This window comes from Pleurodeles waltl, chromosome 3_2 (genome assembly GCF_031143425.1).
Source record: "Pleurodeles waltl isolate 20211129_DDA chromosome 3_2, aPleWal1.hap1.20221129, whole genome shotgun sequence".
Taxonomy (NCBI): Eukaryota; Metazoa; Chordata; class Amphibia; order Caudata; family Salamandridae; genus Pleurodeles; species Pleurodeles waltl.
Genome location: NC_090441.1, coordinates 180,746,493 through 180,890,671, shown reverse-complemented (window position 1 = coordinate 180,890,671; position 144,179 = coordinate 180,746,493). Strand labels below are relative to the sequence as shown.

The window sequence follows — 144,179 nt, the reverse complement described above, 5'->3', positions numbered from 1 at the left end:
CTACAGTCTAAACACACTGACATCAGGCAAAAAGTGGGCATAACTATGCTAGAAGGCTGGCACTTCTTACAGGTACCACAATGGGAATTGCCTTTGGAGGGACCATTTGATCGGGGGCGATTTAGGTAACCAGGCCTCTGACGTGGTGCCTCCTTGTAAAGGGGGTGCGTAACCAGTAAGTTGTCATGTGCAACCAAAATTGCCAAAGGTGACTCACGTCAACACGCCCTGACAGTACACCTCCATTCCAGAGGTGCTGAAATTGGCAACTATTTTGTAATGCTAGCTGTCTGGAGGGACTGGGCACTGCAGTGGCTGATGGGCAGACCCAGTGACTCTCCCCCTGTGTGTTGCAGACCTCTGAGTGAACCTTCTACTGGGAGCCCAATCATGTCCTTGCTAACTGTTGCAGGATCTGGGGGTAAGGATGATAGTGGTGGGTGGTGAACTGTGCTCCGCTCGCAGAGTTTGCAGAGTTTTTCCCACTCCGCGCTCAGCATAGAGCGCAGAGTTCAGAAAAATTCTGCGTAGTGGAGCGGAGTGAAGTTTTTTCCTCACTTGTGCTTATCAACTGTGAGTTGGCGAGCGCAAGCAAGTAAAATTTTACTCAAGCTCACCTCCTGGCGAGATTTCTCAACACAAGCGGTCACAGATGGTTTCGACCGCTTACGCTGAGAAATCATCTGTTTGCGTTGAGGTAGCTGCCGCTCGAGTAGAAAATCAACTTGAGCGGCAGAAAAGAAGCAGCACCTTCTTGTACTGCACAGGGAGGCATTCACACTGATTTTTCAGCACGGGACAATCACCTGGCACTAAACATTAGCACGAAAGGCACGACCTAACACACTCTGCTGCTTGAGGAACTCCGTGTAGCACAGTGGACTTTTTTGGGCACTTCACAAAGCTCTAAGTAGCACAATGCAGTGCAAGGTTGACTCAATCTGTGGTTTGTGGTGGGGCAGGCTAGCCGAAGCTAGTTGGTGGGTGGAGTGTTGTTTGGGACCCAAGGGTGCCTGCAAACACAGTGGTATCCAATAGACAGATATCAGAGCACCACATTAGGGTGCAGAGAGTGTGTGTGTACAAGTGTGTGTGTGTGTGTGTATGCACAAGCCGACTGATACCCATGGCATCGCCCAGCAGTGAAGAGTGGATGTATGGGAGTGAGTGAGGGTGAATACGAAGGCAGCACCGTATATATTGCATTATGATTTCCTAGTGCAGCCTAGGCCGCAGTGCTATGTGAAAGTGTTACAGCCCTTGTATGTGCTTTTTGCTGCTAGTGTTGGGAACCGGGGTGCACCCTGAATTTCGGTGATACATCAAAGTTGGTAAACTCTGGGGTGGGTCTTGTGCTGACAATGTTTGGCACCGTACGAGGGTGCGGCAGGGAAAGTATTGATTTTTCACCTTTACATACTGTCATTGTTGTTGCACACAGTTGGGCCAAATATGTGAACTCTATTGCTAAACGTGATTTATGCCCAGATTTCCATGATACTCACGACAATCTGTGTGTTGAATAAAATTTTTATATACTTACATTGTGTGTAAAGTCTCAATTATGCCGCTCAGCGTGGTTGTGGTGGGGCAGTCCCATGCCCATGCTTTACACATTGCTCCTGTGAAAAGTCTGACTGCTCTGTGTCAACCTACCCTAGGATGAGCGCAGGTTATACAGTGAGTGTAAACACTCACCCCTGATAGGAGTGGCAGGATTATGCGTGGCTGGGGCCATGCTGCAGCCATCCAGAATGTGCTGCCTCCAACATTTGGTGGTCAATCTGTGGGACAGGACATGTAATTGCACAGCACCACGCGATAACCAACTGACTGCCACAAGTTCACGTTGGTAAAAGTATTCATTTGTTCTTAAAGGGGTCCCCAAAAAGGGACAGTGAGTTGACCAAGGAGAAGGGACTCACATTTTCTTTTCTCTCCTAATATACTTTGGTTGAGGTACTTTCCCTAGTCTGTTAATTTGTCTGAAGGCCTACTGGCAGTATAATTTGAGCTGGCTGACTTGGACACCTACATGGTGACGCAGCTCAAGGAGGTCTGCCCGGCAAAGGGGGTGGTCTACAGGGAAAAATACAAGAAGGCTGAGTTGCAGGAAGCCTTGATGGCCTGAGCCAAAGCCCACCCTCTGGAGGAAGTACATCAGGGGGAAGACCTGGGTCATGGGAAAGGGCTCAAACAGGGCCAGGAGGACCCTAACGGTCAATTGATGGAAAGGGAGGACCCTCTCTTCCCGGATCTTGGTGGCCTCTCTGGAACTGGTAGTAGCGTCTCCTCATGAACCTGTTCCCAGAGGAACTGGAGAATAGAAGGGAAGAAAGAAAATTAAAGTTGGAGTTTGTTAGGACTTCCAATATGCAGGCCATAGCCCTTGTGTAACTGGAAAAAGACCTGGCTCTAGCTGAAATGAGACTAGCCATGGAAGATAAAAAGATGGTGCAAGAGCTGGGTCTCTGAGAACTGGAAATAAGAGCCCTACAAATATGGTCTAATACTAACAATGGTGGCACCATCCATGCAGTGTCTAGCAGCGAGAGTAGAGGTTGAATTCTAAAGGATATCATATAGGATTACCATGTTGGGCATATCATCGATAAGTGGCTGGCAGCCTATGAGGTTGCCTTCAAGGTACATTGGGTCCTCAAGGAGAGCTGGGGAGGCACTTTATAGAGATACATGTCCCCCATTGGGAGGGACACCCTCATGACTCTAGATGTGGGTTACCAGACCAACTACCCTGCTATGAAGACCATGTTGGTTAGCAAGTTCGGTCTACGCCAGAGAAGTACTGTCAGAGGATTAGGGCCAGCCGCAAAGTGGTGACCCAAGCCTGGGTTGACTTATTTGACTACACAAGAAAGGCACTGTAGGGTTGGGTGTTAGGGCAGTAAGGTGGAGGATTATGATGGATTATACATCCTAATCCTGAGGGACACTTCCTCAAGACGTGCTTTACTGATCAGAGCCAGTAGTAGAAGATGCGAACAGGAAGATAAATATGTGAGGTTTCACATCCCATGAACACACCACTGTGGTCATATGTTACTGAAATGACACAACACATATCTTTACACCCACAGCATACAGCAACCTTCAGTGACACACGTTCATTCCATCTCCTGCAACTAAGATGCATGGGCAACTATATGTCACACATGTAGCAGAGCATCATAAATGCAAAACCCACAACACACCACAGAGTGGACACACATGCACACGCAAACTGCCAGGGGTAAAGTGATGTCAACCCAGTCCTAGTTCACTGCATCCTCTGAGTACAAATTGTTATGGCTGTCACATGCCTTGCCATGTTTTTGACATAGGCCATCATTTATTTTGTGTTGTTGGTACATGTACCTTTGTTAATCAGACATTAAAATGTAGTACTCCCACAAATAAGTGTTCAAAAACATATGTACACTCATAGTACACATGAGCTAACATGTATGTGGACACAGTTTAGCTACACATGTACATATGCTCAAGGGATAAGTAATCGCATGAAGCAGACACATAAACAAACCTATAGGTTGAACATACCAATGTCATAGTAAAGATATGACTGGATAGTTACACACTTGTAGCCATACCATAATCACAACATTGTCGCATAGCCTATGTGACATGGTAAGTTAATCTGGGGCACTCAAGACCTACATTGCAAAATTCAACGCATTTCCATCATGCATTGAAAATTAATGATGCAAATGGCTCAAATCTATGCTCTGCAATGCCAGAAAAATTACACCTGGCCCTTGAGCGTCTTTAACACGTCCACTGGCCTTTTCACGCTCAATGGGAAAAATAGACGCATGACTGTCATGCGTCAAAAATATAGGCGCAAATGCCTAAACCTCATACTTTTCTCCTCAACTAAAAGACGCCTAGACCCTGAGTGTCTATCGCACGTCCGTAGACCTTTTCACCCAAAATGGGAAAAAAATCGATGCATGACCGTCATGAATCAAAAATGTATAGGCATACGTCTACACCATACTTTTCACTTAAGCAATAAGACGCCTAGCCCCTGAGAGTCTATTGCACATCCACAGGCCTTTTCACGCACAATGGGAAATATCGACGCATGACCGTGGCTGGAAATGTGACGCACGGGCCCAGGAAGTGACAAAACAGGACATTCTGCCTGCATACATTGTACAGTGAGTCCACTTTCACTTCACAGTCTTATTGTCTTTGACAGTGTGACGGTGTGTGGAGTTGGTGCTGCAGGTGATTTGGAGTATTTGAAGTGTTTTTGTGCTGTGTCCTGTAGCTGTTATGTATTTTTTATCTTTTAATCTGTCTTTTGAATTGTAATTGTTCTGTATCTGTCACTGTACTATGGGGTGTTTGTCTGGGGTAGGATAGTTTGTTGGGGATTTGGGTAGTGTTAGAGCATTTTTTTTTGCCAACTGCATTTGCAGTACATGATCTCAGGGAAAGGGAGTATGCCAGGATGTCGGCCGATGAGCTGGGGAGCTTCATTTGGGTTTTGCATCCTCATGATGGTGGTACTGGGTGGCCATGTTATTCAGGGCTACCCCACAGAGGTCAGGAAGCTGCGGTGGGGCAAGGTGCTCCACCACCTGACTAAAGTTTTTGGCATGGGCGGAATGACCACCAACTGAAATACCATTGGGCTGACCTCATCACAAGGGAGCAAGATCTGCTGGATCACCTGGGCATGGAAATTGGTGGAGCAGTTGGTAAGTATCCCATTTCCATATCAAGTCCATTATTTGCACTTGCATGACAGGTGCTGATACGGTTGAGTGTAGAGTGTCATGTTTAAGGATCTGGGCATGTTGTATGCTGCCTGTATGAAGAGCCTCAGCGTCACCTTAGGGCTGCCATTCTAATGTACAATAATGAAGCTGAGGCAGGGCAGACATGCCATCTTCACTGCACAACTATTACAAAGTTTTGTGATGCATGCATAAGGCAACTCTGTTTTGAGCAGCACAACATGAGGCATGCGCCATGCATCATGTATGGGAGTGGGCCCAACACCTGTTTGGGGGGTGGCAAAGTACAAACCTCTAGGAAAAATGAGAAATACCTAAATCTCATTTTTCATGCACTTTGAACGGCTGCTAAGAGCAGGTGTTATACGGAGGCATTTACATTTCTCTGATGGGCCCCTATGTACTCAGCAGAAGTCATGGTGATCTGTTTTGTTGCAACTCCTGCTGAGTAATCATTTTCCTCCATATAAATAGATGCAGTTGGACCCAACCTGCATCATGCTGTGCCTTAATTCTCATTAGGTGCACACATGGCGGGGGTAAGAGGTGCACTGAGGGCCACAAGGACTGTAGTGATGCACTTGGTGCTGCACCACTTTTGTTCAATCTGTCCCTTTGTGTCATTGGACAAGGCCATATAAGGGAGCTTGACTATGCACTGGGGCCAAACTACTAGCACTTTCCTCTTCCTCTTTCTGTACATTGTGTATCACCCCCCCAAACTATGTCCATTAGTACCACAGGCCTGTCGCATCTTACTGACAATATGGGACTGCTCTGCATCTGCTCCATCACTGGCACATTACTCAGAAGCCTGCACCAACACATGCATCCATGGATCACAGAGCAAGTGTGTCTGTGATGAGGCATATGTCTATGCACATGTACTTAACCCTTCCGGGACAAATAATGTTATACCATGCCAACAATGGCTGGCCACACAGTATTGGCAATACATCTGTAATTTCAATCAGTCAATGTGGTAGGTACAACTATTCAAACATAAGTAAACTCCCATGGCATTATTGCTCGTGTGTGTCCCTTGTGATGGCACACACATATTAGTAATTGCAAACAAGGATGTATCAAAGCATTCCTCAACACTTTGGAATACCTACACAATCCCTGGGCAGCTGTTTGTCAGTTTGCGGTGACAATGAGTTAGATGTCTTCAACATCTGTGGCAGGCTCAAAGGCTATGGGTGTCACAGTGGGACAGCCACTGCAACAACCATTGAATGCCCCTCAGATGCAGTGTACAGTGTCAAGCAGTCCCATACGGTCATGGAGGTGTAGAGCTAACAGGCACCTGCACGACAATGCCATGTATTAACAGTGCAGTGAGAAGCACCACAGGAGTGTCAGGGAGAGTTATGGTTTGTAGGAGTGTGGGTCTACATTACCTGAGCCTATGTGTGATTGACTAATCATAAATGTTTGTCAGTTGCTGTGCTCTGCCACTAGGATGACGTGCTCACTCAGCCTAACAAGTTAACAGTATACAATGTTGTCCATTAACTGATATGTACAAATTACACTGAGCAATGTTTTCCATCCATGTCTTGCAAGTGGACCTTCACCCTACACCGCAGGAGTGGTTGAGCCATTTGAAGACCCCGATGAATCCAGTAAGTGTCATCTTGTGCATCATGGGTGCTAATCCAGGGTTTGGTGTGAGTCAGTCTGAAGCGTGGAATGCAATAAAAGATGGTTTTGCCTGACCAATGATCTGATATCATTGGAGAATGGATGGTGACATCATGTATGTTAGAATGTTGTGCAATAAGAATGGCTTGCATGTAGTTCAAGGGGCAAAATGTGCTAGCATGGAATTGTGTGAAATGGAAATTATGACTGGCTAGTTATTCATTGGTGTCAATCATGATAGGTTTCAGTGCAGCCGTGTATGTACACAGCATGTCTGTTTACAACCACTTTGTCACAGCACCATTGTCAGCACAGTGTGCCACAAATAGCTCACACTTACGGACAAGACGGTACAGATGTGGGTGATATCTGCAGAGGTCTCTAAGGGGCTTATGTAGGAGACACATACACCACATGTGCCTCATTACCCTTCAGATATAATGAGTCTGTGGTACTGCGAGGAGCCATATCATATTGTGCTGCACAACAATCAACAGTGTACACAGTTAGTAGACAACTAACCTCCAGATGGTTGTGTGAACAGTCTCTGATGCTTTCCACACCAGATCGCAAGCAGTTTTCACAACATGGTCCTGCCACCATGATATTTGTGAGTGATGTAGGTCACATCACATATGCATATGATGTGAATGCTGTGTGCATACCTGGTACTTTGATGATGTCTGACATACATGTGCAAATGATGTATAATGTTTCTGGATACTGTTGAAGCACCCACTGCAGTGCCAAACTCATCGTGAGCCTAGGGGCATCCATACAGCGGCCATGTGTGTGCCGTTTATCACATGTAGCACTATAAAGCACAGGGTAGGGAGCTTCAATTCTGTAGTGTGTTGACAACTCTAATGTGCAGCTCAGGCTTAAGGCCAAAGTTTCTGGGAAGTTTCAATCAGTTGTCCATGTGGGCACATCATGGGCAATGGTGTGCTCCCTTGTTGCGTATGCTCAGGCCAGTTCTTACAACAGGACACATTAATGTTGTTTTACCAAACCTTAGAATATCAGGTGGGAAGTTACCAGACACCCTATCATATGGCCCACACCTTCCCTCCATGATGACTGGGCAAGCCTTGATGTTTTACCAGGTGTGTCGAGGTGATGGATTGCATGCAGAGCCCCCCCCTTATGCACAAGGACACAGGGAACCCAGACTTGTTGGGGCACGTGATCCTCACAAGTTAGAAGATACAAGTGTTGATCATGGACAATTTTGTACACTCAGCTCTGGGCCCTGTTGTTTCTAAATAGATTTCCCTCATCCCAATGACATGTACATGATACTGTTGATGGCTGGTAGGAAATAGTCATAGATGAGGAGTAAGTCATTTTTGAGGAAATTGCGTTGGACTATGTTAGAAATGGGGTCTTTGGTTGGCAGTCAGGTTACTCCTTATCCAAGCAAGGGCCCTCACTCTAGTCAGGGTAAAGGAGAATCACACTTAGGTAACCTCTGCTCACCCCCTTAGTAGCTTGGCACGAGCAGACATGCTTAACTTCAGAAGCAATGTGTAAAGCATTTGTACCAACACACACAGTAATACAGGGACCACTACAAAATGACCCAACACAGGTTTAGAAAAATTATTTTATCCAAATAAACAAGACCAAATATGACAAAATTCAACAAATACAGTTAAAAATACAAATTTAGCACTAAAAAGCATGGTAACAGTGCCTTGAAGCACAAAAACTGAAAGTTGGTAAAATGCGGTCTCATGAAGGAGTAATTTCCCTATGGCGACCCCCAGGTACAGTACCTTAGTAAAATGGCAGGAAACAGGATGGTGCACAGAGTCGTGGAGTGAGGAGTTGCTGGATCCGATACGGTGTTGGTTCCGGTGCCACGGGGAAGAAGGTTCGAGGCATCGAGCAGCGGCATCAGGTCCTTACTACAGGGCGGTGGAGGTGAAGTGGCGTTGGATGCGGTCAGTTCCTTTGTTCCGGCAAATAAAGATTCCAGCGAAGTCACGATGCTGCGGCGCAACCTCACGGAGATGCGATGGTGTTTGATCGTCACGGATGTCGGACTTACAACACTCCGGTTTCAGCAAAGTCGGGCTGGTTCAGCAGCTGTAGCGACGCAAGGCCTATAGGGTCACCGGACTTCTACAAGGTCTACGGCCTTGTGGCTCTGGGATAGCGGCATCAGCTTACAGGGTCGTCAGATTCATCGCATTCAGTGAGGTCCACGGCCTCGGGGCAAGCGGCGTCGCTGCTTTGGGCAGCGGTGTCCTTTGCGAAGTCGCACAGCGCCGTGTGGCATCAGTAGACTGTATTTTTTCCAGGAATTCTCTTCCAGGGGTCCAGGAACTGGAATTGCACCCTCTGGCAAGCTAGAGTCCACAGCAGGCCGACTCAGGTCCGGTTGGTGAAGCCTTTGCTGTCCCTGAGGCTTCAAAACAGGAGGCAAGCTCTACTCCAAGCCCTTGGAGTTACTTCTCAAGCAGGAATGCACAACAAAGTCCAGTCTCTGTCCCCTTGCACAGGCAGAAGCAGCAACTGCAGGATAGCCCAACACAGCACCGTCACAGGCCATGGCAGCACTTCTCAGCTCTTCAGCTCTTCTCCAGGCAGAGGTTCCTCTTGAATCCTTGAAGTTATCTAAAGTCTGGGGTTTTGGGTCCAATACTTATACCCCTTTCCACCTTTGAAGTTGGCAAACTTCAAAGTAAAGTCTCAAGTGTCTGTAAGATCCTTTCTTGTCCAGGCCAGGCCCCAGCCACACACCGGGAGCTGCAGACTGCATTGTGTGAGCAGCAGGCACAGCCCTTTCAGGTGTGAGCGACCACTCCTCCCTTCCCTCCCAGCACAGATGGCTCATCAGGATATGCAGGCTACACCCCGACTCCCTTTGTGTCACTGTCTAGAGGAGAGGTGCAAACATCCCAAAAGTCAAACTGACCCAGATAGGGAATCCAAAAACAGGCAGAATCACATAATGGTTTAAGCAAGAAAATGCCTACTTTCCATGAGTGGCATTTTCATCCACACAATTTAAAAACAACCTTTACCAAAAGATGTATTTGTAAATTGTGAGTTCAGAGACCCTAAGCTCCATATTTCGATCTGCTCCCAAAGGGAATCTGCACTTTAATAATATTTAAAGGTATGCCCCATGTTAACCTATGAGAGAGATACGCCTTGCACAGTGAAAACCGAATTTTGCCGTATTTCACTGTTAGGACATATAAAACACATTAGTATATGTCCTACCTTAAAAATACATTGCACCCTGCCCATGGGGCTACCTAGGGCCTACCTTAGGGGTGCCTTACATGTATAAAAACGGAAGCTTTAGGCCTGGCAAGTGGGTACAGTTGCCAAGTCGAATTGGCTGTTTAAAACTGCACACACAGACACTGCAGTGGCAGGTCTGACTCATGTTTAGAGGGCTACTCATGTGGGTGGCACAACCAGTGATACAGGCTCAATAGTAGCATTTAATTTACAGGCCCTGGGCACCTCTAGTGAACTTTATTAGGGACTTACTAGTAAATCAAACATGCCAATCATGGATAAACCAATTAACAATACAATTTACACAGAAAGCATAGGCACTTTAGCACTGGCTAGCAGTGGTAAAGTACCCAGAGTCCTAAAGCCAACACAAACAGGTCAGAAAAAATAGGAAGAAGGAGGCCAACAGACTGTATGTGTTATGTCAGTACAAACTCCACGCAGGTGGATACTGATATGTGCTTCTCCTCATATTTCAGCTGCCAACATGACCGAAGTGCAGAGGCAAGCATTCCATAAGAGGTCCGAAGTTACCATGCTCATGGTGACGGATGGAAGAAAGGAGGAGGTGAGCGAACCGCTCCCTGACCTCCAGACCTCTGCAGAGAGGGATGGGTCAATGGAAGGGGGGATCCTGTCCCCCACACTTACTCTCATTCAGCAGAGGGACTGCCACCAATTGTTGGGGCAGTTCCCTGCACTGTTCTCCCTTATCCTGGGGACCACCCATTTGTGTACCCTTGAGATGGATACAGGCAACAACATCCCTGTTAAAAGCAAATCTTACAGGTTGTCAGATAAGGTGTGGCCCAATATGCAGACAGAAGTGTCTAAGATGCTGGAGTTGGGGGTCATAGAACCCTCTAGCAGGCCTTGGTCCAGCCCAGTGGTGCTAGTACCAAAACCCGCCCTGGCGGGCCCCACACCTGAATTGAGGTTCTGTGTGGACTATAACAGGCTGACCTATGTGACTTGGATGGGCGCCCACCCAATTACATGGGCGGATGAGTTGATCAATAGGTTGGGCCCGGCTTAGTATTTAAGTACCTTCAACCTCACCTAGGGTTATTGGCAGATTGCCCTCACCGAGGGAGCCAAGTAGAAAACTGCCTTCTCCACCCAGGACGGGCATTACCAATTCAGGATCATGCCCTTCGGACTCAGGAATGCCCCTGCTACTTTCCAGAGGCTGGTGAATCAGGTCCTTTCTGATATGGAGACCTTTTTTGCTGCTTATCTAGACGGTATTACAGTCTTCAGTAACAGTTGGGAGGATCATCTTTGGCACCTCCAGGAAGTTCTTCAGGCCCTGCAGCAAACAGGCGTCACTATCAAGGCCAGTAAGTACCAGATAGGGCAAGGATCAGCGGTATACATGGGGCATTGGGTGTGCTGGGGAATGATGCAGCCTTTCCAGGCTAAGATTGAGGCTATCCTACAGTGGGAAAACCCCTAACCCCCAAGACCCAGATGGAGGTGAAAGCCTTCCTGGGTCTTGACAGTTTCTTCCAGAGGTTCATCAAGGGTTATTGCACTATTGTGACCCCCTTGACAGAACTCACCTCGAAGAAACAGCCCCGAAATGTGGTTTGGACAGAGGTATGCCAAGCTGCATTTGATGCTCTCAAGCAGGCTATGTACACCGCACTGGTGCTACTGGCCCATGATTATTCCCAGGAGTTCATTGTTCAGACTGACACCTCAGAACGTGGCATCATGGCAGTCCTCTCTCAGTTGAATGATGAAGACCTCGACCAGCAAGTCGCCTTCATCTCCCGGCGGCTGCTCCCTTTGGAACAGCATTGGAGCACTATCGAAAAAGATGCCTTTGTGGTAGTTTGGGCCCTCAAGAAATTAAGGCCTTATCTGTTTGTTACTCAATTCTTGTTCTAAAGGGACCATAGACCCCTCAAGTGGCTGATGCAGATCAGGGGTGAGAACCCAAAGCTGTTGAGGTGGTCCATATCTTTACTGGGAATGGACTTTAGGGTGGAGCACTGCCCTGGGGTGAACCACACCAACATGGACGGTTTATCTAGGATATTCCACCTCAGTGAAGAGGACTACCTAGATACTGGGTAGACCCCCCCATCGTTCAGCTGAGGGAGGCACATGTTAGACCTGAGACATGTAGGTAGTGGTTCCCCAAGTTTTTTTTGCTTTTCTGTAGGAGATTTTGCTGGTGCTCCTAAGGGCCTTTCCCAGCCTTGAGCACTTTCCCACTGTAAGTACAGTGCGAAAGTGCTGACGACATCCTTCCATCCACCTGGAAGTGACGCTAGCCTGTGTGCGCATACTGGCACATGGGTAGTTTTGTAAATAGATATTGGTTCTGGCATCTCATGCCAGGGTATGTACACTTGCACACGGAGATTCTAAAATAGGGGCTAAGACTGATATCGCATGCCAGTATAGGCACATTTGCCCTCTTGTGGTGGCTGTAACCTAAATGTCCAGCCTGCCTCTGCCAGCTTTATGTGCGCCAGGGCAAATGTGCGGAGGGGGTGCAGCACACCCATGCATGTTCACACTGCCCATGAGAGCTGCGCTGCCCATAAGGTAACATAGGAGAAAAGAGTCTTATTAGGTCTGGCTGCTATAGGGGATTGCAGAGAAGCAGCAACATGATGTTTGGTATCTTTGGATTCAGAGTGACAAATCACCTAAAATGGTAAAGGTGGTTTTATTATTAGTGCTCTAGAAATACCACTTCGAGGAGGTAACCATTTCTAGATTCTAAAATGCTTCATGTGTCCTGTAAATTCAGCTACATTCCACTGGGTGTGGGGGAAGAGAACATCTCTGCATTCCCCAAGTGACAGCTATAAAACTTGGGAATCCATAACGACAGACCCCTGCCATTTGGGGCCTGGGATAGATCGATTGGAGGGCGAGGTTTCTGAAACATGGCCTCTTGGAGCCAGACCATGGCCCCATTAAAGATAAAGATCTACATTACACCTCCTCGGGGTGGATGGGGAGGAAATTTAGGGGAGACATCTGTGGTTCAAAGGAGAACCCTTTGAACCACCCCTAACTTCAAAGGCACAATTTAGTATACAGTACATAGGGATATTATCACCCAGCAAGGCAGGGTTTAATCTATAGTGACACTGGACCAGTGCTGCTGGACCGCGTCGTGTGCCTGAGAAAGGAATCTGTGCACCCTTCCTGTATTGTGGCTGGCCTAAGCCAACAGCTGCTGTTGTGTCATAACCCGAGGTGTGCTCTCTAGGGGCAGGTTGGCTGCCCCCTGTTCTCTGTGGAGGTCTCAGGGGCATCAAAGACCTCATGCAAGGGATTTACATCATCTGCCTGTACCATCAGGAGAGCAATGCCATCTTCTGTGACTATATCATATGCTGGTGGGGGTGCAACAAGAGTTGTGCTATACACTGCCTTGTATGGTAAGGCTGAACTTGCTTCAAAGTGTGTAACCGGGTAGTCTGGTGCGACTAAAGTCATCGCACACCAGACATTGCGCCCCATTCCGGAGAGGTGTGGAAGCAAAGTTCCATGTGTGACCGGATGATGTAGACCGACTGAAGTCATCGAGCATTAGACATTGGGGGTTATTACAACTTTGGAGGAGGTGTTAATCCGTCCCAAAAGTGATGGTAAAGTGACGGATATACCACCAGCCTTATTGCGAGTCCATTATATCCTATGGAACTCGTAATACGGCTGGTGGTATATCCGTCACATTTGGGACGGATTAACACCTCCTCCAAAGTTGTAATAGCCCCCATTGTGCCTCATTCCAGAGAGGTGCATGATTTACATTCCTCATGGGTGTGTCCAAGAGTGTCTGGTGTGGTTCAAGTGATAACGCACCAGACTAGTGTCTCCTCCTGAGGAAGTACTGCATTAGGAATTTTCTTTGGAGTGATCATATGGTTTGGGGCAATTCAGGTCATCAGGCCCCTGACGTGCCTCTTACAGCACTGAGCACTTTTAACAAGGGACCTGTGGTACAGCCCAATGGTGAAGAGTGGATGTGTGGGAGTGAGTGGGGGTGAATGCAAGAACAGCACTGTGGTATTGTTAGTCACGTTCTTCTGCCAGGGAATTCCTGAGGTTGGCATTATGACTTACGAGTGCAGCCTAGAGATATGTAGAAGTGTTCCAGCCCTGGTATGTATTTATTGCTGCTATCATTGGAAACCATTGTGCATCTTGAATTTAAGTTTTACATCAAAGTTCGTAAACTCTAGGGTAGTTCTAACACCGTTTGGCATTGCATGAGGGTGTGGAAGGGATAGTATTTTTGGCTCACTTGCACAAACTGTTGTTGTTACACACAGTTGGACCAAATATTGTGAACTCTTTTACTAAACGTGATTTAGGCCCAGATATCCCTAATACTTGTGCTGTGTTGACAATGTGTGTGTTTAATAAAATTTGTATATACCTGCACGGTGTGTGAAGTCTCATTTGTGCCGCTCACGTGGTTGTGGTGGGGAAGTGCTGTGTCCTTGCTGTACACATTGCCTCTGTGATAAGCTTGACTGCTCTGTGCCAAACTCCCCAAATGTGAGCACAGGTTATACAGTGAGTGTAATCACCCACCTCTGAGGGGAGTTGCAGGATTCTGCCTGGCGGGGCCTTGCCGCAGTCAACCAGAATGTGCTGCCTTCAACAACTGGGTTAAAGTTTCCATTCTTTTTTATTCATTTTAGGGGGGCATCTCTCTTCTGTCCAGTCTTGACACTCTCCCCTGAAGGTGCCAACATCTGGGGGGGACTATGCGCTAGGAAACTCGATGATTGCTATATGTCACATGACCAAGCTATTGGAGGGGGGCAGTCAGCTGTATGTGTGAGAAAACTGCCCAGATATCCCCTCACCTTTTGCCCCCATTTTTGACTGATCAGGTGTTTTCTGACTTTGATTGTGCCCTGGTCTCTTCCAACCAGTCTCAGGGCCAGTGCTCTGTTAAAAGGTATATGGTAACTAGGTAAACTTACAATTGGTACTGACAACCTACCTGCAAGTCCCTAGTATATGGTAGGGCATGTTGGTGTAGAGGCCCAGTAGATTTAATGAACTTAAGTGTGCACTACAGTGGTGCCTGCTATCATTTTAAAAGCCAGCCCTGCCTTGCAGGCTAAATAAAGCTATGTCCAAATTCGATTTTGAAATTAAAAGTACTTCTATAGTCTTAAACAAACTTATTTTTGCATAAGTCACCCCTAAGGTATACCCTAGGTGCCCCAGGATAGCGTGCATTGCCATAGAAACAGGGACATTATAAAAGATTTTTTATATGCCCTGGTGAGCGAAATACTGTCAATTTTATTTTTCCCATTGTAGAACTGCTAGCTCCATAGGCTAACATAGGAAGGCCTTTTTTAAACTTTAGGAAAGTGTATCTTTTGAGAGTAGTGAGGTAGACCAGTCATTCAAGGTGTCACATTAATTGTTACAAAAATACAGCAACTTGACATGATTGAATGTCTGATAACTATTGCAGCAAAATAGTTTTAGAACTGCTTTCCTAAAGTTACCGAAAATTAGCTCTGGTACAGCTTTTCTGATTGGTCATACTTTGAAAGACTGAGCCAAGCTGCTCTGATGAGGTGTGAAGTGGACAGGAAGTGGGCTGGGTAGCCAAGCTGGTCTTCAAAAGAAGAAAAACACGTAGGACAGAAACCAGGCTCATCCATACTTTCCTGCACCCCCAGTCAGATGGGAGCTTGTGTAACTGAATTAGGACACCAGCCGGAAAGGGAGTGTAGGGGAAAGTTAGCCACACCTGTTGGTTGGCTGAGCCAGACCTGAACCTCCAGGAGAGTTTTTCTACTTTGGATTATTGTGAAACAATGCTTTCTGGGACACAAATATGCCACACTTCCCAAGAAGTGGTCATCCCAGGGGGAGGCACCCTGTACCCCATTGATAAGGGGTGCCTCTCTGCTTGCCAGCCCAGAAACCTGGATAAATATGGGAGAACCTTCCCAGCAGCTCAGATCTTTGTTGGAAACAAGAAGAAGAAGGACTACCCTGCTGAATCCCTAGTCTGAAACCAAAAAGGGCTGTACTCTAAAGTACCTGCTGCACACTTTGGCCTTCACAAAATAGAACTTTTCCTGGCTTCAAAAGGATTCAGAGTGGAATCCCTGTAAGTAACTCTCCAAGGATCAACTCAGAGCTCCTAGAATATTAGCTGGTGTTGTGAACCCTTCAATACCTCAAAAGGACATTCTGGGAGAAGCTCTGGCAGATTGGAAACATTTGGAGAATTTTTGTGAAAAAAGCTCCATAAGTGGATTGACCAATCATCAAGACTCAAGCTGGCGACGCCGAACAGCGACTCCGCCTGAAATTCAGGTTCATCCAGCTGAAAGTTTCGGAACTCTTTCCATTGATGATGAAAACCAAGACTTCCAGGAGTTCACTGAGACCTTTCACTAAACCAAGCCAATGACGATGACTCGCAACCTGAATGAAAAACCCTAACTATGACTAAACTGGCCCTAGGTTACTTGTGTTCCGGTCCAGGGACAACATGGTCTGGCAGTTTGGGCTGGACTGGTCCCATGAGGAGAAGAGTCAACTTAAAACTCATTTGCATATGGCTGGAGCCAAATTGAGGTGGCATGCTGGGTGAAAAATGATGGATTGGAATGCGGGACTAGTGAGTTCCAGTGTCTGAGATTAATTCAATTAATCCATCATCTTGTTGTTTTTATAATAGGCATATTAGGTAGCCACATGATAAGTTGTCTGGTTGTGAAAGGTCTCTTGTGTGTTTAGCAATAATTTACAAGGGCCTACAGCACACCCTTCGCTGACCATTAGTTGTCTTTCTTGTCACTCTAATTTGCTTTCTTCTTATTCAGTGACTTTCTGCCCTTGTAGAAAGTTTTCTCTTTTGTGTTCTTTTTAGCTGGTCTAAACTCCTCCAAGTGTTTCAAGTGTTTCTCCATCCACCCCTCTTTCTCATGTGCTGCTTTTCCCTAGTTACACAGCAATCCTTATTGTACGCTTAAGAGAATCATAAAGGACTTGGAACCAGACTGAAGGCAGGTGGCTTGGATCTCACCTTTACAGAGATTTTCCAAACAGGGTATGTAGATTCACTGTGGTTTAGACCACTTTGGGTTGGTTCTCTTTCAAAGGATGTTGTTTGATGTTCCTCAGACCCAGCCTTTGTGCAATGTGATGATTCTGGTAGCATTTAGCAACAATGAAGGCTCTAAGTGGGAGCTTCCAAATCAAGGGCACAGTGAAAAGTGAGAGTGAACATGCATGTCATCATTCTTCTTGAAGCAGTTGTAGAGGACAGATAAAAGGGCAGGCCCTGCCAAGCAACTTCTTCACTTTGAAAAGCAGAACTGCAGTTCGACTCCGTCTACTAGCAACAGAATGGGGACAGTGCTAAGAAAGAACGAATCAGCAGACGTTTCCTAACAAGTCCCTTAGCAAAGCCCTCTTTCCATCCTCCCTCACTTCAGTGTCTGGATAACCATGCTCCAGCCACAGGAATGCAGTCAATATACTTCCTCTTTCTGTGGATCCACCCTCCGTCTTGTGCCATAGTAAATTTTGGGGCATTACAAAATGGAGTTTACTGATCCCAGTACTCAGATTCTCATCACACAAAGAGTTATAATACCAAACATGTGCTACACACTTATAGCATATAAACACGTGCAACATGGACACAAAATGTTGATGCAAGGATCTGAGAATCATAATAACAGTGGAACTTTACATGAGAGTTGTTCCGTAGACCGCACTGTCCTTGACACAGAGAACACTAATGATTAGCAAAAACTTGGCATGCTTCAAAAACTTGGCATGCTGCCACTAGCACTTTGTGTGGCCTATCCAGGGCATTGACAATAGTCATCTGCCCACTATGGAGGTACACTTTGTGCACTCCTATAGTTCCAGAACCGGTTCCAGACCTCATATTGCCAGGTACAGGCCTATTGCTCACCATAAATGCCAGATTTGCATGGTGTCAGTGGCAAAATAGAAGTTGTGATACCAGTTTTAAATGCCATTGGGCAGGAGTGCAGCAATCATTTCTGTCCCAACACTCAGTGTGTATGACAATTACACCTGTTCACTGAATGCATCTGTTTATATGGATAAAGACCCCAGAGTGTTGTTTGGTGATACTAAGGGTCTTCCAAATTGCACCCCTCAAAATGAAAGCAATATTGTCCTCTCAGCAGACATTTAGGGCGTGGCAGTGGTGGCAGCATGGATTTACAATGGATGAGGTATGCATTACTACCCGTCTCCTTCAAGGGATAGATCCCTACCGGTCTTCATTGTGAGACTGAGCATTAACATATCACTTGGTAAAACCAGTCCAAGAAGGGGGCATCTGATAACCTCCACCATCGAATGCCCTGGTCAAGCAATTGGCCTGCAGGATCGGATTGAAGGAGGCCTCCAAATTTTAGGGCTATATACCCAGTCACCAGCCAAATATTATATAATAATTGCTGCTTGTCTGGCGACCTGAAAATTAGTATATAATCTTTACTTTTTAGCTGGTCATAGGCTAAATAGTAGACATGATGTACAATTTGACTGGTGGCCAGATAAATAGAGTGAAGGAGTTCTTTATTTAGCCAGCCATGAAGAAGAAAGGCACTCCAGCCAATGGTAGGGTAGTGGCCATCTTGTAGTGGGGATGCAGCATGTGCGAAGCATTTGAAAGTAACTGCATATAAAAGGGTACAATAGTTTCTACAATCGTAAGGGCTTGAATTAAGCTAAGCTGTTTACAAATGAAAATCAGTAAAATCAATGTTGAAAAAACATGTTATTTTAATATTCAAATAAGAAATGTAGGAAACAAACTTCTGTTTCAGGAGCTTCAGGATGTGGCCCACTGATGTTTTATTCACTCATGAGTATGCATTGCTTTTTTAATTTTCATGATCCTTCTTGTGATTACTTTTTAGGGCTGTGCTCTTTTTGGGCTTCTGATGGAAGTGTTTGTGCTTGTTTTAGGCTTCCTTTTAAGGAAGATTGCACTTGGTTAGTATTTCAGTCCCAGTAACGTAGCAGCAGTGAACAAGTAGCAGCAAAAAGGGAACGGAGAGAGATAGTTGCTATCTGGGCCCCAGAGGGAGGGGAATGTACAGTAGGCAATTGGTGCTTGGAGGCACAATGCTTTGGGACACTTACTGGAGGTAAATTGAGCAAGACACAGTAATGGGGCTTGTATGGAATGGGGAAGGGAAAGCAGGAGATAGGCAAGTAATCAATCCATGTAAGTCACAGAAGGAGGACACTCAGCTGCCTATGAATAAACACACCATCTCATACTATTCACAGAGCAGAGAGGGTTTCAGGCATACATGCTTATTGGTTCCATGTCATGAGTGGCACCATAAGCCACACTGATATTTTAGTAGGGGTTGGTGGAATTACTAGAGTTTGATTCCACAGAATCACAAGAATTTACATTAAAATTCCACCAGATTCTGCAGAATTCTGTGATGGGGAGATTGGTCATTCAATACAATGTTCTTAGTGCAAAATGCATCCTCGTTGCCAAAAATGATTGCGAGGATGCATTTTGCCTAAGAAAATAGCATGGCTTGATACCACTCAGCGCCCTTAAATTAGGCCTGGGCGGAGTGCACGGAGTCTGACTCTGAGGAATTCCACGGTGAAAAAAAATCTCGGTGGAATTCCATGGAGGCAGAGTTCCGTGACCCACGGAGTCCTGAATGCGCCCGATCTCATAAGTGCTATGCAGGGTCGGGCCTGGTCAGCAAGGCCCCACCCTGCTTAGCGCATTCGAGATCGGGCGCATTCAGGAGAGGGCCATAGGCAGTGAAAGCTACCATTTCAGGTCTCTTGTGCACTGGCCTCTCCAGTGTGCAGTGCACACGGGGCAGGCCAGTGCACAAGAGGCCTGAAACTGCAGCTTTCTTTCATTGTTTATGGCTCTGGCCTGAGTTCAGGCCAGGTCCGTAGGCAGCAAAAGCTGCCAGGCCAGTTGTGCACAAGCCTGCCCTGTGTGCAGTGAACAAGGACAGACCGGTGCACAAGAGGCCTGAAACAGTAGCTTTCACTACCTACAGCTCTGGCCTGAATTCAGACCAGGGCCATAGGGAACGATAGCTGCAATTTCAGTCCCAGCTTGTGCACCAGTGTGCACAATCAACAACAGCAAAAGAGAGAGACGAGGACCTACCTGGGTCTTCCAGGGGGTCCTTCTCTCCTCGTCATCCGACGGCAACAAGTCCACAGTGGCTGCCTCCCTATGGCCTCAGCTCTGGTGCATGCTGCAGCCCAGATATGGGCTGCACAGCGCAAGTGCAGACTGTTTGCACTTGTGCTTTGCTGCGGTACGCACTGGATGAGCTCTTCTTCACTGGCGGGGCTAGCAGAGTTTTTAGATAACTCAACGTTCCAAGTGAAGCCGCAGCTCCAAAAACTCTGTTAGTTTCACCAGCAGAGCGGAGCTCCCCGCACACCCTTACCTTAAATGCTCTGCAGTGATTAAATGTTTTAGTCACTGTGAAATATGCATGAGTGGGATGCAGTGGCTTATACATTTTAGAAACCACTGTATAATTTTTAATTTCGCTGGCAGAGAGGAGGAATTTTAATATATCAGTAATTCCCTTGTTGCCCTTGCATCCAGTCTTAATCACTGCAGAGCTTGTAAGGGCACTGAGTGGCTAGTACACAGTAGTTTCTAAATTTTAGAAACCACTACATTTCAGTTGGCGTCCTTGCATATTCTGCAGTGATTAAACATATAACCACTGCAGAGTCTGCAAGAGCGCGGGCGAGTGGTATATGCAGCGGTTTCTAAAGTTTAGAAACCACGGCTTATCTCACCCAGGGCCCTTAATCACTGCAAAGTATGCAAGTGGCATGCAGTAATTTCTAAACTTTAGAAACTACTTCATAATTTAATTCTGCTGGCAGACCAAGCAGATTTTTAATTAATCAGCAATGGTCCTTCCTCCACTAAGCCCTCATTTCTTTTGCTGTAACAGAAATTAAAAAAATAAATCTGAGTGACAGGCCTGGAGGCTGTATGTGACTAAAGTCATTGTGAGAGGGCAGGGGAAGGAATAAGTAGGGCCAGTAAGAAGAGTATGATGACAATTAGGAAAATAAGCGCCAAGCGGTGGACCACCAGGTAGGTTAGCTGACCAGAGCCATAAGGACTAGGACAAGAAGAACCAAGCCCAAAGAGACCTAGTCTGCGAGAACCAGGGTTACCAATGCTGGAGGGGACAATGAACAAATAGACGAGGAGTAACAGGATAAGGACAATCAGGACTGGGGATACCAGGATCAGGAAGAGAAGGATCAGGAGGGCCAGGAGGATATGGAACAGGGGGATCTGGACCCACTGGCCAGGGGTCCGAGGAACAGAAGGACCATGGATAGAAGGAACAGAAGGCCCTGGACCATAACAATGAGGCAGATGGACAAGAACAAGATGGAACAGGCAAACCAGGATAGCTAGTCGGACTAGAATGGGGCACGAGGACCAGGTGAATAGCAGGGCTAGGGAGACCACTACCAATGGATCCAGTAACAGAAGAACCGCTACATGAGGACAAAGGGGAACCAGATTTATGACCAGGACTACATGGAGCAGGAGACAAGAAGTGCAGAAGCCCCTGGGAGCATCTGGTTGGTCAGGGCAGGTAACTGATGTCAGTGACCACCTCTGATAGGTGGTCACTCTACAGAGTGACCAATCCCTCTGTTAGGGCAATTTAGGGACTCCCTAGCAGGTGGGTCCCCAGATTCGGCATGCAAGACTAGACCAGGGCTCCACTGTCCCAACCTCTTCTGCTCCTGGCCACCAGAACTGCTGCTGGACTTCACAGGAACCAAACAAGCCTGCAACTCTCAAGACAACCTCGCCTTGCAATGTTGTTTCTTCAGCTCCTTCCAGCAATTGCAACATTTCCACAGCTGTGCATCCTCTAGGGTCAGCAGGACTTCAGCTGCACCAAAGAAACATGAAGGAATCTCCCTTGGAGTGAAGGACTCACTCCCCTGCATCTGCAAGCACCTAAGGCAATGACATCTGGCTGCTGGGATCTGCTCTCCACCGGAACTGTGTGGATCCTCCAACACAGGTGGTTGTTCTCAGTGATCCACTTGGTCCTCTCTGCCTTCTGTCCAACTTGGGAAATAGTGAGCCCTTGCCTCTGCTTGCAGGACAGAATCCCTGTGCACCGGGACTCTTGTAGCAACCAAGGCTTGTTTACTCCTGCTCCAAGGAATCTTCTGGCTGCCTGTAGCCCTGGCCTCCAGCACTACATCCTTGCAATGACTGTCTCCCCTCTGCTGCTCCAGTGGCGTGGGACTCCTCTCCAGGTGTGCTGACTGGGCCTCACTGCAACTTACTGTGCCTGCTGCCAGTGGGTTGCCTATGGGGGTTCCGGCTGCTTCTGCTGGCTCTCCAGACTGTTGAGGGTTAACCCGGATTCCCCTCCAAGGGTCGAGTCCCCTGGATTTTGCTGGTCCTCTTCTTCTCTGAAAATTCTCTTCTGCCCATATTTGCACTTGCCAAGGCTTGTTGGTGGTCCTCCTGACTACTGACCCATCTGCGACCTGGCAACTGGCGTGGGACATCTTCTGCATGACTTCAGGGACTCCTCTGCAGCTCCTGGGCTCCACAGCTGGTCTTCATCTTCCACCATCGACCCGGATCTTCCCCCACAGAAGGTTGGGCAGTGGCTCCTGCCCCGCCTGGACACTCCTGCATTGACTGGATTATGTCCCCTTCTTTTGCAGGTCCCTTCATCTGGAATCCACCATTGGATTCCATTGGGCAGGTCCTGTTCCTGCAAAACTCCTTTTCCAAGTCCCCTTGTTATTCTTTGGGAAGACCAGGTAAATTACCTTAGCTCTCCTGGTCACTGGAGGTCATCTAGATACTCAACTTTGGGGTCCCAAGTTCTCCCAGTTCCCTCCTAACTATTCCACATCCTTGGGTCGGGAACCTCCCTTTCCATTCCACTATTTTAGTACATGGTGTGCCCTCCCTATAGTGTCCTAGCTATATGCTTCTATTTCTGGCCAATTCTTGTTGTTTTTCTATGCTAATTCCTAATACTTACAGTGCATATATAGTGTGTACTTACCTCCAGTTGGGGGACTGCCTATAAGTAATCTAGTTCAGTGTTACTGTAATAAAGCACCTTTATTTTTGCAAGACTTTGTGGTTCCTTTCATGTGAGATAAGTTACTGTGTGACTACTGTGGTATCGCAAGTGCTTTACACACCTCATAGATAAGTCTTGGCTGCACACCACAGCTATCACTAGTGAGCCCTGGCTTCCTAGACACTGTCTCACTAACTAATCGGGGTTGTCTGGACCTGGTATAAGGTGCAAACCAGGTGGACAAAGACTAAGAGGCCAGAGTACAAGAGAACAAATGGAACAGGGCCTGAGGTACCAGGGATAAGGGGTCCAGATTAAGAGAACCAGGTAACAGAGACCAGGGCTAAGAGGACGAAAAAAGAACAGAGCCAGATAGGCCAAGCTTTGGGGAACCAAAAAGCACCAGGATGGCCAAAAGGCAAGGTTTATGATAAACACAATAGGACCAGGATGAATGACCAGGGCCAAGGCGATCAAGACTAGGATGGTCGGTGAACCAGGTCCATGAGAACCAGCCCCAGTTAAAACCAAACTATAAAGGCTAGGACTAAGAAGATAAAGGCCAATGGCTACATAATCTCTAGAAAGACAAGATCTATGAAAAAGAAAAATAGCACATCCATGATCAAGAGTGCTAGGGAGGTAAGACACAGGATACAGACATCAGGGCGAAGAGGATCAGAAACTTGAGTACTAGAACAGGGAGGATGAGGGTGAGGAAAAGGAGGCTAATGTCCAGGTACATTAGCACCAGGATGACAACATCCTGGAGGTCCAGAATCAGGGTTAGGAACAAGATGGCCAAGAAGGCATGAAATAGGATGAGCAGGCTTTGGATGACCAGAGCAAGGAAGACCATGATCAGTTGGTGTAGAAGCAGAAGGACAAGGAGCAGGAAGACCAAGACCAGATCCTGGAAGACTGAGAAGACTAAGGACATAAAGGTTCTGGCCAATAGGACCAGGGGACCTGAATAAGCAAGGAAGATGAGGGGGCAGTGCCAAGGATACCAGAAGGAACAACACTATAAGGACCAGGATCAGAGCAAGCAGGATTAGAAGGATCAGCACCAAGAGGACTAGAAACCCATGAACATGTGACCAGGGCCCAGAGTAGCACGTAGAGCAAAATGACCAGTTGCTGGGATAGCAAGACCAGGCTGAGGAAGATCAGGTGGACCAGAACCGTCAGAGCCTGGAAGACTAAGATAACTGGATTGGGATGTCCAGGAGGACCAGGATCAAACTAAAAAGGCTCAGAAGGACCAGGCAAAGGAACCAGGACCAAGAGGGCCTAGATCAGTGGGTGCAGCTCCAGAAGGATCATGAGGACAAGGCACAGGAGGACTGGGATAATCTGAATCAGGTAGATAAGGACTAAGAGGGCAAGACATAAGAGGACCAGAACACATTTGTCTAAGTCGACTGAGGGGACCATCAGGACCTGGATGAGCAGGGTAATAAGGATCAGAATTACCAGTTCGAAGGGATGAGGGTAAAGAGGATGAGAAAAAAAAAGGATGAACTAGGACAATGGGGCTTGGAAGGACCAGGATGGCCAGAGGGACCATAACCAAGAAGATCAAGTCTAGTGGGTACAAAACTAGTAGGAGAACACAGACTCTGAGGACCAGAGATTGGAATTTCAGTGCTAGGCAAACAGAACTGAAATGAGGAAGACTAAGGACCTCATTATGACTTTGGCGGTCTTTTTTTACAGCTCCGCCAAAGCCACTGGCGTCAGGAGACCGCCAGTGGTGGCAGTCTTCCCACCACCATATTACGAGTACTGCAGGATTTCCACCACATTTTAGGTGGAAGTCCTCCAGAAGTCGTACTGTCAGTCAGAGGCGCATGGGTGGGTCCACCACCAGCCCTGCCCCGCCAAAAGGACTCCGCCAGCGGTATTAGAACCTGTAATAGGGCCTGGCGGTGTCTTGATGGCGGGGTGCTGCTGGCAGTGGATGCGCCAGTTCCCTGCCAGACGACCTCCTCACTGGACAAGGAAAGTCGATTGTCTGACAGGGGAGGGTGTGGGAGGGTGGAGGGAGTTGTGTGTGAGTGGATGTTGTCTGCATGTGTGAATATAAGTGTGTATGTGTGTTTGTACATGTGTTTGTATGCGTGTGTGTATGGGTGTGGTGTATGCGTCTTTGTATGGTTTGTGTATGCATGTTTGTATGCGTGTGTCTATGCGTGGTTGAATGTGTGTATGAATGTTGAAGTGAATGCGTGAATGAATATTTAGATGTATGCATGTATGAATGTTGAAGTGTATGCATGTATGAATGTTAAAGTAAATGCATGTATGAATGTTGAAGTGAATGTGTGAATGAATGTTGAAGTGTATTCGTGTATGAATGTTGAAGTGTATGCGTGTATAAATGTTAAAGTGAATGCGTGTATGAATGTTGTTGTGAATGCGTGTATGGATGCTTGTGAGTGAATGCATGTATGTCAGTGTTGGTGAATGAGTGTATGCGGGTTGCATGAATGAGTGTATGCGGGGGTGCGTGAATGAGTGTATGCATGTGTCTGTGTCCGTGTATGTATGGGTGGGGGGTGCTGTTCTGGTAGGAGGGGTTGGGGGTACTGGTATAGAGGGGGGTGTGGATATTGGGCTTGAAGTGGGGATGGGGGAGTCATCTGCTGGTGAAAGGAAAGAAATTTTCTGTCACCGGTAGCCTTTCTGCCAGGGTTTTTGTGGCGGTGCTATCGTCACGGAAACCATGGTGGAAAGCCAGCTCATAATACCGCCGGCAGTCTTCATTGGACCGCCGGGTCGGAGACGCTAATCTCCAGCCTAGCGGGTCCAACTTCCCTGGTGGTACAGATGGGGATGTGGCACTCATAATGTGGCGGTCTTCACTGCCAGCCCATCAGCGGTGGGACTGCCACCATGGCCCTGGCGGTCAGAAGACCGCTAGGGTCATAATGAGGGCCTAAGAGGAACAGGACCTGGAGAATCAGAAGGAGATGGCCAGGCAACCAGAAGAGCTAAGAGGAGCAGGGCATGGAGGACCAGTGGTATCACAACCAAGGGGAAAAGAAAGATCAAGTCACATAGGCCAAGGAGTATCAGGACGCGGCAGGAGGAGGAGCAGGATGAGGTGGAAAGGGAGGACAAAGAGGGACAGGAGCCAGGGTGACAAAGCTGGGAGGCTAACAACAGGATGACTCAAATGAGATGAGCCAGCTCTAAGTGGATAAGTTAGTGAAGAAACAAATTGATAAGGATTGGGAGGACCAGACCAAGAATATCACCACAAGTTGGATAAGGCCCAGAAGAAGAATCAGTGTAAGTTGACTAGGGGCATTAAAACCATGGACCAGATGGGAAGGATTCAGTAGACTGAAAGGATCAGAAGAAGCAGGACAAGGTACAGGTCTAGGAGGACCAGAGGGGTGACAAACAATGGGACCAGAACCTGAAGTACCAAGTGGTGCAAGAGAACAATAAACTGGGATGTCAGGAAGAGGATCATGATTGTTCTGGAAGGCTGATGACATCCAGGTGTTGAAATTTTACACTACATTGTGTCCTTGTTTTGGATACTTCTGTTTAAAGCCAGAGATACTGCTACTGCTGTGAGAGCAATCAGCAAGCACAAAGGCTGTGTCTGAGCTACAGACAGAAAACAACATTCTTTACAACTGTGTTTAATAGGTTTTAAGCTCAGATGATATAGTTCAATTACACAATAGGACAATGCTGCAAAACACCCATTGATCACCCACCTTGGGGAGCAGCCAAAGCATATAATTACATTGCATATGTCATTTCTGTGCACTACAATTCTCAGAATAAACCATCCAAACTTCCCAGACCCTGCGGTTTTCCTCCTAACAGCCACATGATATATAGATAAATTGTTTTTCTAAGACACAGTAGTCTATCTCATGTGTCCATTCAGATATCAGCAGTGTGAAGTCTGTCCTCCAATACTGTGCTATGTCCATTTCAGCAATGAGGAAGCCCACTGCCAATAAGAGTCTTCTGTGGTATCCCTCCCCATTCTTCTTTCAGACTCAGAAGGACTAACTGTTTCTCAGGTTTCATTGGGTTGCCCACCACCCTTGTGAGTATGTTGCAAATGTTTGCTAGTACTGTTGTATAATGAGACACTCGTATATTAGGTGGAAGAAGGTTCCCAGGGCTAAAATTTACATTTAAAGCAATGTGGGTCTAGACCCTTCTTCATTTTGCTTAGTCCTGTAGGGATGTAATATATCCACTGAAGGTATCTTCAGTTTAATTAGTCACTGTCTCATGGAAACTGCCAGTACCTTGGGCCATTTTGGCCTTCACCCAGTCCTCTTCTGCCCACGTCTTTCTCCCACTGTTCTTTAGGCCTGGGCAGAGTTTCCACAGTTCTGCTATACAGAACTCTGTGAAGTGCTGAAAAAACTCTGCTGCGCTATGTGGAGGTCCATGAGCAGTGGAGTTTGAGTAAGTCACGCTGTTTGCACTACTTTTTAGCACCAGGACTTTCTCCTGTGCTGTAAAATCAGTATGAATGGCATCACACGGAGCGCCAGAGGGTGCTAACTTCTTTCTACTACTTGAGTAGATTTTCTACTCGAGCAGCAGCTTCCACAGTGCGAGCCGCATCTTTCTCATTGCAAGCAGTCACGGCCTACATGACTCCTCGCATTCAGAAATTTCACCTGCGCTTGCCAACTTAGTGATTTCTCTCACTTGCAGTCACCAACTCAACATTGATGAGCATAAGGCATGAGAAAAACGTTTTTCAGAACTCCACGCTCTGCACGGATTGGGGAAAGCTCCATGAACTCCACCGGCAGAGCAGAATACTATGCCCACCACACCATTCTTTCAGTGTCTTAATGGGATCTGTTGTGCTACTTACCAATGTACAGTGTATAGTGGAGATCCTTTTGTTCCCCATTCGGGATTCTGAGATATGTGCTTTTAGTGGGTTGTACTGCAGAAGGATTTGTAGGGAATTAAGGGATGCTTCCAATGCATGGTGGAGCTGTAAATAGAAGTAAAATTGTGACTTGTGCATAATGTATGTGCCTGCAAGCTGTTGGAACATGCACAGAGCTACCTTGTCAAACGTTCCCCAGCTTGGAAATGCCACTGCTGTCCCATGCTCAGAAACCTCCAGCTTCTCTGTGTGTCTAAGGCAGTACCTGGCCCACAGTGGCATTTTGGCTGTCAGCGCTCCAGCGCTTGGTGCCAGCATGACAGGGTGGTTTGAGTTGCTGGAGGGAGGGCTGAGTGAGTGTAAGGGCCATAGAGAAGGTCAAGTGTCCCAAGTTGTTCAAGAGCCTGAAGCTCTACTCTATGGCAGGATCATCCCTATGTGTGAAGAGGCAGTCATTAATCAGTACAAACTGGCTAGCCCCAGGCTTCACTTTCAGTAAGAGATACAAAGCTGCCACCCTGCCCATAGGAATTTTACAGTTGCAGATTGTAAAGTGTTAAAGAAGGTAGGCTGTATGTTGTGTGGGAAGTTCTGCCACATGTATAAACGTTGTGGGAGGGATATCACCTAGAACAGTGCTCTCCTGCCCACTTAGGTCATTGGGAGACTCTTCCATAGGTCCATGTCTCTCTGTACCTTGGTTACAAATGGTGTAATGTTATGTTCTGCGCCTGCTGCCTAGTAAGTGCTATATGCACTCCTAGGTATTTAAAATGGTGGGTCGCATACTACAGTGGGTTACCGGTCTTTATGTTTGCTTGCGTGTCTGTCTGGGTTATGTAGATAGACTTAGACCAGTTCATAGTCAGGCCTGACGCGTCTGGGTATGTTTGAAATATACTAGTTGGTGAAGGGAGGTCTCTGGGTCACAGATGTAGGATAGGAGGCAATCGGCATAGAGCAACTCTATGTCTTCAGAGCCACCTGGCCAACAGAATCCGGTGAGTTGCGTGTTAGTCCTGATCTATTCCACCACTGATCCGAAGACCAGGGCAAAAAGGAGAGGTGACAGTGGGAGCCTTGTCATTTCCTGTTCAATGTTGATGACTGGGGATACTTCCCCATTTACTCTGACCTAGACCATGGTTTACAGTAGATCATCAAGATACATCTGCAGAAGAGTTCATGTGTTCCATGAAGCAGAACATGGACTGGCATCAAACAGAGTGGAAGGCCTCCTCGAAATCCACAAAAACCAAGGCCCTATGCCCAGTTGCATAGCTGAATAATAGTGCCAGAGCATTATTCATGCATCAAAGAATGTGGCAGTTAAAGGTCCAGGCATAAAGCCATTCTGGTCTAGATATATCAAGGTCCTAATCATGTTCACCACCCTATTCACAAGCATGTTTGCCAAGATTTTGGTCTCTATGTTGAGTATGGAGAGAAGCCTTTACGATTCACATTTGTACATCGTTTTTTGTGCTTTTAGTATAAATGAAATTGTGACCTCTGCAGATCTTGTGGAAGCTCCCCAATTTTCAGGGCTTCACTGTACATGCCAAACAGTGGATCCACTTGCAATCTGTTTTTCTTTTACATTTAGAGTGGGAAGCTATTGGGGACTGGGTTTTTTCCAGTCAGAAGCGACTAGATAGCCTATAGGATTTCTTTAGCTGTGAGTGGTTCCTTTAAGTCTCATATATCAGCGTCAGCGAGCATTGGCACAGTGAGATCTTCAACTATTAGGTTTCCCTATTTAGCTGAGGATACAGACCACTCGGCGTAAAGGTGGGCATAGTAGGCCATTAATTATTTGGCTGTATCATGGGAGGTTGTTAAAGTCTGACCTATGCTTGTAATTAGGCTTAGAACCACCCAAAGGCCAAGCTCCCTACTTGACAGCCAGTGCAATATTTTCCCCACCTTTCACACCAATTTGTACAGTTTATATTGTGTTGCCTTGTGTATTGAGGATGCTGAGTCCAGCATCTTCTGTCTAAATGCCATTCTCTTCAGTTCAGTTTTGTGTCTGTGGCAGTCATCTAATGTTCCTGACTGGTCGCCTTGTGTATGGCACGCTCTAGGTCTGTAATTTCCCTGTGTTTTCACCTCTTTGTCTCAGTCTGCCATTACATTATCTGCTCACGTAGTATGGCCTTTAGGGCCTCCCTAACTATGGCTGAGACAATGTCCCTCCTTGTATTAAGATAGTTATTTGTTTTTGACGGAAGTCATCAAATGAGGTGCCTAGGTGCCACCAGGTGCTCATTTGCCAGTGTCTGACCTGCTGTGGTCGAGGTCACCTAAGTGAGAGAGTTATTGGGGCGTGATCGGTAAGGGTGGGTGAAAGAGACTGGGAGTCAGCCAGGCCTACTGTGTCCACTGAGGGCAAAAATAAGTAATCCATTCTGGAGAAGGACATATGAGAGTGGGAGTAGGAGGTGTGCTTTATGGCCTGCAGGCGCAATGGTCATCAGCATCTGTCTGGGCCAGTGAAGCGGTCCATAATTTCAGAATGATAGACTTGTGTCAAGTCCTGGGCCCATGATTGAGTTAAAGTCACCTCCTATCAAAGTGTGTCTTGTAGGTCAGAAGCAGTACTTTCGTGAGTGCTTGTATTGTGTCTACCTTCAATGTAGGGGGCGAAGACTGAGGTGAGCATCCAATGTGTGCCCTCTAGTGTCCCTTCAATTGCAATAAATCTACCTAGATTGTCAAAATGGGTCTTAGTGACTCGCATGGGGAAGTGTTTATGCAGTAGTATAACAAACCCTCGGGATCTTCTTGTGTAGCCAGCATGAAACACTTTGGTGTAGCCATCCTGCTGGAAGAAGGAGCAGCTGTTACCTAATAGGTGAGTTCCTTGTAGCAGTACCACCGGAGGAGGTATTAGAATACTGCACCTCTCTTAAATGTATTGTTCAGGTCATTGATGTTTCAGGAGAGCATGGTAAATGTGTTGTGTACTTCATCATGATGGTTTATTCCAGTATATTGATGTCAGGCAGGTGATCATACAGTGCAGCTCGTCATGCAAACTAAATGTCAAAACAACTGAACTAAAATAAGCTCAACTCCCTATAATTCTGAACGTGAAGCATCGGTCACAAGTTCCCAACCATGTGAACGATTTTGAAGGTGTGTGTGTGGCCCTGCCAGTTCTCCTAGCAGATGTGTGTATATATACATTTGGAATTCTGTACAGCCTACTCAGCTACATTTGAGTGCATGAAGCTCGTGTGTTGAGGTCTAAAAGACAATTGGCCAGATGTAGGGAAGTTTGGGTTTGCGACTCACAAATTGCGAGTCTGAGCGACTCGCAATTTGCGACTCACAAACCCATATGCAGGATGGTGTCCCTGACACCATCTGTGAATCACAAGGGGGTCGCAAAGACCCACCTCATTAATATTAATGAGGTGGGTCGCAATTTGCGACCCCCTTGCGATTCGCTGCATTCACAGAGATGGTGGCCTGCTGGAGACAGCAGACCACCATGTCTGTGACTGCTCTTTAATAAAGCAGTTTTTTTTTTTGTATTGCACCCCGTTTTCCTTAAAGGAAAACGAGTTGCAATACACTCGAGAAAATGAAACTTTTTTGTTTCATTTTTTCAGAGTAGGCAGTGGTCCATAGGACCACTGCCATAGGACCACTGCCTGCTCTGAAAAAATATTTTCAAAGCCATTCACAGAGGGGAAGGGGTCCCATGGGGACCCCTTCCCTTTTGCGAATGGGTTAGCACCCATTTGTAATGGGTGCTAACTGCGAATTGCTTTGCGTTCGCGGTCACTAAGAAATTCTGCATCGTGATGCGAATCGCAAATAGGAAGGGGAACACCCCTTCCTATTTGCGAGTCTCATTCCCATTTTGCGAGTCGGTAACCAGGTTACAAACTCGCAAAATGGGAATGAGCATCGCGATGCGTGTTTTGCATGGCGCAAACTACAAATATGTAGCAGTGGATGTATATCACGTGGTGTTGGAGATTGCCGGAACCGAGGACCTGTTATTAATATTGAAAAAATGGATTGTTTATAGTTGGTCCTCATGAGACCTATGTTTTGTTTCAGATTGCAAAGAAAGACATCATATTCCTGCACATCAGAATTTGAAGAATCTACTATATATACTTTTAATAAATATTTTTCCCCCCAATATTTGGGGACATAGATGTGCCCTGATGAAGGTTGTTCCCTGGGAGGAGTGACACCGAAACACACGTCAGCACTTCAGTTTTCTTGAATACAAGACCAAAGCTATATTGGGTGATTTGTAGACTAAGGCCAACAAATCATACACAGGACAAAATGGACTATGAATCAATGGCACCTCCATTTTTCTCATTACCACAAAAATACTGTTTATTGGGTAATTTGTAGATTAAGGCCCACAGAGCATATTTAGGACCTAATGGACTATGAATTAATACAATATTTGAATGATTGTTGTAATACAGTTCATGTTTTGGATTTTTAGTGAGGAGTTGAGGTACTATGGGGAAACTGATTGATGTTGAGTTTCTGTCATTGTTTGAGTCTGGATGGGAAGTGAGTGTTTGTATGACATGGTAAATATGAGGTATTGTATTTAGGGTTTTTTGTGATTTTTTTTTATTCACTATTAATATGTTATATTATTTATGATGAAATTACGATGAACAAATCATGATTTTGGTTTATATAAATAAGAAAAGATTGAATTTAAGTATGGGCTTGAGAGGTATATAATATTATATGTTATCAATTTAAGGTTTACTTTATTTATACAGGGTGGCCCATTGGTCTATGTATACTGACCTTGCCCCTGGTAGCACTACTGTATTGGGTCTGGGACCCTTTAGTTTAATTGGCCATATAGTACATAACCTCTGCTCTTTAGCTCAGCTAAAGACTGTAGAATCTCTACTATTTAGCCAACAGCTGAGTAAATAGTGACTTTTTGTGGTATCAGCACAGCTGCTGGCCAAAAAATGCAGAATCTCTATCAGTTAGCCAGCAGCCAGGTAAATAGTGAAGCTTTTCTGCTATTTGCATGTGTGCTGGCCAAACAGTATAGAATGTCTATTATTAACCAGCAAATGGTTGAATAGTGATGTTTCTCTAGTATTTTCAAGGCCACGGGCCAAATAGTAAATAATTTCTACTATTTAGCTAGCAGCCAAGTAAAATAGCAGATCTGATTGGCCAGCTTTTGAATAATGACTATGAGTTGACCTGCTCAATGTGACACGATTTCTCCTTGAGTGAACAGGAACCACACACCTATGTGATCTGGAGGTTCACTCTAGTCCAAGGCTAGCTCATTTGCAAGGCTAGGACTAGAGTCGTAATCCAAATTCCAGTGCCAGAAGTGTTGTCCACCTTGAGTGAAGGAGTGGAAGCAGAGAAGGAGAAGGGTTGTTGGAGTGTGCGCCTGCAGAGGAGAGCCCTTCCTAAAAGAGGATTCATTAGCCTACCTGCTTGAGAACCAATATGAAGCCATTTGAGGTTTACATAGTCCCAGGAGCAGGTGTCTCCTAATAGCTGTGCAGGGCTCAAAGCATCATATTTGTTGTGTGAAACCCAGGGAAGAATCATCGCCTGAAAGTAACTGTGGCGAGCCTTGTGTCCCGAACTCTACTGTGCCATTAGTTGCCCCATTTGAGCCCAAATAATCTCTTGGTCAACTCTTGTGGTCTGAAGGTGTATTGGTTGATAGATGGGGAAGGTGACGTTGAGCTGAACAGCAAAACTTCTTCTCAATCCGCAAAACAGTTGTAAAATGATCAGCTGTTAGATTGTGCCTTGTGTGAACACATGATCTCCACCGCACCCCCACATCCTCCAGTTTTCCGAGCACGCACATAGAAAAAATAGTTTAGATAAGCACCTCTTTGGGTCTGGTGCTGAGAAATCTGTAGAACGTTCAGCGGTTTCAAATGGATACCGCAATTTCGGTAGCACTACCTCCGGGCCCAGGCACTCAGTGTACAGGCACCATGAGCTAACCTTATGTTTTTTTTTTTTTCCACAGATCCCTGCTACAGTTTGCTTTCGCCCCCTCTCTAGCCGAGAATCAATGCTCCAGTGCGGTGGGCTAGCAGGCGCTAAATATCGCGGGGGGCGTGCTCGGAGTGCGGCGCTCCTAAACAGCACCATCGACCGAGACGAGCGATGCTAACATTCAGCACCATGGACAGTTGACACCATGGACAGAGGCTTGCAGTGCTCCTGCTCAGCACCATGGACAGAGGCGCGCGGCGCTACCATTCAGCACCGTAGACAGAGGCGGGCGGGCTACCATTCAGCACCATGGACAGAGGCGTGACACCATAGACAGAGGTTTGCAGTGCTCCTGCTCAGCACCATGGACAGAGGCGGGCGGCGCTACCATTCAGCACCGTGGACAGAGGCATGACACGATGAACAGTGGCGGTCGGCGCTCCCACTCAGCACCATGGACAGAGGCGGACGGCGCTACCATTCAGCACCATGGACAGAGGCTCGCGGCGCTCCCAGTCCTCCCCGGTGCATGAGAATGCTTTTCGAGACTGGACGGTCACCACTTGGGATGCAGCCAGAGATGTAAGCAGGAGGGAGTGTGCTCACGAGCGCCAGTGAAGGATGACATCGACGAGCCTAACCACATCAGAAAGAGGGTTACATTCAGAAGTCTTGGTTGAATCTAAAACACAAGGGTGTTACATTGAGCCTTCTGGCAAATGCAGTGGGCAGGGGCATTACATTAGGAATCCTCTGAAAAATAGAAGAAGAAAGGGAGGCTGTGGAATGTTAACATTGCTAACGGCACAGCGTTGCTAGAGAGGTTCGGTTTTCATGGCGGGAGTGCGTTTTTTATGCAGAAGTTAGTAGGCCTGGGTGAAATTTACATTCCCCTGGTGTAATTTGCATAGTTTGGGGAATTTTGCGCTATAACTGTTACGTGAAATTCCCCAAAATGCGCCTTTACATCACTTTTTGTAATCAAGCTCAGGCTGTTTCTTTGCTCAATAAATCTTTAACGACCCTGGTCTTCTGGCTAGAAGTCACCACCCTCTCTCCCAGGAGCAATTAAAGTTACGGTTAAAGTTACAATGATTTAAGACACTAAATCAGCCCTAAAATCCCAAGTGAGCCGTTCAGAAAAGGGTCAGTAAGAGTTTATGGGACCTTCATCGTCTGCACCAGCTGCAGTGCAAGTAATAAGGTTCTCGAACTGTGTGTGAATGGGGAGAGGGGTTTAGGGTTCAATAGTTGGGGCATATCTGTTAAAGTGTGAGTGGGAAGGCCTGTGACAATGAGACTATGATAGTAGATGTTAGAAAAGTACTGGCGGTGAGAGATCACTAACAGTGGGACAGTGACAATACGAGTTAAGCACAGTAATGTTAGAAGGAATGTGAGGGCATATTTACAAGCCCCTAGCGCCTCCTTAGCATCCCTTTTTTTATGCTAAGGCAGCGCTGACCAGTCCACCACCCTGCCCCATGTTTACAATGTACTTTGTAACCCTTTGCACCACATTATACCTGCACCATGTATAATGTATGCAAGGAGGCGTTTGCATGCAGGGAGGCACAATAAAATGGCGCAGTGAAATTTACAAGATTTCACTGCACCATTCCCAGCATGCAGCTGTCCCGGCAGGTTTCGGGAATTGTGGAACAGGTCTCAGTTTTCAGTGAGGGTCGGCTGAAAACAGTGGAGGCAAATTTTTATATGTTACGAAGCAGTACGAGTTAGCAACTCTTATTGCAAAGCAATTCAATTAACGTGTGATATTGGGGTTAAAAATTGACTTTTTATTTACTCCCTTAGTGCCTCGCCTTTGTTTCAATAAAGGTGAGCGCTGTCATTCCCTGCCCCACAGATGATGTTGAAATGAGCTCTCCTTGCGTTTTTTCAAAATGTCCCTGTTTTTAGCCAAAATCTGGCCAACCTACTGCAATGGAGACAGGAAAACATCCTGGATGGAGATAGTACTTTCAAAGAGATTTCCCTATGCAGTGATGCTAACACTTAAGGACACACAAGGAAGATGGCTCATGCTCAGGGGAGTGAAAGGAAGTTCCATACTGAAACTAGCAACAATATATGCTCCTAACAGGGAACAGGACGGTTTTCTCATGCAGAGAAAGCAGAAACTGTTTGCAAATAATCATGGGGGGGGGGGCATCTGCCTGGTATTGCATGCAAAAATGGATAAGACTACCCCAGGGTTTGGGGGGCTGGTACCCAGGTTATCTCAGTGAAATGTCAGATACCCACTTCATGAGGACTATTTGCATGATACATGCACATAAGACCTATGCCAGAATCGACTACATGTACCTGGACGACATGCTGCTGGTTGCCCTTGTAGATTTTGAATAGGGGCCAATAACGTTAGCAGACCATCGACCAATATCACAAACACAGAAAGGCTTGAGGGATGAGTAGAAGAAACACTCACTGAAAGAGCCATTGAAGAGTTACCTATGTAGGACACAGAGGTAATAAAAAATGTAAAAGAGGCCATTAAGGAATATATCCAGTTCAACAAGATAGAGCATAGTTTGGTGGAAATTAGATGGGAGGTGTTCAACTCACCATTAAAGTTACCTTTCCTTAGGAGGCGGCTGATATCTGTAGAGAAAGAGAAATACATTTTAAGACCTGTGGCAGAAACTCCTTAGGCTTAAGGGGCACCATAAAAAGACACTGGCCCTCATTACGAACATGGAAGGTTGGCCTGCCATGCCGGCATTGACGGCTGAAACCGCCAGCCGGCATTTCGGGCCAACCCGCCACATTCTGAACAGGGTGAGGGCCGCCATCGGAGGCCCTCACTCACCACCAGGCTTCCGCCGTCAGGCAGCCTGACGGTGAGTGGAAACACTATCCGCCAGGGTAGCTGCGCTACTCTGCGGATAATGTTCCCATTTCCACCAGCCTTTTCCTGGTGGGTTGACCCGCCAGGGAAAGGCTGGCAGAGGGGGTGCCCCGGGGCACCCCTGGGGGCCCCTGCATTGCCTATGCACTTTGCATGGGCAGTGCAGGGGCCCCGGTGCAGTGCCCCGTCGCGCAGGTCGCAGTGATCTGCGTGACGGGTGCAACTGCACCTGCTGCACAGAGGCATTGCCAGTGGCTCCATCTGGAGCCGCCGTCAATGTCCCGGCCGGGCCTTTCTGTGAGCTGGCGGGCGGAAACAATGTTTCCGCCCGCCGGCCTACAGAAATGTTCATAATTTGGCCGGCGGGGTTCCAGGGTTGCTGGTGGTCAGTGTTTTGACCGCCAGCATGAACACGGCAGTTGTTACCGCTGTGTTCATAATGACCCCCACTGTCTCAAAAGGTATGCCATAACATAGTGCACACAAGGGAGCATTTCAAACTTTGGAATCAGAGATAGCAGAATACGTATTGGAATGCCTAGATAGGTGGGCACTCTCTTGGCTAATCGATTACATGTACAATGCATCTATAACCACATTGGATGAGAGAGGAGGATGGTCGACACCCAAAGCTGATAAACAGGAGGTGTTTCACACCGTCATCACCCACCTGTACACACAAGATCCTCACTCTAACACTACACCTAAAGAATATTTACACGGTGCACAATTGCCACAGGTACCACAAGAAGATAAGGAGGCTCTAAATCCCCCTAGTTCTTTGCAATATGCCTTGATAACATACTGCCCACACTTGTCTATCTAGATCGAGCAGGCTTTATAAAGTGCAGACAAACTAGTAATAACACAAAAAAGCATCGCAATTAGTTGATACAGCAGGAAAACAAAGTAAGCATATGGTTTTGCTCTCCTGCAATGTCTGGGTGGACTGAGATGTCTTACGGGTGACACTTTGGGAGACAGGCTTCGGGCAGGATCTGCTGAAATGGATGATGGTGATATACAATGAACCACAAGCAAAGGTAAAAGTCAAAGGGGCTCTCTCAGGCAGGGTAACTTGTGGGTAGGGTGTACCTAACAGGGGTACACACTGTCTTCACTCCTATATATTTTAAGCACAGAACACCTAGCGCAGAAGAGTAGAGATAAGATATATGTTAAGGGAGTGAAATTTAGGAAACATTTCAATAAAATCACACATTTTGCAGATTCTGCTGCTGCAAACTGGACAACAATTACTTTATTGATGCCTGTAAGGCTGAAACACCGTTGCTAACTGAGACCTTGTTACGAGAGTACTCTGAGCCTGATATCACCACTGCTATCCCCCCAAGGATACTTCATTTTGTGCAGGAATCAACTCCCCAAAATTGGAGGTGGCCTCACCATCATCTTCAATGAAAACAAATCCTGCATCCTCATGGACACAACCGCCTTCCTGCTGGCCGAATGTCTCTTTTTCACCTTTGAACTCAGCCCTACCACTTTGTTCAATGGTACAACGATTTTCCGTCCACTAGGACCTTGAAAAAAGTTTAACATGCCCCTTGCAGACTTCCGGGCACCTTATATTTGAAAAGCTCTCAATTTCAGTATCCTTGGCAGCATTAATTTTCCTCTTGAAAAAAATAGATCAATTAGATATGTCCAGTCTTGATAATGTGTTTGCCATCACTGGACTTCAGCAAACTACCTCTCTTCCTCCTCATATGGCCGGACAACTTCTTGACCCTGTTTTCACTAACCTTATGTTTTTTCTAGTCTCATGCTCCCAATCCCTCTCATTTGGAAAACCATTTCACAGTACCTTATTATATTCACTTCTTTTGGAGACTCAGCAATTCTTCTAAAGGCTCAGGTACTTTCTTCTCCAGATCTTGGGCTGAGGTTAATAATTCAAGGCTATCTAAAGCGCTCTTTGAGACAATGCTACTTCACTCTGATAATGTGGCCATCTGTAACACCTGGATCACCACCATTTTGTGCACCATTATTCCACTCAAACATTTCCAATCATACTGTAAAAGTCCCTTTGCTCCTTGAACTGCTAAGCGTCACTGAAAATCACTTGATTGTAGTTGCAGGAAGAACAATAATATAGAAACGAAATTAATTGTCACTGCAGCTATTAAAACTGGTAAGTGCTTTATCAGGTCTACGTGAACTGCTGATTACACCACTTGAGTGAAATCAGCTGACAACTTCTCCAGTGGAATAGTGTCAATTGTCAAGGAACCACTGAACCCTCCAGCCTGAAATAATACAGTTCTGTCTTCTCAGGAAATCTGCTCGATTCTCTCCACTGTTTCCAGGACACAGTTGCTAAAAGATACTCCACTTTCCCTAAACAAGTTTCTTTTGACTCAATATTCCACTATCTCTCGAGCCACCTGTGAGTTCTTTCTAATGCTACCTGTCCCTCTTAGTTCTCTCCGCTATCTCGTAAGAATATCCTTTGATAACTTAGTGCCATCCAATCCACCGCCTAGTTGGATCCTTGTCCTCCTAATATCTTGTCTTTAGCTGCAGTAATGTCTGACCTGCTTTTTCAGATCCAAGCCATCTGTCCACAACAGCTACAGTTCCTGACCTCTGAAAACAACTACCAAATATGCTGTTACTTAAAGATCCTTCTGCTTCTGCAATTACAATGCCACTCGCTCGCTTCATCATGCTTTCACTCACATGATCATTTGCTTGGTCACTTTCACACACGCCCGTTGTCTCTCACCTACTTTTTTCATCACCTTTCCACTTTTCTGTGTCATGTTCACTTCCTCACTATAGAGCTATGGATTTCTATTTAATTAGGTCCTCATGTATGAAATGAATTTTAGGTTGCAAACAGTGATTCTGACAGCTTCACCTTTCTAACCGTTGTTTAGAGACTGTAAAACATGAAAACTCCTAAAACAGGTTTGCAAACCCACAAGGAACCTCTATTTGGAAGGGACATGTTGTAGGCATCCTTTGCAAATGAGGATGTTTTAGGAGATATAATAATGTATTCTGAATGAAAACCTATTGTAAAACTTTCAGGGGCAGATTTAGGAGCCCCTAACGCCTCCTTGCGCCACATTAGCATCATTTTTTTACATTAATGTGGCCCAAAGAGGCCAAAATCACCGAGCCAAATTTACAAAGTGGTGCAATGCATGCAATGCACCACTTTATAACTCTTTGCACTACATTATGCCTGTGCTAGGCATTATGTGTGCAAAGGAGGCGTACCTACATTAAGGAGGGGGGGGGGGGGTGAAAAATGGTGCAAAGATATCTAAGAGATTTGTTTGCATCATTTTTTGGCACTTTTAACGCCTGCTCAGAGCAGGCATTAAAAAGAGGCTCCCATTGGTTACAATGGGCCTCAATGGGCTTTGTAGGATTTGCGTCAACATTTTTTTGCTAGTCCTCCAAAGCTCCGAACTAGTATAAAAAATGTTGATGCTAGTTCCCGAACTACTGCCATGGTGCGCCATATCTTAGATACAGAGCACACATAGTGGCATTAGAGGGGGTGCATGAAAAGTGGCGCTGCCCTAGGTGCAGCACCACGTTTCTTAAATCTGGTCCTGAAAATTTACCAACTCCCAAGCTAGGGTGGTAAGCCATTCACAAAAGGAATGGGACTCAACGGATCCCTTCCCCTCTGTGATCACAAAAAAAAAAAGTTTGTTGGGGAGTAAGCAGAGGACTAGGATACCATTACTTTTCTTTTTGCACCCATCCGTCTCTTTTAAGGAAAAGGGCTACATTTAAAAAAAGACTACTTTATTCAAATGTGATTACAGACATGGTAGTCTGCTGATCCCAGCAGGGCACCATCCCTGTGAAAGCATCCAATCAGAGTAGGGGCCATATGTACAAAGGCATTTTCCCATAGACACAGAATGGGTAAAATCCTTTGGTACATCTGGCCCTAGGTCACAATCTGCGACCCACCTTATTAACATTTGTGAGGTAGACTGGATTGCAACCTCTGTATGAAAATTTTGAGCACAAGCAATCAGCACATGGGTCAGTTTGCAAAATTACACACTGCTCGCAAAATGACTAGGTGTAATTTGTGAGCAGTGCTTTGGAACCAATGTTATGCACGCTAGGCTCATAATTAATAATTGCACTGGGAATATGTACTTTCTGGCCCAAGTGACGCCTGGTTATACACTCCTGTTGCTAGATTGGCCATTTCTATGGAGATACATCTCCGTTGTTATGTTCCAAAGACTACCTTGGTGTTTTTCTGAGTTGCAGCGAGGTTCCTTCCTCCCAGTCAGAGGGTGGATATGTGCTTTCAATTACAATGAGCACATTTTTCAAATTTACAGCGCAGGCACATCTTTCCATTCATGATGCTGACGAAGTAGTTCATTTTTTCTAATAAAATGATTGTTTCTCTCAAGCAGAAAATGGATCTGTTGCTTAGGAACCACCTGAAAGGCCATCAATATGCTGCGGTGACCTTGTCCAAACATCAAGGCAAGAGAAGCTCCGGGAGACTAACTCGCAGACTTCCTTCACAAACACACCAGCACATGCATGCCTGGGACCGCGCACTTGTGAGCAGGCGTGCGCGCTCACGTACACGTGCAAGTGCAAAAGGCTGCGGACACGTAATCTTTCATTTAAACAGGAAATCAAATAACGCTGTCGCAATAGATGTAAAGCCGTCTCCTTTCCCAAATGTCACAAAACAGTGGGATGTTCCATTAGTGTTGCTAATGAGCCAGGAATGCCTCAGAGGAATGGATTTGTTGTCTTTTTGCTAGATGGCCTATTTAGTTGCCCACAGTCAGCATGTCTTCAGAAACATTACCAGTCAAGAAAAAAAGCCTCCCGTAAAAATGTCAATAAACTGACCATACAAGAATGGTATGTGTATGACAAACGTGCACAAACCTAAATGCATGTCTACAAATCTGCATGAACCCAAACAGCCAACCCTGTTCAGAACCTACATATCAACATGAGCCCATGCATACCCAGCCCTGTGAAGAGCCTGTAAATCTACATGAGCTCAGGCACACCCAACCCTGTGCAGAGCCTGTATATCTACATGAGCCCATGCATACCCAACCCATGAAGAGCCCACAAATCTACATGAGCCCACACATACCCAGCCCTGTGCAGATCCTGCAAATCTGCGTGATTCTGTGCATACCCCTTGGGAGAACCTGCAAATCTACATGACTCACGCATATCCAACCCTATGAAGAGCCTGCAAATCTACATGAGCCCACCAATCCCGTGCACAACCTGTAAATCTACTTGAGCCCACACATACACAGTCCTGTGCACAGCCTGTAAATCTACATGAGCCCATGTATACCCAACCCATGAAGAGCCTGCAAATCTACATGAGCTCATGCATACCCAACCCTTGAAAGAGCCTGTAAATATACATGACTCATGCATACCCAACCCTGAAAATCTATATGACTCATGCATACCCAACCCTGTGAAGACCTTGCAAATCTACATGAGCCCGTGCATTCCTAACCGTGTGCAGAGCCTACAAATCTACACGTGTGCATGCAGCCAGCCAACCATGTGCAGAGCCTGCAAATCTACATGAGCCCATCCAAATCTAACCGTGTGCAGGGCCTGAAAATCTACATTAGCCCATGCATACCCAACCCTCTGAGGAGCCTGCAAATCTACATGAGCCCATGCATACCTAACCCTGCGCAGAGCCTGCAAATCTACAGGTGTGGGTGAAGCCAGTCCACCATGTGCAGAGCCTGCAAATCTACATGAGCCCACTCATACCTAACCCTGCAAAGACATTGCAAATCTGGATGAGCCCGTGCATACCTAACCTTGTGCGGAGCCTGCAAAATTACATGTGTGCATGCAGCCTGCCAAACCTGTGAAGAGGCTGCAAATCTACAAGAGACCATGCATACCCAATCCTGTGAAGATCCTGCAAATCCACTTGAGCCCATGCATACCCAACCCTGTGCAGAGCCTGCAAACCTACATGAGCCCATGCATACCCAATCCAGTGAAAACCCTGCAAATCTTCATGAGCCCTTGTATTTCTAACTCTGTGCAGAGAACACAAATCTACATGTGTGCATGCAGCCAGCCAAACCTGTGAAGAGCTTGCAAATCTACATGAGCCCACTGATACCCAATTCTGTGAAGTCTCTACAAATCTGCATGAGCCCGTGCATACCTAACCCTGTGCAGAGCCTGCAAATCTACATGTGTGCATGCAGCCAGATAACCCTGTGAAGAGCCTGCAAATCCACATGAGCCCATTCATACCCAACCCTGTGCTGAGCCTGCAAAACTTAATGAGCCCACACATACCAAACCCTGTGAAGACCTTGCAAATCTACATGAGCCCATGCATACCCAACCCATGAAAAACCTGCAAATCTACATGTGCCCCACCATACCCAGCCCCAAAAGAACCTGGAAATCTACAGGAGCCCAAGCATACCCAGCCATGTGCAGAGACTGCAAATCTACACATGTGCATGCAGCCAACCATGTGCAGAGCCTACATATCTACATGGGCCCATGCATACCCAGACCTGTGCAGAGCCTGCAAATCTGCATGAGCCTGTGCAAACCTAAACCTGTGCATAGCCTGCAAATCTACATGTAACCATGCATACCCAACCCTGTGAAGAGCCTGCACATCTACACGACCCCATGTATAGCTAACCCTGTGCAGAACCTGCAAATCTACATGAGCCCAAGCATACGCAACCCAGTAAAGACCCTGCAAATCTACATGACCCCATGCATACCCAACCTTGTGAAGAGCCTGCAAATCTACACATCTACATTCAGCCAGCCAACCATGTGCAGAACCTGCAAATCTACATGAGCCCACTCATACCTAACCCTGGGAAGACATTGCAAATCTGGATGAGCCTGTGCATACCTAACCCTGTGCAGAGCCTGCAAAATTACATGTGTGCATGCAGCCAGCTAAACCTGTGAAGAGGCTGCAAATCTACAAGAGACCATGCATACCCAACCCTGTGAAGAGCCTGCAAATCCACTTGAGCCCATGCATACCCAACCCTTGCAGAGCCTGCAAACCTACATGAGCCCACACATACCCAACCCTGTGAAGACCCAGCAAATCTACATGAGCCCCAGCATACCCAACCCATGAAAAACATGCCAATCTACATGAGCCCCAGCATTCCCAAACCAAAAAGAGCCTGCAAATCTACATGAGCCCATGCATACCCAACCCTGCGAAGATCCTGCAAATCTACATGAGCCCACACGTACCCAACCATCTGCAGAGCCTGCAAATCTACATGAGCCCATGCATATCCAACCTTGTGAAGAGCCTGCAAATCTGCATGAGCCAATGTATACCCCACCCTGTGGAGAGCCTGCAAATCTACATGAGCCCACATATATCCAACCCTGTGTAAGAAGCTGCAAATCAACATGAGCCCACAGAAACCCAACCTTGTGAAGACCCTGCAAATCTACATGATCACATGCACACCCAGCCCATGAAGAACCAGCAAATCTACAGGAGTCCATGCATACCCAGCCCTGTGCAGAGCCTGCAGCTCTACATTAGCCCACGCATACCCAACTCTGTGAAGGCAAAGCAAATCTGCATTAGCCCACGGATACCCGACCCATGAAGAACCTCCAAATCTACATGAGCCTACACATACTCAGCCCTGTGCAGAGCCTGCACCGCCACACGAGCCCATGCATCGCCAATCCCTGTGAAGGCAAAGTAAATCTACGTGAGCCCACGCATACCCAACCCATGAAGAACCTCCAAATCTACATGAGCCTACGCATACTCAGCCCTGTGCAGAGCCTGCACCTCTACCCCAGCCCACACATACCCAACCCTGTGAAGACAAAATAAATCTACATGAGCCTGTACATACCCAACCCTGTGCAGAGCCTGTAAATCTGCATGAGCCCACGCAGTCAACTCTCGGAAGAGCCAACAAATCTATATGAGCCCATGCATACCCAACCCTGTGAAAAGCCTGTAAATCTACATGAGCCCACACATACAACCCTGTGGAGAGCCTGCAAATCTACATGATCCCGTGCATACCCATCCCTGTTCAGAGTCTGAAAATCTACATGAGCCCATGCATTCTCAACCCTGTGTCAGAGCCTGCAAATCTACATGAGCCCATGCATACCCAATCCATGCAGAGCCTGCAAATCTACATGAGCCCACGCATATACAGCCCTGTGCAGAGCCTGCAAATCTACATGAGCCCACGCATACCCAACCCTGTGAATAGCCTGCAAATGTACATGAGCCCACGCATACCGAACCCTGTGAAGAGCCTGCAAATTCACAGGAGCCCACGCATACCCAGCCCTGCGCAGAACCTGCAAAATCTATATGAGCCCACGCATACCCAGCCCTGTGCAGAGCCTGCAAAATCTACATGAGCCCACACATACCCAATGCTGTGCAGAGTCTGTAAGTCTACATGAGCCCACGCATACCCAACCCTGTGAAGAGTTTGTAAATCTACATAAGCCCACGCATACCTATCCCTGTTCAGAGCCTGAAAATCTACACGAATCCAAGCAAACCCAACCCAGTGAAGAGCCTGCAAATCTACATGAGCCCACGCATGCCCAGCCCTGCTCAGAGCCTGAAAAATCTACATGAGCCCATGCATACCCAACCCTGTGCAGAGTCTGTACGTCTACATGAGCCCACGCATACCCAACCCTGTGAAGAGCTTGTAAATCTACATAAGCCCACGCATACCCAACCCTGTGCAGAGTCTGCAAATCTACATAAGCCCACGCATACCCAACCCTGCGAAGACCTGGCAAATCTACGTGAGCCAATGCATACCTAACCCTGTTCGGAACCGGCAAATCTACATGAGCCCATGCATACCCAATCCTGTGAAGACCCTGCAAATCTACATAAGCCAATGCATACCTAACCCAGTGCAGAGACTGAAAAGCTACATGAGTCCACGCATACCCAACCGAAAAAGAACCTGCAAATCTACATGATCCCAAACATACCCAACACTGTTCTGAGCCTGCAAATCTACATGAGCCTCAGCATACCCAACCCTGTGAGGAGCCTGCAAATCTACATGACTCATGCATATCCAACCTGGCGAAAAGCCTGAAAATCCACACGTATCCACGCAGCCAACCATGTGCTAAGCCTGAAAATCTACATGTGCCCTTGCAGCCAAACCTATGCAGAGACTGTCCAGTCATACCCAACCGAAAAAGAACCTGCAAATCTACATGAGCCCACACATACCCAATACTGTTCTGAGCCTGCAAATCTACATGAGCCTCAGCATACCCAACCCTGTGCTAAGCCTGCAAATCTACATGAGCCCACGCATACCCAACCCTGTGAAGAGTTTGTAAATCTACATGAGCCCACACATACCCATCCCTGTTCAGAGCCTGAAAATCTACACAAGTCCATGCAAACCCAACCCAGTGAAGAGCCTGCAGATCTACATGAGCCCACGCATACCCAGCCATGCTCAGAGCCTGAAAAATCTACATGAGCCCACGCATACCCAACCCTGTGCAGAGCCTGCAAAATCTACATGAGCCCACGCATACCTAACCCTGTGCAGAGTCTGTAAGTCTACATAAGCCCACACATACCCAACCCATGAAGAACTTGCAAATCTTCATGTGCCCAAGCAGCCAAACCTGTGCAGAACCTACAAATGTATATGAACCCATGCATACCCAACCCTGTGCAGAGCCTGAAAATCTACATAAGCCCACACATACCCAACCCTGCGAAGACCCTGCAAATCTACATGAGCCAATGCATACCTAACCCTGTTCAGAACCGGCAAATCTACATGAGCCCATGCATACCCAACCCTGTGAAGACCCTGCAAATCTACATGAGCCAATGCATACCTAACCCAGTGCAGAGTCTGAAAAGCTACATGAGTCCATGCATACCCAACCGAAAAAGAACCTGCAAATCTACATGAGCCCAAACATACCCAACACTGTTCTGAGCCTGCAAATCTACATGAGCCTCAGCATACCCAACCCTGTGAGGAGCCTGCAAATCTACATGACTCATGCATATCCAACCCGGCGAAAAGCCTGAAAATCCACACGTATCCACGCAGCCAACCATGTGCTAAGCCTGAAAATCTACATGTGCCCTTGCAGCCAAACCTATTCAGAGACTGCAAATCTACACATGTGCATGCAGCCAACCATGTCTACATATCTACATGAGCCCATGAATACTCAGCCCTGTGCAGAGCCTGCAAATTTACATGAACCCACGCATACCCAGCCCTGTGCAGAGCCTGTAAATCTACATGAACCCACGCATACCCAACCCTGTGCAGAGCCTGCAAATCTACATGAACCCACGCATACCCAGCCCTGTGCAGAGCCTGCAAATTTATATGAACCCATGCATACCCAACCCTGTGCAGAGCCTGCAAATCTACATAGCCCCACGCATACTCAACCCTGTGCAAAGCCTGCAAATCTACATGAAGCCATGCATACCCAACCATGTGAAGGACCTGTAAATCTACACATGTGCATGCAGCCAACCCTGTGCAGAGTCTACAAATCTACATGAGTACATGCATACCCAGCCCTGTGCAGAGCCTGTAAATCTACATGAACCCACTCATACCCAACCCGATGCAGAGCCTACAAATCTACATGAACCCATGCATACCCAACCCTGTGCAGAGCCTGTAAATCTGCACAACCCAATGCCTACCCAACCCTGTGCAGAGCCTGCAAATCTACATAAACCAACGCATACCCAACCCTGTGCAAAGCCTGCAAATCTACATGAACCCATGCATACCCAACCCTGTGAAGGGCCTGCAAATCTACACATGTGCATGCAGTCAACCCTGTGCAGAGTCTACAAATCTACATGAGTCCATGCATACCCAACCCCATGAAGAGCGTGCAAATCTATATGAGCCCAAGCATACACAACCCCGTGAGGAGTCTGCAAATCCACATGAGCTCATGAATACCCAATCCTGTGAACAGCTTGCAAATTTACATGAGCCCACGCATACCCAAACGTGTACAGAGCCTGCAAATCTACATGAACCCACGCATACCCAACCCTGTGCAGAGCCTGCGAATCTACATGAGCCCATGCAGTCAACCCTGTGAAGATCATGCAAATCTACATGAGCTATTGCATACCCATCCCTGTGCAGAGCCTGCAAATCTACATGAGCCCATGCATACCCAACCCTTGAAGAGGCTGCAAACCTACACATGTGCATGCAGCCAACCATGCCCAACCATGCCCATGCATTCCTAACCCGGATAAGAGCCTGCAAATCTACATGAGCCCACGCATACCCAACCCTGTGTGGAGCCTACACATTTACATGAGCTCACATAGTCAATGCTGTGCAGAACCTGCAAATCTACACACATGCATGCTGCCTACAAATCATGTGCATGCAGCCTACAAATCTACATGTCCTAACGCATGCAACCCTGTCCAGCGCCTTCAAATCTACATGAGCCCATGCACACCCAACCCTGTAAAGAGCCTGCAAATCTACACATATGCATGCAGCCAACCATGTCCAGAGCCTACAAATCTACATGTGCCTAGGCAGCCAACCATGTGCAGAGCCTGCGAATCTACAAGTGCCCACACATAGCCAACTCCTGGAAGAGCCTACAAATTGACATGAACCTATGCATGCCTAACCCTGTGCAGAGGCAGTGTGGTACATCCAGGGAGTGCTCTACAGAAGTTGTGCATATTTCATGATTCAAGGCTGCCTCAAAGGTTGAGGCAACATACTGCGGACAGCTAAGCTGAATCACACTGGATCTTTGCACCCAATAAACGTAATGGCACAATTTTTGGCTCCATTTCCAGACCTTCTGCATCTGAGAACAGCAGGAGAACACTTCATTTGAAGGGACCCTAGAGCAGGGCCACTGGAAATTTGCATGTGTGCATCCGCAGTGTTTTAAGCATGCCTAATATTTTGCGTATTTGCCATATAATCCATCATCTGCTGCACATTCTGCAGACTTTAACAAAAGTAATTTTTCTATCTCAAATGTTTCAAAAGTTACTCAAGGTGCAGCAGCATGTGTTGCTGCGCAATGGAAGGCCCTTTGCATTGGTTAGCTGGTCACTTTTCTGTTTCTACTTGTGACACTTGGATAGTAAACTGATACTAATGAACTGCTTCCTACACCCAGACAGTGTTACCAAGTGCATTACATTGCATAATTTGCCTTTTCTTGCTGCATAATTTAGTCATCACTGCTGCCTAATTTGGCCCTCTCTGCCGCAAAATTGCAATGTCCCTGCTCTGGAGCATGTCTGTGACTGTGAGGTGGATCCTTGCACTAAAAACTCACAGAAGCTGTGTGTCACCATCTTCCCTCGACACCTCTGTGGATGAATGTGTAATTGTAGTCTGAGGCAAGGAGCCCCGGTGTGTTGGGAGGTTAGTGTGTTCATGGCCAAGTGTTGTGTACTCAAATTAAATCAAACCAAATCATTTATATTGTTTCAGTTAATTAAAACCATAACAATATTTCTGTTACACATCAATCTATCAAATAAAAAATGGCTAAAAGTGTAAGTGTGTCTGAGCCTTGTGATCGAGCAGACTGTGGGGGTCATTCTGACCCCGGCCGGCGGCAGAAGCCGCCGGTCTGGCTGGAACCGCCAGAATACCGCTGCGCGGTCAAAAGACCGCCGCGGCTATTCTGGGTTTCCCGCTGGGCTGGCGGGCGACCGCCAGAAGGCCGCCCGCCAGCCCAGCGGGAAACACCCTTCCATGAGGATGCCGGCTCCGAATGGAGCCGGCGGAGTGGAAGGGGTGCGACGGGTGCAGTTGCACCCGTCGCGATTTTCAGTGTCTGCATGGCAGACACTGAAAATCTTGGTGGGGCCCTGTTACGGGGGCCCCTGCAGTGCCCATGCCATTGGCATGGGCACTGCAGGGGCCCCCAGGGGCCTCACGACACCCCATACCGCTATCCTGTGCCTGGTGGCCAAAACCGCCAGGAACAGGATGACGGTATGGGGGTCGGAATCCCCATGGCATGGAGGATTCCCCAGGGCAGCGGAAAACCGGCGGTACACCGCCGGTTTTCCGTTTCTGACCGCGGCTGTACCGCCGCGGTCAGAATGCCCAAGGGAGCACCGCCAGCCTGTTGGCGGTGCTCCCGCGGTCGTTGGCCCTGGCGGATTTTACCACCAGGGTCAGAATGACCCCCTGTGTCTTGCTTAACGGATAACAGTTAAAAGGAACAATGCTAAAAACAAACATGCGCCAGATTGGGAAGTTGTAATTGTGCATACTCGGACTTCCTTAATGGGTAAACCAAGCAATCCTAAGAGCATTGATGCATCAGACTGGTGGGGTTACTACCCTGGCGAATCCTCCGCACTGCTGGCCTCAATCCCTTCATCGACCAGGGGTGATTGTCTGCTGGTTGTGTAATTACTTAAGTGTACGTCAAATGGAAGCCATTCAGGGATGGGTCCTCCGATAATTCGGGGGCACGTCGCCCCGCTGCTTTCAGCAGAAGAAATATAAAATGATAATAAGGGATTGTTATTATCATTTTATTTTTCGCTGAGGCGGCAGTATAGGGTGGGGTGGGGCTTAAGGGGGCTAGAGGGAGGCGTGGTCTGTGCACCTTAAGTGCTCATGTCAGTTCGGCCGGCCATGTTGGGCCGGCCAAACAGACATGCGCACTTTGCACTTCTCCACCCGCTGTATTGAGCAGCTGGGAGGAGACAGTGCACAGGGTGACACTCTCTCTGTAAATGCCAAAGCAGGGCGCTAACACTAATCACGGAGCTGATGACATCAGCTTCGTGATTGGCTGAGGGGAGTCTGGGATCCTGTTTGCTCCCGGGCAGCAAGGTCGAGGAGAGGGACTGGGTGGATTTTATTTTTATTTATTTTTTCATCCCCACCTCGCCACCCCCGTTCAGTGGCAGATGCTACTGAAGTCATTGTCAGGAATTTCACCAATTTACAGTTCAGCTGTGTTTTTTTTAACGAAAGTGATTGAAGACTGTGCACATTAGGTCAAATACAGACTGGAAGGATAAAGTTCTCCTTTTCTGCTTTACAGAGTCTGCATTCTGTAGGTCGCTGTGGTCCCAAGATGGTCGACCAGCCAGTCCTGGTATTTTGCTGAAACGCAGGGCCATTAGTCTGTGCTTTATGTGCGCTAGGAAGGGGGTGCCAAGGTAAGGCGCTGGTTTCAAGAAGTCCTAACTTTTAATCACCATCCAGGCATGAGAGTCAGCGAGAAGTGTATTTTAGTCTTCCAGGGCCGGACTTTCCGTAGTGGGCATCGGGCGTTTTCCATGGAGGCTGGAAGAGTGGGGGCTTGTCTTGCAGAGGTGGGGGGGGGGCAGTTTTGTTACTGGGGGACAGTTTTGTAGTGGTGCTGCAATATCAGCCCCCAGTAACAAAAACAGCAGTGCTTTACACTTGTGCACGGAGGCCTCCGCCTCCCCCCCCCCTCACCCCTCCGATGAAATTGTCAGGGCTGCTTTGGGTTCCCAGGCCGGCCCTGTTATCTACCAGGCTTGTTGGGATCTTTAGAGCGTTGCTTGTCGCCCTTATGAAAACTTTGTAGTAGTGTGCACACCCCACAGTTCGGTTAAATGGATCTGTTTGACAGAATACTCCAGGAGTTTTCAGTAAAACGAGTGCGGATCTCTTTCTAGAGGCAGCCATAGTGCTCTGCTTTGTGGGACATCTTGTGTTTGCCGTATCTTGAACCAGCATGTGTGTACTTGTGTCAGTATCACACTCTCGCCTCCTGGCGCTCAGTGACCATGTACCGTCATGTCACTCGCATTCTCCAGTCTTTTCAAATGCTAGCAAAGTAGCTCAGTGGGTTGAATGTCCACTGTAGAGACTTGTGTCTTCCGGGTCATTCTTCGTCCATCAAGAAAGGGGGTTGTTACAACCCCTGCATGAGGTTTGTGCAGACCTACGGGAAATACCAGCACGGCAGTATTCACTGAGTCTGATGTAATCTTCCCTTCTGTCCGCCGCAGACGTCCCGGATTTCCCCGGACAGTCCCGGTTTTTGGGGCAAAGGTCAGATTATCTAGGGTGCACAAGTTAAAGGTATGCTCTCCTTTAACAGACGCCTACAATGTATGCAATAATTAAAGTATTTTGGCCCATATTTATACTTTTTGACGCTAAACTGCGCTAACGCAGTTTAGCGTCAAAAAATTTAGCGCCGTCTAACGCCATTCTGAAGCGCCATGCGGGCGCCGTATTTATGGAATGGCGTTAGCCGGCGCAAGCAGACCGGCGCTGCCTGGTTTGCGTGGAAAAAAAACACGTAGACCAGGCAGCGCCGGCGTTGGGCAAAAATGACGTTAGGGCGTCTTAAAATGGGGCAAGTCAGGTTGAGGCAAAAAAATCGCCTCAACCCAATTTGCGCCATTTTTTTACGACGCCCAGACGCCATTTCATGACTCCTGTCTTACTAAAGACAGGAGTCATGCCCCCTTGCCCAATGGCCATGCCCAGGGGACTTATGTCCCCTGGGCATGGTCATTGGGCATAGTGGCATGTAGGGTGGCACAAATAAGGCCCCCCTATGCCACCCAAAAAAAATTGAAAAATATAAAAAATTATACTTACGTGAACTTACCTGAATGTCCCTGGGGTGGGTCCCTCCATCCTTGGGTGTCCTCCTGGGGTGGGCAGGGGTGGCAGGGGGGGTCCCTGGGGGCAGGGGAGGGCACCTGTGGGCTCATTTTGAGCCCACAGGCCCCTTAACGCCTACCCTGACCCAGGCGTTAAAATGTGGCGCAAATGCGGGGTTTTTTGACCCGCCACCTCCCGGGCGTGATTTTTGCCCGGGAGTATAAATACGACGCATTTGCGTCGCCGTCATTTTTTTAGACGGGAACGCCTTCCTTGCATCTCATTAACGCAAGGAAGGCGTTCACGCTAAAAAATGACGCTCTTTGCCAATACTTTGGCGCTAGACGCGTCTAACGCCAAGGTATAAATATGGCGTTAGTTTTGCGCCGAATTTGCGTCGAAAAAAACGACGCAAATTCGGCGCAAACGGAGTATAAATACGGGCCTTTATCTGTTACTTTCCGGCAACACAGTCCCCTGTCTGCTCCCAGCAGAGAGACGGAGTGGGGAGCAGAGAGAGGTGGGTGGGGGCGCGTTGGGGGTGCAGGGTGGGAGGTCAAGCCATAGCTAATTTTATATGTGTAGTGTTGTAAATGTGTATGTGTGTGTGTGTATATAAACACACACATGTATAGACACACATCCACAAAGCTACGCAAAAAACGGGACATGCCAGATATAAAAGTGAGTGTAAAGTCTTTAGTCCTTCTTTTATGTCTGACCTCTCCCGGTTTTTGATCCTCAAACTCTGGTCACCATAGGAATACCCTAGAAAGCTGCGCTTTTCTGTGTTAGTTTTCAGTAGATTACTCCTCGCAAAAAATCGTGTTTGATAACAATTCCGAGGATGTTGCGATTAGCACAAAACTGAGATTACCAATTCGGGCGCAACCCAGTTTGCAGTAGAATCATGATTCCTGCTTGGTTAGTATTTGCGTTTCATCATTCTAGAGTCGGTATTGGAATCATTTGTGCAAGGGGAACAAAGTGGTGACGTCCTTTGTCAAGGATCGCATTCCGTTGCAGGGAGATTAGCATTATGGAAATGTGTTCATGTTATGACATTCTTGGCACGCTACCCACTTCCGGTTTACACAGAGAAAACTAATCTCTTAGCGTGCAGGGGTTTCAGAGTTTGTCAAGGTGACATTTTGTGCCATGCTCAGCACGAAAACTGTAAATCCCGGATATTCCCCGCTCTTACCCATAAGCCTTTGAGGCCTATTAACTTTCTGATTAAGAGCATTATTCGAGGCCTGAGCCCTTACTGTAATAGAAGTGTGTCTCAGCGTGGCCACTGTCAGTGACGCTGTGGCCCCTAATCCAGTTATGTAACTTGGAAGGGTCACTGAAAGTCAGTGTTTGGCAGACCGGCTCCCCTGAGGAATGCACAGACAGCAGCTTGTGTTAGAGTCACCATGGTTGCCATCTAAGAGCAGGCACCGCTTCCTGGCACTTTCCAGCTGTGTGTGGTGGCGTGGATGAGTGCGTGAATGTGAGAAAAGGCTGGATGGATGAGTGAGTGTATTGCATGCATGGGTTATGCATTGCTGGTAACTGTGTATCGCGAACCTAGTCACCAGGCACTGGAGAGCTGTAAAGCAGCAAAGGTAATGATATTGTCAAGGAGTGAAGGGGGAGGGGTACTGAGTAGGCCTGGGAGGAATGTTTATGATGCCAGAGTAATTTCAGTAATTCAGCTTTGCTTTTTGATGTGGAATTATCACGTAATTTAGGTGAAAAATCTTACAGCCAGAGCATATTTAGCGAACACTTATGGCAGTTTGTGCACACTATTCGTGTTCTGCGGTAGTTGGCGATATTACGAAGCTGAAAAATGCATTCTTGCCTCCATTTTGGATGTGAGTGTGTATTTTGCACTAAAAATAGCTTTAAATGGTGGCAGTAAATTGAAAACAAGCATTTTCAATGCAACGGGTCTCGCATTTGTTCGAGTTAGAGCTATTAGTGTTGTAAAGCAAAAAAAAAGGCAGCGCGATCGTGCTATGTAAAATGCAGAGTGGTCGCGCTGCGTGGAAAATAAACAGATAAAGTATTCTGGACTCTAGGCTTAAAACATCGAGCCTCGTATGTTTTTGGTACTTTACCGGTGCTGTGTAGGAGGGCTAAACACCAGAAAAGGCATGACGCATGCATGCCTTTCACAAATGAAAGCAAGCAGATTTTAAAAGGCAAGCCCACAAACCAATGTAAGTGACTGACGTGGAATGGGCGTGGTTTCAAGCCCAAAGAGAGATTACAGAATGGACGGAGCACTTCTTGCTCACCCATAAAAAATCCCACCCAAGAGCACGTTTAGTGAGAATGAGTGGCTATCTGCGCTTGCTGTTCATGTTCTGTTGCATGTAATGTATGTAATGTAGTAACTGTAAAATCTTTATTGTGACGAATAATTACATTGGTACAATAACGCCATTTAAAAACACAATTATAGAAATATAATATAATAAAATGAATAAATATACAAAGTGCGTGCAAGTACATTTTGACAGGGAGGACATGATTCTTAGAGACCCAGCATAGGAACGTTAACCCTCTATTGTGCAGGGGCATTGAGGCAGTTCACGGTGGCATGCGGGATTTTTGTAAATTTCCCAAACCGGGCAAGGTCTAGCAATCTGTTAGTGCTTAGAGCCTATACCCAGACCTTGCTGGATGCAAAGGGTCATTTATGCACGAAGAAATAACACTAAACACAGAGTTACTCTTCTTGTGTAATTCTGCATAATCTTGTGGAATTCTTATGTAATTCCGCGTGATTACTCTGCACTGAATTGTGTGAGTTACGCCCACCCCTATTCTTGAGTGCTAAGAACGGACGTTGGTTCAGGTTTGAACGTGTGACTGACTGAGTGTACTGATAATGAATGAGTACATTTATAGATGGATGGGTTCTTACATTTATACCAGAACCAACAACAAGTACCAGGACCAAGAAAAGTTATTTTGAATGTCTATTTTTATACCTTAGATTGCTGTTATGTTGAAGTTTACACCTTGCTCTTCACCCTTTGTTGAATGGATACAGCCTCCTTTACCCACAGTAGGTCCCATGCTTCATCTATGGAAGGGGGGTGTCTTCGCTAGCAACAGTTTTTGCAATGAGGGATCTCCATGAGCTCTTTTGTTGGACTTTTTGTTATGTGCCATGTGCAGTGTAGCTTTTGCTATCATTGATGATTCTCTACGGGTCTTACGGCCAGATGTAGGTAGCTTCTTCGAGGCTGCAAATGGCTTGATTCGCAGAAGTGGGCCATTTGCGATCGGAAAAAAACATTTTCCTATGTACAAAAACCTATTTTGCAATTTGGTAATCTATTACTGAATATCTATACAGGTTAATGAGTCAGTATTAGGAAGGGGAGTGATTAGGGCAACCTTTCCTAATAATGAATCACACTGCCATGTATGAAAGTTTTGCAACCGGAATGCAATCGTAAAACATTCATACTTTATCGACTCCACGAAGGAGACGGTAAGCCATATGCAAAGGGGAAGGGGTCCCCAACCATCCCCTTCCCCGTTGTGAATGGGGGCACCAACATTTTTTAAGAGCAGTCAGTGGTCCTGCTCTTAAAAAATGAACAGGAGACTTTTCATATTTTTGTTTGAAATGCATCCTGTTTTCCTTTAAGGAAAGCAGGCTGCATTAAAAAAAAATGCTTTATTTAAAAAAGCAGCCACATACTTGGTAGTCTGCTGACCCCAGCAGGCCACCATCCCTGAGTGCCAGCCATGCTCAATGGGTTGGAAATTGTGATCTGCCTCATGAATATTAATGAGGCAGTTCCCTTGCAACCCATTTGGGAATCGCAAACAGTGTTTCAGACACTGTTGTACATCAGTGTTAGCGACTCGCAATTTGAGAGTCACAAAAAAATGCAAATTGCTGCTGGCAAACACTGAGGGTCGGACACCTGGCCCTTAAAGCTGAATCTTTGTGTAGTGAGGGCTCCCCATTGGTTTATTATTGATCCCTAACCACTACAAGATTTAAAAAATGACATAGATAAGCTTGGGTTTTATATCCTTTTCTGCCTATACTAGTCAGTCAACATGTTTGTGCTCCAGTTACAATGCATTCTTCAGGACCATATGGACTCTTCCCACTGTTCTTGCCCTGTTCCTAACACCTATGCCTTAAATGGGCTTGTTCTTCCCAGTACCGACTACCAGTACTTCTCAGTTTTCTCCCTGTGAGTACCAGGACTACTTATTAGGCAAGAACAGTATTGATACTCCTAGTTGGAGTAGGGCTCAGGCTTCAAAATATGGGTACATGCAGCGCGCTGCTAAAAATGAGCTTTTCAGACTGCGTGTGTCTATATGCCGCTCTGGAAGGCAATAGTCAGTGGATTACAGCGCTGGGATGCTACTGCAATGTTACGTTTTAATTGGAATCCCAACAAGAATAAGGATGTGGCCAGAGCTGCCGACAGTATAATTGTGGAACTAGGTTCCAATCCCACCATCAGCTCATCATCATGTGATTCTGGGCACCTCACTTAACCACTGGTGTTTGAAAAAGTATGCTTTAATGTAAAACTTATAGTCGTCAATAAAAAGTTGATATTGTTAAAAGCTCACTCCCAACCACCCCCTACCCCACAGACATGCCCCTAACTGCCCCTCAAGGTCCACTCATTCTAACTACTAAGTACCAGCACTTCTTTTTTCCCATTTAAAGCACTGCCTAGCACTATGTTATTGTGTAAGGCAAAGAAGAAATGTAAGCTATGGGCCATACAGTATGTATTAAGCACCACTGTTGAGTTTCCAAATAGCGATTTTTACTGAATCGCTATTTGGTAATCGCAATGTGCGACGTAACACAGTAATCGTAAATGCATTTGCAATTTCTTAATATTCGCAAAATGCAATTACCAAATAGTGATTCAGTAAAACAGGTAATCACAAATTGTGAATGTCGCATTTTGGAGCAGCTAGATGACCTCACAATCAGGAAGTAGGTCAACCCATGCTGTTTCCAGAATCCTGATTTAGGGGAGGAGACAGACTGTTGGAGCTGAGCACTAGGGAGCCAGTTTGGAGTGTTTTACGTGCCCAAAACACATCATGGCCACTGAGGGGAATGCAAAGGAGGCAGGAGGGAGCAAAAGAAAATTAAAGTTTAGTGAGAAGGAACTTGAGGTGCTCACAGAAGAGGTGGTAAACAGCCACAACAAGCTCTTTGGAAAAAAACATGTTCCAGAGAGTGAAAAGAGGAAGATGTGGACTGACATCCAGGCCAAGATCAGCACGGCGGGTGTCACATAAGCGCTCAATTGAGGATATATGCAGGAGTTGGTACGATTTACATATATATGGGCCAAGGAGAGAGTAGCCACCAGGCTTGCGAAGGCAAGGAGTACTGCCAGAGGACCATCCTCCCAGACACCATCCACCCCCTTGGAGGACATAATAGAGGCAACTTTGCAGCCTGAGCCCATCATCAGGATCATTGACATTGACACCTGAGACACACCCAGTACCAGCAAAGGTAAGAAATACAATTTGTGGAATTACTATATGTGCAGGGAGAATAGTACCATAGAGAAAACCAGTGGCAACCTACAATCTAATTTTTTTTTCCTGCCACGCGTGCTATGCAATCAAACAATGCATCATGGGAGTAGTAGTCTATAATACAACAATGAACTAATATCAAAGAATGCAGCACTGTGTATCCCCATACAAAGAGACGACAAAAATGACAAGTAGAAACACAATGTCAGGGAAAATGTTTAATTCTAACTCAAAATTTAAAATGAAACAAAAATATTTTTTAACTTAAATATTTCTCATTGATGTTGCAGATGTGCCTGCCCCCACATGCATCAGAAACAGAAAATGGGGAAATGAGGATACTCTGCCACTGTCAGAGGAAGAAAATATTGTGTCAATACCACCCATGACACCTGCACAATCCAGATGCAGGGCAACCGTGGCTCTACTCCCTGAGTTCAACATAGAGGCTGGTGACATTTTACAAGACATGTCTACACCACCTTTAGAGGATAGATCCACCCACAGACTTCAGTCCTTTTTGAGTACCAATACAGTGGATGTTGGACAGACCTCAAGGGAAGGTAACAGCTCACCTGTATTTGGAGGTCTGGAGGCATCCATGTTGAAGGTGCAGCACCTACAATGTAAGCGCATGAAGTCAATGTACAGACAGTTGGTGGGACTGAATAACAACATGATTCAGCTGAACGCAACAGTGTTGGAAGAACAAAAAGCAACAGCAGGCAATTTAAAGGAAATGACAAATGCCATTAAGGAACTCTGCACAGTAATGCATCATGACCATGTCACAAACCGTAGGCGTCATCACCAATTAATGGGCAGATTGGATGGGTTTAGCAGATCTGTCCATCACCTAACGAATGCAACAGCATTACTGTTGCAACATACTGTGACCATGCAAGTAGAGATGGCACACTTTAGTGGAGACATTGCATGAGAATTGGTGCAGGTTACCAATGCACTGGAGAACCTGCAGACAGCCCAGATCGCCGGAAAACGTAATTTAGATGTAGGGGATAGTGAGGAGCTCTCTAGCCTCAGTAGTGTGGCTGCCCCTGTGATGGAAAACAGGCTTTGCAGTTCGACAGTGTAGTTTCAGAGGCCTCACCAAGACAGGCAACTGAGCCCACTGAATGGTCTAGTGGAATGAGTGGATAAAAAAAGTGATGGAGGCATGTCTCAGTGCTTGTTGTTTTGGAACATTGCAAATCATATGTCATATTGTTGGTGATGCATTCGATTTGAGTACTAAATGTGCTTTTGAACTTCATTTGTTATGTGCCCACATATTTGACCTGAAATTAAGGCAATAAATGTGATACCTGTAGCAATTTAAAAGAATACTTTGCGTCATCATTACTCACATTAAAAACAATTGTGCACTATTTTGGCACATCTTTATTTGCCTTGTGCTGCTCTTGATTTAATTGCTGGGTGACGGTTGGTAATGGCTCATCATCCTCACCAGACTCCATATCTGAGAGGCCCAGGGGTATGCCTTTCAATGTTGCAATGTTGTGCAACATGGCACATGTAGTCACAATCTTGCAGCAGGTTTCAGGACTGCATTGTAGTGCCCCTCCAATTTCATGTAGGCTTTGAAAGCAATTTTTCAGCAAGCCAAAGGTCCTCTCTATCACACTACGCATTCTCCTATGTGCAGCATTGTAACACCATTAACATGGAGTAGATAGATTCAGATATGTTGTGAGGATAAAGGACCACACTGCAAATGCACTGTCTCCTACAATGAGAGGAATAAATATTGAGTCACTGTCATCAGTAACTTCACCTGTACACTATGCTACACAGTTCCGTGAGAACTTACCAAGTAGGCATCCTTCTCCAAACTCTCCACCAAGAAGCCTTGTGTAGTTTCCACTATGCCTGAATATTTATGAGTGATGTGTATTGACAGGGAATCTGGTCACTAAATCAGTGATGATGTTTGAGGCCTTGCAGATGACCTGTATGTTCATTGAATGGCTCCATTTCCCATCTCTGTATATGTATTCACTGTCAGATAGTGGACTGATTGCAACATGTGTCTCATCAATGCAGCCAATGAAGTGTGGGAATTGGGCTATCTGATAGAGATTCAATTTTGTGAGCTGCAAGTCCTGTGGGGTATTAGGAAATCTGATATGCTCATTTATTTTAGTTAACAGTGCATTCAGGAATGCATGAAAGAAGCGTGAGAGCGCACCTTGCGACACACCTCCAGCTGCTGCTATTACACCCTGGTAGCTTCCTGAGGCTAAGAGGTGCAGGGAACATAACACCTGCACATGAGTGGGCATTGCATTGGTTATGTGTGTGTCACTGCAATTGTGGTGGCAAATCTGCTATTAGGTCTAGTATGGCAGAATTTAACCTATGCTTGTCATAAATCTCCTCTGCTCTTTGGTCAAACAATGATATGCGCATTCTGAAAATGCGCTCCTCTCCCCACCTCCCTCTCCTCAAACCTGCCAGGATCCTCATCTTCCTCGCCATGATGTAGAGTGCAGCCATTGTAGAAAATGCCAACACACTCTGGGGCTTCTTTATATAGGTTGCACCTGATTACCTCCTGATTTGAGTTGCTGGTAAATTGCACATGAAAAATCACTGTTTTGCAACCATTCACAATTTGAGAATGGTTCATACATTGTTTTTGTGATTACTAATTTGCAAATCACAATTTTAGGGGATCTCTATTTTTACGTTTCCTTAAAATTGGACTGCTAATGCCTTTCATACATTGGGAAGGGCAATTTTGCATTCTCAAATTGCCTAATTTTCTATTTGCACCATTTGCGAATACAAAAACGTTTGATACATATGGCTCCATGTAACTTACTCCTTCGTCTTAACTGGTTTATTCTATCAATCACATAGGTGAAATATAATGACAGAGAGCGTAGTATGAACATCACAAAATTATTTTTATAATTAACATCTTTTGTTAAAACCAGAAGCACATTCATATCTTTGTGAGATTTTTCCCTCCTACATATTTAGCCACCGACACACTTCACACACATGATCACACTGTGGCTAGAGTTTTGCTGCTTTTACCCAACTAAGGATACATTCTTGCCTCCTGGTCAGGGATGCGACTTACTGCTGGGTAAAGCCTCAATCTCCAGGCTGCAAGAGTTGTATTGGGTATGCATGTTTGGTTGCCGAGACACCCCGTGGATGTTAACGCTCACCTTTTGAGTGCTGCCTTGACATTTGTCTCCTAATTCGGCATCTCCTCCTCTGAGCAGATGTGGTTTGGGGACAGGCACGCTCCTTTTATGTTTGTCTACCCACCACAGCATACACCTATATGTCCAATATATGACTGTCACAATGGCGTTAAAGTAAAGTGACATAAGCGGGCTGTACATTAATGGGACACGTAGTTCCTGAAAGTGATACTATAGAGACAGATTTTTTTCTGCGGACTACATTACCCATGATCATGAGATTTTTTTTTGCCAATGGACTTCATATGAACAATTATAGTCCAGTCCAATTGGTCTGTTGTATGGTTCCTTGTAATGTGGGGAAAGACAAGTTTTGTTGTCAGTTTTACGCCTCTCATAGTGCTTTTGTGTTCTACTACTTCTGTTATGATTTCACCTGTAGTCAAACTGACCTAGTGCATTCTCAAACTTTTTGATGAAGCCACGCCCTTCATACGCTACCTTTCCAGCAGCCATACACTGGTTGATCTTTTTCAGCTGTCATTTCAGTACGGGGCAATGTCTCTCTTGGCTACCATGAAACTTTGGTTTGGTAGCTAGAAAAAACTTTTGCATCCCTTGCCCCAAGAGAATTGTGGTACAACCATCTCAGCATGCTTAATTTGTAACAGAGTGAGTGCTGGTGCTCAGGTCTCTGCTCAGAAGCCACGGCCAGCACAATTAAACTTCAGCGAACCTGGTACCAATGCTGGTAGGCCTGATCCCACTTCATGCCTCTTTATCAACTAAAAGACAGTCCCTGCCCCTTTATTGCTCTCCGGCAGGTCTCTGCTTTCCCAATTTGTGAAGGTTTCTGCCTTTCTTCATCAATTTTCACTTTTGTGTATTATTCCCTCTCTTGCGCTAGGAAACATCTGATGCAGAAAGGTAAGAGCGGGTCCCCAAAAATGAGTGCTGGTGGCCTCCACTGGAAACCACCACCTCAAATGAAGTACTGTCCTCAATCTTCAGCACTAGAGTAGACTTCATTTTGCATCAGAATTATTGTCAATATCCTTTACTGTGGGGCATTACCACATCACATGTAGGAAGGTACCTCTCTGTCCACAACCCTGTAAGCTGAGATTGTCCCCTGTGCACCCTCATTTGGAAGATTGTTGATTGGACCAACCTGAAGCTTAATTTCACAAGACTTGGAATCTGAGGGCGTCCACCTTTTCTTCATCCTTGGACTCCCCAATATCTTGCTCCCACCTAGCTTTGAGTTCTTGCAGGTTGCCCTTAAGTGGAAGATATGTTAATAATACCGCCTCCCTGTTCATGTTGGCAGCTAATTGATTGCTCTCCGGAGGGAAGTTCTCCACTGTTCCCCCTCCCAGCCCAATACTTGCTATCAGTGCATGTTTAAGTTGCAGGTATCTGTATGTTTGACATCTGTCCATCCCGTATTCTGCCCGCAAGAGTGGAAATGGCGTAACGCCATTAGCATCTCACACTTTGCCCAGGGTGGATATCTCAAGCCTGTCCCAGCTTCGACATTTCTGCTTGTGAAGCCACCACTTTCACCTAAGTTCCCTGCCAAGGAGGTCATGTAGGGGTCAGTTTGTGTTTCCACCACCTTCCCCTGTTAAGCTTGCTCCAGATTGCAGCTACTAGAGTGGTCCCTGTATGGCATCACTGAGCCGTGCACCTCCATACTGCATCTATAAGTAGCACTGAGCTCCAAGGCCAAGGCTCTCCAGTCCAGGCACTGGCTCAGTTCAAGGAGATAATGTCCAGCCGATCACCACTCCTAGTTGGGCAGCTTTGAATTATTTTTTAATTTTCAAGAGTGTTGCCCCCCATCACAGGAGGACCTCTGAAGTGTTTCCCACACTATCCTAGGGGCATTGTCCTCCGAGATCTGCAGGGGCTTAGCTACGGGGGTGTTTGGGGTGTTACACCCACTTGATAAATGGATTTTCTGGTAAATAGTTGGGTACAAGTGCTTTTATTTGGGTATGGTGCGGTGTCTGTCGGGTTTCACCAGAGATGTTAACATACACACAGATAAAAGCCCACAAACCCTCTCCCTTTCTCCATTTTTAAAGTCTTCACAAATGTTGGTTATTTTGCAAAATACTGCATTATCCCTCACCTAGTAACCCTACCAACTACATTCCTCATATTTCCAACTGCTCTTTAAGTCCCTCTCACATGCCCTGCTCCCATTTAATGTATTTTTTTACACGATGTGCTAGCGTGATTGTCAGAAAATCTGAACTTCACACCACTCCAATTAGGGTGACCACCTGGCACTAAGGCAAATTCTGGACAGGACTGGGAAAAATTGAGGACATTCAGAACAAAATTTCAGGACAAAGGGTCAAAATTCAGGACAAATTTTCAAGAACAAATGCTAGTTTTACAGACACATCCAAGAGAGGCCATACCCCATTAGGTTATCAGTGCATATATTTACTCTTTTTTTACATAGCACTATTTATTCACTGTGGTCTTTTTGTGATTGCCTTCTGGTATGCTACATTCAGGTGTCACATTACATCCTTGTTCAGTAGTAAATTAATGCCCTTAAGCACTGTATCGAGGCCATCACCCCTACCCAAATTTTTCTTGGAGAAAAAGCAACAGCAAAAGTTTGATTATGTTTCTAAACATTTTAAAACACCTGGCAAACGGTTGGGAAACATTAAGGTACGGAACCTTATGCTATGAACAAAAACATCTGGCTAACCTAAACCTCTAATGGACTTTCAACTTAATGAGACAGAGCAGATGGTGTGGGCGACAGTCTCGCACCAAATGTCAGGATGTGAGGTACCCACAACTTTTTCTGTAGTCTCACAGCACTGGAGTGTATGTCTGTGACTCTACATTGATCTCAGAACTGGGAACCCAGACTACCACTCAAAGACAATAAAAGAGAAGGATGAAAGCGAGATCAAATGTGAGCTCCACGACAACTGATCCAAAGGGTTGTTGCTAAGTACTGGATAAATAAGGAAGAGAAGAACAAGATGGGACAATTCCTAAAATCAGATAAGATGGTCCCCCAAAATTATCGGAAGGTATCGAGTATCTGGGGAGTTGTCTCTGCAGATATTAGAGAAACAGAAGAGGCACTGTCAAGTAGTTCAACAAGCAGCACCAACCCACCCAGGCAAACTCTTCTGGTGCAATGCTCCGCTGTTCGTACTTCTGAAGGGTGAACAGGGGCCAGAACCCTTGCCAGGTTGTGCAAGGCAATTGCCCGCTCTGCCCATGTTTTAAAATGGTTTTGCAGCTGAGAAAAAGCCAAACCAGTGATCTGGGCTATCCCTAAGTGCCACGTACACATAGAGGGCCAGATGTAGCAAAAATCCAATTTGCGAGTTGCAAATTGCGAGTCCTTCCAACTCGCAATTTGCAACTCGCAAATTGGTATGCAGAACGGTGTCTCAGACACCGTCTGCGAGTCGGTATGGGGTCGCAAAGACCCACCTCATTAATATTAATGAGGTGGGTCGCAAATTGTGGCCCCATAGCGACTATGGGCACTCGCAAACATGGAGGCCTGCTGTAGTCAGCAGACCTCCATGTTCGTGACTGCTTATAAATAAAGCATTTTTTTTTTTTTAAGTGTAGCCCGTTTTCCTTAAAGGAAAACGAGCTGCACTTAAAAAAAAAACGAAACCTTTAGTTTCGGTATTTTTCCAGGGCAGGTAGGGGTCCCTTGGACCACTACCTGCCCTGACAAAATAGTTTTGGGTCCATTCACAAAGGGGAAGGGGTCCCATGGGGACCCCTTCCAATTTGCGAGTGGGTTACCATCCACTTAAAGTGGATGGTAACTGCGACACCATTTGCAACCGCATATGCGGTCGCAAATGGTATTGCATACCACTCGGACTCGCAAATAGGAAGGGAACACCCCTTCCTATTTGAGATTCTGAAATGCATTTTGCGAGTCGGTCCCGACTCGCAATATGCATTTCTGAATAGGAAAATGCGATTTGCGAGTCGCAAACGGCAATTTTTGCCGTTTGCGACTCGCAAATGCTTTCCTACATCTGGCCCAGAATCTTCTAAATATTTGGGATGCAAACTGCACAAACAAAATCTAAGGACATGAGAAAGATTTTAAAATGTCATTGGTGTTTCTTTAACATATGGTACTGTTTTCCCCTTTATATACAATTAGACCTCAGATTAAACTGGGTAGCAGTTACCTTTCGATACCTAGTGATTAATATCTACCATTTCTCCACTGATTTGCAGGATGGAAATCTCGGCAGAGCATCATGGTACCTCCAAGCCCAGTTTGCTTTTTGGTCTTCTCTTTTGCTTTCTGTAGTGGGCCACGTGGCACTAGTGAAGATGGTGTGCTACCCTGCTGATAGTATTATTTTGCAAACCTTCCCCTGCTCGTTCTTCATTCCTTCTTCAGACACGACACACATCTGATTTGGTACCTGGGGAGCCGTCGGGTAGCTCTTTCCACACTAGAGCTACCTGTGACTGCGGGTGGATTAGGCGCTCTGGACTTAGACCGCTAATATTTAGCTGAACTGGTCCAATGAGTGGTTCGCTGGCTGTCTGCCCGGCCTCCTGCATGAGTTGGGGTTTATCTGTAAAGAATTTAAAGGCGGGCTTACTGCACTGCTCAGTGTTTCCTACTGACCATTCTACGGAACACCATCCGGGGTTATCATGCACAGCTTTCTCTTGCCTTGCTAGAACCTATAAACTCACTGACATGAAGAAACCCTCTGCTCCTGCACTACCTTTGCTAAGCCTTCTCACTCGCACAGGACGGCTGTGCTCGGAACAGTTCCGTCAGTGGCATGCTGCAAGTGTCTTAAAATTGTGGGATTTTTTTCTGAATAGCAAGCTAGTAAATTTCCAAACCCTTATGGCAGACTACATCTTCACCCCAGTCAACTCCTTACTTAGAGCCATCTTAAAAAATCATTAAATGCCCTATTTCATTTCTGCCATCTAGCACTAACCCTACATGAGGTGTGCTAGAAGTTCTACACCATAGGGACTGGCGGCAAACTGATAAGATATGTGTACAGACCTTTCTTGATACATGGAGACCACTCCAGGTCTTCTCGTCATACTAGCTGGGTGATTGATGTGGCCAAACCTCTGCAAGATATGGACTGGACTAAAATACTGGACTTTCCCCACAAAGTATCCCACGGTTGTCACTTTAAGTACATTCATGGAACTTCCTTGGGAATGCATTCTGCCCATTGCTTGCCATTGTCTTTGTGGTTTGTAACTCATATTTGGTTGCTTTCAATTTGCTGGCTTTATTTATTTTAGGCTATCCAGCTTGTGTTTGTCCCTTCCCTTGCCCAAACCTTATTTACAGTATTTTTCAGAGTGCTCCCTTTCTGTAATCAGGCCTGTGAATCTTGTTCTTATCTCATCACATTTGCTGTGCATTCAAAGTACAAGGTCAAATGTCAGGCTCTATCTTCGGTGGGAACTTAGGTGGTCATTCTAAGTTTGGCGGGCGGCGGTCGCCGCCCGCCAAACTTACGCCGCCAATTGGCCACTCCGCGGTCAAAAGACCGCGGGGGCCATTCAGACTTTCCCGCTGGGCCGGCGGGCACCCGCCAAGGGAGCGCCCGCCGGCCCAGCGAGAAAGGCCCTGCAACACAGAAGCCGGCTCCGAATGGAGCCGGCGGTGTTGCAGGGGTGCGACGGGTGCAGTTGCACCCGTCGCGATTTTCACTGTCTACTATGCAGACAGTGAAAATCATGCTGGGGCCCTGTTAGGGGGGCCCCTGCACTGCCCATGCCAGTGGCATGGGCAGTGCAGGGGCCCCCAGGGGCCCCACGACACCCGTTCCCGCCATCCTGTTCCTGGCGGTAAAAACCGCCAGAAACAGGCTGGCGGGAAGGGGGTCGGAATCCCCATAGCAGCGCCGCCATGGAGGTTCAGGCCAGCCAGGAGAAATCTGGCGGGAAACCGCCGGATCCCCTTTTCTGACCGCGGCTTTACCGCTGCGGTCAGAATGGGCAGGAAAGCACCGCCAGCCTGTTGGCGGTGCTTTCCTTCGTTCACGGCCCTGGCGGGTTTTACCGCCAGGGTCGGAATGACCCCCTTAGTGTTTACTTTTCTTTCTCTGACTTCAAAGTGAGAGGATTTATGTGATAATCTTGCAGGATACTGGGGGTAGGAAAGAGTTTTTTTCTATCACATGACAACATGTAAATAAACTGTGCAAGGATTTCAGAATATATCAGAATTAGGAGTACAAATGAAGCACACTTTTGTTTATTCGGAACTGTGCTGGAAACAAATATCTTTATATGATTTAAACAAATCATTACATTAGGTGATGCAATTTTCCACACATCATTGTCTGTGCACTGTATAGTTTTATTTGAAAAACTGTATGTCTGTGCAAATGTAATGGTCATTTCAATCAAAAATGTGTTTTTACCACACCATGCATACTGCACTCTACTCTACTCTGCACCACTCCAGACCACTGCACCCTACTCTGCACCACTCCACTTCATACCACTCGATACCACTGGTCTGTGGAACACTGTACTCTTCTCCACTCTGAACCAATCTACTCTATGCCACTGCACTTCATACTACTTCACACTATGCTTCTCTACTCTACTCTCTACCACTCTACTCCATGCCAATGCACTTTACGCCTCTCTACACCACTGCCCTTTGTGCCTCTGCATTCTATGCCAGTCTAGGCAACACCAATCTACTCCACACAACCCCACTCTACACCACTCTGCAACACTGCACTCTATGCCACTGCACTCTATGCCAATACACTCTATGCTAGTGCACTTTACTCTGAGTCTCAACTCTATTCTCTGCACTCTACATCAGTACACTGTACGCCACTCTCATCTACTCTGCACCACTGCATTCTATGCCTCGGCACTCTACACCACTTTACTCTATGCCATCACATACTATGCCACTCTACGCAACTCCACTGTACCCTGCACCTCTCCACTCTACGCTACTTCACTCTACTGTGAAACAATCTACTTTATGCCACAACACTCTGTGCCACTGCACTTTATAGCACTATACTGTACTCTGCACTGCACCACTCTAGTCTACTCTGCACTGCACCACTCTACACAACTCCACTCTTCGCCACTGCACTGTATGCCACTGCACCAATCTGTACTACTGCACTCCCTGCCACTATATTGTATGCCACTCTACTTCACTGCAATCTATGCCACTCTACTCTGCCCCATGCCACTCTATGCCATTGCACTCTAAACCACTGCACTCTATGCCAATGCACTCTAAACAACTGCACTCTATACCAGTACACTATACTCTGCACCATTGTAATCTACGCCACTGCTCTCTATGCCTCTCTACTCCACACTCTACTCTGCAACATTGCACTCTCTGCCACTGTACTCTACACCACTATACTCTGCATTCTACGCAAATTAATTCTACACCACACCACTCTATGCCACTGCACTCTATGCCACTTTACTCTGCACCACTTCACTCTACGCCACTGCACTCTACAGCAATATACTCTGCTTTGCACTGCACCACTCTACGCTATTCTACTCTGCACCACTCTACCCCACTGCCCTCTATGCCAGTCAAGTCTCTGCTACACTCTGCACTACTGCTCTATACACCACTCTACACTACTGCACACTCTGCCACTCTATTGTACGCCACTCTACTCTATGCCGCTACACTCTATTCCACTCTGCTCTTCACCACTCCACTGTGCAACACTACACTCTACTGTGCACCACTCTAATCTATGCCTCTGCATTTTATGACACTACATTTTATGCCGCTGAGTTCTATGCTGCTGCATTCAAGGCCACTTTACTCTACACACTATATTCTGCAACACTGTACACAACTGCACTCTACATCAGTCAACTCCACTGCATACCACCCCACTATATGCCACTCTACGTGACTCCACAATATGCCACTCCTCAACACAACACTCCCTGCCACTTCACTCTACAACACTCTACTACACTCTTTGCCATTGCACTCTGCGGCACTTCCCGCCACTCCCCTCTATGCCACTAACTTTTAGCCATCCTGAACAGCAGCCCCTCTGGTGTATAACATGGCTAAAACACATTGGCAAAGCAAATAACTCTTGCGTAGACAAGACCTACTTGCTTTGCCAATGTTTGTTAGTACTATGAGGTACCGAAGTCCCTGAAAGAACTGTGAATGTGTAAGTCCTTATTTTAAACATGCATTACACACATCATAATATAGGCTGCTACAACATGTGCAAATACATTTAGGTTAAATAAAAAAAAAGTCCTTCTAAAACACAAATTTCAATAATATTCAGATTATACCTAGTGCAATTTTTTTTTATAACAGTCCATTAAAACCACACACTCCACAGCTCACCCTGGTAACCCCCTCACAGTACCTCTCTAAAAGAAAATATATTTGCCATCAGGAAGCTTCAAGTGATTAAAGTCAATACAGGTTTCAAAGCCCCTTTGCATTTGCAGATTTACCAGTTGTGCACATTTGCTTTTCTTTAGGGAAGGAGACAGCCTGGAAAGAAGGCCTGCTTCTTATCTGTCTGCCCCTCCCTTGTGATCAGAGCACACAAGACTTCCTGCCTTTTAAGCCAGTTGGTGAAACTGATCTGTCTTAATTACATTTTGTCCTTTAGATGAAAAACTAAAATTACGGACAAATGCTGTCCATTAAGCCTTTCATCACAGACAACGAACAGTAGGACTAAATTATGGGCAGTCCATGAAAATTACAGATGGGTGGTCACCCTACCTCCAATCTTACTGACCAAGCTACGCCCCCTGCAGGTCCGTCATCTTTACGAGGATTCTAGTTTCTGAAAGAACCTGCCGGGGGCGGCTTGCAGTGTTTCGCAGTATGTATAGGAATTTCGACAAAGGAATCCTTTAGAAGAGGGCGGCCCTACCTGATAAAGGGAACGTCTGTGCTCACCCAGGAGCGGACATCCCTATGAGAGATCTGTCATTAGTGTGACAATAATTTGCACCAACTCTCCTTAAGTCTATGAGAGGCTGTACATGTTCACCAGAGGTATCTTTCACCCTTCCGTCCTCTCAACACCATCACATCTCTACCCCCATCTTCTGTCCACATTTTATCGATGTGGAATGTCAATTATTTTTTTGAGTAGAATGCACACTGCTTCAGCCTCAGACATGTAACCTGAGTGGCACAATAGCCATATTTCCCTTGTAAGAAGCTGGCTTTCTATACTATATCAAAATGAGATATAGGCCCTCATTACAACCCTGGCGGTCGGTGGAGAAATGGCGGTTACAACACTGCCGGCGGTATCACAACCCCGCATACCACCATGGATTTCGTGGGTTCTGTACCACCACAAAATCCATTGCGGTAGGCACTGTCAGTGCCAGGGAATTCCTTCCCTGGCACTGATAGGGTTCTCCCCCACCCCAAGTCCCCCCCTCACACCCCTGACCCCCCCCACCACTCCCTAAAGGTGGCAGGAACCCCCTCCCCACCTTCCAACATCGACACACACCCTCCCTACACGCACACACACTACCACTACACATACCCGCACACATACTAACAAACATTCCAACAGACACACACACAGTCATACACCCACACATACTCACCGACATATAAACAGACGCACACATTTTCAAACACACAGCACCCCGCATGCATACATGCACTCACACCCCCCCTCTACACACTCACACTCGCACCCCCATGCACGCACACAACACCTCCCACCCCTCTTCCCTAACAGACCAACACCATACCTGGTCCGGTGATCCTCCGGGAGGGAACAGGATCCATGGGGGCTGCTCTGCAGCCAGCACCCCGTCACCAGAACACCGCCACGCTGAATCATGGGACGTGATTCGGTGGGCGGTGTTCTGATGACGTGGCGAGGAGCAGCCTCCACTTCCCCACCGACCGCCAGTATGGCTGCTGGCGACTCTCCGTCTGAAAAAGGACGGAGGGCTGTCAGCAGTCATAATATGCTGTGCCGAAAACCACCTGCACTGGCGGTCTTCAGCACGGCGGTACCTCGGTGGTCTTCCAAAAATACAGCTGAGGTTAAAATGAGGGCCATAGTGTGCGCAGAGTTCAGGGGTTCCTCAGAGTCTTAACAGAGGCCAAAGTAGATAATACTAATGCTCTCTTTTGCGGTAGTGTTGTTGAGTAGTTAGGCTTATCAGAGGGTAGTGCAAAGCATTTGTTGTACACACACAGACAATAGATGAAGCACACACTCAATGAATTAACTCCAGGCCAATGGTTTTTATATAGCAAAATATATTTTCTTAAATTATTTTTAGAACCACAAGATTCACGTTGCAGTTAAGTACTTTAAAAGATTTCTATTTCACACAGGTATCAACAGTACTTTGTTTGAAATGGATAAGTAATACAGTTCTTGAAATATTGGCAATAATCTGTTTTAAAAATGGACACACTGCAATTCTCAGAAACAGTTCTTGGGGGGAAGAAATGTTAGAGCGGTTTACAGGTAAATACCACACTTACAGTTTCACTCTCCAGATTTAGGAAGTCCACTGGTTGGGGTTCAAGTTAACCCCAAACACCCACCACCAGCAACACAGGGTGGCCAGGTGCAGGGGTCAAAGATGAGCAATTTTAACGTGGGCTCCTACGGAGACAGGGGGTACTCAGAATCAGGCCTGCCTGCAGGTAAGTACCCGCAGATCGGAGGGCAGACCAGCAGGGATTGAAAGAGCACTGGAGGGGCCATAAGTAGGCACCAAACACACAACCTCAGTGGCACAGGGGCGGCCGGGTGCAGGGTGCAAACAGGACAACTGGCTACCAATGCTCGTCTATGAGGAGACCTCGGGGGTCACTCAAAGGCTGCAGGCAAGGTCCAGGGGGGTGTCTTGGGCACACCACTGGACCGACAGGGAGGAGGGCTGCTTGCTGAACGTAGATGCAGGGGGTGTCGGTTTCTCCAAGGCCTTGGGGCTGTGGGTGCAGTGTGTCTTTAGGCATCGGATATCTTCATCCGGAGCTTTGAGGTTAGGGGGGTCCTTGGGATTCCCTATGCAGGCTGAGTCAGTGAGGTCAACCCAGGGTGGGCACTTGCTCTCAATTGCCTGGGAACCCCTTCTTGCTTGGGGGACCACCTAGACACGGTCCGTGGGCATCGGGTGCACAGGGGTCAGGACTCACGCATCCGGAGTGAGGTGGGAGTACTTGGTTGTAAGTTTTTCTTAGACAGAGCCACTGTCCTCAGGAGTTGTTGGTCCTTTTCGGGCCAGGGCAGTCCTCAGAAGTTGGGCAGAGGTGCTGGTCCCGCTGGATGCATCCCTGGTCTTTTGCAGGTTATTTGAAGCAGGAGACAGGCCGGTAGGGCTGGGGCCAAAGCAGTTGTTGTCTTCCTTCTTCTCTGATGGGGGGCTTCAGCTAATCAGTGCTTCTTCTTCTTGTCAGGTCACCAGGAATCTGGTGAGCTGGGTCCAGGGAGTCCCTTAAATCCTAGATTTAGGGGTGTGTTTAGGGATCAGAGGGCAGTAGCCAAAGGCTACTGTCCCTGATGGTGGCTATACCCTCCTTGTGGGGAGGGGGGCACAAACCTAATCCTATTGGTCCCTGTCCTCCAAAACAAGATGGAGGATTCTGCAGGTAGGGGGTCACCACATCTCTGGACACCTTAGGGGTGGTTCTGGCTGAGGTGGTCACTCCTCCCTGTTTTCCCTAATTTTTTCACTGGACTTGTCGCCAAACGTGGGGCTTTGGCCAGGGTACGGGCAGCTCCACTAGCTGGAGTGCCCTGGGGCAATGTAATCTGAGGCTCGAGCCTTTGAGGCTCACCGCCAGATGTTACATTTTGTGTAGGTGGGAGGTGTGAAGCGCCTCCACCCAGGACAGGCTTTGTTTCTGACCACAGAGTGCACAAAGGCAGAAACCCATCTGAAAGTGGCAGGCTGGCACAGATCCGTCAGTCCTAAACTAGCAGTTGGGCTAACATACAGGGGGCATCTCTAAGATGCCATCTGTGTGCATTTTTCAATATTTTTCACACTGGCATCAGTGTGGGTTTATTGTGTTAAGAAGTTTGATACCAAACTTCCCAGTATTCAGTGAACCCAATATGGAGCTGTGGAGTTCGTAATGACAAACTCCCAGACCATATACTCAATATGGCTACACTGCACTTACAATGTCCAAGAATGGACTTAGACACTGTAGTGGCATATTGCTCATGCAGCTATGCCCTCACCTGTGGTATAGTGTACCCTGCACTAGGGCTGTAAGGCCTGCTAGAGGGGTGACGTGACTTACCTATGCCACAGGCAGTGGTTTGTGGGCATGGCACCCAGAGAGGGGTGCCATGTCGACTTTGTCTTTTTCTCCCCATTAGCAAACACAGTCTGTGAAGCAGTGTACATGTGCTTGGTGAGGGGTCCCCTAGGGTGGCAAACTACATGCTTCAGTCCTTGGGGACCTTCCCTGGCCACAGGGCCCTTGGTATCATGGGTACCTTTTACAAGGGACTTAAGTGTGTGCCAGGGTTGTGCCAATTGTGTGTACATGCTGCAGCCCTTGGGGACATTCCCTGGCCACAGGGCCCTTGGTACCATGGGTACCTTTTTCAAGGGACTTAACTGTGTGCCGGATTTGTGTCAATTGTGGAAACAAAGGTACAGATTTTGGGAAAGGACACAGGTGCTGGGGCCTGGTTAGCAGGATCCCAGCACACTTTCAATCAAAGTTGGTATCAACACCATGCAAAAAGTGTGGTGGTGGGTACCCTGCCAACAGTGGCACTTTCCTACACAACCCTCCCCACCCCCCCAAAAAAAAGAAAGAGGATGAGACTAACCTTTCTCAAGAGAGTCTTCATTGTCTAAGTGGAAGAACCTGGAAAGGCCATCTGCATTGGCATGGGCAGTCCCAGGTCTGTGTTCCACTGCAAAGTCCATTCCCTGTAGGGATATGGACAACCTCAAAAGTTTAGGGTTCCCACCTTTCATTTGCATTAGCCATCTGAGAGGTGGTAGGCAGTTTGCACAACAAAATGAGTATCAAAAAAGTATGGTCTCAGATTTTTCAGGAACCAAACCACAGCAAAGGCCTCCCTCTCAATGGCACTGCAACGCAGCTCCCTGGGGAGTAACCTCCTGCTAATGAAAGCAACAGGCTGGTCAAGGACATCATCATTGGTTTATGACATGACTGCTCCTATCCCATGTTCAGAGGCATCTGTCTGCACAATGACCTGCCTAGAATAATCTGGAGCTTTAAGAACTGTTGCTGAGCACATTGCTTCTTTCAGGGTGCCAAAGGATTTTTGACAGTCAAGAGTCCAGTGTACCTTCTTTGCCATCTTCTTTGAGGTCAGTTCAGTGATGGGTGTCACAATGGATCAATACCCCTTCACAAACCTCCTATAGTAAGCAGTTTCGCCAAGGAATGCCCTGACTTGAGTCTGGGTTTTTGGAGCTTCCCAGTCCAGAACTGTCTGGATCTTGAACTGTAAAGGTTGCACTTGGCTTCTACCTACAAGGTGGCCCAAGTATACAACTGTGCCCTGCCCTATTTGGAACTTTGATGCTTTAATAGAGAGCCCTGCTGATCGCAAAGCCTGCAAAACCTTCCCTAAGTAGTCCAGATGATCCTGCCAGCTGGAGCTACAGACAGCAGTATCATCTAGTTATGCTGCACTAAAGGACCCTAAGCCAGCAAGGACTTGATTCACCAACCTTTGGAAGGTGGCAGGGGCATTCTTTAAGCCAAAGGGCATAACAGTAATAATGATAATGCCCATCAGGAGTAGAGAATGCTGTATTTTCTTTGGCTCCAGGTACCATCCTAATTTGCCAGTACCCTGCAGTTAAGACAAAGGTACTTAGAAATGTGGCTGCACCTAATCTGTCAATCAATTCATCTACTTTGGGCATGTGGTCAGCATCTGTCTTGGTGACAGAGCTGAGCCCTCTGTAGTCCACACAGTACCTCATTTCTCTCTTGCCATGTTTGTCATGAGGTTTGGGGACCAAGACCACTGGGCTAGCCCAGGGACTGCCAGAGTACTCCATTACCCCTAACTCCAGTATCTTGTAAACTTCCACTTTGATGCTCTATTTGATTTGATCATACTGTCTATAAATCTTGTTTTTGACAGGTTAACTGTCTTCTGTGTCCACATCATGGGTACACAGGTGTGTCTGGCCAGGGGTCAAAGAGAAGAGCTCATACTGCTGCAGGACTTGCCTGCAGTCAGCTTGTTGTTGGGCAGAGAAGGTGTCTGAATAAACAACTCCATCTACTGACCCAACCTTAGGGTCAGTTGAGAGAAGGTCAGGGAGAGGTTCACTCTCTGCTTCCTGATCCTCATCAGTAACCATCAGCATGGTTGTCTGCCCTATCATTGTAGAGTTTCAGGCGGTTAACATGGATCACCCTCTTGGGTGTCCTGCTAGTGCCCAGGTCCACTAAGTAAGTGACCTGACTCTTCTTTTCTAGGATTGGGTAAGGGCCACTCCATCTGCCCTGAAGTGCCCTTGGAGCCACGGGTTCCAGAACCCAGACTTTCTGCCCTGGCTGGAATTCCACCAGTGCAGCCTTTTGGTCATACCACAACCTCTGGAGTTATTGGCTGGCCTCAAGGTTTTTGGATGCCTTTTCCATGTACTCAGCCATCCTAGAGCGGAGGTCAAGCACAACCTCCACCACATCTTCTTTAGGCTCATGAAGAGGTCTCTCCCAGCCTTCTTTAACACGTGCCAGTGGTCCCCTTACAGGATGGACAAACAGAAGCTCAAAGGGGGAAAACCCTACTCCCTTCTGATGCATCTCTCTGTAGGCCAAAAGCAGGCATAGCAGGAGGACATCCCACCTCCTTTTGAGTTTTTTTAGGGCGCCCCATGATCATGCTCATGATAATGCCCTTCAACGTATTGTTGAATCTCTCAACAAGTCCATTGGTTTGTGGATGGTATGGTGTGGTGAATTTGTAAGTCTCCCCACACTCATTCCACATGTGTTTTTAGGCAAGCTGACATGAGGTTTGTACCTCTGTCAGAAACCACCTCCTTAGGGAAATCCACTATGGTAAAAATACCAATTAGGGGTTTGGCTACTGTAGGGGCAGTAGTAAACCTAAGGGGAATTGCTTCAGGGTATCTGGTAGCATGATCCTTACTACCAGTATGTACTGGTTCACTGAGGCTGTGGGGGGGTTCAAGTGGACCCACTATGTTCACACCAACCCTCTCAAAGGGTACCCCCACCACTGGAAGTGGAATCAGAGGGGGCTTTGGGTGGCCACCTGTCTTGCCACTGGCTTGACAGGGTGACACAGGAACTACAAAACTCCTTTACTTTCTAGGACATGTTGGGCCAATAAAAATGGTTTACAAGTCTGCTCCATGTTTTGGGTTGTCCCAAATGCCCAGCTAGGGGGATGTCATGAGCCAATGTGAGAGTCAATTTTCCAAACTCCTGAGGCACTACCACTCTCCTAGTGGCACCAGGTTTGGAGTCTGTGGCCTCAATGTAAAGGAGTCCATCTTCCCTCTAGACTCTGTGGGATCCACTGACATCTCCCTTCTCCTGTTCAGCAGCTTGCTGTCTCAGGCCTTCAAGAGTGGGATAGGTCTTTCGTCCCGGGCACAGCTGTTCCCTTGTGAGTCCCCCGGGACCAAGAGCTCTGCCTGATAAGGTTCCGGCTCCATTGACTCAGTTCCCTCAGGGGATAAGACATCTTCCTGAGAAGAGAGTATTGTTTCTTTTGCGGTTCAGAGGCTGGTCCTCCAGTCCTCTTACCTTTTCTCTTGGAAGGTTGGGCCATTATTCCAGGCTCCAGCACTTCTTTTTCACCCTGTGCTCTGCTCTGTACTCTGGTTTTCACACACACCAGTTCAGGGATTCCCAGCATGGTTGCATGGGTTTTGAGCTCTACCTCAGCCCAAGTTGAGGACTCCAGATCATTCCCTAGCAAACATTCCACTGGGATTTCAGAAGAGACCACTAGCTGTTTTAGGCCAGTAACCCCTCCCCATTCTAAAGTCACCATAGCCATGGGATGGACTTTGGTCACATTGTCAGCAATGGTAACTGGATATGTTTGTCCAGCCAAATACCGTCCTGGGGAAACCAGTTTCTCTGTCACCGTGGTGACATTGGCACCTGTATTCCTCAGGGCTTCTACCTTTGTACCATTGATTACGAGCTGCTGCCTGTGTTTTTGCATGTTAGGCGGCCAGGCAGCTAGTGTGGCTATATCCACCCCACCCTCAGAGACTAGTGTAGCTTCAGTGTGAACCCTGATTTTCTCTGGGCACACTGTTGATTACACCTGGAGACTGGCTATTCAAGTATTAACTGGAGTAGTGCTAGTGGGATGTTTCTTGGGACAGGCAATGTCTCCAGTTTGGTTTCCATGCTGTTTACAGTTGTGACAGCAAGCCTTCATGGGATCAAAATTTTTACCCTTGTACCCATTTGTGGGGCCCAGGCCCACCCTCCTGAGCAGGTTTTTGGGGCCCTTGTGAAGCCTGTTTTTGTTCTTAGATGTCTCACCACCCTTCCCCTGGAGAGGCTATGTGACCCCTTTCTTTTGGTCACCCCCTGTGGAATTCTTGGTCACCCTAGCTGTGACCCAATGGTCTGCCTTCTTTCCCAATTCTTGGGGGGAATTGTACCTAGGTCTGCCAAATGTTGATGCAACTTATCATTGAAGCAGTTACTTAAAAGGTGTTTTTTCATAAACAAGTTATAAAGCCCATCATAGTCATGAACTCCACTGCCAGTTATCCAACCATTTAGTGTTTTCAATGAGTAGTCAACAAAATCAACCCAGGACGGGCTTGAGGTTTTGTGAGCCCCCTTGAACCTAATTCTATACTCTGTGTAGAATCCAAAGCCCTCAAACGGGGTAGCCTTCATGTTGTCATATGATTCTGCATCTTTACCAGAGAGTGTGAGGAGTCTATCTCTACACTTACCAGTGAACAGTTCCCAAAGGAAAGCTCCCCGGTGAGATCTGTTTAACTTTCCGGTTGCACAAGCCCTCTCAAAAGCTGTGAACCACTTGGTGATATCATCAACCTCTTCATTTTGAGACAATTCCTTTGGGGATTTTTAGGATATCAGTATTCTCTCTGACCCTATTTTTATTGCTGCCACTATTAGTGGGTGCTAAGCCAGTTTCTGCTCTTTCCCTTTCCCCCTTTTTGTTGCTCCAAAGGTAACCTTTTGGCCATCCTTGCTAAAAGGATGTCCTCTTCATTGAGACTGCCCCCAATGTTCCCAGAGAAGCTGGACTCCCCTGTGGAAGATCCAGATCCAGTGAGTTCTATCACTGTAGACAGGGATCTTGGGATCCTTGTCTTCCTAGTTAGGTGAGGAGGGGGGAGGTCATCCTCCTCATCTCTAACATCCTACCCTGTCTGAGTGGAGTTCTTCCTTCTCAGCATGGTGGTCCCTGGTGTACTCTGCAAGAGCTCCTGGAGCTTGAACTTGGTAGGGCTGGAACCTGTCTTAATATTTTTCAGCTTACAGAGGGACCTTAACTCTGCCATCCCTAGATGTAGGTAAGGGGTGAGGTTGAGTTACACCAATATCTTCTATGAGGTGATCATTATGGTACTAAAAGTTGGGATTACTTTTTAAGGAACTAAAAACAGTTTCTAGTAACTAAATCCTAACTTAAAAATAACTTTCTTTTAAATCTAAAAAACAGATGCTAAGGTGACTTAACCAAGGCCCTAGCAGAACTTTAAAAAAAATTGAAAAATATGCCAAATTCTAAAATCTGTTTTCTAAAGGAAATTTTGGAATTTAGTCGTGTGATCAGGTATTGGCTGAGTATTCCAGCAAATGCAAAGTCGTAGACCCCACCGCTTATCCACCAATGTAGGAAGCTAGCTCTGTGTATACTATCTCAAAATGAGATAAAGGGCCACATTATGACCATGGTGGTCCCACTGCCAAGAGGCTGGCAGTGAAGACCACCACATTATGAGTGTGGCGGGTTGGCACTCATACCGCCATGGTCGATCATCATGGTGATCATCTCCGAGCCAGCGGTCCACAGAAGACCGGCGGCGGTATTAGAAGCCACCTTTCCAATAGGGTTTCCGCGGCAGTAGCACTACCACAAAAACCTGGCGCTAAGGGTACCAGTGACAGGGAATTTCTTCCCTGTCACTGGTGGACAACTTCCCCTCCCAGGAAACACTAAATCCCCTCTCCCCCGTTTCTTACACAGCACCCCTTTTCCCCCACCCCACCCCACCTCCAGACACTGCGCCCCTCCCCATCCAGACACCGCTCCCCACTCCCCTCATACATGCACATGCACACAGACACCCACACGTGCCACGCATACACTCATTCACCTACACTTACATACAGGCATTCACTCACACTCATTCATACTCGCATTCACCTCAGCAGTCATACACACATTTAACCACACATACTCACACCCATTCATACATGCAGACTCACACGCATACACACATGCAGACAAACATGCATTCAGCACAACACTCATATTTGCATACACACACACATACATTCATGCACACACGCACTCACTTCTATATTCAGACATGCATTCTCACACACATATACGCATTCATGCACACACGTAGACACCACACAATCACACAACACCCCCCACCCTCCCACCCTCTCCCCTGTCGGACGATCAACTTACCTGGTCTGGGGAGGAGGTCATCCGGCAGGGAGCGAGTAGCGGCGCTTCCACCGTCAGGAGTGCCCCGCCAGTAGGACACCGCCAGGCCATATTATTGCACATAATACGGTGGGCAGTGTCCTTCTGGCGGGCGGGCCGGTGGTGAAACTGCCAGAGTTCCTCCACCCGCCAGCACGACTACTGCTAAATTTCTGCCCAAAATGTGGCAGAAATCTAGCAGTACCCGTAATGTGGTGTGCGGAAGACAGCCATCACTGGTGGTCTCCTTGCACCTGCGGCTTTGGCAGTCTTCAAGGAAGACTGCCAAAGTCATAATGAGGCCCATAGTGTGCACAGAGTCCAGGGGTTTCCCAGAGGCTTAACAGAGGCAAAAGTAGATAATACTAATGTTTTCTTTTGTGTTAGTGTGGTCGAGGAGTTAGGCTTATCAGAGGGTAGTGCAAAGCATTTGTTGTACACACACAGACAATAGAGGAAACGAACACTCATTGATTTAAGTCCAGACCAATGGTTTTTATATAGCAAAAATATATTTTCTTAACTTATTTTTAGAACCAGAAGATTCGAGTTGCAGGTAAGTACCTTTAAAGATTCGTATTTTACACAGGTATCAACAGTACTTTGTTTGAAATGGATAAGTAATACAGTTCTTGAAATATTAGCAATAATCTGTTTTAAAAATGGACACACTGCAATTTTCAGAAACAGTTCCTGGGTGGAAGAAAAGTTAGATTAGTTTATAGGTAAGTACAACACTTACAGTTTCAGTCTCTGGATTTTAGGAAGTCCACCGGTTAGAGTTCAAGTTAACCCCAAACACCCACCACCAGCAACACTGTGCCAGCCAGGTGCAGAGGTTAAAGATGAGCAATTTTAATGTGGGCTCCTAAGGAGAAAGGGGGTACTCGGAATCAGGCCTACCTGCTGGTAAGTACCCATGGCTCAGAGGGCAGACCAGGGGGAATTGAATGAGCACTGGAGAGGCCACAAGTAGGCACCAAACAAACACCCTCAGCAGCACAGGGGTGGCGAGGTGCAGGGTGCAAACAGGATGTCGGGCTTCCAATGCTGGTCTATGACGAGACCCGGGGGGTCACTAAGGGGCAGCTGGGGAGGTCCAGGGGGGTGTCTCGGGCACACCACTGGTGGGACAGGGAAGAGGGCTGTCTGCTGAACGTAGATGCATCAGGTGTCAGTTTCTCCATGGCCTGGGGGCTGCAGGTACAGTGTGTCCGTAGGTGTCGGATATCTTTGTCCGGAGCTTCGTGGTTAGGGGGGTTCTAGGGATTCCCTCTGCAGGCTTCCTCGTGGAGGGGTGGAGAGGTCAACCCAGGGTGGGCACTTGCTCGTAATCGCCTGGGACCCTCTCTTGCTTGGTGAACCACCTGGACACGGGCCGTAGGTGTTGGGTGCACAGGGGTCAGGACTCATGCATCCGGAGTGAGTTGGGAGTCCTTGGTTGTAGGGTTTTCTTAGAGCAGCTGTCCTCCGGAGTTCTTGGTCCTTTTGGTTGTAGGGCAGTCCTCTGGAGTTGGGCAGAAGTCGCTGGTTTCGCTGGATGTGTAGTTGGTCTTTTACAGGTTCTTTGAAGCAGGAGACAGGCCGGTAGGGCTGGTTCCAAAGCAGTTGTCGTCTTCCTTCTTCTCTGATGGGGTGTTTCAGCTAAGCAGTCCTTCTTCTTCTTGTCAGGTTGCCAGGAATCTGGTGAGCTGGTTTCAGGGAGGCCCTTAAGTCCTAGATTTAGGGGCGTTTTTAGGGGTCAGAGGGCAGTAGCCAATGGCTACTGTCCCTGAGTGTGGCTACACCCTCTGTGTGCCCACTCCCTTTAGGGAGGGGGGAACAAACCTAATCCTATTGGTCCCTGTCCTCCAAACCAGAATGGAGGATTCTGCAGGGTGGGGGTCACCTCAGCTCTGGACACCTTAGGGGGTGGTCCTGGCTGAGGTGGTCACCCCTCCCTGTTTTCCCTCATTTTCCCGCCGGACTTGCCATCAAAGGTGGGACCAGCTCCACTAGCTGGAGTTCCCTGGGGCACTGTAATCTGAGGCTTGAGCCTTTGAGGTTCACCGACAGGTGTTACAGTTCGTGTAGGTGGGAAGTGTGAAACACCTCCACCCAGGACAGGCTTTGTTTGTAACCACAGAGTGCACAAAGGCACTCAACCCATGTGGTCAGAAAATTGTATGAAAGTGGCAGGATGCCACAGACCGGTCAATCCTACACTAGCAGTTGGGCTACCATACACGGGGCATCTCTAAGATGCCTTCTGTGTGCATTTTTCAATAAATCCCACAATGGCATCAGTGTGGATTTATTGTGCTGAGAAGTTTGATACCAAACTTCCCAGTATTCAGTAAACCCATTATGGAGCTGTGGAGTATACTCAATATGGCTACACTGCACTTACAATGTCTAAGAATGGACTTAGACACTGTAGGGGCATATTGCTCATGCAGCTATGCCCTCACCTGTGTTATAGTGCACCCTGTCTTAGGGCTGTAAGGCCTGCTAGAGGGGTGACTTACCTATGCCACAGGCAGTGGTTTGTGGGCATGGCACCCTGAGAGGGGTGTCACGTCAACTTTGCATTTTTCTCCCCACCAGCACACACAGTCTGCAAGGCAATGTACATGTGCTTGGTGAGGGGTCCACTAGGGTGGCATAATACATACTGCAGCCCTTGGGGACCTTCCCTGGCCACAGGGCCCTTGGTACCATGGGTACCTTTTAGAAGGCACTTATCTGTGTGCCAGGGTTGTGCCAATTGTGGAAACAAAGGTACAGATTTTGGGAAAGAACACTGGTGCTGGGGACCTGGATAGCAGGATCCCAGCACACTTTCAATCAAAGTTGGAACCAACACCAGGCAAAAAGTGTGTGTGGGGGGGGTAGCACTGCCAACATTAGCACTTTCCTACATCCCTGAACTGGCTTCTGGTTCTCTCTCATACGAGTTTGTTGTAAATGGATTGTTTCAGCTCTCTGATTGAACATCATCTTGGGTCAGATGTACATGGTTTTGTAATTACCAAATATCACATTTCTGCGATTCACTATTTGGTAATACCAAACACCTATGTACCAATATGTGTTTAACACATTGTGCGAGGCGCATTGGGTCATAAATAGACCTACCTCATTAATATTGAGGTAGGCCTCGCTTTGCGACCCATTGTGAATCGTAAAAATCAGAGGGATGGTGGCCTGCTTGGGTCAGCAGACCACCATGTCTGGGATTGCTTTTTCAAAAAAGCATTTTTTTTTAAAGTGCAGCCCCTTTATCTTTAAAGGAAACGGGATGTGTTTCAAATAAAAAAAAGTTTTCTTTTCATTTTTTTTGAGTTGGCAGTGGTCTGTGGGATCGCTGCCTGCTCTTAAAAATGTTTTCATCAATATTCACATTGGGGAAGGGATCCCTTGGGGACCCCTTACTGTAATGATGTAACATGGCTCCATGCCAGAACACTGGGCATGGAACCAGCTTGTTCTGAGGTTCTGTCATGCAGGGTTCTCTGCATGACAGTTGATATGCTGGCTGTTGGTTGAGGCTGTAATAAATACCTCCTACCACATATCTTCATCTGGTGTGGACTCACGTTATTACACTGGCGACGCTTGGGCGGAGAAAGGAACACAGAGGAAGGGACAGCCTCAACAACAACAAAGAAGGAAGAGCTTGGATTATTTAAGAGAAAAACAGAGATAACTTACAGAGACGTGCTGGGAGAGGATCGAGCGTCTTGCAGCATGTTCTAGCGGAGAAAAGTGTGAAATTGCGGTTGTAGGGGCTTTGTGGAAAGCTGAGCGTTTACTGAGGATCAAAGTGGTCTCTGTATGCTTCACGACGTCAGAAGGTCAGTGAGCAATTGGAAAGGGACTGAAAGCTGTGGGAATTGTTGGCGGCCATCTTGAGTGTGGTGAAAGGAGAAAAACAAGCCAGATTGACTGAAGAAAATAGACTGGATGTTTGGTTGCGGCCATTTTGAGTGAGGAAAACGATCCGAGATTGCTCAAAGAGAAAGCAAGCCCAACTGCCTGAAGAAAACGGACCAAATGTTTCGTGGCGGCCATCTTAGATGAGGAAGAAGGATTTTTTTTTTTTTTTTTACAGCGCAATTGTTGGAGGACATCGAAGTAGAACATCGACGGTCTATTTGAAGTTGAAACTTAGACGGAGACTGGATAAGGATCACTATATTGGTTTGTGGTCACGGGAATATACATTTCTTTGGAAACTTTATTGCACTTGTGGAATACAAGTATTCGGCGTTGTAAAATGAATTAAACTGAAAAGGTCGTCTCTGCGGTGACAAACACACCTGAAGACCCGTGTTTGATATAGCGGCATCGTGCTGGGACATACAGTGACTGGCACACCTTTTGGACTTCAAGTACTTTTAGCAACTAGTAGGGTTTGGAATATATTGTGGTGAAGAAGTGTTTTACACCTCTTGTGAGTATGCAGAATGTTACGGCGCCGCCGTTTTTCTTGTCAGATCCAGGAGAACCGGTTATTAAGTGGAAGAAATGGAAAAAGATTTTTGAGAATTATGCCAGGGTGTGTGGTACGAATTTGAGTGGTGAAAGGAACAAGCACTTTTGTTACATTGTTTAGGGGGTGAAGGACAGGAGGTGTTGGAAAATCTACCTCCATTGTCGCAAGCTGATCAGAGGGGTTGAATGAATATGAAATATGTGCAAGACAACTAGATTTACATTACTTGCCAAAGATTAGTACTATTATGGAAAGGTACCATTTTGGTTTGCGGGAGCAAGGGAAAGAGGAGAGTGTTGAAGAATATATTACGGCTTTACGGAAGTTGGCTTCAAGTTGTAAATTTGGGGCGTTGGTAGAAGAAAGGATTAGAGATCAGTTTGTGCTGAGGTGTTGCAGTGATAAAGTGAGGGAAGAACTCTGGCTAAAGGACGAGCTACCGTTGGATGAGGTTGTTAGTATTGAAAAAAGAGGGTAGAAAGAACTACACAAAATCACGCAAATGTAAAGGAAACCTGCGTGTTCTGACACTCCTACGAGTAAAAGGAATAATGCGAAAGTTACAAATTTTGAGGTTGGAGATAAAGTAAAGGTCAAAGCTCCTGTTGGGTGTCAAAATTGGTCAAAATATACCTCTCCAAAAACTATAATTAAGCTGTTTAAAAATGCTGTCAAGACGGATGATGGTCGCATCTGGAATCATAGTCGTGTAGCACATTTTGGGGGGTGTGGTGTGGCCGACAGGAGAGATGATACTTCTTATTGTTTTCCCTCTGACATTGATTTAAGGTCTGATAATACTCGTAGGAGTGTCAGAACACGCAGGTTTCCTTTACATTTGCGTGATTTTGTGTAGTTCTTTCTACCCTCTTTTTCTTTCTGTTCAAATGTGTTTTTTGTTCTCATGTTATTTCTGTTCTAATGTAAAGAGGAAGAAGTGTAATGATGTAACATGGCTCCATGCCAGAACACTGGGCATGGAACCAGCTTGTTCTGAGGTTCTGTCATGCAGGGTTCTCTGCATGACAGTTGATATGCTGGCTGTTGGTTGAGGCTGTAATAAATACCTCCTACCACATATCTTCATCTGGTGTGGACTCACGTTATTACACTTACCATTTGTAAATGGATTACCACCAACTCAGAGTTCACATTTTGGTCTCAAAACATTCACACATACCACTGTGAGTTGGCATTAGGAAGGGGTGCCCTAAATACACCCCTTCCTAATGCAGAATAGCAATTCCTATTTGCAATTCGGTAATAGGTTACTGAATCGTAAACAGGGCCCTTGTAAATTTTTTTCCCCTGGTCGCAAAAACAAAAAGCTTGTACACCTGGCACCATGAGTGCTAGCGCTCTCTCTACTCGGTGCCTAGACAATTCACATTCAAAGTGGTACAACAAAGATTGTGGCTTCCAAGAGATGGGATTCAGCCCCATAAGTCTCCCCCTCCTGACATCATCATTTCTATGAAGTAGCCAGTTGTCCAACTCATGAAGTGCTCGTCGCCCTGCTATTTAACTAATTCAGTTATTTAGGGATTACCCAGGAAGCTTCCACAACACGTCTAAACAAAACCAGCCACTGATACTAACATTACAAGGAGATTGGGATGTCAAGGACGGGAAGGCAGTGGGGTTGGACTCTCGCCTGCCCCTCTGTGAAGGTTAATGTTCTGGCATCTATTCATATTTCCTGCTTCTGCAGGTCAGTATCTCAGCTTTCCAAGCACTTCCAATCTGCATATCTATTTCACCCCGAAGGCTTTGACGAGGACGAAACTACAGCACTCAGCAATACTGCAGGAGGAAAGATCGACTCTCCACAATTACAACTAGCATCACATGGGAAAAAGGCCTCCTCAACTGCACAGGAAGAGGTCAACATTGGCAAGCACAACAACACAAAGGCTAAACAAAACATGGCTGACATTATTGATGATACAGACACCATCGATGCTTTTTAGTAAATGACTTCAATCTTTTCAATATAATGTCACATTCCTACACACACCACTGGCTTGAAGGGCACAGCAGGAAACAGCTGGACTCACAGGTGACACCGCTTACTGGGAAGGCTAATAAATGCTTTCCACACCTCCCAGTCCTCACTTCCGGCCAGCAGAGTGAAGCAAACACAATTGCCATTCTTTCAGGTTGCATGAAATGCACATTGTGATCCAGGAGGCATTTACTGAGCTGCAGTATAAGGATGCAGCCAGGGCCAAGGCGCATTGCCAGGGTGAATTCCATGCTCACTAGGAGATGCATTAATCTCAGAAGATATTCCGACCCTACATTCTCACTACATACCAGCTGCACATGGACAGCTTTCCGCATCTCCTGGATGCCACTGGAGAGGGACACTTGCATTAGAAGTGCTGTTCTCCTCATGAAACTACAAGCTATGCTGCATTCCTTCACCACAGGTGATTATCAGAGCCCTACAAGTAGACTTATGGGGTATTCTTTGCCCAATGTAGTACTTGTCCCTCATGGATGCCCTGTCACACCTCAAGAACAGAAAAAAGTACATTTTGTTTTCCTTTTCTTAAGACCTTCACCCACTCTATTTGTGGCACGCTTCATCATCGGATCTCATCCTGGCCCTAAAAGCCAGGATGGGCTCAACCATATTCCAGGGAGCACTTTGAACATGTAATGTATTGTAAGCTAAAAATATCTCCACCAGATTGAGGTATTCCTTTAATAATGTTCTGGTGGGGTGGGGGCTTATAGTTGAAAACATATCACCAAGGGGTTTGAGGGTATAATGGTCCTATGACTCTGTGTTTACAGTCAACATGTTTCGGCCTCTATTCTAAGGCTTCTTTGGTCCACGGCATTCATCAGGACATTCTCAACATACATTGCCCCAGTGAAGTATATTGAGGTTTGTTTGTGTGTTGGCATGCACCACTACTTTGCATGCAAAGTGAGTATATTTATTCACCACTTTGTAGACACTGCTCCACCTTTGGGTAACAGACTCACTGCTCAAGGGCGGGGAGGTTCGTCCCTGCAGTCATGCAGTCGGTAAGGAGCCACTAAGTACCTCATTGTCAAAGTCACGCCTGGCTCCTCGCTCTTCTCTAGGGAAAGTGTATCCTTTGAGTCATTTTTTCTTAATAAAGGTCTCTCCTTCCCTTGGGGAGGGTAAGGCACCATTTGGAGGCTTTTCCTACTGAGCGTATTGATTATCAGAGCCCTCCTCGGTAGAGTCACATCCAGTCACAGTCTACTTTCTGTATATGTGATGCCATGAATGCTCTCCTCATCTTACTCAACCCCTCATTTTCCTTTCTCTGGCCCTCCACACAGGGAATACTGTCAAAGCAAAGTCCTCTAAAACTGGGGTTTTCCCTAACATCATTTGAATGATTTCCTGCACCAGGCCACTTCTACTTCTCAGGGCTACTAAGAAAAACCACAGAAAAACGAAAATGCAGTATATCACCAAAGTGCAGATGGTATGTGATGCAGTCCTGATTGCTTTTTAATAAAGCTATCTTTTTTTCTTAAATGCAGCCCACTTTTAGTCCTGTGCGGGGATCTCCGCTCCACTGGCGGAGCTAACAGAGTTATCCAAAAAACTCCACTAGCCCCGCCAGTGGAGCGGAGCTCACCTGGTGCAAGCTGTAGCCCAGTATGGGCTGCACAGCACAAGCTCAGACAATCTGCACTTGCGCTGTGCAGCCCTTAACAGGCCAGGACCGTAGACAGTGAAAGAAAACTGCAGTTTCAGGCCTCTTGTGCACCGGCCTTCCCAATGTGCACTAAGAGGCCTGAAATGGCAGCTTTCACTGCCTACAGCCCTCATGAATGCACCCGATCTTGGAGTCGCTAAGCAGGGTCGGGCCTGCAAAGGCCCGACCCTGCTTAGTGCTTCCGAAATGGGCGCATTCAGGAGGACTCCACAGGGCACGGAACTCCACAGAGTTCTTTTTCAACTCCGTGGAATTCTGCGTAGTCGGACTCCATTCACTCAACCCAGGCATACCCATTTTCCTTAAAGGAAAGCAGGATGCATTTAAAAAGAAAAAAAATGAAACCTTTAAGTCTAATTTTTTAAGAGTAGGCAGTGGTCCGTGGGACCTTTACCTTACCATAAAAAATGCTATTATTTTCATTCTCAATGAGAAGGGGTCCCTTGGAGAACCCTTCCCGTTTGCGAATGGGTTACCACAAGTATGACAGGAATTTGGCTGCAAATCAGTAGTACATAGCACACTGATTCAGTATTTGGAAGGGATGCCCTAAATATGCCCCGTTCAAATGCCAAATCTCAAATGCAAAATGTTATTACAGAATCGCATTTTGTATATTCTGAGAATCGAGCCATTTGCAACCAGAAAAATGCGGTGTACATCTGGCTGCAAGTGATGAGGGCTGGAAGTTTCTTTGGGAGAGGTATAATATTGGTACCTAAACCCACAGGTGCTTATATTCATTTCAGCATGGACATCGGGATTTTACTAAAGATAAGAGGTTCAGGATGGCTCTGCCTTTCATAAAATGCTTTTGGAAGGAAGCGTTCAGTTGAGATAAACACATTTTGGGATTCTCAATATGGGGGGTACTTGAAGTGCTAATATTGTGCCTTTAAGGTCTAGTAGTTAAAACAGTGTCCAAATTCTACAAGGGCACAATCAACTGATAGTGACAATTTGGAAGAAGCCAGACCCGCCTTCAATGACCCGAGTATCATAAGTTATGGTCAGTCCTAGGTATGGAAAAATCACATACAACATGTCCATTCAACTTTGGATCTTTGAGAGAGTTTGGCTTTCTCTGATTGAACATCTGAAGTTATTGGGAAACACAACTATGAGGCCTACATGGCTGAGAGTGTTAGATGTACACTGCTGACATCTTTATAGAGGTTATCTAAATGAGGGCATAATGATTCTATCACCTGTGTGAACTACTCTCCAATTACCAATGGGAGAGCATGGCTACTAGCAATGAATCAGCACCAGGCTTTACGTTCCAACCAGAAGAAATACTTAATGTAAGGAAATGTCTCTTCTTGTATGATCACTGCCAGACTTTTAGACTGAAACTCCTGATTTTTTTACTGTAGATGTGCCCTGCGTCCTTCCAATTAGGCGCAGTGCCAGTGTTAACACCCTTGAATGGTATATGTCTAATTGGTGTGAGGAAAGGCCTATTTGTCATAGTTAGCCCCCACTTTGTGCTTGGTATTTGATGTGGTCTCAAAGTTATTAGTGCCCAGGGCCCCCTGTAACCAGGTTCCCTGAGCCAGATCTCATCCCTAAAACTGTTGTGGTGCATTGGCACAATTGGCAACACCTTTTTCTGCCACTATAAGTCCCTGGTACATGGTACTTAGGTACCCGGAGCTTGGTGTACTAAGGGTACGCCCCTGAGGGCAGCAGAACAGATTGTGCCACTCGCTCGGGCCATTCATCCAGATGCACCCAGCACTGCCATTGCAGGCTGAGGGTTCTAGTGCAATCCTAAAATGCAGACTCCACATGGCACACATCCTGTGTGCCCTGTCCACTATGCGCTGCATGCAATATAGGTAAGCCACCCATCTGGCAGGCCTTCTAGCCCTAAAGCAGGGTGCACTTTATTGTATGTGTGGGCATAGATGTATGAGCAACATGCCCCTACTGTGTCCTTCACAAACCTGGGACATAGTAAGTGAACAGAGCAGCCATTTCAAATGCATGTGCTGGACTCTGGTCAGTACGAGTTTCACAGCTATATGATAGCTACTCTGAACCCTGGGTTGTTTGGTATCAAACAGCTCAGAATGATAAATCCAAACTAGTACAAGTATTGAATTTATTACACACAATGTTCCCAGGGGTCACCTTAGAGGTGCCCCCTGCAAACGCTAACTACCCTGGCATGGTTGCTGGCTAATCACAACCAGCCTGCCACCACCAGACAATATTCTGGAACCCTGAGGTGAGAGCTCCTGCTCTCTGGGTCCCAGAACAAGGACCTTCCTTGGCAGAGGTGCTATCACACCTCCACCCAGGAATGTGCACTGCCCTGCTAGCGAACTTCAAAGGGCTTGCTGTCCTTGAGACTTGACCCCCAAGCCTGCTGCTTGTAGCAGATGGCCTCCCCCATTGCAAACCCCCACTTCTGGTCGGAGCAATGGTGGGAAAACACACAAAGGACAGGAGGAGTGGGCATCCCCAGCTTGCATCACCCCTAAGGTGTTGCATGGGGAGTGACCCCATCATTTCATTTTCCTGCCTCTTGCATGGAAGGAGGATAGCCTATCAGGTGTAGGGAAGTGACCTCTGCCCACAGGAAGTGGGTGTAGCCTCCCTAAAGTAGAAGACCCATTGGTCAAAGCTAGGTACTCCCCCAAATACCCACTAAATACAGCATTTAGTGGGCACCCCTAGACCAGAGATTCAGATTCCAAGGACGAAAGAAGACCAGCAACAAAGAAGACCCAAGGCATATGAACTGAAGTCCTGCTGCACCAAGACAAGGCGCCAAACCCTGCCTGCTGCACCTCGGACGCAACAATCTCCACTGAGGGGTTGCTCAGACATCTGTCAGACTCTACAAAACCCCCAGAGGTCCTCCACCCTTCTGAAAATTGCTAAAGATCTCCCTCCAGATTGAAAGCATCACTCTCCTACAACAAAGACCAGAAGACCAGTGAAGTCCACCTCACTGACCGGCTGCTGACCAGGGAACCAGATGCTGCAGCTGGACCAAACTCCACCCAATGGACCGTGAGGACAAACCTTGTGAGTGTGTGCCCAGTTTGGTGGCATTGCAACCTCTAGTGGCCAAACCGTGCGATAGCCCTAGGTACTGGTCACCTAACATCGGACATCCCTAAAGACAGCCCACTCCTGACTGAAAAAAGACCCGGAGGAAGCCCTAGTCAAGGAACTTTCCAAAAACACCAGGACCTCGCACCAGAGTGCCCCTTCTGACCTGCAAGCGACTCTCAATGCAACCTACTTCCTGCTTCCAAGGGCACCTTTGTGCACAGTTCCTGGCTCACAACCTCACTGCACCTGGCCACCCTGTACCCTGAACCGAAGATCCAGCTGTGCTCTAAGGGCCTCCTACCACTTTTGGCCTCAACACTCCATGGGAGCCTACGGGACTCACCCCGCAGTCCATCTGTGCAGTACTTTTCCAAGTGTTCCCCCGCAGAGGCCTTGCACCAGCTCCCACGACTTTCTGCAGCTGCTCTTGCTGAAACCAGGAGCCACACAAACTTCTCCAGCTGGTCTGTATTGCCCACCGTTGACCTCGACATACCTGCAAAAGGAGACATTGGAAAACGCATCGCCTGATTTTATATGCATTTTTAAAGTATTTCTCCATTGATTTCTATGGTGCGCACAGAACTGACACATGTTTTAAACTTTGAAAATTCATAACTTAAAAAGTACTTACCCAATTTTGATGGTTTTGGTCTTAAAGTTTTTATAAAAATCGAACTTTTTTTAAAAAATTGGTCTCGAGTTAATGTTTTGAGTGTATGTCTTGCTTTATTGATACTGTGAGTACAACAAATGCTTTGCATTTCTCCAAGATTAGCCTCACTTCTTGACCAAGTTACCATTAATATTAGAACATTAGTTTTTACCTCTGTAAACCAACATGTTGTTTCCCGGACACTCTACACAGTATGCCTGATTTTGCAGACTACATAGAACACCAGCCTCCTACAACTGGTTCACCCATAATCGGCATAAGATCATTTATATGTCTGTCCCTAGTATATGGTACCAGGGGTGCCTAGGCCTGTAATCTAAGTGTCCAATGTGGACAGCAGCACTTATTGTGCCATCATAATTGTGACAGAGCAACGCATGACACCCAGTCTGCCATTGAAGATTGGCAGAGCTGTTTTCAAACTGCTGACTTGAGTTTGCCATTTAAACCAATGGTAAAGTCCAAACCTCCCTTTATACTATTTCTAAGTCACCCCTAAGGCAGGCCCATTGATCCTTAAAAGCAGGGTGCATTATATTAAAACAAAGGAAATGTGTTTTATTAACTTTACTTGTCCTGGCAGTAAAAGCCCTACAATGTCATTTTTACTATAGCAAGGCTAGTAGCCCCACTGGCAAGTACAGAATTACCAACTGACACTCATCAGTGCTAACTTTCAAATGGGGCTAATAGTTATGGTACTTCAAGATATCTATATAATTGTTGCACTATAGCTGACTTGTTGTTCAAGTAAAATAAAATGTACTCCATTTATTTTGGAAATGGCATATTTAGAAGAAAGCTGCCTCTTTGTTGCTCAAAGTTTTACTATAACTGTTTTTTGTTGAACACAAGTGCTGTCCTTGAGACAGCCTGCTGCTCTTCTGTGTAGAGGTTAGAATGACTCTCAGGAAGAGTAAGAAAGTTCCTGCTAAGAGAAAAGGTGTGACCTCCTCCTTGTGAGCTGCCCAGAGTGAGTATGGGCCTGAAAGGTGAGCTTCAAAGGGGAAACCACCTATGAAGGGCAAATGGTAGTTAAACTAGGAAGGGCCTCTTTTGTGAAGGCAGACAGGCTAGCATCTCAGGCACAGAGGGAGAAGCCAGTGCCAAACCAGTTTTGCAACGGAGTGTAGCCCCCAGGTATGCACATTTCTAGTTGGGCAAGGGAGCTCCATATGCAGAGAGAAAGGTTCTGCCATGTCGGGAGTGGGCAGAATAGTGCATTCTGGAACATCTAGATGCCACACTTTACAGGAAGTTATCATCAGGCGGGACGAAACCAAGTAGCCCATTGGCTAGTTAGTCGCCATATCCCCCTAGACCAACGGTCTTCAAACTTTTTAAAGCCGGGCCCCCCAGTGGAAAAAAAATATATCGCCCCCTTCTACAAATTTCTCACAATTAGTCTATTACATTGGCAATGTTTAAATATGTGTAGACTTATTTAAACATTGCAGTTAAGTCCTGTTTTGTTCTTAAGAATGGAATCAAATATATGATGCCAAACATACTATTTCGGTCAGGCAGGCCTTAATAACGTGTAAAAGTATTCACAGTGTGAATGTTAGAATTATTGGGGATGGGGTAGCTTTATGAAGTGTATTTGGAGTCTCTTCCCTTTTGACACATACTCACATATTCCCAGCTTGGATATAAATGACAAAACATGTTAGTGATGGCCTATTACACAGTGGTTTACTGCTGCTAATTTTTTCCAGCTTAAAACAAAGCCTTCTCATCAGCATAATGATTCTTTAAGCCAGAGCCTTGCGCCCCTCCTGGGATCTCTCAAAGCTCCCCTAAGGGAGGCACGGCCCCCAGTTTGAAGACTCCTTCCCCCGGCTCATACTAGGCTTAAAAATGACACCCCTGGAACCCACACCACAGATCACACCTGTACTGGAGAGAAAGCTGAAGAAAGACTGTCCTGCTGCTCCGTGGAGCCAGCAAAGAGAGGCTGGACCAAAGACTGAACAGCACCTGCTGCACCTGTGGACTAACAAAGAGAGGACTGTGCTCAACTCATGGAAAAGTTTCCCACCGGTGCCAAACAGAACCAGTGACTCCAAGTGTCAGTTGGCTACCTCCCTGTTTCAGCCATAAAACCTGGGAAGCCTGCATCCTTGGGAGACCTGCACCAAGAAGCCGGACCACTGCTTGACACCAAGGTGCAGTCCGGGAGACCGAGTTCTGCCCCTCAAAAGGTATACCCAAGTTTTCTGGACCTGTGAGAGTCACCAGAGAGCCATCTGGTCATTCAGCAAGAAAGTTATCATCAACCAAAGGATTCTGTTGGTTTTGCTGTAACCATAGACCAGTAGAACAGTGGCAGCTGGTCTTGTGCTGAACTTCACCCTGAGTCCATGGATGAGGACCAAGGAATAGGCATAGGAAGAATGGGAAACTGGCTTAGCTTCCTCAGCATCTTTGAGGATCTTAAGCATCCTGTACGTCTTGCACAAAACCACACCTTTCACTTTAACTGAGGTTTACCCATAGGATTCACAACTGGACTGTAGACTGATAAAACAGACAGGTAATTGTCCCCTTGAAAATGACTGATCCCTGTGACTAGCTCCCTTTCAATGTTGGCACATCCAGGACTGCCCAGGTAGCTGTTTTCAACATGCATGTTGTGGCAATTGCAGTAGATTACAACAATTTATTGCAGTTGGTGAAAAGCAGTGATTTATTGCTTGCTTGAAAATTGATATGTCCAGAAACCTCCAGTCGATTTTTGCCATTGAAATGTCTATTTAAAGATAAAAATACAGCCTATTTTTATAAATTGGTGTCAGATTTTTAAGTTCTTGAGATTTCTTCTTATTAGATGTTTTCTTAATAACTTGCACTTATTCTGTTGCTAAACACTGATTGCTGAGAGCCACAGCTACCGAGGATTGAGCTAAGGTTTAGCAAACAAACCTGATAGATCAGACCTGATATAGATTTGTGCCATTTTTGCTTGGTGAGGTTGCACAACCATACCACATAATAATATAAACTTCCTCACACTGAGGTTTATTGTAAACCTCAGAAGCCTGGAGAGGATTGAAGGAGGAGCTGTAGGCCAAGGTGAGGATATGGGTATTTAAACCATGTTTACTATCAACACACATGAACAAGCTTCAGTGAAATGCAAATATTTGTCTCACATACCTTGCTAATGAAAGTAAGTGCAGTAAGTGACACTTCCATTTGGGAAAAAACTAGTCATTTCTTATTAGGTGATGATGCACGCATTACCAATGCAGTCAGTACATATTCCTCAAGCATCAAGGGATTGTGAAACCGCAAGGGGGCAAACATCATATGCAGCAAGTTCAGAGAGAGTTTTGCTGCCCTAAGTGGGAAGGGTATGCCCAGATGTGGGTCCTGTGCTCACTGCGCAACTGGATTCGAGCTAGCCTGGCTGATGAAGGGTGATACCCTGGAAATGGTCCCAGGATGCTTGTTTCTGGTCCAGAGAGGACCTAGCTTGGCAGTTCGGGCTGGACTGTTCCCATAGGGAACAGAGTCAAGACTGATTTGCATATGGCTGGGTCCAAACTGGGGTGGTGTGGAGGGGAAACAAATGATGGATTAAACCCAGGTCTTTGTGACTGGGGGTGGAAGTTTGCATTGTTCAGCATTCCGTCCATCATCTGTTCTTTTGTTTTTGGCACCCTAAGTGGAAAGGGTACGCCCAGACGTGGGTCCTGAGCTCATTGCACCACTGGATTCACGCTAACTTGGCTGATGAAGGGTGATACCCTGAAGCCGGTACCAGAATGCTTGTTACAGGTCCAGGGAGGACCTGGCTTGGCAGGGTGAAGACTGATTTGCACATAGCTGGGTCCAAATTGGGGTGGCATAGTGGGAAAAAAAAACAATGGATTAAACCCAGATCTTTGTGACTGTGGGTGAATGTTTGCATTGTTCAGCATTCTGTCCATCATCCGTTCTTTTTGCTAGTATAACAATTACCCTGGAGGACTCACTTTCTATGGTCTCTGCAGCAAGGAGGGGTTGAAATGTGACATTGACAATATTGCTGTTTGGGTTATAGGGTGAAAGACTTTACCCAAATGGGTATAGCCAGATCAGAGAATACCACATATTGTGAGTCACTTCTGTACAGCATATCTTGAAGGTGAATGTTGCAGAGTCTGTGCATGATTGTAGGAAGCTGGCTCTCTATATAGTGCACTACAATGAAGTACATTGTGCAGAGAGTCCAGTGGATCCCCAACTGGTAATGCAGAGGCAAAAGTAGATAGGACTAATGTTCTATTTGTGGTAATGTGGGTGAGCAGTTAGGCTTATCAGAGGGTAGTGCTAAGCGTTTGTTGTACTCACAGAGGCAATAAATGAGACACACACTCAAAGAATAAATCCGAGACCAATTTAGATTTAAAAAAAAAAAATTATACGTTTCAAACCCAAGAACCACGTAATCAGGTAAGTAAACTTTTGAGTATAAATTCTTTACAGTTTCAAAAATAGACACTGCAATCTTTCAAGTTATCTCATTGTTATCCTATGGAGGAAAAACAATGTCCAGCAAACACAGGGTTAAAAATGACTTATGAAGCCAACCTCATGGAAGTGAGATAAGTACTGGGCACTGATCAGAACCATACCAGTAGCTCACACCGGGTGACACTGGGGCAACCGGGTGCAGAGGTTCAGTAAGGCGTTGGGTGTCCAATGGTTTCCTACGAGAGATTGACCCTGTTAGAAACAGGCTGCAGGCTCTGCTTAGAAAGCCAGTCGGGGACTTGGGGACGTAGGTGCACCTTTGGTTCTCTTCTCCTGTGCCCAGAGGCAACAGATGCAGGAGTGTCTTTTGGTGTCAGGTTTTCTTGTCGGGAAGCACTCACAGTCAGGGGGTCCTGTGAGTTGAGGCTGTAGGCAAAGTGTGGGAGTCTGGCTGGAGTGGACCTAGGATGGATTTGACCTCTTAGGAGCTGGGAGACATTGTTGGTACCAGTGACCCACCTCAGCTGGTGTCGGGGGTCACAGGTGCAGTGGTTGCTGTAGCAGTCTGATTTTCTCTCTCCACAAGCCCATGGGAGAGGGGACCTGCGTGCAGAGGTTGCAGGTGTCTCAGGAGAGTCCAAAATGGTTGACATCACACTGGACTCACTCTCTGGGCAGCTGGGGACCCGCATTGGCACCATCGTTTGGCTTCACCTCGGGTTGTGGACGTCGGGTGTAGTGGCCACTTCTGGTGTTGCGTTTCTAGGGCTCCAGCAGCTGCAGAGTTTTTTCTTTGGAGTTTCTTGTTGCAGGGCATGTTCAGTGCCTACAAAACATTTGAGTCTTTATTGAAAGCTGGGTGAGTTGGCTTCTTGTGCAGGGTCCTTTGAGGTCAGCAGGCAGACAGGAGGGTCTGGGTACAGGTCAGTTCCTTCTTCTTTTCCTCTTCTCCTGGTGCAACTCTTTTTTGTATGGCTCTTCTAAGGTTGTCAATATCTGAACTCTAGGGTTCAGGGGTACCAACTATATACTCAATTTATGGGCATTACAGGGAGTGCCAGGCGGTAGTCAATGGGCTGACCACCTTTAGGATGACTACACCCTTCTAATAACCACTTCCACTGGAAAGTGGGCATAATCCTAACCCTAGTTGTCTAATTCCTTCCAAAAAAGATGGAGGAATTTGAAAAGTAGTGTCCACTTTAGCTCGTCCCCCTGAGTGGTGGGACTGGAATGAAGTGGGTGCTCCTCCTTATTTAACTAATTTTCCTTCCTGTGCTGCTGCAAAAAATGGGGTCAGATCAGGGGGGTCGGTCATCTCCGCCATTTGGAGAGACCTGGGTTGCATTTCAAAGGTGGCAAAGCTTTTGAATCTCCCCGCCCTGGAAAGTCCATCCTGCTCTGAATGAGGTGTTATCACCTCTGCCTAGAGCAGGCCCTTCTTCTGGGCATCTGAGAGCGTTGGACCTCATCCAGGGGCAAAACTCAGTCTATGGTGGCTACACTGGTTTGTGCCAGTCAGTGAACACACCAGTATCTAAGAAGGTTTTCAGGGGGCACCTCTAAGGTGCCCTCTGTGTGCATTTATTCATAAATCCATCACTGGGGTCAATGAGATTTTTTTATTCTGTGATGTTTGATACCAAACATCCCAGGACTCAGAGAAATGCTAATGTAGCTGGGGAACTCGTAATGACCAGTGTCCAGCACATACATTTAAAATGATTTCCCTGTGCACTTCCTAAGTCTCAGAACAGACAGAGACATACCAGGGGCATACCTGCTCATGCATATATGCCCCCACATATGCATGGATGCATCCAACCTTGGGGGTGACTTACACCTTGCACATGCAGTGATAGGGGGCCTGGCACTCAGGGGTGTGTGACAGGTCATGTTTTCAATTTAGCATGCACCAACACAAGCAGTCTGTGATAGCAGTACTGTGTGGGTTGGGTGAGGGGTCCCTGAGGGTGGCACAATTGCTGTATCCCTCAGAGAACTTCCTTAGTACCCGAGGCCCTAAGTACAAGGGGTACCATTTACTAGGAATTTACTGTGGTAGCTAAAGAGTGTGCATATTGTGCAAAACAACCTTTGCAGTTTTGCGGAAAGAGGTCTGGCACTGGAGACCTGGTTAGCAAGGACCCAGTGCACAACTGTCAAAGCCCCATCAGACACCAGGCAAAAAGTAGGGGCTAACCATATCAAAAAGGATGCTTTCCTACAATGATGCATAATCTATGACCAAATCACATCTGGAATGTGGCAGCTAAATAATAGTTCATTTGTGATTCATTAAAGACAGCATAATGCTTGTCTTGCTGTAGGCTATAGGTTCACATTGCCATTTGACTGATCAATAAAGAGTCTTAGGGGCAGATTTAAGTGCCCCTAGCGCGTCCTTGCACCATATTACCATCATTTCTTTTACGTAAATGTAGCCCACGAGGCCAAAATCGCAGTGCCAAATTTACTAAGTGGTGCAATGCATGCACTGCGTCACTTTGTAACCCTTTGCGCTACATTATGCCTGCACCAGGAATATTGTATGCAAAGGGGGTATTCAAGTGATTTTTTGTGTCATTTTCTTCAGCACTTTTAGACTTCCATTGGTTTCAATGGACTTCTGGGTGCTTTACAGGATCAGCGTCAAAATGTTTGACACTGATCCTGTAAAGCTCTGAACTAACGTCAAAAATTAGGAATGCTTGTTCGCTAACTACCACCATGGTGCACTGTATAATAAATGTGATGCACACATGGTGGCTTTGGGGAGGGCTAAGGGGTGCAAGAAAAGTGGCACTGCAAGGGGTGCAGCACCACTTTTCATAGATCTGCCCCTTACTCTCTTTGCAGGTGGGTCTCTAAGGGTTGAAGGAGATTGATATGCCTTCTGTGAGTAATGCACCCCCCCCCAACACAAGGTGTCAGGAATAGATAATCATCACTATCAGATGCTAACACCAGTGTCCCAAAACCAAGACAATTTCTATCCTGGCTGCAATAGCAAGAGCAACTGCCACCTCGTTTGCTATCACCGGTGCAACTGATACCCCAGAAGCCTCAGCCTCTGAAACATCCACTGGCACCATTTTCTGTGCAACTGCTGTATGTGTGGTCCCACTGCCAGTCACTGACACCAGCACCCCAGTGTCTGTACCATCCACACTGACCACCCACCCTCAAGAAGACAGCAGCCTCTGGTCTGATTCCACATATTCTACATGTGATGGACAGCAAGAGGAGAGAGAGTACTGTGCGATCCTTGAGCAGGTGACGGAGCACGATGCCACCATTCAGCAATGTTAGACTATCTTTTTAGGAAATTAGCAGAAGCCACCACAGCTATGGTGGTGGTTGGAGGTTGAAGGGTTCTTGAGACTGATCTTGCTACAGTTAAGCAGGGTCTCCAGGGTAGCCCAGTGCTACCATGCACTGCATTTAGTGGAGGAACGAAAAACCCAGAGTCCTCCAGTGCCTGACCTATGTCATCTGTGACTTTGCAGGACGTATAGCAGAGGGACATGCAGCCATTGTGATTACTATCAATGTACAATCCCATGTTCTGAAGTGATCCTTCACAAGACAACTGGCCAGCACACACTTTCCACCCCTGGGATGTGATAAAAGCAGTTCTGCTGCTGCAACTTCCTCATTCACATCCTCCAAGTCAACCAAGAGGATCTTTTTTCTGCCATTACTCAAATGCGGTCTGCTTGTCTTGACCATCTGGCAGGAGCAGAACAGACTCCAGAAGACAAGAGTGCCCAATGGCCAATGGCAGAACTGCCTGTATATATATGTAAATAGTTTAGGTTATTGTAGTCAGTACAGCGGTCACAGTGTAGGTGTCAGTGAAGGGTTAGTTGGCGTGCAGATGGGGCTAAGATAGGCTAGTTAAGGGATAGTTGTTAGGTTTAAATGGATATGGCTGTAGTGGCTGGGGTAGAATTCTGTTAGGAAATATGGATGGTTTGTTCAAATAATTCCTTCTAGGGCTAGATGTATGAATGATTTGTGAGTTGCAAATTGGTCGCAAATAGGTTTGCTACCAAACAAATGGTGTTTCGGTATGTACGAATGCCATTCGGCAACCAAAAATAGCGATAGGACTGATTTGGAAATCACTATTATTTGCGAGTCGCAAAAACATAATCAGTATTTGTGACTCGCAAACCATATGTTCGAGGCTTGTGCAATTGGCTGCTAGTCAGAAAAACGCCAATTTGTACACACATTTTTGCACTGTGTGCAAACTATAAAAGCAGGCCCAGAATGCATTTGGTGTTTCCACAGCGGCTTCTCTCTTTGTGATTGCGAGGAGGTTGCATCTACTTGCTGCTCAGCAGAGGAAGAGGAGACAGGAGAGGATCTTTAGAACCGGGCCTTACATTTTCAAACAGACAGAGGAGGAAATCTTTAAAAAATACAGGCTAATTAGTGCAGTGATATTAGATCTGATTGAATTAGTTAAACCACATCTTGAAAGCAGTATGCTGCACAGCAGTTCCATCCCCATTCATGTGCAGATGTTGTGCTCACTGCACCTTTTGGCCTCGGGCAGCCACCATGTTGTGATTGCTGTAGATGATGGGGTGTCACAAAGTGTGCTGTCATGTTTTTGGTGGAGGATCTTAGATGCCATACTTCTAAACATCAACAAATACATATACCTACCCAGGAATACAGAGGCAATTCAAATTACATAATTAAACTTTTACAGGGTGGCCGAATTCCCCCATGTCTTATTGTGTGTAGATGGAACATAAGTTCCAATTTGTCCTCTAGCCCAAATAGAATACCTGTTTTAAAAGAGGAAAAATACACATTCCCTCAACATCCAAGTTGTTTGTGATGCCCATAATGTAATCACAGATGTAGCGGCTAGATACCCAGGGAACACCCATAACACATATATCTTCAGGCACAGTGGAATACACCAATTCCTGGAAAGAGGAGAATTTGTCGATGGGTATGTTCTAGGTAATGTGATGTTGCAACATAACACATATGAATGTGTCCATCAAATTTCAGAATCTGCCATACTCACACATGTTTTTGTTCTATGTGACAGTGCACATTCATTAAGGCCTCGGTTATTTATCCCATACCTAGCACCAGCAAACCAAAATGAAAGGCGTTACAACATTGCTCAGCGATGCACCAGAGCAGTGACTGAGTGAACATTTGGTATGCTCAAGTCCAGATTCAGATGCCTTGACAAGAGTGCAGGTGCCCAACAGTATGATCCTGAGACAGCCTGCAGAATTGTGTCAACATGTGCCATGTTGCACAACATAGCGATTAGGTGAGGGCTACCCATCACTTTGGAGGACACAGGTTCTAAAGATGGGGATGCAGAACCCCCTCTTCAGCAGCATGGAGACCAGAGTACAGCAGTTGAGGGGAGATGGAGATGGTATTAGATTACAACACATTACTTTTCAAGGTAAGTCATGCCACACTACACTCACTGAAAAGATGGAAGCTGAGCTGATGCAGCAAACTAAAACAACCTTTAATGTTAGGCTATAATATACATAGTTTAAGTTGTAAACTGTATGATATCCAAGTGGTCAGTAAAGTAAAGACAAATGTTGGTTACATCATCAAATTAACTACAGCCATGCCAATATGGCCTAACAATATGATGTGACAATCACTGCTTTCTGCGGCTATGTCCAACATGGCCTGCCCTGCTTGTTCTCCAACAGGAATATGGCAGCTGCATCACGGGGCATGTGCATCACTGACAGATATGCTGCTAACACTTGATATATCCTCACTATCTTGAGGGGCATCTCCCACACCACCTACCTATGCATTTTGCAGCACTTTAACTGCAGATGTGATCTGCCTAAGACCACTGGCAAAGTCACCAATAATGTCCCATTTCCACCTGCAGTGTAACTGTTCTCCTTAAAAGGGTGGAAGTAGCATTGGCCAAATCACCAATTGAATGAGTTAGGCCTTCCATTCTAGCTGCAGCACTGTGATCATGACACCTTTGATAGGCACGGTCAGCCCCCCTGTGGTGGCATAATTCCTGTATGGCAGTGGTGAGACTGACCACATTGGTGTTCATTGTTTCAAATTGTGTCCCAATGTTATCAAATCAAAATGTCATGCTTTGCTGTATGTTCTGCCTCTTCCTAGTCATGATTTTCAACTGCTTGTGTTGCAGATGTTGAACTTGGATCATGGACACTTCAAAACCTCCAAATCACTATGCGTTGGATTCAGCTTCTAAAGCTGGATGTGCCTCTCGGCACTGATTGAGCCCACTCCCAGGAACACGCCGGTGTTGTTGCCTCACACGTGGGTGCTGGATGGGACTGGCTTGCAGTGGGACTTTGTTGATCTCCATTAGTGCTGCCTGTGGTGACAGTGAGGCAGTGCCACATTGGGCTGTTGTTGTGCTTGGGTGACTGACAATAGGGATGAGTTTCTCAGCTTCCATGTTTGCATCCTCCACTCCTTCCACATTGGTGTCTTAGTATGTACCTCAGGGTGATCTGTGGGACAAATAAAAATCAGTTTACTCACCAATATGATGAGATATAAATGCCTATGCTTTGGTAGCAGTAAGCCAATAAATGTGTTCACATGACTCCTAAGCTGTCTTTTTGACTACATGTCCCATGTTGCATTACGATGGTGCTTTTTAAAAAAAACTTGGGGAACAATCGTATGATTTATGTTGCAGTTCTTTGTGGATTTGCACGTAGATGTGAGGTCTGATATGGGACAACTTTGTGAGGTTTCAGGTGTTGAGCTGTCAAATTTCCTGATCCCCAAAACAGCTTCAGACTCCAAAGTGGCCTCTGCCATGATCTTCAGTGCAGTGGGCGTTGGTACAGTTGGGGGGGGGTACATATCCTGTTTCCCGGGACTCGGACAGTTGCATTGACACCTGTTTCCTTAGTATGCGAACTGAGGTCATACCACCTCTCTCAGATCAATGGAGTGATGGATGACTCCAATAGCATTAATTTTGACTTGCATTTATTTCCTACCAGACCTTTCTTCTTCTGTGAGTCTGGGACAGTCATAGATGCCCTTCTAAAAAGTACCTCTTAGTTCTCACAGCACAGCTCTGTAAGTATCTCCAACTCTTTCTCTGAGAATTACATTTTTCTTTACCTTCCTCCAGCATCCTTTTCTCCACTATGGCTGGCCACTGGTGCTGATGGAGCCTCTTTGTATTTTGTAACCATGTGCTGAACTGGCAGCTGCACTCCACCTCCACTGAGGCTGGCCATCAGGCATGTGCTATGAGTTACTACCTGGTTCAGAGGTGATCATCCCATGACAAGGAAGATTTTTTTCTCTATTTGCCATCTCGTTTGCAATTTGTGACTCCAGTCAGAATTTTAGAAATCACCAATATAGATGTCCAAAACTGTGATGTGATTTGGTAGTGACTCGCAATTTGTGGGCTCAAACTGAATTGTAATCTCCTATTTGTGATACACAGAGATTCTCAATTAGGAAATTGCAATTATTTTCATTCGTACATCTAGCCCCTAGTTCCTTGTCTAAATCTTGTTCCCAGGTGGACTGATAACCTTATCCATTATTCATTGACCTCTTTCTTAGTACCCTGTACATAGTTAAAATCATTCCCCTCAATGAGGTGCACTTTGTCATCATCAGCTCATTGGCAGCCGTATCTCTTGTGCATACAGCTGTATTAGTCCAGTTCGTTACCCAGTGATGTGGTCTTACCTATGTCATGTTTCTTCACATTAGTTTAATTTCTTGTTTACTAGGACTAAAAGTTGTAACAATCCACTTGGCTAACATGTCACTCCAAGTTCAGCATTAGCCGTCTTTTCATCAGTGAAAGGTTGGCATAAATTCCAAATGACACTTGATTGGGTGAAGCCCGATGCGAATGGAGGGCCAAATGAAGAGCCATAGAATCCCTGGCCTGCATATAAGTGATTGCAACTGTGCCACAGAGGGGGCAGTGTAGGATTGCAGGTTTAGCACCTCTGGAAAGTCAGAACAGGTCCCACTATGTCCTATCCACCACTGCGCTATCCATTTGGGCACACTTTTTGTCTGTTTCCGCGTGGTCCGCAATAGTGAAAGTCACAGTTGCACTGCTTGATAGCATCTACAAAGATCTAGGGAAACTTGCTTTCACCTGATCTTTGTAGACATCATTATTTTCATGGACACTCTTGTGCTTCACCCTCCAACACCCATATGACACCTTCTCTGAAAGAGTGTAATTGCTTCCATAGTTACTGGCTGAAAAAAGTACAGCAGTCTTGGCAAAATGTTCATTTTCAGTGTGGATCTTCTTCTCAACCATGATAGATACAGTGGCCACCATTAATTTAAAAGTTCTCAAATGCTTAGTTGAAGTGGTTGTCAGTTTGCTGGCAGTAGTGCAGATAAGGAAATAAGCAAGGTTGATCCCCAAGTAATGGATATACTTGCCCATTTAAATGGATATATAATTTGTAGCCTGCTTCCTAGGAAAGGTCATGGTTACAGTGTCAGATTTATCTTTGTTAATTGTTAAGCCTGAGATGTGCTCAATCAATTCTAGCTGATCCATGTGAGTAGCCAATGAAACCTCTAGGTTATCTTCACTAAGCCTCACTTTAGAAGAGGATTCAACCTCTTTTGAAATAAAGTAGGAAATGAGTGCAAAAGTGATTTTAAAATCATGAAGTGTTCTGAGGCCACATGCTTATTGTCTGTTACTTTGCTATAGATTCCAGTACCAGATAACCTATGGACCTATAGACCCAGAAGAAGACATGGGAGGGTGGATGCTTTGTTGAGGCCAATAGAGCCAGAAAAAGTATAAACAGAAGCACCTTGTAACTTGGATATTTGAAAAGCTAACATTACGGAGTTGGAGATATTTCTGCAATAAGTTAAATCTGAGTTAAAGATGCTAAAATAGGATGAATGAACTCAAGACAATTCCCATACGAGGAGGATATTTGAAGAATTGTTTTTTTCATAGGGATAAAATGTTTGTTCCCAGTAGCATACTGAAGAATAAAAAAGGTTTGTGTTGTTGTCATGAATCCCAATGTGCGTGACACTTTGGTGAAAGGAAAACTTTAGACTGAATAAAGAGACAAATTTGGTAGCCCTCTTTGAGACAAGATGTTCAACAATATGTCAGGCAGTGTGCCACTTGTGCTCAAATGAAGACATCTCCCCAAATGTCATTGGGAATAGAGATTCCTCTTTTCTACATACCAAATTAGCCCCAGAATAATATTTTGTTGGATTCCAGAACCAACTTAACGTCATGGTTGTTGACTTTTTTCTTAGATATTTCCACTTCATTCCTTTCCAGAAGATAAGTACAGATCCACAATTGCCAATTATATTTGTAAGAGAGATTGTCAGATTACATTGATTACCATCTGAAACTGTAACTGATAGAAGTTCCTGATTGGTCTCCAATATCTGGGACCCTCTGATACACCGATTGGGTACAGTCCGTTTTAAATCAACCAGTCATCATCCCCAGATTCATGGCCAAATTGAGAAAACCAATCAATCTTTGGAACAATAGCTTTGCTGCCACACTATGAACAAACAAGAACAGTCAGTCTCAGAGTGACCCTTTGCAGAACTAGCGCATGATGTCTCACTGCATTCATCTCTTGATCATTTGCCCTTCTAGTGCTCATTTGGCTTTCTTCCATAGCTATTTCCAGACATGTCTCCACAAACATCTGCCCCTTCAGCTATAGCTTTACTATCAGCAAACTCCCCTAAACAAACTAACATTCTTCTTCATTTACAAGCGACCAAAGCCGATTACAATTACTTTTCAGATCACCATGTGCAAAAGGTACCTAAGTACATGGAAAGAGATTGTGTTTGTTCAAAGACACGATTCCTATCTGTGCTCGATTTTCTTTACAAATTCATACTCCAGTTTGTAGAGAGTTGGAGCTTTAGTCCTATCAAAAGGCTGGAAAGTTCACCCTGTCTTTCATGTCTCTAGTATAATGCCTGCAGTATACAAACTAGCAGTTCCTCCTCAACCAGTTACAGTAGGTGTATCCCAGGATTTGAGTGTGCAGGTAGACTCAGGCACTTGCACTATTTAAGAAAGCTGCCTGGCAGCTGTCTGAGCGTCACTGGTGTTCTGCTTGCCATATAATTCAATAACCTTTTCTCGTCCCCTACCTTTCTTACTTTTTCCATCTGGAGTTCCTCTGTTACCAGACCTATTTCCTCTTATATTGACCTTGCTGCTCTGAACAAAATTTAGCTTGTTCGTTATGCTGTGCTTTTAATATCCCCTTGACTTCTCAGGACTATTTCTGATTAGTGACTCTTTCTGTTATCGGAGAGCCTCAGGCTTAATTGTCACTTAAGTCAATGAATCTTACATACCTGCCATAGTCCATAATTTGTTTACCATTTCTTTATCCTTCCACACATTATTCAACTTTTTGGACCCTATCTTATGAACCTGATTTGTATGCACTTCTAGTTCAATCAGTGTCCTGCTAACAAAAACCATGATGTCCTACCACTGTGTAAACAAAGAAGTGTTACCTCCCTTGTGCATTGTTTTATTCGTGCTTCCTACTGTCTAGCACATGCACTGGGTGACTCGGAAGGTATTCTTAGAGTCACTATCATGTCGTACCATGTGTAGGTATTAGGGCTACTGTCCTCTGATTCAAAAAATGTGTTGGCATGGTCAGACCCTGGTCCACCCATTATTTTCTGGTCTATAAATACGTAATCAATCATTGTGTAAGGTCGAGAAATAAGAGTGATGTTTCTTAGAAACCTATTAATACCTCCAAGCATAAATATCCTAATTCTTCCATTACTTCTTTCAGTTTCTTGCTGTTTTTTCTAGTTGTCTAGCATTGGGAATTTGGGGACAAATGTACAATCATTTCATTTTGTGAAACTATAATTGTGATTCATTGCGAATCGCAATTAGAGACTCGCAAAATGAAATGTACAAATCTGTCTAGACATATTTAGCAATTCCCAATGGGTTCTCAAATGACCCACCTCATCAATATTCATGAAGTAGGTCGCAACTTGTAACCCCATTGGGAATGGCGGTACTCACAGGGATGGTGGCCTGCTGGGGACAGGAGACTACCATATCTGTGACTGCTTTTAAAATAAAGAAGATTTCTTTTGTAATGCATCCCGTTTTCCCCAAAGGAAAACGGGGTACATTACAAACAAAAAAATGAAAAGTTTCCTTTTCATATTTTTAGAGCACGCAGTGGTCCATGGGACCACTGCCTGATTTGAAAAATGTTTGCCGACCCTATTCACAAAGGGGAAATGGTCCCTTGGTGATCCCTTCCCATTTGCGAATGGTTTACCATCAACTTCAAGATGATGGTAATTGCGATTGTTTTATGATTGCATTCACGGTCGTAAAACAATCATACATGCCATTGCGACTTGGTATTTTGAAGGTTCTCCCTGGCACGCCCCTTCCAAAAAGTGACTCGCAGATCTATTTTGCGATTTCGTACATAGATTACCGAATCGCAAAATAGCATTGGTACTTACCAAAATGCTATTTTCTGGTCACAAATGGCCCGATTCTGCGAATCACGCTGTTTGCGAGCAGAAAATAGCTATACACATCTGGCCCCTGATCAGTCTGAGTTTGCCTCCCAGGCCAAGTTAAATTCCCCACACAATACTATTTCATCCTCAAGCAGAGTTCTGAGTGTGCATATATTATCAACAACACTTTTCCTGGCCTATGTTGGGAGCTTTAATGTTGATTTTATATGTACCTCCCTTGTGGAAATTGTTTGATTAGGACGTTAAAATGGTGAATTATCACTAATCAGAATTGATGCCCCCCTCTTTTAGGTATGTGTGATAGTGAATCTGGATGTAGTACTCCTTATGTTTCACTCTCATCAAGTCTTCTTTTCTATAGTGAGTGTATAGTACAAGCACAATAACTGAACTGTGTTTGCACAACAGTTCACTACACTTTGGCGTTTATTTGATTAATTGAGGCTCCACACAATCCTTGACAGTAACTTGAACGCACCTTATTAAGTTCGGCACTCTTGGTCATTTGAATCTTATGCTTCCAGGTGTATGTAGCTAAACTCCTCCTTCTGCCCCTCATCTTTCCCAGTCGAAGTCTCTGTATGAAAACGTCTATGGCAGGTACCTAAACAACTTTAAAGACAGTTAGCATTGTATTTTTCAATCGCCATCTCACCAGTGTCCTCAATTCCTATGGTTATAGAAGATCTCTACAAGACTCTCCTTGTATACACAACCCTGACACACCAATCAGTATTGATTTGCAGAGTCCATGCGCTGCTGTTTGAAACATGTGGAACCCCTTTTCCGATCTGTATTTCCCTATACCACAGGTCAGCAGTATATCAGAATATGAGTGCATCTTGTCCCAGTGTGGCTTCATTGCTAATATATTCTAACCAAGTGTTCAGTTATTTTATGCTTTAGATTGTCCACTGTTCCCTCTTATTGGTCACTGTGACTTCCTTTAAATTCAGGTTCATAGAACTCCACCTCTTTATCTGTGAAGTACTGGAGTTTTCTGTCACCACAATTTCTCCTGTCTCTCCATTTGATTTGAATTAATTCAGAAAGATCCATTGATATTGTGTTTACTTGTTGATAAGGACTCTCACCTCTCAAATGAACTTTCATCTTTTAGCTAAAATTGATATTGCTCAGTTATGTACAAATGTTACCGGTCTGCCCTGCAGTTTGAAAGTGCCTGTCTGTGTTCTTTCACTTTTGACAATCTGTTCTGGTGATGGATAAATTCACCACTAAGGGCCTGATTTATACTTTTTGCCACAAAAAAATATAGGGCCGGCATGCGCCATTCCACAGCGTCAGCCAGGCGCCATATTAAAGAAATGGTGCAAGCCGGCGCTAAACTTGGGCTAGCGTCTTAAAAACAGACGCTAGCCGGTGGGAGTGGTGGCAGGGAAGGAGGGTGTTGTGTATCAAAAAATGACCCTAGCCTGGATAGAGGCAAACAAATGCCTCTAACCAGACTAGGGCCATTTCCTTGTGCACAACCACCAAAAACATGACTCTTGTCATGCCCACCACCCCAATGGCCAGCACAGGGGACAAGTTAGGGCCTCCGATGGCACGTTAAAAAATACTTACCAATGTTTACCTGGGTTGGGGTCTCCCATCCACTGGTGTCCCTCTGGTATGGGTGGGTGTGTTCCTGGGGCTTGAGAAGGGCACCTGTGGGCTTATTCCATGGTGTTTAACCATGGAAATGAGTCCACAGGTCCCCTAAAGCCTGGCCTGACCTAGGCGTTAAATAGTGGTTTAAAGCAAGCTTTGCACCATTATTTAGCCCCTCCACCCACCGATGTGTCATTTTAGCATGGGGGGATCAATATGGGGCCATGGGAATAGCAATTGTTTTTAGATGGGAATGCCTACTTTGCATCTCATTGACACAAGGTAGGTTCACCCATCCAAAAAATGGTGCAAACTCCAATATTTTGATGCTAGGCATGTCTAGCATCAGAATATAAATATGGAGTTAAGTTTGCGCTGAATGTGCGTAAAAAAATGACACAAATTTGGCGCAGAGTATAAATATGCCCCCAAGTTTCTTAGCCAGTCAATAGTACTGCTAGATCTCCCCGCGCTAAGAACTCTTTCCATCCCAACGACTACAGAATCAGCTGCATTTAATGCCTTTCTGAAGAGATGTTGGAAGCATCCATTAATGCCACCTTCCTCTACGTTTCCTTTCTGGTTATAAATCCCAATATTATCGCTCCTGAGCATGTTGTCAAGGCCTTCACAGTCGTCTATGAGCAGCTTCACTAGGTACTCCAGTGAAACAACTATCACCACCTTGTCTGTGTCTGATATAGATTGGAAAGTCTGGTTGGATGCTCCTACATGAGTGCCTTGTCCCTGCATACCTCTCTTAATCTCTGAGATGTCACTCCATATTCAGATTGCAGTTTGGTAAACCTCTTGCAGTGACTTGTCAAAATCTTTTCCAAGTCTATAAAGCAGGCTTGTAGGTTTTCGTTTGAGAAGGAGGAACCTCACATATGCACCATTTAGCCTTTCTCTTTCTCCTCTGGCACTCCTTCCTGTAATCCTAAAGTGCCTTCTTGAGATGCCTGAGGACTAATCTAGGGGACTCTGGATGAGGCAAATTTCAACTGATCTGATGTTGAGGAATCTCCCAAAAATTAGTCCCTCCCCATCTCTTCTTTTTGTTTAGCTTGGTCCACATTTTTTAAACTTAGCTTCTGGAGAGTCTCACCTAGTCTGTTCCTTTCTCATGGTCATTGTATTTCTCCCTTTGGAAACATTGGTACATCCTCTTGATTTGGCTCACCTAGATGGGGAGTTACTTCTGTGTCAGTTAGATGGATCACCATTTTCTTTAATGTTTCACTGTGGGAGTCGGTCAGTCTGCCTAAATTAGCCCAACCCCAGTTTCAGCAATCTTCATCCAGTTCATTTTCATCTACTGGTGATCTCACTGGAACGCCCCATCTGATTTACTTTTAACTGGGAGTATCTCCCTTCACTCTGCATAGCCATCTTTCATCACAAGTCCCCTATGTGTCTCCACTGCCCTCCAGCTGCTTGTTTAGTGTTCTCTCTCCAGGTACCTTGACCTTGGACTAGTGGCCTGGTTTCTCATCTTCAGTGCTGGGAAACTGACCACAGTGTCACCGGCTCCATCTTGAGCTCACTGCATCTCAGGTGTGTTGTTTCATTCCAGTGCATTTCTGATCCCTCGGACATCCTCCCTTCTTCTTTGTCTCCCTCACTCTTGTTTCCTTGTCAAAGGAGCCTGCCTTAAGGTCCATTACTGTTCTGTGATATGCCTGTCTTCCATGTCTACACAAATGGATGATGGACGGAGTGCTGAAACATTTCACCCCAGTCAAAGATCTGGGTTAAATCCATCATTGGTTTGCTCACCATACCCACCAAGTTTGAACCCAGCCTTACGCAATTCAGTCTTGAACCTGCTCCCCATGGGAACAGTTCAGCCCAAACTGCCAGGCCAGATCCTCCCTGGACCAAAAACAAGCATCCTGGGACTGGTTTCAGGGTATCACCCTTCATCAGTCAGGCTAGCTTGAATACAGTGGCACAGTGAGCAAGGGACCCATGTCTGGGCATTCCCTGGCCACTTAGGGTGACTTTAGCAACACAAAAGGAAGTTTGTATTGTCATCCATGTCTGCCATGTGGGGTCCTGCTGCTCCCCCCATTGCACTCTTTCGCTGCTTTCTCAACTTTTGCTTTACAGAGTACCCTTGGAGAACAGCAGAGACTTCTCTCTGCTCCTCTGACTGTCTGCAGGTTGTATCTGCAATGTGCTGTGTAGTTTCCCTTCACTATACAGATCTGCTCATTCTCTCCGTTTAGCTCCTACGCTGCCATCATATTAGGATTTGTCATTTTAACAAAAGCACAAGGGCACAATGAAAAAAAAAAAACACTAAGTTGTCAATGGAGGTCAATTTAGATGCAGAAAAAGCAAACATTTGATTTAAAAACTCTAGCCAGTGCTATGAACATAAGCATTACTGTAAGCCTCTATCCTGCCAACATATGTGCAAACTTCTGCTTGCACCAAATCAGACAAGGCAACAGATACCAAACACCAAACAAGGCAACTGTCTGCTCAAACTCTGGTTTACACCAAATCAGACACTCATCCTGCTAGCAATCTGTAGTCTGACCCACCCCACTAATCTGTAGATGTCTGTTGGTCTAGCGGATATCTCTTACATTGGCAATAGCCACCATAATTGTGGTTTCCGTCAATACATATTAAAAGTTTAATGCGGGGGCGGGGCCTGCTGGAACATGGCGTAGGTTGGATGGCTGCACTGTTCTGGGCCCGAGGCCTAGATAAATTGCATATTGAAAATGGAGCGACCCTGGAGCACCCGACGACTCCCCAAGAGACTCTCAAGATGCCTGGTGGCCCTCTGATGTGGGTGACACCTTAAATGCTCACCATGCTGGGGTGAAATGCACTGCAGTCCGGCATGGCCTGGATGATGCTGCTGACCTATTGCCCACCATTTTGACCACTGCATTGAGGAGAAGCCCTCCCCCGGTGAGCTGTGGAGCCACTGTTGAGTCCCTAGTCAGCGAGTGAAATGATGGGGACCATCGCTGGAAGAAGAGAAGTGACATGCTACGGTAATGGGCTGAGGTTCAAAGCCAGCGCCCTGAGTGGACCGCCGTCGATGAGTCTCTGTGAGAGGCTGGCCCGGCCCCACCCTGGAAGATTGACACCCTATGAGCCCCAAAACCTGCTGCAGGTGCTGCATTTCTGGTGACGGGTGGGACGTGGGCAAGCACCGGGTGGACAAGCTGAGGGCTAAAATACTAGTGGGGCAAACTGCGAGGTGGACCCCGCTGTGCAGGAGGAGAGGTACACCTATAGAGTTGAGTGTGCCGTGGTGGCGACCTGGCCCTGGGGCTCCGGGGGGAGAATGAAGATTTCCTGGCTACCTGGGGACACCCACAATCTACAGTGAGACCCCTCCCAGCAGGGGACACTGAGGTGGGACGCCACCTCTCTTGTCACAGCCTGAAAGGGGCCTGAAGACTGTGCACCTGCCATTATATCTACAATAATGAGGAGGAGGCCTCACTACTGGACAGTGCTGACCATCTACCGGACCCCCGGTGGGGCCCAGCCTGTCTTCCAGGGGACAGGCAGATGGGTGGGCACTGTAGTGGATGCATCTCTTGCCCACCGCCCAGTAGCAGAGTAGCCTGCCACACGGCTATACTGACTCTGGAGAACATAGCACCGGTGAGTCTTCTGCACTGCGTGCTCCACCCATCCACAGTGTCGCTTCTGCCCACACCTTTGCTCTGCACCCTCTGCAGCTCCCCCAGTGAGAGGACCTGGCATGGGCCCTCGACGGGGAAACACAGAAGACTGGACTGCCTGCGCGACACCTGTCCTAGTGCTAACTACAGAGTTTTGCGGGAGGGGCTCGGCAATAGGACAATAACCACCCACTGCTCGATTGCCACTGACTCTAGTTGGGGGCCGAGCTGGGCAGCTGAGAACCTGGACCTGTGGCGTTCTATTTTGGTTTAACACCCCACCCATCACCCAAATCAGCCCAGCTGTTTAAAGTTCACCTCCAGAGCTAGCCCAAACAACGACCAGTATCTTAATCGTTCCCCCACAAAGAGAAGTTGGGTGGGAGGTGTTGGGTGGGTCCCCACACTCTGTGAAATCTACCTTCCAGACTATACTTCAACAGCTCCATCGGTGAGACCTTCATACCTAGAAGATGCCCTCCTAGCTCAAAGAGACTACAATACACTCCATAATTGTGGGGCGAAAACCATCCGGGCCATGCCTCATGGCAAAATGTCCAAAGGAAAACTGAAGACCACAGCTAAAGACCTCTCACTAACAATGTTGTGGAATAACCACTTCAACAGAATATGGAAACCTCGCCAATCCCAGAAGATGTATCATGGACTCCTGCACCGGAAGCTCCCATCACACATGCCTATATGGACAAGTTTCTGAATACGCTTTGAGAGGAGATAGGCTCTCTCAAGACCGAATTCAAATCCTGCTTGCAGGAGGTCAGACAGGGCATCGATGGTTTGGGTGCGAGGATAAATGATATGGAATAGACCGTGGATGTGAGAACAGAGGAGACTGAAGTGCTAACAAGCCGTGTGGTTACCCTAGAAGAGGGATACCTATACCTTCAAAATAAACATGAAGATTTGGAAAATCGCGGCCATAGAAGCAATATTCCGTGGGATTCCCAAAGGCATGGAAGGCTCTGATTTCCTGTCTTTTGTGGCTGATCTGCTACATGCCATCTGCGGGGACCCGGACTCCGCCCCACATGCTGGATAGAGCCTGTAGGGTAATTGGTAATCCTAGATGACCTGACCAACCACATGATCTTCTCACTCGAGTGTACTTCTTCATGGAGAAAGCAGAAATTCTCCAAGCCTCACAGAAAAAAAACGGATTTTCTCTACAAAGGTCACACCATGCAGCTGTTCCAGGATCTCGCTCCCTCCACCAAGGCTCCGAGAACTCCACATCTCATATCACTGGGGCCATCCTTTTGCCCTCATTGTTGACTGGGAGGGCAGAAAATGGTCCCTGAGCGAAGTCCAACTCCTGGTAGGCCAACAACCAATGGACTCAGAATCAGTTCCACCGGACTCTGGCTCACCCGACATAGAAACTCATCGCATCACCTGGACTGTAGCGACCTCCTGCTCGGCATCAAAAAAGGCCAGAGACCGTCAGGTGCGGCAAGCTAAGCAGGACATCATCCAACGCTTAAAAAAATCTTGGGTCATCCCTGGCACGTTCCTTGGATTCTACAACCTCCACCTAACACTACAAAGCCCAGCTGCTCATGCTCCAATATCCTGTCTGATTCTTTTATGTGACATGTCTTGCCTTGCCATTGGAAACATCAGACATGTTGACAGCCAAAGACCACCTGCTCACACACTAACACCAATATATCAGAACAGCTGGCAGGTGCATTCCCATGTGAAAAGTGTCTCTGGCCTCCCTTTTTGACTTTTTCCACATGAGAGGGGCGGTGGGTGTCCTGGGGGTCAGACACACCCCAGCTGTGGTGGGCCTCGGAGCTGTAGGAGCCTCTGCACAAACTGACTATGACTGTACTTTTCGCCCGGCCCACTCTCCCACTTCAGATCCTTAGGGAGTGACATCCCTGGGATGGTCGCTGATGACACATCTGGATGTGCAGTTTTGCCACAGTTGGCTCATGGTTTGTTTTCTCTTGCTATGCACACAGCACTGTATTGGTAACATTATGATTTGCGATGGCCCACCACAACACCACCCCAAATGTCACTACTGCATACAGGGTCCTCACTTATTCCACAGAATGAGCAGATTGCACCTGAAGGCTCATTGCCGTCCACCCACCACCACTCTCCTCCTGCCTATGCTGAGCCCTATCACTACTATACGCAGCAAATGCTAACTTCACTACCATGCACTGACAAGTCAACAGAAACTACATTTCTCACACATAGCGTGAAGAGACAAATTTGGAGATACATTTTGCAACATGACCCGATGTCATATTCTTACAAGAGACACCTCCTACAGCAGGATACCACACGTAGGTCTCATCCCAAATACCCCTTACAATTTTGGGCATCCAATACCACTAAAACAGCAGGGGTAGCAATCTTCTATAAAGCATCCTTTGCCCCAAAACCCTCCACTATATTGAGAGATGAGGAAGGCCGCTCTCTAATACTCACTCTTAAATATGCTCCCAATTGAGCCAGGACACCTTCCTCCATACTCTGCTCAAGACACGTCTCTCACGAGAGAAGGGGGACATTATGCTGGGGGATACTTCAACCTAGCCTGGGACTACCTGTTTAGACCGTAGCTCCCCCGTATATCAGGGAACAGGAGCCATGTCAGCCGACTTAAAATGGGAGATTGGGGACTTAGGCCTTGTAGATGACTGGAGAGACTGAAACCATGAGACACGGGAATACTCTTTTTCTCACATGTACATCAGTCGTACTGACGTATTGTCTAATTCTTCATCACACACTTTCTACTGCTTACACTGACATCATGTACATTCTCTGACATCTCTATCTCTGACCACGTCTATCTGGAACCCACATGGAGGCAGACAGAGGGCGACACTGACATACTCTGCACTGCTATAACTAATTACTTCACGGAAAACATAACCCCAGATGTCTCCCCACACACTATAAGGGATGGCTTTAAAGCCACCATTCGAGGTGAGATTACCTCTCTCGCTATAGCCAGGGGAAGGGAAGCTGCCATAGTAGAAAAGGACGAAGCGGTCAACATTAAGTGGTTGGAACACCAAGAGCAGGCCCAACCCTCCAGACGCATTAAAAGACAATTAGTCCTGCTGTGAGGCCAACTCCACTCTATTTGCACCAATAAAACAGAACTTTAGTTATTGGCACTTAAACAGCCGTACTAAGAAGGGGGCAAAAGGTTGGGGCCATTTTGGCACATAGATTAAGACAACAACAAGCACAGGTATATATACCAGGGTTACGGATAGAACCAGGCCGATGGGCTACAACAGATGCAGAGAAATGTCAAGTCTTTCACTACTACTAGCAAACCCTTTACACTAGGGAGGAGGCCTCTCCCAATCCTATAACGCAATATCTACAGCACTGCTAGTGGACCCACTAGATCTGACTAATGTAGAACTGCAGGAGGCCCCTGCCATCCCTGAAGAACTTTGGGAAGACCTTGTATCTTTTTGCCACAACTACAACAGCATATGCTGGCCCTATACAACTCCATCACTCCAACATCAGAACTCACTCCCACTATGTCCGAAGCAGAGATAATGTGGATTCTGAAAGCAGGAAAAGACCCGACTCTCTGTGACTCATATTGCCCCATAGCATTGCTGTAGGAAGTTGGCTCTCTATATACTATCACAAAGTGAGAGATAGTGTGCACAGAGTCCAAGGGTTCCACTTAGAGGTTGATAGTGGCAAAATTAGATAATACTAATGCTCTATTTTGTGGTAGTGTGGTTGAGCAGTAGGCTTATCAGAGGGTAGTGTTAAGCATTTGTTGTACACACACAGGCAATAAATGAGGAACACACACTCAAAGACTTTACTCCAGGCCAATAGTTTTTATATAGAAAAATATATTTTCTTAATTTATTTTAGAACCACAAGATTCAAGATTTGAGGTAAGTACATAAAATGCAAGGTACTTCACACAGGTAAGTATAGAACTTTGATTTAAAACAGTAGTACACACAGTCTAGGTTAAAATGTCAATAAGCTATTTTAAAATTGGATACAGTGCAAAAATCAACAGTTCCTGGGAGAGGTAAGTTTGGTTAGTTTTCTCAGGTAAGTAAAGCACTTACACAGTCAGTCTCCTGGGCATAGACAGCCCACCATTGGGGGTTCAAGGCAACCCCAAAGCCACAGCACCAGCAACACAGGGCCAGACAGGTGCAGAGGTCAAAGGAGGGCCCAAAACATATAGGCGCCTATGAAAAACAGTGGTACTCCGGTCCTAGTCTGCTTACAGGTACCTGCGTCCTCGGGGAGCAAACCAGGGGGGGTTTGTAGAGCACTGGAGGGGACACACACAGGCCCACAAAACACACCCTCAGTGGCACAGGGGGGGCTGTGTGCAGTAGGCAAAGTAGACGTCGGGTTTGCTATTGAAAGCCATGTAGGGACCCGGGGGTCTCTTAGGTGATGCAGGTAGGGCACTGGGGGGCTTCTCGGGCCAGCCACCGACTGGGCTAAAATGAGGGCCGCCTGCTGGTCACTCCTGCACTGGTAGGTGGTTTCTCTCGGTCGTGGGGGCTGCGGGTGCAGTGCTTGGTCCAGGTGTCTGGTTGTTTGTTACCAGGCAGTCGCAGTCAGGGGGATTCTCTGGAGCCTCTCTGCAGGCATCGCTGTGGGGGTGCAAGAGGGGTCGATTCAGGGTCCACATCGTCATAGTTGCCTGGGAGTCCAGTCTGCAGTGTTGGTTCTCCTGAACTCGAGCCGGGGGTGTTGGGTGCAGAGTATGAAGTCTCACGCTTCCAGCAGGAAGAGAGAGTTCTTTGAAAGTTGCTTTAAAGTTGCAAAGTTGTTGCAGTTTTTGAACAATGCCGCTGTTCTCGGGAGTTTCTTGGTCCTTTAGGTGCAGGGCAGTCCTCTGAGTCCTCAGAGGTCGCTGGTCCCGTTGGATGCGTCGCTGTGCAGGTTCTTTGAGTTTGGAGACAGGCCACTAGGGCTGGGGCCAAGTCAGTTGTCGTCTCCGTCGTCTCTGCGGGGCTTTCAGGTCAGCAGTCCTTCTTGTTGTTGCAGGAATCTGATTTCGTGGGTTCAGGGTCACCCCTAAATACTCAATTTAGGGGGGTGTTTAGGTCTGGAGGCAGTAGCCAGTGGCTACTGTCCTGGAGGGTGGCTACCCCCTCTTTGTGCCTCCTCCCTGAGGGGAGATGGTCACATCCCTATTCCTATTGGGGGAATCCTCCAAAACCAAGATGGAGGATTTCTTAAGGCAGGGGTCACCTCAGCTCAGGACACCTTGGGGGCTGTCCTGACTGGTGGGTGACTCCTCCTTGTTTTTCTCATCATCCCCTCTGGACTTACCACCAAAAGTGGCGGCTGTGTCCAGGAGGCGGGTATGTCCACTAGCTGGAGTGCCCTGGGGCATTGTAACACGAAGCCTTTGAGGCTCACTGCTAGGTGTTACAGTTCCTGCAGGGCGGAGGTGTGAAGCACCTCCACCCAGTGCAGGCTTTGTTTCTGGCCCCATAGAGCACAAAGGCTCTCACCCCAGGGGGTCAGAAACACGTCTCAGTGGCAGGCTGGCACAGACCAGTCAGTCTTGCACTGAAGGACTGGGTAAAATACAGGGGGCATCTCTAAGATGCCCTCTGTGTGCATTTTGTAATAAATCCAACATCCAAATCCTGGCATCAGTGTGGGTTTATTATTCTGAGAAGTTTGATACCAAACTTCCCAGTATTCAGTGTAGCCATTATGGAGCTGTGGAGTTCGTTTTGACAAACTCCCAGACCATATACCTAATATGGCCACACTGTACTTACAATGTTTAAGAATGGACTTAGACACTGTAGGGGCATATTGCTCATGCAGCTATGCCCTCACCTGTGGTATAGTGCACCCTGCCTTAGGCCTGTAAGGCCTGCTAGAGGGGTGACTTACCTATGCCACAGGCAGTGTTTTAGCAAGAGCTCTAGCTGCAGAGAATGGCTGTGTACTCTCACTCCTGTCACTCCTGTCACCACCGCACCAAGCATGTACTTCTCCGGTCTCAGTTGATCTAGTCATCCTTAAAGTTTCTAGGGAATACAAAACAACACAACAACAACTCCTGCCGCAGCTTCCCCTCAACCGAATGGAGCCAGCAGCCAAATGTCAGCAGAAATATGGGAATAAGACCCAGGACAAAAAAGGTTACAGAACACTGAACCACAGGCTCAAACAGCGTGTGCAGAGACCTCCTACTTGAGTCAGGAAGAGTGGGATGAGATGTTAGGCTCCTATGCAACTGCACATTGAGCTGGAGGAAAATCAAGATGAGGTGAATCAAAAAGCGGGGTCCCCCAAAACAGAGGTCAGTGCAAAAAGTAACAACACTCATGAGAAGCAGCAGTCTGTCCCTCCGTTTTGGAGACAATACAATCCATGGTCAATGCCATGGATTATCACTCAACAAAAATGGCCATTCAAATGGAGAAATTGAACACCGTTGCCACCCATGTGGCCAGGCTCAACAGTAAGAGCTCTGATTTCAACAGCCTCATCAGAAGGGCTTGAAATGAACCAAGAGAGATAAACCCGAGGTGTACATGTTCTCCAATACTGTGAAAACTGAGCACACTACCAGCCATGCTTGTCAGCTTGTTCAATGAGCTAAAGGCCGTTTTGAGGCCTCAAACAGATCATGGACTTAAACCACCAACAGAAGAGACTATGGATAAAGGGGGCAGTACAGTGCCGACACAATCTGAACCCATAATGATTAGCCTAAACTTACTTAGTCTGCTTTTAGTAGCCAAACCCTGTTCGGGCTCCGTACTATTTTTAAAATCTGCTCAAGAACCCCACTGCAAAAGAATCTGGTGTGGCTGTTAACTGGGAAGTAAAGAGAGACATCCCCACCAGCTACTCCAGTAACAGGATAGACTCAAGTCAGGCTGGCCCCATTAGTCCACCTCATAATATACTACCAATAAGCTTTACAGATGTATTCAGAAGTGCAAGGCCAAAAAAAGATGAGAAAAAAGAAAACCAAGGAATAAAAAATGCCATAAAACCAGTGGGCTGAGGAACTACGCCATTTTTGGAAAACCATCTCCAATGCCAGAACGGACCACAGCAAACTCCACTGATGAGGGAAGTGGGAGTGTGGCTGATACAACTGTGGACCAATCTCCCCCAACGCAAATAGTACCAACAGCCAAAGACTGGCACCTGTCAGAGGGTCAAGGGGCAACCACAGGGCCTTCCCCTACTCCTAACATCCCTCTAACTAACCCTGCTAGAGAGAACGTAAATGATGAGCCTTGTGGTTTGTCAACCCCACCTACAAAGCACCACACCTTCTCAACGGCTCACAACTTAATAAACAAGGCATTTCCAGCCTCCAGGATATTGCAATCTAACCTAGCTAAGGCAATTCAGGACTAGTGGGCAGGTGGCCAGCCACCCTCCAAAATAACAACCTGTGACACCTATCCCGGATACTCCAAAAACTCCAGCCTGGACCTGAAGAAAACTATGTAAAATAAACCAGTGTGAGCCTTGGTGACACAAACGCGTAATTGCCTTCTTGTTTCTACTAACCCTCAGACATCGCCTGAGAGTACAACCTGCGAGATTCCGGAAATAAGAGACCATAGCACAACTCTGTTCCACCCACTCTACTGCTCACTAGGGCATGATGACATCCTCTATCGAGGAAATATCTTAATACTTTGGAAACAGATCCCTGATCTAGCTGGGACAACTTCTGTTGACATAGAATATATCCCCATTTAGTAGCTAGGGCGCAGATAGTTCCAACCCTGCGATACGGAAGCACAGCCCTCCTAGGAAGGGTCTCAACCTCTCTGAACAACATTGTTATTAACATTTACAGGGAAATATTCCACCTACCCTGATACACCACAGCAGCCCAGATAAGGCTAGAATTTGGTCTTGTCAAGCAAATGATAGCCAGAAGCATGGCATTTGTTACTATGGCCCTCATTACAACCCTAGTGGTAAATGCCGCCTACCGCCGTGCTGACGGCCGCCAACATACCGTGACCACGGCGGTATACTGCTACGGGTATTATGACCGAGAAATCCGCCATTATACAGACACCCAGACAAGTCCGCCAGACCAAAAGTCAGTGATAAATTGGTGGTACCAATACCCACACCGTTACGCCAACAGGAATAAGCCCACAGTATCAGGACCCACGGATCACCACATAGGTCTTTCAACCGGGGTAAACCATTGGCGGTACACACCACTACAGGGACCCCAGGCAACCCCACAAACACAGGACAATCAGGGACCTGGGGTCAGTGACAGTGGCACACGGTTCAGGGGACAGAGACACAGGACAACAGGGAAGCTGGGAGGACTGCTGTTCGACAGGGGGAGGACAGGCCCAGGGAACCCACTCTCCAGGAGGCCCTCACAAGCATCCTGGGAGCATACCACCATTCCCAGGAGACGATGGGCCAGATACTGTCCAAGTTGCAGGAGACCCAGTGGCTGCAGGAAGGACAGTACCTGGGGATCAGGGAGGACCTAAAACACATCTACACCATCCTGGTCACCATTGTAGGGGTGCTGGCTGACATGGCCAACACCATGAGGGAGGCGGTGGCACACCAACGGGCCCCTGACACTAGCCACACCGATGAACAGCCCTCCACCTCTGCCAGCACTAGTGGACAGGAGGCCCTGCCACAGGACCAACAGGCCACCAGCATCCCACCCCCTGCAGAAGGAAAACCACCCCGCAAATGGTCCCTGCAATCCAGGCACAAGCCAGAGACCATTGCCAAGACCTCCGCCAGGAAATAAGACTCTCCTGATTGTCACCCTTGTGTCCCAATCTGTCACCCTGTCCACCTTGAACTACCATTGCTCCCCTTCCTATGCCCCCTAGGACAATGCATCTGTGACACAAATAGACTGGACTTTCCTCCACCATCACCCCAGCCCATTGCACATACCCTCTACTTATTAGCACTTAAATAAACACCCCTGGACAAATACAAATCTGGAGTCTGTCAAATTATTGAAATGTGTATTAGTACGACATTCTGAAAACATTGCAATTCATATGTATAGTAATTAATACATTGATATGACCTTTAGTGGGCAGCAGTAAACATACCAGGAGCCAGAGTGGGCCACAGAGATCTGGAAATAGAGATGCCAAAGGGTACAGTAAGTGGCCATAGACATAGGGAAATCAGACTGCCATGCACAATGTCCAACAGAAAACTGAATAGTAAATTGAAGTTACAGTGTCTTACCTGTGTGTCACTGGAAGTACTGCTGTATGATATTACTTCTGTTGTCCACATCTTCTTCCTCTGCCTCCTCTTCCTCACTGTCCACGGGCACCACCACTTCCACAAGACCATCCCCAGGCTCATCCTCCTGCAGAAAAGGCACCTGGCATCTCATAGCCAGGTTGTGCAACATGCAACATGCAACGATGATCTGGCACACCTTCTTGGGTGATTAGTACAGGGATCCTATGAATTAGAGCACACTGTTCCAAACTACTCTGGCGTCTTAAGGGAACCAGGGGCCTCAGGAGCAAGGGCCCTCAAGCATCACAATGGATTACTGGCATCATCATCGGGAAATGCTCCTCGCCAGGCCGGCACTGCAACGCCTGACGGGCTCCCCGAAGGGGGCTCTTACGCCGTACTGTTCTAGTAGTAAAACTGAAAAGTTATACTAACATATGAAAGCCTGCAGCAAAGGTATGCTAGGGTTGGAGAGAACAGAAAGAAATATAGATATTTAAAATTGGTTATTCATCACGCCAAAACATCATATCTTTAATCAGTATAAGGTGGGTGAAGACCAAGATTAAAAAAAGAGTGAAAGTCACACTAGAGTGCAATGCTCAAATGACTCTCAAAAATGACAAACCTAGGGGACTTTTAGAAATATAGTACCTCTTCACCAAGGCCAACATGTTTCGCGTCCATACGGTCCAGCCGGATCTATTGACGCTTCATCAGGACCAAAAATTCAAAAAGTTAGATTTCTTCTCCAAAGTGCAACAATAGTTTAGATATGTCCTTATTTTAGGATTGAAAACAGTCACTTACATTGAAGTCAAACTGGTCAGGTCGCCCATCCCCAAAATGAGAGAAGGCTCCATGGGACGCACGTTTACCAGGACTCACATAAACAAATTTTGACGGAGGTCCTGAGTAATGGACCTACCCTCTAAACAGCGTCCCGTATCCTGATCACTTTTGGGAGATTGTACACTGGACCATATAACCTCCCGGTCCCTCTAACCCTCCTGGTTTGATTTAGATTGTAGTACAGGGATCCACCTGTCAGATGGAGACACCGGAACCTGGCCAGGTTCGCTCAATAATCCTCCTTGTTCACCCATGTGCCTCATTGTAACGTTCCTCTGCCCTTGTCCTGGCATTCCTCACTGGGGTAAGTAGCCATGAGAGGTTGGGGTAACCCATACCCAGACACCAACATATACTGGGTGGGTACCTTGGGCTTACCTATTAGCCACACCCGGTTCCTCTGGGGTTGAGCCATCACATATGGGATGCTGCTATTCCTCAAGATAAAGGCGTCATGCACAGAGCCAGGATACTTGGCATTCACATGGGAGATATACTGGTCAGCCAAACACACCATCTGCACATTCATAGTGTGATAGATTTTTCTATTCCTGAACACCTGTTCATTTCTCCAGGGGGGGGGGACAGATGCTACATGTGTACCATCAATGGCACCAATGATGTTGGGGAAATGTCCCAGGGCATAAAAGTCAGCTTTCACTGTGGCCAAATCCTCCACCTGGGGGAATACGATGTATTTCAGCAGGGCAGACAACACTCTGGTCAACACGTTAGAGAACATGGGCTGAGACATCCCTGATGCCATGGCCACTGTTGTTTGGGAGGAACCACTTGCCAGGAAATGGAGCACTGAAAGGACCTGCAATAGAGGGGGGATACCTGTGGGCTGGCGGATAGCTGACATCAGGTCTGGCTCAAATTGGGCACACAGTTCTTGGATTGTGGCCCGATCAAGTCTGTAGGTTAGGATAATGTGTCTGTCCTCCATTGTCGCAAGGTCCACCGGGGTCTGTACACTGGAGGATGTCTCCATCTCATTTTCATCCTCAGCGGTCGAAGCCTGAGGAGGAAAACGGTGAGCAGAGGGTCATATTCACACATCTATTGCAATAATGATGCATTTCTTCATTTACAGAACCAGTATGTGAATCCCAGAGTCAGCTAATGTGTCAATGTCTGCTGTGACGCAGTTAGATGCCATCGCCTGTGCCCCCCTGAAATGGCGGCTGCCTGACCTGTGAGGAGGGACAAGTGGAAATGAGGTAAGTCCGCTGGTGTTGTGCACCGTTGCGGTAGGCGGTCAATGACCACCGCGCAACTTCGCATTGGTTATCATTGGGCCCTATGGGTTCCAGGAGCCAACGGAGATGTACGCCGGCGGTGACCGTATGCACTACCTGACCTTCAACAGGAGAGAACCTACACTGCAAGTGCTGCTGTTACCTGTGTCTAGGAGCGACACTGGCTCATGTGTCTGGGGAAAGGGCCCCTGCCTTCACTGCGGAGGAGTTGGAGAGACTGGTGGATGGGGTCCCACCCCAGTACACTTTACTATATGCTCCTCCAGACAACCAGGTGAGTACACTGTGAGTATGATGCGTGGGCCATGAATGTATGGAGTGCTGTGTGTGTAAGACCCATGTAGAGGTGGGGTTTGAGGGGTCCTGGCCAGAGAGCTGCATGTATGGTGGTCACTGTATGTGCGATAGTGGATGGGAGGGATATGGTTGGCCATGAGTGTGACGGTCCAGAAGGTATTACTAATACCTTTTCTGCTTTATTTTTCCTGCAGGTCAGTGCCCATCAGAAAAAGGGTATTTGGTGTGCCATCGCCAAGGAGGTGCGGACCCTGGGGGTCTTTCATAGGCGGAGCACCCACTGCCGCAAACGGTGGGAGGACCTGGGCTGCTGGGCAAGGAAGACGGCAGACGCCCAGTTGAGGCTTGCCTCCCAATGAGGAAGGGGTGCCCGTCGAAACCCTGACCCCCATGATGTTCTGCATCCTGGCAGTGGCCTATCTGGAGTTGGATGGGCACTTGAGGGTATAACAGCAGCCACAAGGGGGTGTGTACAAATTCAGATTCATGATTTGGCGAGCGGTAAGGTGTTACCTGGGTGGGGGATGTGGACTGTGGGTGCCCCTAGGACAGGGCCAACATAGCAGCGTAGGTCCCTTGTTTGGCAGGCTCTGAAGCACTCCAAACCCAATGGTGTTAGTGGGCATCTACTACTGGGCAGGGTCTTGTGGGTTTCATGTGTGCAGCTGATGGTGTTATGCCACGTCCCCCATGGGCTGGTGACTAGCATTGTAACTGGTAGTGCATGGCCTAGTGCATAGGGCAGCTCCCTGTGTGTTGTGTATGCCAACAGTAGTGGTGTTGCTGGCATTGACCAAGTGTATCCTCTGTCTCTCCCCCCGTTTTTGTTCTGTCACCCTGTCCTTGTGTGCATTAGCATCATCTTGCGGAGGAGCAGAGGCACCGGTGACGGAGGGAGCTGCATCCCACATGGGCCTGGAGGCTGAATCCACCGAGGGTGAGGTCACAAGTGGGACGGAGGGCGAGGGGAGCACCACGACGGAGACAGGAGGGGACACTACAGACAGCAACTCCTCCTCCGATGGAAGCTCCCTGGTGGTGGTAGACACCTCTGTGCCCACCCCAACAACAGGTACAACCGCCACCCCCCCTACCAGCACCGCCCTCCCAGCAGCCCCTCAGGGCGTTTCCCGTGCCTGTTCATCCAGGAGGGTGGGCATCTCCTTTGCCCCAGGTGCCTCAGGCCCTGCCCCAGTCAGCCCTGCTGCCCTCAGTGAGGAGGCTATGGACCTCCCGAGATCCCTCACTGTTGAGCAGTCAACCATTCTAAATGCTATCCAGGGTGTCGAAAGGCATTTGCAACAACAAATGCATACCTGGAGGGCATTCACTCTGGCGTGACGGACCAACAGAGAGCATTTCAGGCTCTGGCCTCCGCACTGATGGCAGACATTGTCCCTGTCACTAAACTCCTCCCTCCAACTTCCTCTACCCAGTGCCAATCCCCTCAACCCCAGCCTATCCCAAGCACACCTTCAGACCAGCATTCACCCAAATCAACACACAAAAGTGGCTCACGCAAACACGAGCACCACACTTCATCTCACAGGCATTCACACAAGCACCATCCCCATGCAGACACACCAACATCCACTGCCTCCACTGTGTCCCCCTCCTCCTCATCATCCACCTCCCTCCCAGTAGCGTCTCCACTCACACCTGCATGCACTACATCCTCATCCACTACCTCCATCACCAGCACGCCCATCACTACACACCCCTCACTGGCAGTCACCACCACCACATCCACTCACACATCCCCTGTGTCCACTCCCACTGTGTCTGTGACCCCTCCTGTCAAAGTACACAGACGCAAGCACACACCCACCCAACAGCCATCCAATTCACAACAGCATCCAGCTCATGCACCTGCACCCAAACACAGCAGACGGACACCTCTTACAACCTCTCCCTCTCCCTCCACTGCCAAATCTTCACCCTCTTCCCGCCCCAATGTCCCTAAGAAGCTTTTCATAGCCAACATTGACCTGTTCCCTACCCCTAACCCTCGCCCTTCCCCTCGGGCCAGGGTGGCCAAAACCCAGCCCAGCACCTCAGCCACCAAGTCCACGTCCGCTATGGTTCCTGCAGCTGTCAGAGGCTCAAAGGGGGCACCCGTCAGGCCAGCCAGTGTGCCACCAACCCCGGCCAAGGCAAAGAACATTCCGCCACCTGGCAAGGTGAAGAAGGGGACAGCATCCAGTAAGGGGAAGGAGCCAGAACCACTCAGCAAGGCCACATCGAAGACTCCAGCTGCCAGACCAAAGGTGACACCACCATCTGCCAAGGGCAGGAAGGGGCAGAAAACACCAGTCAAGGCACTTCAGCCATCCGAGTCTGCAGGCGAAGGCCTGGTGGCTACCAGCACAACATCCAGCACCGCCACCTGCACCGCGGCCAGCACCACCACCTGCACCACCGCAAGCACTGCCACAAGCACTGCCGCAAGCACTGCCACCTGCACCGCCACCTGCACCGCCACCTGCACTGCCGCAAGCACCACTACTGTCAGCAGCAGCAACCCCAGTGGACAGCTGTCCGAGGCTGCAGGGGAAGGGCTGGAGCCTCCCCCCATGACTGGCAGCACAGGCACCTTCACTGCAGCCACTACCGCCTCCTGCACCGCAGCAAGCACCGCCGCAAGCACCACCACCTGCACCACTGACAGTAGCACCACTGGCAGCTGCAGCAGCCCCAATGGGCAGCCTTCCGCGGCTGCAGGAGAAGGGCTGGAGCCTCCCCCCACCACTGGCAGCACCCCCACCACTGGCACTACCACCACTGTGTAGCCGTAGCCACCGGCGGATGGACTGTAGCCCTGCCTCCATGGACTATCATGCATCCTGACCACTGCAAATCTCGTGGCTGTGACACCCAGATAAGGGACTGTGACCTGGCACCCCCCAATTGCTCCATCACTGGGCACACAGCCCCCTCCAGAACCAGTGGAGAAAGGCATCCACTCACCCTATCCTTGGCAGAATGAAGCACACTGGGCACACAGCCCCCTCCAGAACCAGTGGAGAAAGGCATCCACTCACCCTATCCTTGGCAGGATGAAGCACAATGGGCACTAAGCCCCCACCAGAACCAGTGGAGAAAGGCATCCACTCACCCCATCCTTCCCAGGATGAAGCACACTGGGCACAATGCCCCCTCCAGAACCAGTGGAAAAAGGCATCCACTCACCCTATTCTTGGCAGGATGAAGCGCACTGGGCACACAGCCCCCCTCCAGAACCAGTGGAGAAAGGCATCCACTCACCCTATCCTTGGCAGGATGAAGCACACTGGGCACAATGCCCCCTCCTGAACCAGTGGAAGTGGGCATCCACTTGAGAGACTGTGGCCTTGCACTCCCCAGGACCAAGCAGTGGCCAACCCACCCACTTGAGAGACTGTGGCCTTGCACTCTCCAGGACCAAGCAGTGGTCAACCCACCCACTTGAGAGACTGTGGCCTTGCAGTCCCCAGAACATCGCTGTGGGCATGGAGCCCCTTCCAGGAGCAGTGGCGTAGTACCATCTTCCGGCTGAGGTGCCCCCCCTTCCCCGTCCCCCTGAGGTGCCTGTGTGTTTTTGACCTGAAGCCCCTGCAGTGTTGCCTATTTTGAGGCAGGAGTCAAGTGTGGGCTTGGCCAATGTGTTTTGGCCCAGTGGGCAACGGACAATTTCTGAGTGGGCATTATCCCGCATTTTGTAAATATTGTATATATTGTGCATACTGTTTATTTATTTATGAACGTATTTCTCCTAAATTCTAATATTACACTTATTTGACTCAATTCCTTTTGTCCTTGCGTTATTCCAGAGGGTTACGTGGTGAATATGTAATGTTGTTGCATGTGTTTGTGTGTATGGTGTTGGGGATAAGGGTGGGGGTGGGGATGTTGCGTGTTGCATGTGTGTGTCACTCTCTTTTTCCTCTCCCCTCCCCTGTCTACTAGGTGCTGTACTCACCGTGGTCGTCGTCGCCGCCGTTGGTACTCCTGATGTATGAGAAGATAGACCAGCATGGGCAAGACGTGCAGCTCGGGCTCCATGGTGTCCTGGTTCTTCCTTGAGTGTCGAGAGGTGAGTGGTTTCCCTTCTGTGTACTGTTTCCGTCGTGCTTTTGATGCCGTTGGTAATGCCCTGGAAAAGCTGGCGGATGGGTGGGTTGTAATGGGGTGGGCGGTACATTGTCTTCCGCCTGTCTGTTGGCAGTTACCGCCGTGGTATTTGTTGCTACCGCCGTGGCGGTCTGAGTGGTAAAGTAGCTGTATGTGTTGGCGGTTTTTCGCCATGGTCGTGATTCAATTTTTTTTACTGCCGGCCCGTTGGCGGTATTACCCCCACTTTAACACCAACCGCCAGGGTTGTAATGAGGGCCTATGTGCTTTAGGTTTTTCCCTGCAGATAAGAACACCCAATGTCTGGTTGGAAATCAATAAACCTGTTCAGCTGCCAGGAAATTCTTTACAGACTCTTTTGACTATCTCAAACTAACTCAGCTATGGTCTGCAACACCTAACCTTGTGTCATTTAGAAAGAATACCGGCAAAATGCTGAGACCGATTTCATCTTTAGAGGACAAGGCTTCTCTTGAGAACCATGCCCATGAATGGATGGTTCTAAACAGTTATACACACCTAAAACAACAACCAAACCTGGGAGAAGCCTTTAATAGCAGAATCAAGAGATCTTATTTAAAATATCGCCTGGTGTTCTTCCCACCATTGCAAATGCAGCGCCCTGGTTTAGGGCAGCAGGAGAAACCCGTTGCAAGTTGTGTGGCCACTGAAAAGAAGATGCAAATTATACCTTCTGCCTTTACAAATCTACCCTAGATCTGTGGTGCCACTGGCTAAGAACTTTCTGGAAACAGGAGGGGGTGTAATCCTGCAGACAAGCAATAACATCATGCCTGAATTATGGGGACCCCTGAGTAATCTGCCAAACAGTAAAATATATTCAGAGCATCTATCAGGCTTTAAAGAAAGTATCTTGCCAGCCTGTTCAGGTTCTGTAGCTGGGATTTTAGGATCTTATGGTTGAGCCAGGGGTAATGTACCACTAATTCCCAGCTCATTCTCTGCACTCTAGCTATTGTTTCCACAAACTTCTATTTAGCAAAAAACCTTTTTCACGAGTAAAGTCCTAGGATAGAGAGTTCAGTGGAAACTACTGGACATCATGTTCATCCAGTGCAGCACAGAGCCTGTATTGGTGCGTGAACTTAACAAGTCTGAGTAGCTAAATTTGCAGTTCTCTGATGTATTCATGAAGACGTTGGGAGAATTGGAGGGCTACACTTAGAGTGCTCAGTTCAAATGTTGTGGTTCACTGTCATCCCATCCGTTGCCAAATATTAATGAGGTGGGGAGCATGTTGGATGGCGCATAAGTGTTTTCCACGCTTAACCTATGGTCAGCCTTTCATCAAATCAAATTGACTGAAGATTCTAAGTGCCTGATTGTATTTATTATCCCTCCAGGCCTGTTTCAATTCAAGAGGACGCTGTTTGGCCTTTTGACAGTGGCATTTTTATTCCAAAACGGCAATTTTCCATCTTTTCAGAAGTATGGAGGGTTTTGTCAAGTGTTTCCAAGATGATATTCTTATTTTTTCCAAAGACATGCAGGAACACTTTGAACATTTGAAAGAAGTGTGTAGTGTGTTGGGAAAACAAGGGTTGATGTTGAAAGAGAAAGTATAAACTCTTCCATGATGCAGTGGAAAATTTGGTACACACATTATCAAACAAGGCTGTAGTACCCAAGAAATCATTGGTGGATGCTATTTTCATGGCACCTGCACTGGATAACAAGGAAATAATACTTTAATTCCCAAGGCTATGAGAATAATATAGTAAATTCATCAAAGATTCCCACACCAAAATGAAAAAATTGAAAAATTTGACCGTAAAGAATTCTGAGTGTATATGATCAGAGAGACAGCAGCAAGTGCTTCATTTGATAAAATCTGAACTTTTGGGGGCACTGACACTGAAACCCCTTTATGTAAACAGGGAATGTGTTATACAGTGGATGCAAGTTTATTTGGGATGGGAAGTGTGCTATCAGAAAAATGTGCTAAAGAAGAGTGGAATGTAGCATTTGCTTCATGCACTTTAAATGCCACCAAAATAAGGTATGTGGTTGTAGAGAAATTGCTTTTGGCATATGCCTGGAACATTTTCAAAATTACTTTTGGGGCTCTTGTTTCACATTGAGAATGGACCACAAACTGATGGTAAGGATGTTATCACCTGGTGGGGGCTGCAATTCTACTGCACACATTGCGAGGTTAATGTTAGACTGCAAGAATACAATTAAGCATGGGCAGAGTTTACCAAGTCCAACTACGCAGAATACAGTGGAGTTGAAAAAAAACTCAGTGGAATTCTATGGATGCGGAGTTTCATGACCAGCTGAGTCCTGAATGCACGTGATCACGGAAGCGCTAAGCAGGGTAGGGACTGGTCGGCCAGGCCCGACCCTGCTTAGCGCTTCCGAGATCTGGCATATTTAGGAGGTCCATAGGCAGTGAAAGCTGCAGTTTCGGGCCTCTTGTGCCCTCTGCCTATCCCGAATGCAGTGCAGTGCACATGGTACAGGCCGGTGCACAAGAGGCCCAAACGGCAGCTTTCACTGCCTACGGAAAAACTGCTGTTTCAGTCCTTGTTTGTGCACCAGTGTGCACAAACAACAAAAAAGAGAAAGGACTTACCTGGGTCTTCCAGGGGGTCCTACTGAGCCTGCAGAGGCTGCCTCCCTCTGGCCTCTGCTCCAGTGCGCACTGCAGCCCAGTTATGGGCTACACAACGCAAGTGCAGATTGTCTGTGCTTGCGCTGTGCAGCCCATAACTGGGCTGAAGCACGTACCGGGTGAGCTCCGCTCTGCTGGTGGGCCTAGTGGAGTTTTTGGTCTCTCTACGGAGTGCGGAGTTCCAAAAACGTTGTTACCTCCGCCAGCGGAGCGGAGCTCCCCACACACCCCTAAGTACAATATGAAGGTGGAACATGTACCTGGCAAAAACAATGTCACATCGGATTGTTTGTCCAGATTACCATGTACCCAAGAAGAAAACACTAATGAAACTTATGATGCAGTAATGAGAGACACCATAGCTAATGTTGAATCTAGAAAATTTGAAAGTATGAGTGAAGAAATGTGGAAGAATAGTGTAGAGGATGATTTTGTGTTGATAAAATGTGTGGTGGAGTATGTAAGGGTGGGTTGGTCTAAGAGGAGAGAGATTTTGGCTGAATTGGAAGATTGCAGAGGGTTTCGAGGTACAATGTGGTATGCTGTTTAAAGAGGGGGAATGTAAATCCCCTACTGGTTTAGGGAATTATACATCTTGTCCTTAGCACATGAGGGGCATTTGGGAATGTCATCCATGAAAAGATTGATAAGAAGAACCTTTTGGTGGCCAGTTCTTGATAAAGTAGTGGACAGAGTTGAACCAGAGTGTGAGGTTTGTACCTATAGTGAAAACATGATGAGTGGTACCAACACTCCTGTGTCCTGTCAAATGGCCTGAGTTCCCTGGCAAAAAGTGGGATTCAACATTTTGGGTCCTTTCAATTCATTACTGCATGTTTGTCATGGTTTTAGTGGACTACCATTCCAACCAGCCTGAGGTGAAGTTTGTTTCCCAGGTCATCACCTGCAGCAGTCATTGAGTTCTTCAAGGAGCTGTTTACCAGGGAGGGTTACCAAGGACCTTTAATCATTGACAATGGTGTGCAGTTAAGATCACATGATATTGGACATTTTCTTAGACTTTGCAATATTTGTCATGCCACAACTGCACTGTATGAGCCTCAAGGAAATGGACAGGTGGAGAGATTTGATCACGTATTGAAGGAGACTACTGTGTGGGTGCATGGTTTTGTAGGGGAGTGGAAGAATAAGCTGAGGGAGAAGTTATGGTCATATTGTGTTACCTCGCATAGCACCATGGAAATTAGCCTGTTTAAGTTACTTAAGGGAAGAGATCCAATGTCTAAGTTGTGCCCGTGATGATTTCAGAAGAAGCCAAAATGGTAGGAGGTGTTTAAGGGAAGTGATTAAGTGGCAGTAAGAGCGGAAGAGAAACAGGAGAAGATCAAGTGTGCTTATGATGCCAAGTAAAAAGTCAAGGAGCCTGGATTTGAAGTAGGAAATTGGGTCAAAATTCGACGACCTGGGGTGTTGGCCAAGCGTGATTCCATGATTGGCAAGGCTGTGAGGGGAGTCAAGGTCAACAAGAACAGTGTGGATGCTCAAGATGGCAAAGTTTGGAATGTCAGGAGTGGCGAAGTGTGATTGCAAAAGTTTTACATACTCATTCAAGTAGTGAGAATAGTGAGGACCCATGTACTCACTCAAGTAGTGAAGACCCTGGTGAGAGTGTGGCATCAAGGGTCAAACACATGTTTTGTGACAGGTGGCCTTCCTATAAGTTTGCAGATTATATGTGATGTCTACTTTTTGTTTTGTTTTGTTTTCTAGTTCATCTGTGCATTGTGCCTGTTCCTTCTTAACTCTTACTTGTTCCTTTATTTTGTGTTTTCTGTGTTTTTATACAAGGGGTAGATGTGTCATCCTTTAGCTTAAAAGAGTTCTGAATCAAGAATTGTGGGAGTTGGGGAGTTGTGCTGCCTGGACTTCAGGCTGGTACTATGCTGCTCTCCAATAAGTCTTTGAAATCTCCATGACTCCAGTTTTTGGAATGTAACACTTGTGCTTACAGGCATGCCATACATCAGGAAGTAACAGAGAAGGTGATGCCAAGTAACTACATTAGCTGCTAAAAGGAAATATTCTGTTGGATGAGGGGCAATTGGGTTGGAGCCAGGGCCGTGCTGGGAACCTAAGGCAGCCCTGGCAAATTTTATCAGACTAGCTAGCCCCCATAGGGTGCACAGCAAGTGTGCCTGACCACTACTTTGGGGATTCTTCCCACCCAAGAAAACTGGGAAAATATGACAAAAGCAGTGCATGCTACAACATATTTTCCGTTATGTATTCAATTGCATTAGTTTTTAAAGCAGAGTAAATAATGACCTAACAGTGCACCAGGATATGACAATCTTCATTGGAGCTCTTCAATGATTCCCGCACCATCACCCTCTAACAGTATCTCTCCATAGCCCCTCTCTCTCTCCTGTATTTCATTTGTTTTATAGCGCATCTCTTACTAGCATAGAGTGTTGGAGCACTTTACATTACACACACACATACTAAGTCAATGAATCATACGTGTGTAAATTAATGCATACAGCAGGTGTTTCATAACTAACGCTGACATTTCCGAGATTAGTTTTGTCCATTCAGAGTACAGGTCCTAAATAAAGTAGTGGAGGGACTAACCAAGTTAGGGAGTATCCAAGTGGTATCAAGGCATGTGACGTCACTAAGCTGGGTATCTTGTGTGAAATCACAGAGAGTGACATCACGACCCATGATCTCACAGGAAGTGATATCAGATTTTAATTTGCCACCAAAAATAAATCCTAGTTCAAGCATTCGATTAAAAGTGCTCGAAACTGCAATGGTGAATATCAAAACTATAAAATGTATTAACCTAAGAAACATACCACCATAATATAATATACAATGACAACTTTAGCACACAATTGACCATTATTAAAAAATGCAAGTTGCACACTGCATTTGGCATTCTGAGGATGGCAAACAATAATCTCAGTGAAAGACACATTTATAACTTGATATTCTGCGTATATATTAATTCAAACTTTATGGACCATGCTATATTGTCACGGGATGTTAAACCATAATAATTGAGTAATTAGTGAGACCTTATACATCAATGAATCCTTGACATGTGGGCTGTAGGGAGCTGGGTTCTGGCTACAGTATCCCCCCACACTTTCTGCCTGGTTTCTAGATGCAACTTTGACTGAAGGGCACTGGGTTCCTGCTAACCAGGTCCCCAGTGCCAATGTTCCTTCCCTAAAACAAGACACCTAGTCACTTGACACCCAAGTGACCAGGCCCATCAGCCCCTGTAAGTTTCCAGTATATGGTACCCCTGGTACTTAGGGCAAGGGTAATGAAGAGGGCCCCTCAGAACTGCATCACAACTTGTGCCACTCTCAGGGACCCAGCACCAACCTTATGCAGACTTCCATTGCAGGTTGCATGACAAGGAGCTCCCAAAACTGAAAAAATAACATGGCACACAGCCTGTGTTCCATGTCCTATGACACTGCTTGCAATATATGTCAGTCACCCCTCTACTAGGCCTTACTGCCCTAAGGCAGGGTACAGTATATTACATGTGAGGGCATATATGCATGTGCAGATATGCCCCTGGTCTGTCTCTGTTGATTATGAGACATAGTAAGTGAACAGGGAAGACATTTTGAAAGCACGTGCTTGACACTGGTCATTACGAGTTCAACAGCTACATAATGGCTTCTGTGAGTCCTGGGATGTTTGGTATCAAACATCTCACAATAATAAAGCCACACTGATTCCAGTGATGGATTTATTAATAAATGTACCCAGAGGGCACCTTAAAGGTGCCCCCTGAAAACCTACCAGCTACTAGTATGTTGACTGACTGGTCCTCACCAGTTCAACCACCACAGACACATTTCTGGATTTCCACTGAGAGCCAGTGCTCTCGAGGCCCAGAAACAAACGCATGCACGGGGCAGAGGTGTCACCTCCTTGCCCAGGCAGGATGGACATACCAGGGCGAGGAGCTTTAAGGGCCTTGCCACTTTTGTATGCGACCCAGGTTTCTCCAGATGGCAGAGATGACCTACCCCCCTGTCCTGACCCCTCTTTTGGTGGCAGCACAGGTGGGAAAATTAGTTAAATTAGGAGGAGTGCCTAATTCATGCCGTCACCACCCCTAAAGTGGACGAGCTGAAGTAGACACTACTTTTTAAATTCCTCCATCTTGTTTGGAAGGAATTAGGCCACTAGGGTTATGCCTACTTCCCAGCGGAAGTGGTCGGGTGAAGGGTGTAGTCACCCTCAAGGTTTTCAGCCAATTAGCTGCTGCCTGGCACTCCCTGTAACACCCCTCAATTGAGTATTTAGGCGGCCCCCCTGAACTCTAGAACTCAGATTCCTAATAGCCTAAGAAGATCCGGACACTACAGAGTCACCAGAACTGCAGACACCAACTGACTTGGCCCCAGCCCTACTGGCCTGTCTGCATCCCTTGATGATGCTGGACAAAGATCAAGATCTCTCTAGAACAGCGGACCTGTTAAAGAAGAAACCAACTTTAAAAGAAAAAGAACTCTTCCCTGAGAAACTGCAAACCCGCTACCAGATCAACCTGTGCACCTGGCCAAGTGGCCCTCCGGTTGTGTCAAAGTTCCCCAGCGATCCTGAGCCAGGGTCCACCATGAGCTGACCCCTGCTGGACTTTGCCTCAAAGCCTGCATCCTCAAACCGAAGACACCCCATGATCCTGACCTGCACGGTAAGCTGTTCCTGACGCCTAAGGACACCCTTTCACCCAAAGCCCCAGGGCTTTTGGGAGCTGGACCAATGGTGTCCTTACATCCCCTACCATCAGAATTTGCCTGGGCAGCTGTTGGTTTTCTCCATTTAGCCTGCTGGCCCAAGCTGCAGTCTTTATCCAAAACTGATCTCCCCCATTTGTTAACATTGGGCGCCCGATGCTGTGTTGACACTCTGCACCCGGTTGCTCCTGTGCCGCTGAGGGTGTAAGTTTGGTGCTGCCTTGTAGCTCCCCCCCTTGTGCTTTCCTTAACTTCAAGAGATCGACCCCTGATACCACTTTAATCATCTGTGAGTAGCACATCTTCGTTCACCCCCTGTCTCCATTGGTTAACATTGGGCACCCAACCTCAAATTTGACCTCTGCAACCTGCCGCCCCTGTGCCACTGTGGGTGCACCATTGGTGATGGTTTGAAACTTGCCTGGTGTTGACCTGAAACCTGAAAGACTGGATATGTCAGTTGTGTACTTAAGTGCAAAACTGCATTATTGTTTTCCTCCCATAGGATAACACTGCTGAACTGAAATATTGCACTGTATTGATTTTTTAAACTGCAAAGTATTTATGCTTGTAAATCTACTTACCTGATTACGAAGTTCTTGGGTTTAAAACATATATAAAAAGAAATGTGTCTCATTTATTGCCTCTGTGAGTATAACAAATGCTTAGCACCACCCTCTGATAAGCCTATCTGTTTGCCCACACTACGGCAAATAAAGCATTAGACGTATCTACTTTTGTCTCTGCAATACCAATTGGGGATCCACTGGACTCTCTGCGCAGTGTACTTAATTTTAGTGCACTATATAGAGAGCCCACTTCCTACATTGGTAAAGTCCCAATAAATCCCATGCATCTGTTATCTTATGTTGCTATGGGTAGTGGGAACTACGGGCTATATGTACGAACACTTTTTCCAATAGACACAGAATGGGTCAAAACCTTTGCTACATCTGGCCCTACCGTCTTAGACTGAGTAACACCTGCATGGTGATGAGCGGTCAACCATCTGTTAACACATGCCAATGGATTTCAAAGAGGCAGAGGTGGGCCCAGGAGACTTAGAAACATTAATGAATAAAGATGTGCGATACCAAGAAAGTGTCATATGAGTGATATTGTCAAGTTCATGATGCAAAGCCTTTTTTTGTAGTCACTTGAAATCACCTGTAGTGTTTATTACCTTTTAAAAAAGGCTGAAATTGTTCTGTAATCTCATTCCCACCATTGTCAACATGGCCTCTGAAACCTTCTGATTCTAGTTTATAATTAAGGGATATTCTACTGTCCAGGTTTGTACACTAACACACACTATTCACATTCAAAATCACTCTCTTGTGCATTTGTTCAAGGGGCCTGCTAGGAGGGTGTTTCTGCAGCCACTACTGAAGCCTGGGCCCTTACGTATGTGGACAGCCAGCACTTGCCAAGCTCACACAGGTTTTCTGTGCCTGCTCCGTGGGCACAACTTCTTCAACTTCAACCCCACACCTTACAATGTAATAAGAAAAAGTAGTAAAATAACACAGGAAGAACATTTCTGTATCCAATAAATGTGGTCAACATCAGTAAAGAACACATGTCAAACACTGGGAAGAGTGTTAAATCCCTAAAAGGCGGATGAGGCAGGTGAAGGGGCTCAGGAACAAAAAGACCAAACTTCTTGCTGCTCAATTTTAAAATGGTGTGCAACTAGAGGAGAAAGGCCACTAAAAGCCGGAGCCACGCTTGAGCCATATAGCTGGATCTGTCTCACCTTGAGGTGTTCTTGGGATCTCAAGCCCAACACAAACTGAGCTTTTATGTGGCTTCTGCTTGCCACCGTGCTCTAACCTCTAGCACCAGATCACACCAAAACATATTAATTTAGGGGCAGACCAGAACAATGTGCAGCAAAAAAACAATGATCAGTTGCGGCGGCCATGCTTGCCAATTATGTGATCATAGGCAAGTATTTTATTTCCCAACCTCCCTTTTCTCTATCACCACATATGAGCACACCTTCAGGTAGGTGAGTTGAGGATGTGTGCTGTTAAAAAAAAACACTTGTGTTTGATTTGATAGCTTACAATGTTGCTCCATTTATATTATGAATCAGTGCCATGTTTTGGGTACATGTGACAACTGACTTGCATCTTAGTTTATTAATATCATTGTAGCTGGGGCAGGGTGGGCAGGAATGTTACTAGTTCATGTTTAAAAAACATCACTTGTAATAAATTCTTCTCAATTCAGTGATATGATCTAAGGTGAACCGCTTCCAAGTTCTAAACACACATTTCAATTTTGAAGCCACCTTACTATATTCTAATTTGATGATTCTTACATGATTTACTTGCCAAGTATTTCCAAGGCTTGGCTCATGCACGGGCTCTTATAGTTAAGTCAGACACTTTGCTCAGCTCTGGCTCTCCCTGTTAATGTGTTAGCTCACCCATCTCTATGTGCAACGGATGATGAGCTTCTGTCTTTCTGGCGCACTGCATTCTGGGAGAATCGCAGGGTGGACACTGTTCTAAGATGTTCTTGCTGATTTCTTGCCTGCTTCTGGCATTCGGCATGCTGGGAAAATCACAAAGCCAACACAGGGCAGACTTGAATTAGTTTTCCAGCCTTGCTACTGTCCTGTGTGTGATCCTCAAATCGGTTAGGGAACCCATACACTGGGGGTCAAGGTGTGGCAACGAAAAGGGTGTGGAGTCATGAGGGGAGCAGCCATGGAAAGTAGTCTGACAGTTAACAAATACATTTACTGTGGCAACAAGGATACACATGACAGTAAATCTGTTCTGGTTTAACTGACTGCAAAGGATGCATTTTAAAGTAGCCTTTGGGGTTAAGGCATCTGCAGAAGAGATCGTTGTGTGCCCAGTCAATCTGAGGGAATAATCATAACGTTAAGGTAATTGTGGTAGTTATTGCATTTGCTGGAGAGATCTGTGTTTTGTAAATGAAAGTAGCATAAAGTATTAATGTGTCCCCTGTAAAGCACATAATGTAACATGCAGATGACATATTTTGATTTTATGCAGGTAAACGGGTTATTACTTTTAACACAAGGATGCTTTTGTTACTTGCAGTTCATAAATTGCAGTCCTAAAAATCTAGCACAGTGAGCTATGGGGGATTATGTGTAAATTCTACTCCTTGTAACCCTCATGTAGGGCCACTGGAACTATGTGATTTTGCACCCGTTTTATTTTCATCATTATTATGAATTTTCTGCATTTGCCACATAATCTATTATGTGCTCCTTAATCTGATATTTCAACAAAAATGCTTCTAGCTCAAACATATCAAAAGGTACTGAGAGCACAGTGACAAGGTTCTTTGTAAAGGTTAGCTTGTCACCTTTCTGCTGCTTATTACTGCATTTGGGTGCCAAAGTGGTACTACTGAGGTGAAACCAGACAGGGTTAACCTTTGCAAACATTCCAAAATAATAAGATAATACGGACACTAAATATGCTGCATTACACTGTATAAATTGCTTTTTCTAGGCATAATGTAGTCAATCCTGCCCTCATTGGTTTAGGTAACACATCCTATCAGTGACAAATTTGTAAATAAAAACGTGCCGGTACCCAGAGCTCTTCTCTAAAACATGCGGCTGCTGCAATTCAATGTGTGAGCATGGAATACCTAGACAGCGTAACACTGAAGGCATCTCGGGCCTCTTTATTCCATTTACAGACACTCCCTGCCCCTTCAGCTCACTCTTGCAGCTTTTTGCTTTCTCCATTGTGACGCTTTTTCACTTTTCTCTGCCTCCATCTTTCTCATATGTATCTTTCACTCACAGTAAAGGCTTGAGGCAGAAAAATAAGTGCCAACCCTAAAAAATAAGTGCCGGTTTCCAGCACCGGAAACCACCAACACAAATTAAGCACTGCATCTTGTACATTGATTTACACACCTAAATGATTTATTGGCAATGAATGATGTATACGTGTGGTATAGATCGCCATAACACCCCATATCGGGATGAGTAGCACTTTTTTTAAAAATGTGCCATTTAAATTATTAGCATAAATACTCATACAGACAGATACATCCGGCATTCATGAATATGTCTTTCATGTAGGGATTGAAGAAAGTCAAAAGCTTGCTTCCAAATCATAGTTTCTCTTAAGCACTTGTGAAATTTTAGCAAGCTGTGTCCCATTGTTTCACATTCATTCCACTGGCATTTAGATGTGACGCTCAAGATAGCTCCCAGACAGGATGTTTTTCAACAAAAGGAGGGATGATGGTCCCTTAAACTTGGCCTTTGTTTTGAGACCCCTGGAATCTAAAATAGAAAAACCTCTTGGTGCCTGCATATTGTGCTCTGATTAGAAAGCAGACAGCCTGCAGGAGCCCATCTGCGTGATGGGGGGACAGCGTCCAGCCTTTGAAAATAGTGGGTAGATGCTGCCCACTCGTGTGTAGCTTCGACTTATGCCAGGTCTCTATTATTTACCATCAATGGACAAACAGAAAATGGAGATATGAATTTTAATACCCACAATGTGGACTTACAACTATTACTTCCAGTTTAGGACAATGTAGAGGAGAACCCAGCAGATATGAGTAGCCATTTATGAACAGTAAATACTTGGATAGCAGTAAACACTAAGAAAAACAAAAATGTACAGAGCCAATTGGTACTGCTTTCCAAATAGTGCGTGAATTACATGAATTGTTTTGACAATGGTGACTTGGTGGCCACTTTAAGCATATACCAAACATTATTTTCTCTCTGTTTTAAATTGATGTGACCAGATGATACAACACACATTTTTGACTCAGCTATCTAGAACTATACAAAGCAGCATTCTGTTTTCTGTATTTTATAATAGTCAATTAACAATATTGACTTTGTCAATTCCAGCTGTTTCTGAAAGCCTCTGGCATAGAGAAAGCCAATAGTGGCTACCATCATGGCACAAGAGTGGGGGGCTGGGGAGGGAAACAAACCGTTAAAAAAAAAAAGTAAGGAGACACAAAGGGGTACACAAAAGTGCAGCAGGACAACATCTGGAACATCACCAAGGCTTGCATCCGGTGGCTTGAGCCGCAGAGAAGCACTAGGAGGAAAAGAGGATGAGATGTGAGAGATGGGGTAGCTCTCCAGCTACCTGTAAGTAGCTCTTCTGTGTGCAGCCTAGGCTACTAAATTAGAAGCCTTTGCTTTGTTCAATTAATATGTGCATGCCAAAAATGGACAATGTTTCCTGGAAGTTTAAGGTCAGTGCTTGTTAATCTATTGTAGCATTTAGCCTCTTGCATGGTAACAGGCTTAAATAAGAAGATGTTGAGGTGGTGATCTGCCCAACCTTGCTGTCAGCTAGAGCTCTCCGCAGTGAGACTCTGAGAACTCATCCTAGAGAGGATCACCCCGCCACCCACCCTGACAAGTATTAAGTAAAAATGTAAACATAGAAGAGTGAGATAAAGAAAAAATAAGGACCATAATGTCTATTTCGGCCAATAACTAAGAATGGGACAGAATATTAAATTGGTTGTATGACAGAACCACGCATACCGGAACAACGCATGCCTTAACGACACGGTTGGAACCACAACCGCTTCTTTTCCACTCACGCCTTTACCATGCATGCCTTTACAACTAATTTCATTGTAAAAGCATGCTTAGTAAAGTGATGTGAAACCGCCATGAATGGTTCTGTCATACAACCACCCCTCACCCGCCCTAAGGCCCAAAACTGCCCCTACCCCTAATAAGTAAACTACCCAGTCACCTCACTCCTGTTCTGAGCCACCATCTGCCCTAAAAAAAAAACTACCCTGACCCCTCCACCCACCCTAAGCACTAAATCCAACCCCACTTACCTCACCGCGTCCTCTTCCGATTCTTCCTCCACTCCTCACGTCCTTCCTTAAACCTTCCCTAAAAAATAAACTACCCCGCCCCCCACCCTAAGCCCTAAAAAAATACCCCAAACCCTCACCCCTCCCCTAAAAAATAAACTACCCACTCCCCCCATGCACCTTAAGCCCTAAAAACGAAACTTCCCCAAACCCCGCCACCTCTGCCCCTAAAAGAAAAATAGTGTGACCCCCCACCCACCCTAAGCCCTTATCAACCCCTCACCCCTAAAAACTACCCCCAACCCTGCCCCAGTCCCACTTACCTCAGTGCATCCTCTCCAGAGCTCCTTGCCTATTTCTCTGCCTTAACCACACATATGCGTAGTTTCGCACATGAGTGGTTAAGGCAGAGAAAAGGGGATGGGTTGTTCCAGCAAGCATTGTTCCACTTGCATAGCAAACGTCTACGTTGTTTTCAACATGTTGTTTAGGACGTTTCCCTGTTAAATTACACACAAAAACCATAACTCCAATATCAACACTTTGCAAAGCTTTCCCTTTTCTTGATGAAAAGAAAGGGCAAACATTACCAGCTTCATCTGACAAATGTTTGTTGACTACTTAAAAGTTCTGTTCTGGGGCTTCCCAAAAACCTGATAATCCACTGCCACCAGCATGCAACCTACAAAGTTAGAGTAAGCGTGTGTTAGCCCTGACAGCCTTAGGGTGGTCACCTCTAACTTTTTGCCTGCCTCCCTCCACTTCTTGTAATCTGTTTTTTGTTGGTTTAGGACTCTGCACATTTTACCAATGCTAACCAGTGCTAAATTCTCTCTCCCTTAAAACATGGTGACATTGGTTAATACCCAATTGGCTTATTTAATCTACTTGTAAGTCCCCAGTAAAGTGCACTACATGTGCCCAGGACCTAGAGATTAAATGCTACTTGGGGGCCTGCAGCACTGATTGTGCCACCCACATAAGCAGTCCCTTACCCATGCCTCAGACCTGCCAGTGCAAGGCCTGTGTGTGCAGTTTTACTGCCACATCGACTTGGCATTTAAAAGTACTTGCCAAGCCTTAAACTCCCCTGTTTCTACATATAAGTCACCCCTAAGGTAGGCCTTAGGTAACCCATAGAGCATAGTGCTGGGTAAGGGATTGGATAGCGTTTGCCTCCTGTTCCTTGAAGTCTCAGGGCCAAAAAGACTTCCTCCTGCAAAGAACTTCTTGTGCGGCGAAACTTTGACGCACAGCCTGCCAGAAACGATGCACAGCCTGCATTGCGGTGGGAAAATCACTGCACGTCAAACCAGAATGAGGCAGCCCAGCTCCCTGAGAGGAGATCGACACAGCACCAGCTTTGTGATCGGAACTTCGAAGCACGGCCCACTGGATCGACGCATAGCTGAGTCGGAATGACGCAGCCCGACTACCTGCAAGAAGAATCAATGGAGCGCCTGCGTGCAACAGAAATTTCCCTGCATCGTCCAACGGATCGACACAGCTCCTGTGACTTTTTCCTGCGCGCCCGGGATTTCTCCACATCGTCCCCAGGGAGTCCGAATACCCCTCAACCCGAAGAGGATCCAAGTCAGTGTGCCGGAAATCGATGCAAAGCCTTCCGTGCATGGAAAATTATTGACGTACCATCTGTGTGCGCTTGGAGAAAATCACTGCCTGCTGAACCAGAACGACACAGCCCAGCTCCCCGAGAGAAGATCGACGCAGCACCAACTTTGTGACCAGAACTTCAAAGCATGGCCCACTGGATCGAGGCATAGCTGAGCCGGAACGACACAGCCCGACTTCCAGCAAAAAGAGTCAACGGAGCGCCTGCTGTGCAACAGAAATTTCCCTGCATCGTCCACTGGATCGACGCAGCTCCTCTGACTTTGTCCTGCACACTCAGAATTTCTCTGTATCGTCCCCAGGGAGTCCGAATATCCCTTAGCCCAAAGAGGATCCAAGTCAGTGTGCCGGAAATCAATGCAAAGCCTTCCCTGCATGGAAAATTATCGACGTATGATCTGTGTGCGCTTGGAGAAACTGACGCACACCTCCCCGGTTTCCACGCATCTCCTTCTCAGCGGTCACTTGCGGAGAATTTGAACGCAAACCAGGTACTTTGTGCTTGCAAGAGACACTTGTTGCTTTTTAAAGACTAAAGACTCTTTTTATCATTCTCTGAAGTGATATTTCAACGTGTACTTATCAAATCTTTATCGTTTTGACCTACATTTAACCAGATAAATATTCTATATTTTTCTAAACACTGTATGGTGTAATTTTGTGATGTTATACTGTGTCATTGCATGATTTATTGCACAAATACTTTAC

General features: G+C 46.6%; 1 long non-coding RNA gene across 1 annotated transcript; it reads right to left on the bottom strand.

Moving 5' to 3' along the window:
• Positions 1–36,254: 36,254 nt before the first annotated feature.
• Positions 36,255–83,680, bottom strand: LOC138286777 (uncharacterized). Its single transcript, XR_011202060.1, has 3 exons — positions 83,344–83,680; positions 58,328–58,371; positions 36,255–36,290 (listed from the first exon to the last, which is right to left on the bottom strand). It is a non-coding gene; the product is annotated as an uncharacterized lncRNA (long non-coding RNA).
• Between the last annotated feature and the right edge of the window lie 60,499 nt (positions 83,681–144,179).